The following is a 132,591-nucleotide window of genomic DNA, read 5'->3' as shown; positions in this document are numbered from 1 at the left end:
GCTAATATGCAACTAGAATGTTGATAAACAGTCGGTTATGATTGGCTGATTACATTTTTTTAACTATATCCCGGTTATAGGTGGGATGTCGTGTTGTTGCTATGTGCCTAAACACCTAGCAACCACCTAGTAACCACCTTGCACTCGATAGTCAGTACCTAGCAACCACTTTGTAAGCTCTTGGTAACCACCTAGAAATAACTATTAAGGGCGTCTGGGTGATGTGGCGGTCTATTCCATTGCTTACCAACTCGGGGATAGTTGGTCTGAATCCCCGTGTTACCTCTCGCTTGGTCGGGCGTTCCTACAGAGACAACTGGCCATGTCTGCGGGTGGGAAGCCAGATGTGGGTGTGTCCTGGTTGCTGCTCTAGCGCCTCCTCTGGTCGGTCGGGGCGCCTGGTGGGGGGGGGGGGGGCTGGGGGGAATAACTTGATCCTCCCATGTGCTACGTCCCCCTGGTGAAATTCCTCACTGTCAGGGGAATAGAAGCGGCTGGCGACTCCACATGTATCGCAGGAGGCGTGTGGTAGTCTGCAGCCCTCACCGGATCAGCAGAGGGGGTGAAGCAGCGACCAGGATGGCTCAGAAGAGTGGGGGTAATTGGTCAAGTACAACTGGAAAACAAGGGGGGGGTTGAGAAATGACTATTAAACATCTAGCATAAGCGTCCCCTTAGCAATGACCTAGTTAAGACATGCCAACTGCTTGCTAAAGCCTATAGCAACAACTTAGCAAAGTCTTAGGAACCACTAGCAACAACCTCGTAATCACCTGGCTGCTGCACGCAAAACACCTGACAACTCAGCAACCCCTTAGCAACCACAATTTAACACCCCGACAAACTCCTTCCTGCTATTAAATAGCCTACCTAGCAAACATTTGCAAAGCTAGAGACTACCCGGAATCCACTTTTAAACACCCAACAACTACTAAAAAATCTTAAACAACCACCAAGAAACCACATAGTAACTGCAACTTCGGAGCAACCACCTAGTCTAATCATTCCTACCACTGGTAGTGGGGAAATATGCAACAAGGTATCTAATAAACTACAGAAAAAAACATCTACCGTCATCAAAAGTGTGACCACATTTCATTCAAAAAGTAGGTCATCAAAATAGTCAACTTATAATACAAGGTGTCTAAATTAAATTAATCTTTCACCTATTGGTAGCTCTAAAGGTCTGCCTTCTACTGATCACTTCAACAAGATATTTAAATTTGGTTTCATAAATATCAGATCACTGTCAACCAAACCCTTACTAATAAATGATCTGACTCTTGAACATAATTTCGATATGATTGGGTTACATGAAACATGGCTGAACCAAACGTTTTCCTTCCCTGAAATGAAGCTTCCCCACCCAGCTATACTTATGCCCATGTAGCTCGGGCAAATAAACAAGGTGGGATTGTTGCCTTAATATATGTCTATTTTCAATTTAACTTCTAAACTTGAATCTAAATTCCAATCTTTTGAGGCTCTTATTTTAAGTCCTTCTCCCTCATCCATGAATAGAGTCAACTCAATCCAGATTCTGATACTCTATCGACCTCCTGGCTCTTACTCACTATTTCTTGAAGAATTTGGAGAATTTGTCTCAGGTCTTGTTACTCATTCTGATGAGAATCCAATTCTTGATGATTTCAATATTCATTTGAATAAGGCTGCTGATCCTCTAAGTAAAGCCTTTCTGGCACTAGTTGATACATTTGGGTTCACTCAGTTTGTTCAAGAGTCGACTCATTGCAGTGGTAAAACCCTTGATTTGGTTTTATTTAAAGGTATAGCTGTTTCTGATCTAAATGTCTTGCCAACCACGTCTGCTGTCAGATTCTCATGCTCATCAAATTTGAAGCACTATTGGCCTGTCCTATTAATGTCGGCACAGATGTAATTGCTACTTGCCATATTGGTCCCTCCACTGTAGTTGCATTTGGCCAGCAGCTACCTGAAGTCTTGGCCCCTTTCACTGTAGTGACTGACTGTTGAAAATTTCATGTGCCCCTCTCTATTCTCCTCGATTCAGTTGCACCTCTCACTACCAGAGCTCGGCGACTAAAGAGGCCTACACTTTGGTTTAATGTCAAAACACCTGCTCTTAAGTGGGCCTGTAGGAGACTGGAACGTAAATGGTGAAAATCAAAATTGCAAGTTTTTTACCTATCTTGGCATGAGTGTTTATTGCAGTACAAGTGTGTTTTATCTGCTGCAAAAGCTGTGTAGCTCTCCTTAATCAATAAACATAACCCCAGATTTCTCTTTGACACTGTATCTAAATTTACTAAAAAGCAGCCCTCTATTAGCTGCTCACCATTCACGGCCCATGAGTTTCTAGACTTTTTCTGCAAAAAGTTTGATGCCCCAGCTCCTCCTGCGAATCCTGTCTTACCAAATTCATACCTATACAGTGAGTTACTGATAGTCTCCGTTATTACAGCTTTTGAGACTATCTCTTGAAACTTTGACTAAACTCATGTCATCTTCTAAACCAGTTAATTGCCTACTTGACCCTTTACCAACAAAACTTTTTAAAGAACCCTAGCTTTTCCTGGGACCTACAATGCTAGACATTGTTAATTTATCACTTACTACTGGCACTGTTCCCAGCAGTTTTAAGACAGCTGTTGTTAAACATCTACTTAAAAAAACACACATCAATCCAGGGTCTCTTATTCTCTAATCTTCCATTCTTTTCTAAAGTACTGGGGAGAGTTGTGCATCAACAACTTTCGACTCTTATAGAAGTAAACTATATGAACCTTTTCAATCAGCTTTAAGGGCCTGTCTCTCCACCGAAACTGCTCTGACCTTAGCGGTGAATGATCTTCTACTAGCTAACTCTGATTCCACTTCTGTGCTTCTACTACTGGACCTCAGTGCAGCCCTTAACACCATTGATCACTGTATACTATTAAACAGAAATTATAATTTTGGTGTCTCTGTCTCTCTGGCTTAGCTCTCTCACATTGTGTCTGCTATAATAATGTTGCATCAAAATTCTCTGATGTTAAATATGGCATGCCTCAGGGCTCAGTTTTTGGTCCTCTACTTTTCTCTCTTTATATTTCACTTCTTGACCAAATTATACGCAGTCATGGAATGAATGTCCATTGCTATGCTGATGATACTCAGCTGTATGTGCCTATAAGGACTGATGATCATACTCACTAATTTAAAGGCCTGCTTGGCTGCTGTGAAAAATTAGATGTCACTAAATTTCCTGCTTTTAAATTCGGATAAAACAGAAATGCTGGTCATTGGCCCTGCTAGACATAGACACCAATTTGATCAAGTAACAATAACAATCGACAACTCTATGATTTCACAAAGTCCGGCAGCCAAATATCTTGGTATTACATTTGATCCCAGCCTTTTCTTTGATAAGTACATTAAAGAAATCACCAAGACTGCCTTTTTTCACTTAGGTAACATAGCTAAATTTTAGTCTTTCCTGTCCATCTTACCTGTCTGATCTCCTTAAACAATACAGTCTATTTCGAGCTCTCAAAATACACGGCTCCTGTGTGTACCCAGAGTTAAAAAGAAGTCAGCTGGTGGCAGGGCCTTTTCCTATCGGGCCCCGTTCTTGTGGAATAACCTGCTTGCTGCTGTCAGGCAGCAGGCATCGTTTTGCCTTAGCCTACAATTAGCTGCCTTTGAGTTGAGTGCTTCACCGCCTGTACGCATAGTGGGTCCATTTCTGTTTCAATGAATTTACCAAGCACTGTTATGCCGATGAGATTATAGAGTATTGCAAACTGTTCTCTTCTCTCATGTCTTTTTTCTCTCTTTAAATGATGTCCTCTCCTTTCTTTTCTTCTTCTGTGTATGTGAATGGTGTGGTATGAGTATCCCTTGTGTACACATGCAGTCTGTCCTCCTCCCTGGTCTCCATGGTGATGGTGGTCACCACCTGGACACTGCTTGGCATCCCCCTCATCACATTTTCTTTTTATATATCTTATAAATCCATATAATGTTGTTATCCTGTTTCAATGTTATATCCTTCTCTCACTCAGACGTGTACTAATGTTTTTTTTCTCGTCTCTTCTCCCACGTATGTGAATGATTGATGTGAGTCTCTCTTGTGTGCATGTGTAGTCTGTCCTCCTGTCAGGTCTACATGGTGATGGTGGTCGTGTGGCTCAGGTCCTGGACTGTTTCGGTGGCGTCTGGACACTGCTTGGCATCCTCATCATCATATTTTTCATATATTTTATAATTCCATTATGATTCTGTTATCCTCTTTCAGTGTTGTATTCTGTAAATTGTGTAAACACAACATCCATTGCATGTCTATCCATCTTGGGAGAGAGATCACTCCTCTGTTGCTCTCCCTGAGGTTTCTTCCTATTTTTTCTCCCTGTTAAAGGTTTTTTTTAGGGAGTTGTTGCTTATCCGATGTGAGGGTCTAAGGACAGGATGTTGTGTTGCTGTAAAGCCCACCAAGGCAAATTTGTAATTTGTGGTAATGGGCTATACAAATAAAGTTGACTTGACTTGACTAGTAATGCCTTAGTCATAGCCAGGCTCCCTATAGGCTAAACAGACAACCGCCAAGGGCCTCGCACATTCTTTAATTTCTTTTTGTTCGTGAAGAAACAAAGAATTGTGAAGTTCTTAATGGAAACATTATTAATACATGCTGCCCATGGCCTCCATCAGTTAAGATCTGGCCCTGCCCCAATAGTAACCATCTACCAGTCTTCTCGTAGTCATGTCTAACGACCACCATACCACTATGTCAACACTTTCAGCTAGCCCATACATTTTGCCCATACATTTTCAAGTTGCTGCTATTATTAAAATAGCATCCCAAATCACCAAAAGTATATTGTGTGTATATATGTGTGTGTGTGTGTGTGTGTGTGTGTGTATGTATGCATATTGTTACGGCCACGGGTGTGTCCGTATAGTTTTGTGTTGCCTCCTGTATCACTCTGACTCTACATTCAGGTGCTCCTCATCACCTAACCAACCGGTCAACGAATCATCCAATTTTCATCAGCTGTTCAGTCTCCCATTTAAACCTCCACATGTCTTCAGTTCACCGGCCAGCTAGTTTAGTTTGTGTGATGTAGCTACTTTGTGTTTGTAACGTCTGGCCCGTTTTTGGTTTAGTTTGCATTGTGACTATTTTGAGTTATGTTTAGTTGTTTAGCTCTTTTGGGCGAGGGGATCAAGGTAAGATGCCCATGGGCAAACACCCCATCACGTAGCTTACCTTTGTTAGACACACTAGGTTAGCAGCGGTTGCCACCTTTTTGTCTTTAGGTTTGGTGCTTTTCAGCACTGTCAAGGGTGGGTTACTTTTGTTAATAGTTTGTTTTGGCAACCGTTCGGTTCCCTTGTCCTGTCATTGTTAATAAATATATTTATTTTATTATATCTATACGTTTATGTCTCACTGTGTTGCACCCTCACCTCACTGTTACTCAGTACACTAATAGTTGCACCCTCTCCAGACCGAGGGTCGTAACAATATACACACACACAATATACATGAAATTAAATATATAGATAATTTCATGTTATTCAATATATGAAATGGATTATTTATATTGTAAATAGTCAGTCATCAGAATCAGCAGCATGTTTATTTGCCATGTAGGTTTGCACATACATGGAATTTGACTCTTATCCCATAGCCAAACAAGAGTGATAAGCTCTGTTTCATTTACCTATCTGATTCTGATTTTCCGTTTATCCTTTCATTTGTTCAGTTACTCATTTGTTCTATTGTTGGTAGACATTTAACTATTAATAAATGTCAAGTCAAGGGTCCGTGGTGGTGTAGCGGTCTAAGCATTGGCTTTGTGTCGATGCAGTTGCCCACTGGGGACTGGGGTTCGCGCCTCGGTCTCGTCAGATCCGACTATGGCCGGACTCGATGAAGCAGCAATAATTGGCAACGCTGTCTTCGGGAGGGGGCGGAGTCGGCTTGTGTCCGTCACATGAATGTGTCTCTGGGTGTGTCAGAAAAAGCAGTGGTTCGGCCTGGATTCGCCTTGTCACGAACGTGGCGAGGCGTCTCCTTCGAGACTGTGGGCCGGAGAGATGCAGTTGGCGAGCGCATGCAGTACGAGGGTGGGTGTTTGAATTAAAATAGGGAGCGATTGGCCACTAAATTGGGAGAAAAAGGGAAAATCAGAAATAAATTTAAAAAGAAAAATGTCAAGTCAAGTACATTTTATTTGTATAGCCCAATATCACAAATTACTCCATTATCAGAATCAGAATCATGTTTATTGGCCAGGTAGGTTTGCACTACATGGAATGTGACTGGTTTCCCGGCTCTCTCAGTGTACTTAACATAGAATAACAACACTACAACACAACAATCTTCAGATATATACACAAGGATTGACTTATATACAGGTGAAATAAGAGGTGATAAAGTGCAGTGGTGCAGAGAATATATCAGAGATGCTGAAATAGATGTTAGCAGGTTACTTACATACATGCCTGAGGTACATGGACATGACAGAGCGTACCAGTATACGTACAATGTACAGTAAAGTATATATAAAATGGTTGGATTTATTTGACAATGTTAAGTTTTCCTTTGAATGACATCACGTGGAAAGAAACCGTTTTTATATCTGGTTGTTTTGGGGTACAGTGCTCTGTAGCGCCTACCAAAGGGGAGGAGTTGGAACAGGTTGTGACCAGGGTGTGATGGGTCTGCAATGATGTTGCCTGCCCGTTTCCTGACTCTGGAGGTGTATAAGTCCTGAATGGAGGGCAGGTTGGCACCAACGATTTTCTCTGCAGACCTGTCTTTTGTAGTCTGTCCCTGTCCTGTTTGGTGGCCGAACCAAACCAGACAGTGATGGATGTGCAGAGGACAGACTGGACTGATGTCATGTGACATTATTTGAAAAGTCACTATTTCATTTTGTATCTTTTGGCTTTGACACAGTGTTTGGGGTTTCACTTTCAATCCATACAGCATCATCACTTTGCTCCCACTGAATAAGAATGAGACATGAGGATTATCTGGTCTAGTTTCTTATAATGGACTGAATGTGCTATATTGAGAGGTGCAGCCTTGAAACCTAATTACTGAAACGCACCAAAGTTGAACTAAACGCCTGCTCTCCAAAATAGGCGAAGAAAAACGATGATGCAGCTTACCTAAAATATTTCACCAAAATCAATGGCTTAGGATTACTGACAAGGAAATCTTTTCACTTCTGCTACACTTATCCGCATCTGTTTGAGAGATGCAGGGCTGCAGCTGAAGGAGAGGTTACTTTATTTGCAGACTGCATATCACAAAAAAAAATCCAAACATAAATGACGGCACATGTTTTTAAAACAACTCGCTCGACCATGAGAGAGAGAGAGAGAGAGAGAGAACGAGGGAGAGCGAGAGGAGCGCATGTTTGGTCCTCAACAGAGTTGGAGCGATGCAACCACTTGCATTCATTCCTGCATCCATCCGTCTGCATCACTCCATCGTTGTAGACTGAGAGAAAGCACAGCGAGGAAGAGTACGGGCTTGTAGGGTGAGACACAGTCAAACCCTTGCCGTTTCCATGACACCAAGGATGAATTAGCCGCAGCTGCTTCAATTTTGCACCTTTATATGAGGGAAGTGTTCCGGGGAGATATTACGCGCTGTGCGCAAAGAGGACAGAGAGAGAGCGAGAGAGAGCGAGAGATTGTCAAGCTGAGGAGAGCGTGAGAAGTTGGTCGTCATTTTTCTGAGGTAACTAACTGTATCATATTTTCTTTGAAAATCATTTGTTGGATAAATGTGTGCTACTGGGTGATGTGTTACTACACTCAGTCCATATGTGCTGCTAAGACATCCATTTATTTTTTTATTTTTTTCTAAGTTTAACGAGATAATGACCAGATCTCACATTCTGTCTCTCATACAGACAGACCTAAAATACTAAACGTTGAAGTACAGGTTGTGGTTTTTGGAGTCTGGAGATTATATAATTTGTTTGCATGTGTGTGTGTGTTTGGTTTTTTTTTTATCGGGGGTGGGGAGTTGCATGTGTATGCGTGCATGTGGTTTTAGAATTAGACTCACATTTTGCTGCTGCCTGCAATGTGCGAGAGAAATCATTTTTCGGTGTTTGCAGGAATCAAGTTGTGCTGTTTGAATTGGCTGAATGCTGGATACTGGACTTAATCTTTAAGCGACTGCTGTGTGTGACCGCACTCAGTATCAAAGCTCATCCGACCCCTACCTGCACACACAGCAGAAGGGGGCAGGAAATTAGATTTGACTAAATTACTACGTACAGAATGCAGGGGTTGATCACTCTGCTACTATCTGCACAACTTGCTTCCAATAGAGTATGTTTGTGTGTGCGTGTGTGGACATGCCCACACACCCTACATTATGATCACGTCCAGCCGTATCAGCCACATTTTAATGACCACTCTGTCAGGTTTTCTATGATATCATGGCATGGAGAGGTGATTAAGGGGAATAATGATCATGACGGCTAAGTCTTGCTTCCCTAAAGAAGGTGGATAGGCAGTAATATATGATTGGGTGTAGAAGTTGTCGTTAGGGCTGCTGTGAATAAAATTAAAGGTCTGGACAAAGGCAGCCTACATGCACCGTGTTGTACCCCTCCCGGCACAGTGCAGAATGTTTTTGTATTACGGACGGTTGTGCACAATTACGCATGGTGCTGGTGTGCTACAACCATGATGTTAGCGCACCCAAACATAAACCTGGTCCACTCCCACAAACAGGACCATAAATACTGAGCATTCCAGTGGGATCCAAAAAGTACTGATTTGGGGCATACCCACAGCAAGCCAAAGTACCAGAGCAATGGAAAAACCTAGCTGACTGACCCTTCATGACTGACCCTCCCCTGCATGGGCAGCATTGACTATGATAAAGGATGAGTGGGCATCCGGGTGGCGTAGCGGTCTATTCCATTGCCTTCCAACACGGGGATCGCCGATTCGAATCCTCGTGTTGCCTCCGGCTTGGTCAGGCGTCCCTATTGGCTGTGTCTGCGGGTGGGGAGCCGGATGTGGGTGCGTGTCCTGGTCGCTACACTAGTGCCTCCTCTGGTTAGTCGGGGTGCCTGTTCGTTCGGGAGGGAGGGAGGGAGGGGGGGGAATAGCGTGATCCTCCTACGCGCTATGTCCCCCTGGCGAAACTCCTCACTGTCAGGTGAAAAGAAGGGCTCCACATGTATCGGAGGAGACATGTGGTAGTCTGCAGCCCTCCCCGGATTGGCAGAAGGGGTGGAGCAGAGATCAGGACGACGTGGAAGAGTGGGGTAATTGGCCAGATATAATTGGAGAGAAAAGGGGGGGAACCCCCCCCCCCCAAAAAAAAAGAAAAAAGTATGAGCGCCATTTGATTTTTCAATAGGAAAACTGGGTGAATATGTATACTGTATATGTTGCATGCCATTGGTGTCATGGTGATGTCCATGCCCACAAAATTAGAACCAGATTTGTTTATACAGCTGTCAAAGCATATTTCTTATAAATCTGGGATAGACCAAACTATGTACTACACTAAACCACACAGAAAAACCTAATTTTATACACCATACCATGCATTTCACAAACCATAATGTTAATCATAACAGCCTTCTGATGACTACCTGTTTGCAATGCCTTTTGCTTGTAAGTTTAGTGTCATTGTTGTTTCTGTTTTGTTACTGATTTATTTCTTGTGCGCTAGAAAGGAAAATTTCTGTAAAGGAAAAAAAAATGCCACTAGTTTCATTCATTTGTTGAGTTCAATTCATCTTGTCATTTCATCGTAAACGACTACATAGTAAAACAACTAACAAAAGACAATGGCAAGTCAAGTAATGCAGTGTTGCAAAGTGCAGCATATAAGTGATTGTTGCAAAGTGCAGTATATAAGAGTGATACAAAGTGCAGCATATAAGAGTGATACAAACTGCAGCATATAAGGGAGTGTTGCAAAGTGCAGCATATAAGAGTGATACAAAGTGCAGCATATAAGAGTGATACAAACTGCAGCATATAAGAGTGATGCAAAGTGCAGCATATAAGGGAGTGTTGCAAAGTGCAGCATATAAGAGTGATGCAAAGGGCAGCATATAAGTGAGTGTTGCAAAGTGCAGCATGTAGGAGTGATACAAACTGCAGCATATAAGAGTGATGCAAAGTGCAGCATATAAGTGAATGATGCGAAGTGCCGCATATGTGTTGTAAAGTGCAGCATATAAGCGAGTGATGCAAAGTACTCTGCATGACAGGATCACAGTATTTAGCATATTAATGAAGGAGACAAGGGAATAAGAGACCTAAGTATGAAACATCTAGTTTAAATGATTATATCAACATATGCATACAGGGATTCCCAACAAAAATAGTCACTTTATGCATACAAGGATTGTCACCTTTGGGATAAGGTTTCATATTTGCTCTTCACTGTCCCAAAAAAATAGCTTTTCAGCAGGGAGAGCCTTTGTCATTAAAGCTCTGAAGCTCTTACTGCATGCACCTTAGACACTTAGGTAAAAATCAATGAATGAGTGAATGAATGAGTCCATTGAAAAGCATATCGTTGAGTGAAAGAGAAGGTCATTCATTGTACTGTCAGAGGTAGAATAAGCACTGCTAACTCTAAATGCCCAGTGGAGTAACTGCATGACAAATATGCTGTTGTCAGTACATGAAGATACTACCACCAAACAGAAATACGCCACATGTAGAGAAGGGGCGGGGCTATGTGTAGCACGTGCCACCCCGGCTGTGACACATTGGTGGTATCTTAGCAACAGACAGTATCCCTCCAGTGCTCTGCTCCTAGAAGCAACATTACCTTTACAGACACAAGATGCTGTGGTGTTTATCAGTTTTAATACAGTACAGCCTCCAGCAAATGTGTTCTGGATTATTTCCAGATGTCGAGATATTATTCCTCACCGTACTTAATACTACCGAACATCTGAAACCCGTTTGTGTGTGTGTGTGTGTGTGTGTGTGTTTATTTATTTCCTTTACATTCCATTCCATACCTTCTCCATCCAGGATGCTCCCTCAGCTTCCTAGATAGCAAAATTGCTGTGGCCCGGACCACATACCGCATGGAATGATGACACTTGGGCGGTCCGCTCCTGTTTGCCAGATCTGGGCCAGAACCAAGCCATAGCAATGCCGCATGTGCCACATATTTGCCAAAGGTGGTCCATATTTGTTTTGTGATATTTGGGCCATATTCACCATTTACCACACGGGCCACTTCAGGGTCACATCCAGATTACATGTTGCCGAGAGCGCCGCATCTTTGCCAAAAAAGGCCCAAATTTGATTTGGCATATTTGGGCCATATTTGCTATTATACATGTGGGCCACTTCAGGCTCACATCCATTTTGTCAGGGCCAGAAGAAGACCATCAGTGCCGCATCATTGCCTGAAGTGACCCACATCCGGATGCTCCTCAGCTGGACACCATGGGTTAAGCTCGGGGCTAACACCTGTTTAAGTTCATTTCATGTTCATTTGTGTGTGAAAGAGAGTGAGAGAGCAAGAGGGAAAGAAGGTGTTCAGTTATGCCGTCTATTTGTTTACTTAGACACAGATTACTTAGCCATGGTTTCTCTTCTCCAAGGGTAACACCCTGTGTGTGTGTTTGTGTGTGTGTGTGTGTGTGTGTGTGTGTGTGTGTGTTAAATACAGTTGGCAGTTCCAGCCAAGCAGTTTAACCAGTCAAGTAGACATTTTAAGATGTGACTTTTAGACCCCCTCCAACTGCACTGAGATTTCCGTGTTAATTTCATGCTAACGCTGGGCATTAACCGGAGGTAAAAGGAGACAGAGCATCTGTTTGTTTGTCTTTTTTTTTCAGTTTATTTACAAGATGATTATCTTGGCATTCTCTCTTTCACCCACTTTATTCTTGTTTTTGTTTTTTTGTGTGGTTGTTTTTAAAATGGTAGCGAAGTTGACAGCCATCAACAGTGTTTCTGTAATGTATCGTTTAACAGTACTTCTGGGGGTGTCCGGGTAGCATAGCGGTCTATTCCGTTGCCTACCAACATGGGGATCCCGGTTCGAATCCCCGCGTTAGCTCCGGCTTGATCGAGCGTCCCTGCAGACACAATTGGCTGTGTCTGCGGGTGGGAAGCCTGATGTGGGTATGTGTCCTGGTCGCTGCACTAGTGCCTCCTCTGGTCGGTCAGGGTGTCTGTTCGGGGGAGAGGGGGAACTGGGGGGAACTGGGGGGAACTGGGGGGAACAGCGTGATCCTCCCATGTGCTACATCCCCCTGGCGAAACTCCTCACTGTCAGGTGAAAAGAAGCGGCTGGTGACTCCACATGTATCAGAGGAGGCATATGGTAGTCTGCAGCCCTCCCTGGATTGGCAGAGGGGGGTGGAGCAGTGACCGGGACGGCTCAGAAGAGTGGGGTAATTGGCAAACTACAATTGGTGTGAAAAAGAGGGGGAAAAAAATTGTACTTCTGGGGGTGCCCCGGTGGCTCACCTGGTAGAGTGATAAGGCTGAGTCCTTACCGCAGCAGCCTGGGTTCCAATCTGGCCCGGGCCCTTTGCTGCATGTCTTCCCCTCTCTCTTTCATGTCTCTCTACTATCGCTATCAAATAAAGGCAGAAAATGCACAAAATAATCTTACAAACAAAACAACTATTACTTTTAATGTTGCATTATGGGACTGGCTGTGTGTGTGTGTGTGTGTGTTTTGACTGGACTTAAACCAACTTTGTTTCTTCTTTATTTCTATCAGTTTTCTCCTCGAGGGGCCCTTTACACAGAGTCAGACCATGGCCTACACGCTCAGCTCAGCCCCTGAGGGCCAGGCCCCCAGTGTTGGGCCTCAGCACTGTGTCACCAGGGTGGAAATGTCCGTCACTGCATCCAACCTACTGGACAGAGATGTGACCTCCAAGTCAGACCCCTTCTGTGTTCTCTTCCATGAGGTGGATGGGAACTGGGCGGAGGTAAGGTCGGAGTAATATGTGAGGAGCAACGCTGTGTATTTACAGATGGGCTGCAGGGTTGGAGAGTCTATTGAGCCGGGAACACACTAGAAGTCTTTTAAAGGCCTGATCAATGGGAAGCTACTCGGCCTTGTGCATGATGACTGACTTTTGCAGATTACATTCATAGTGAAGCCCGCTGGTTCTGACTGCATTCATAGAAGAGCACACACTTGCCAGCGAGCTCAGATTTGTCCGGATTACAGCCATAAAAATCAAACATGTCGGATATTATTGCGACGGCTCCGACTGGTATGAGGCTTGATCGGGTGACTTGAATCTTAAATCGCCATACGCCACAAGATAACGGGAGCCCACCGTCCGGGGTTACCTGCCATATTTTGAGCTGATTGGTTCAGACTTTCCAGGATCCTAAAAGTCAGTCGTCATGGTCCAACTGGGGTTATAACAGACCTTTAAGCCCTCTAGTTTGGTCCCGGCATCAGAAGAGGGTCTGGGTCTGTCTGGGTGGAGATGAGGAAGTAGAGTTAGATGATTAAAGAGGAAGAGAGTATAGACGGTAAAATGTGTTTGGTGATGAAGCTGAAGTAAAGGGATGTATAAATTGGGTTCATCCCATCCTCCATGGGATGCATATGGCTATCCTTTGTAGATGGAAACTGGGCGAAGGTAAAGATGGGGGGAGGAGTGCCGATGGGTGGAGGTCTGGATGAGCGGAGGTGCTGGGGGTGTACTAAAGACAGCCTGACCCAGTTTGTGCTCGTTCCAATAAAGCAGACACAGAAAGGTTGGAGTTAAGGATAGATAGGGATGGAGGAGGGAGGGGGAGAATAAATGGGGGATAAAAAGAAGGCGAGGGGATTGAGGGAGAGAAATGGGGTGAAGAGAGAGATAGCGGCGTGTGGATGACAGTGAATCATGTGCTCGTCCATGGGATGAATTCCAAACCCAGCAAAAGGTAATGGAAGAAAGGTACAAGGAAGAGAAAGATGGGGGAGAGGAGAGAGAGAAAGAGAGCGAGAGAGAGAGAGGGAGAAAGAGAGAGAGAGGTAAGTGTTGAAAGTGTGTTTCCTCATGCTGTTGAAACTGAGAAAATGTTCCTCAGGTTTTTACATCTTCTCAAGTCAGTAGTTTTGTAGAAGTAGTTTGCAGAAGGGCGAAAAAGGACAAAGCTAATGGAGCTGGACCAGAACCTACGCTGCCATGACAACAAGTTAGACATCCCAGTGCAAGATCTATGAGCAATATGACCTTATTCACGTTTTCTAAATGTTTACAAAGCTCCATACGGGGCAGAAAAAGAGAAGACAGCAACCAGTAATTCAAGAAAAGAGAAGACAGCAGTGGCTTACAGGTGTACACAAAAGCACATTTTGTAGAAGGACGCTATTTAAGTGAAGAACATCAAGGCGGCAAGCAGTTTTCATGTGGCGATACAAATTTAGCCAGACGAAGACAGATTGGTTTAATGATTAAATTGCCCTCCTGCCAAATAAAACCTGCAATCACCTACAATGGAGTCTATTAGCTTCCACAATTTTTTTTCCACCCCTTTTTCTCCCATTGCACTTGGCCAATTACCCCACTCTGCCGAGCCGGCCCCGGTCACTGCTCCACCCCCTCTGCTGATCCGGGGAGGGCTGCAGACTACCACGTCTCCTCCGATAAATGAGGAGTCGCCAGCCGCTTCTTTTCACCTGACAGTGAGGAGTTTCACCAGGGGGACATAGCGCGTGGGAGAATCACGCTATCCCCCCCCCACCCCGAACAGGCGCCCCGACTGACCAGAGGAGGTGCTAGTGCAGCTACCAAGACACATACCCACATCCGGCTTCCCACCCGTAGACACGGCCAATTGTGTCTGTAGGGACGCCCGACCAAGCCGAAGGTAACAAGGGGATTCAAACCGGCGATCCCTGTGTTCGTAGGCAACGGAATAGACTGCTATGCTACTCGGACACCCCTTCCACAAATCATCTCTAACTGCTTCCTTTATGATGGCTGTAGACTGTAACAGTCCTCTGAAACCTCAACATGTGTATTTTATCAAATGTTATGAAATATTTCTTTACTCGTCTCCCCACAACACATTCTGAAAGTTAAAGGTCTGACTGAGCCTCGTTTACACCAAATTCCTGCTATTTTCCTGGGTTTCAAATTTTGGGAATGCTGATAAGCCTGCCAAGCCAGTTCTATCTCTGTCATCCAAAGCCCCTTTTTAGTACACACGTAGCAAATCCAAGCATATGAATGACGTCAGTCTCTGTCCGGTCTTATGATCACGTCCGTATCAGCTCCTTGGTTATAATGATCTTGGAGACATGGCCGGGGGACTAGATTATTCCACTGTGTCGCTATTTTTAACAAGTTGCCCGTATTTGAATCATATGAAGTTGCTTTTTTTTGTGTGCCATTTTTATCATAATCTCCTCCACACTCCAGAAGGGAATAGGGTAGAATATTTGGCTGCCAGAATGATAAACCCTTGCTTTTGAGTGTGCATAACCCAGAATATTCGCACACATTTTAATTGGTTATGTGTTTAGCTAATGTGTCAAACACCACATGGCAAATGTGCAAATGTATGGATTCTGTGGGACCATTTCCCACCAACACATTCCTAGGATTTTGAGCCATGGACCCTTTCACACCCAAGATAATCCCAGTAAAAAGCCTGGATTTTGGGGTGCCCGGGTGGCAAAGTGGTCTATTCCGTTGCCTACCAACACAGGGATTGCCAGTTCGAATCCCCATGTTACCTCTGGGTTGGTCTGGCCGTATCTGCTGGTGGGAAGACTCGATGGTATTTTAAGCCCCCGACGTACTCTTCCAGGCAGCACTGCATGGAAGGCACTCCCCGCCCCCAACAGTTTTATCCAATCACAGCACTGGTTAAGGTTAGGGTTAGAGTTAGCGCCAGTGCTGTGATTGGCTGAAACTGTAGGGGGCGGAGAGTGCCTTCCATGCAGCGCTGCCTTGAAGAGTACGTTGGGGGCTTAAAACACCATCGAGCGGTGGGAAGCCGGATGTGGTTATGTGCCCTGGTCACTGCAATAGCGCCTCCTCTGGTCGGTCAGGGCACCTGTTCGGGGGAGGGGGGACTGGGGCGAATACCGTGATCCTCCCACGCGTTACGTCCCCCTGGCAAAACTCCTCACTGTCAGGTGAAAAGAAGCGGCTGGCGACTCCACATGTATTGGAGGAGGCATGTGGTAGTCTGCAGCCCTCCCCGGATCGGCAGAGGGGGTGGAGCTGCGTCGGAAGAGTGGGATAATTGGCCAAATACAATTGGGGTTGAAAAAGGGGGAAAATCCCCCAATCGCCCCCCCCCAAAAAAACCCTGGATTTTTACTTCATGGTGCAAGGGGTTAAGGGGACTATTTCAGCTCACATGTATTGGACTTTTCATCTGTTCCATAAATCTGAATAATAACAGATCCTGAAACGAATCCTGCTCCAGTTGTGCGTCCATGACTGATAAGTCCTGTACACTGTGACAGCCTCATGGCTGAACAGAGCAGTGAGAGAATAAAGAAGGAGTGTATGAAGAGCTTGATGATACAGTTTGGGTGTGCTGTGTGTGTGTAGGCTGGCACCTCAAGGCCTTTCTGTAGCTAACAGCGAGTCAACAAGTGTGTCTGTGTGTGTGTGCATTTGCACACACACACAGACATACATCCATGCATTGTGTTGCCCTAGTGTATGAGTGTGTGTGTGTTCGTGCATTTTTTTTGTGTGTTTTTGCTTTTTTCTGTGTAGGCTGGTGCCTCAGGTTGTTGCTAGCTGTCGGTCAGCAGGGTATGCGCCTCTGACGTGAGATTACCAGCTGTTACCATGACAACAAGGATGGAAACAAAAAGACCGGTGCTCCTGGAACGAGGAGAGACGCGATAGCGCTTTTTTCTTGAACGTTATCCATGTCTCACTCTGGCTCATTCTTTCATTTTTTTCTGTTCCTTCTATTGTTCTCTTTCTCTTTGTCTCTAATTTTCTCCGATAACATTTTTTTCCGTCCCCTTCTCCAACCTGTCGCATCTGTATCCTAGTTTCTCTCTCTCTCTCTCTCTCTCTCTCTCACCTCTCTCTATCTGCCCGTCGATTTCAGTGTCAGTCCGTCTCTTTACATCTGTGTCACTCAGTCTTGCTTTCTCTCTCTCTCTCTCTCTCTCGCTCACTATCTCTCTCGATTCATCTCTTCTTTCTTGTTTCCTCTTGTTCTCCCAAACTCACACCCCTGCTGTGTTTTAACACAGGGCTTAGCAGAGAGCAGGAGTGGTTAACAAGTCTCTCTCTCTCTCTCTCTCCCCCCCTGTATATCTCCCTCTTTCTGTGGCTCCCCAGGGGCGAGAAGCTGCAGGGGCCATCTGGAGAAAGAGAGAGAGAGATGAGAAAGAGAAAGGATGGAGGGATGTGAGAAAGCCAGAAGGTGTGAGAGACAAACTGTGGTACAAAGGGGGGGGGGGGGATGGAACCTGAGGGAGAGGGTGAGAAAATAGGACAAGGGAGAGGGTGAGAAAATGGGACAAAATGAGAAAGGCACAGGAAGGTTTTGTGATAAAGAAAGGAGAACGAGGGAAGGAAAACGGACTTAAAGAGGAAGAGAGGGATCGAAAGAGAAACTGACGAAGAGGCAGAAATGTGAGACAGACAGATAGAGGTGTGATGGAGAGTGACATAAAGACGAGAACAGTGTGAAACTCTGGGGGGGTAATACTGAGTGAATGAGATGAGGGATGAAGAGAAAGGCGAGGTGGGTGAGGAGCTACTGTGAGAGTCGGAGAGGTTTTCATTAACCTGGCCCAAAAATACCCGGCTTAACAATGCCGAGGTTGTGCTTCATTGTTAACTGGCTGCAGGCAGCATCCTTTATTTTTTTAAATTTTTTGCCCTTTTTCTTTTTTCAAAATACAAATCTTTGCTCGGGACTCATCTCTGGATTTACACGGATGCAAGAGATTTTACACAAGATGTGATTCCAGCTGAGACTGCACGGAGACACCGAGAGCATTTTCCCCATCTTAACAGGGAGGTGGATTTCCCGAGGATGTCATGCATCCAGGGGCAGAGTGCCTTTGTGTTTCTAGGTTTTGTTTAATTTGTATACCAGGATATTCCTCCTTTATTTAGAAGGGCTATAGTGTACGGTATGAGGAAACACGGCACTATACGACAAGGCTTTGAGTCAACCCTGTTTTAAAGACACGGTGTGTGCCGTGCCTTGTCAGGTTAGGGTTACATCAACAGCCCTCCCTTGATCACCTCTGGGTTACGAGGTAAAAACAACCGCGTCTCACAAATACAACATCCATAAACAACTGCAGTTCCCAAAATAAGTCAATTACCAGCGTTGTGTTACATGCAGATGATGCACGGCAACTAGTCTCGTGGAGCCAGACATGACTACGCCTCACGAGACAACATGTCAACATTTCACACCACGCTATCTCATCTCACATGCAAACGATGCATTTTAACGTCGTAGTGAATGAGGAAGTCATGCGGGACATCCGTTCTGATCACCCGCTTCAGTGTGAGATGGTTAAGCTAGTTGAGCTACAAGGTTACAAACACTTGTGTTTGGGTGTCAGGTTAGAGGTGGCTAGGTTTAGGTATGGGTTTGCTTATGGTCAGGATAAGAATCGGGGAGGCCGGTTCTCCATTATGTCCTCATTCATTGTTACACTGACAGACACTGTATGCATGTAACAGAATGGTGGCAATCCAGGTAGCATAGCGGTCTATTCCGTTGCATACCAACATGTGGATCGGCGGTTCGAATCCCCTAGTTACCTCTGGCTTGGTCAGGCGTCTCTACAATTGGCTGTGTCTGCGGGTGGGAAGGCGGATGTGGGTATGTGTCCTGGTCGCTGCCCTAGCGCCTCCTCTGGTCGGTCAGGGTGCCTGTTCAGGGGGGAGGGGGAACTGGGGGGGATAGCGTGATCCTCCCATGGGCTACATCCCCCTGGTGAAACTCCTCACTGTCAGGTGAAATGAAGTGGCTGGCGACTCCACATGTATCGGAGGAGGCATGTGGTAGTCTGCAGCCCTCCTCGGATCAGCAGAGGGGGTGGAGCAGTGACCGGGACGGCTCAGAAGAGTGGGGTAATTGGTCAGATACAATTGGGGAGAAAAAGGGGAGAAAATAATAATAATAATTATACTGTCCAATACTGCAATGGATTCATTTGCATTGTTTCTTAATTCCTTCTTCGGGTTAGGTGCAACTTGTAGAAGGAGAACTTCTATGATAGTTGCATCTTTTAGACCGAACAATTGGTCATTTTAATCTAAACAACTTGACTATTGTGTCTTTGTTTCCTTCCTACCCACTCTTACAGCGAGATAATCACCTTTTGGTAGGTTAGAGAAAATATACTTGTAATCATACTCGCATAATCAACTTTTTAATGCCATGCCTCTAAACAGTTTAATATCCCACTGTGCCCTTCGCTCCACAGCCCCTTTTATTTTTATTATTATGGAAAGCAGTAAAAAAAAAAAAACAGTTTTTTTGTCAGTACTGTACCAGAGAGAGAAGTTTTAAAGCGAATTTAAATGTTTTTAGAAGACATTACAAAATGTGCGGGGTTACAGTGGCACAGTGGTTAGCGCGGTCACCTCACAGCAAGTAGGTCCTGGGTTCGAACCCCAGGGTTATCCAACCTTGGGGGTCATCTCGGGTCCTCCTCTGTGTGGAGTTTGCATGTTCTCCCCATGTCTGTGGTGGGTCTTCTCCAGGTGCTCAGGTTTCCTCCCACAGTCCAAAGACATGTAGGTCAGGTGAAGCGGCTGTACTAAATTGTGACTAGGTGTGAATGTGTCGGCCAGTGATGGACTGGCGGCCTGTCCAGAGTGCCTCCCCACCTGCCGCCCAATAACTGCTGGGATAGGCTCCAGCATCCCGCGACCCCAGTTGGGATAAGCAGCTTGGATAATGGATAATGGATGGATGGAAAGCTCTAAAATGCCACAAAAGCTCTTAAAGGGAAACAATCAAAATGTTCAACGTCATATATATATTTATAAGTTGTAGGGATGGCACTTTGACAGCCGTATACTGACAAGTTTTCTGTGTGTCTCTGAAATGCCAGTGGTGTCATTAGCGGACAACTTCCTGGTCTGCCAATAGGCTGCATTGTGTAAGAACATTGAATAACAACACTGCATCATGCAGCTGTATGAAGCGTAGATATTCACATTTAAGTAAGTTTTCACATTCATGGATTTTCCCTCGCTGACCTCACTGGCAGACAGTTTCAGCAGCGTTTCAGAGACGCAGAAGGCTGCTCGGTATATGGCCGGCGTTATATCCTCATGACACATACTGTATATAGAGATAATGTTGGCCAAGGAGACACAAAGTAAACAATACTGAGAGGATATCCTAAGAATTCATTAAATCTTCAGTGATTTTTAAGTTTGTCTCGGTATTTTTTTTTACATGTATGTAAAATAGCAGTGCACACATGTAAATAACCACCGTGCCAATGTAAGCCTTTGTGAGGCTCTTGCCCAGGTGTTTTCAGCATCGTGGCTCTGTAGAGAGGACAATCCCAGTTCCAGTGTTGAAATACATTCATAGCACAAAATACTACACCACCAATTGTACATTGTTGATTTTTTTTTCTTTTGGATTTTTTTCCTCCTTTTTCTCCCAAATATATCTGGCCAATTACCCCACTCTTCCGAGCCATCCCGGTCACTGCTCCACCCCCTCTGCCGATCCGGGGAGGGCTGCAGACTACATGTGGAGTCGCCAGCCGCTTCTTTTCACCTGACAGTGAGGAGTTTCACCAGGGGGACGTAGCGTGTGTGAGGATCACACTATTCCCCCCAGGTCCCCCTGCCACTGAACAGGCACCCCGACCGACCACAGGAGGCGCTACTGCAGCAACCAGGATGCATACCCACATCTGGCTTCCCACCAGCAGACACAGCCAATTGTGCCTGACCAAGCCGGAGGTAACACGGGGATTTGAACCAGTGTTCCCTGTGTTGGTAGGCAATGGAATAGACCACTACACTACCCGGATGCCCCATTGTTGATTTCTTTTGATCATCCATTTATTAGATATCTGAGCAGGGACAGACAGAGAACAGATGAAAGAAAGCAAGGTTACGACATGTGAAAAGTTCCCAATTCAATCCCATAACCCCTGAGTCAGATTCAATTCCGCAAAAACAGTTATACCACGTGCCCTTTAGCCTACTGAGCTGCCGTGATGCCTCAGTAACATGGTTTTTAAGCCGCAGTTAAAGTACAATCACAAACATGAGTCAGTCAGTCAGATAAGTGGCTAGTGCTGTTGCTGGGCTAAAGTGAGCCCTTTGCCTCCCGAATTAGCTCCGTGCCCTCTCTTTTTTTCCTACCTCCTTCATCATTTTTTAGTCAGAACTTAACCAGAACGGAGTGCATTAATACTCAATGCCAAGCCTCTCTACATCCATCATGTGCTCCCTCTTTAAACAGCTGTACTGCATCTCTGTCTGGGAAACCGTGCTGGACAGGATCCTGGCAATAATGAACGATTGAATGAGGGATTAAGCGAGGTGGTAATCTTTGTTTGCAGAAGGTAAAAGCGTCCTGGGCGATAAAGTCGAGCAACAAACAATTCATCTGCAAATCGCCAGCCGCTCTATAGTCTATGGAGGAGCTGCGGGAGTCAGATAATGCTAACAAGCGTCCTATAGTATGCTGCAGCTCCATGTTATCTCTCTCTGACAAAGTAGACGTGCGGATTAGCTTGTTCCCACACAACTTCATTGACAACCATTACATAACATAACCAATGCACAAGTTAAACTTTTCAATGCATGCAACCATGCATGTACCGTCGGTTGTCTTTGCACCTGTTGACGCTGTGTGACTGTTGTGTCAGTCACAACGAGCAGACAAGGGGACAAGTTTGGTATACTGTAGTTCAGCAAGATGAGCATGGTGTTATTCATTTCCCACTGGGGCTAAGATCTCCCCCCTCCACCCCGCTCTTTTTCTCTGCAATTGTACTTGGCCAATTACCCCACTCTTTCGAGCCACCCTGGTCGCTGCTCCACCCCCTCTGGTGATCCGGGGAGAGCTGCAGACTACCACGTGCCTCCTCTGATACATGTGGAGTCACCAGCCACTTCTTTTCACCTGACAGTGAGGAGTTTTGCCAGGGGGACGCAGCGTGGCGGAGGATTGCGCTATTCCCACCAGTCCCCCCCCCCACCTCCGCCCCCGAACAGGTGCCCCAACTGACCAGAGGAGGCGCTAGTGCCGTGACCAAAACACATACCCACATCCGGCTTCCCACCTGCAGAGAAGGCCAATTGTGTCTGTAGGGACGCCCGACCAAGCTGGAGGTAACATGGGGATTCAATGTGGCGATCCCTGTGTTGGTAGGCAATGGAATAGACTGCCACGCCACCCGGATGCCCTGGGGCTCAGATCTTCAAGAAAATTAAAGTATGTAGTCAGAAATGCAGGATTGGATTTAAGCATCCACCAATGAGAGGAAAGTATCTCAAAACTACCAGGTAGCTTACTGTTCACCTATCTTCACACTGAATCATAGCAAACATTGCAGAAGTTGCTAAGACATCCCACTGGACCAATGCAGTTGCATTACCTTTATAGATAATGCAATTTTTCTTTTCTTCAGTGGCTCAGGAGGTAGAGCAGTCGCTTGGCAATCAGAAGGTTGCTGGTTTGATCCCAGCTCCTCCTGTCCAAGTGTTCTTGGGCAAGACACCGAATCCCTAACTGCTTCCGATGAGCAGGTTGGCACCTTGCATGGCAGCCTCCTCCATCAGTATGTGTGATTGAGTTGTGTGACTGCGAGGCATCTATTGTACAGCCCTCTGAACACTCTGTTTGGTAGAAAAGCGCTATATAAAATGCAGTCTATTTGCTATTATAGCCACCCAAATTGTTCTTACTTAAACATCAGAGCTACACAACAGGGAGAGGGAACGGTGTGAGTTGAGCAGAAAATGGGATGAGACAAGCGGCTAAATTGCAGACAGCTATACCAACTCCCAACATGGATAATCTGCCTCTGCACCCTGTTTGTGAGTCAAACACTACAGAAGAACATTACCTTCAAAGAGTGTCTCCTGATTCACAGGTGGATCAAGAGAAGATTAAACCGTTCCCCAAAATTATTCAGAGGAAATGGAAAACCACTGGTTGTTTTATGAACCTACAGCTTTTACAATTTCCCCCTCAGTACAAGTGATGATTAAAAAAATGTAAACTATAGTAGATTCCCAAACCAAAAACAGTACAGTTTTTTTCTTTCTTTGACTGTCACAATACCCTGCCAAGTCGGGTTTAAATTGTGAGGAAAACGGGTTCCTGTTCTGAGAGTGCTTGCAGATATGTGCTTATTCTCTCTTGAGCTCCATCCAATGTTTGTTCTGAACTCCATACAACAGGATGTGTTTGCAGAAGACTTGTGCCATTAACTAAATATGTCTTAACGGATTATTCCTAGCGATTACAGGTAGATGAAAAACAGAAAAGTGGTCATGGAAAATGGGACTTCTCTGATCACTACATCTGTATGTATGAGAATTTTGTGTGCCTTTTCTCTTTCTCCCAGTCCAGACTGAATATAATATACATGTAAAGCCAAAAAGGTATGATAAATAAATGATAAATAAAAAAGAAAGGGTTTAAAAAAAGTTGTGCAACTTTATTGCTCCCTTGCGGAATATTCTACTTTTTTGCTTGGCCCTCGCTGCAGAGGTCTGAGCACAGGTCAGCTAAAAACAACAGGATTCAGTGCTCACAAGACTTGCCAGCATATTTTTAAAGCAGGCTCTATAACAACTGGCCCTCCAGCCGCCCAAATTGACCCTGATCGAATGAGTGTGTGTGCATGTGTGTGCGCACACACGTGTGCGTGCACATGTGCATGTATAGTTGCATTTGTCTCCTGTCTAAACCTATTTTTAAAAGTTGTTCTCTCTCCTTGCCTCCCAGATCAGCCGCACAGAGACTGCAGTAAACAACTTGAACCCGGTGTTTGGAGTGAAGTTTCAGGTGAACTATCACTTCGAAGAGATCCAGAAGCTTCGCTTTGCGATGTTTGATGAAGACAAGTGTGCCACGCAGCTCTATGAACATGACTTCCTGGGAGAATTCATCTGCACATTGGGAGTGGTATGAAAATAATTGGTCCCTGCCTCAGTGAAAAGAGAAAATAGGGTTGATGGGTTACACTGCATATATAAACTGCTATTCAACTTTTCTTTTTGGCATGTGGGCTTAATAGCAAAAGCCCACATATTTTGCATGTATTGCATATAATTAAGGTGCAAATGAACAAATCCAATTTCACACAATTTTAACTTTGCAGTTATGAGTGAATGCAGTCAAATAATCAATGCAATCGGGTGTCCGGGTAGCGTAGCAGTCTATTCTGTTGCATACCAACACGGGGATCGCCGGTTCGAATCCCTGTGTTACCTCCGGCTTGGTTGAGGGTCCCTACAGACACAACTGGCTGTGTCTGCGGGTGGAAAGCCGGATGTGGGTATGTGGCCTTGTCACTGCACTAGTGCCTCCTCTGGTTGGTCAAGGCACCTGTTTGGGGGGGGGGGGACTGGGGGTGGGGTAGCATGATTCTCCCACGCACTATGTCCCCCTGGTGAAACTCCTCACTGTCAGGGGAAAAGAAGCGGCTGGTGACTCCACATGTTTCGGAGGAGGCATGTGGTAGTCTGCAGCCCTCTCTGGATCGGCAGAGGGGGTGGAGCAGAGACCAGGACAGCTTGAAAGAATGGGGTAACTGGCCAAGTACAGTTGGGGAGAAAAAGAGGTAAAAAGAAAAAAAATCAATGCAATCAATACTAAACTGGAAGACTAACATTTTGGATACTATAAAGATGCGATTTCTGTGATGAATACCTCGACATTCTTTCCTTAATGCCTCAATCATACCTAAAGTCTCATTTATGTTACAAGTTATATTTATCTATATTCACTACGAGCCTTCCATTAGCCTTAAGGAAAGCCATTATAACATCATTATAATGTACTATATTAGAGTACAAAAGAGACTGACTGCACTTTTGGGACTGCTCTTTCATCTGAGAATCTGGTAGAACAGCAGAAGATGACATTGTTGTATTTCATAAGCTTTGGACCTACATGAATGTTTCCCACTCATATTTTTCCATGTATGTTTCTGCTCATTCACCAGATCGTGTCCAATAAGAAACTTCATAGGCCGCTGATCTTGGCCAATGGGAAGCCAGCTGGAAAGGGAACCATTACGGTAAATATTACTACTGTAAAGTACACCCTCACTCATTGTCACTCATTAATTCAGTTGTTGATACTGATTCAAAGAAACACACACACACACACACCTCTACAGTTATTGTCTCTTAGTTTAGCTGATATCGATTATGATGTTGTGCATGTGGGTGGCTGATGTTATTGACTTCAGTTTTTATGGTTGATGATGATGTTATTGAGGTTGTTACTGCTGCTGGAAATCATGTCCCCATGGATGTTGTCGGGGGTTTTGTAGCTGTTTGTTTTTGCTGTTTTTTTCTATGATCCTAATGGTCAGAATGATAATGGTTGTTTTCAATGTTTTCGCTGCGGTTAACGTTGCTGCTGCAACTCTTACCTTAGATAACAGCTCAGGAGCTATCTGATAACAGAATCATCACTTTGACCCTGAACGGGCGGAAACTGGATAAAAAGGTAGGCTGTTACACCCCCCCCCCCCACACACACACATGCACACCATGTATTAGAAAAATATACGCTGCCTTTCGATAATTGAGTGAGCCCACACACACAAATTACCATTTGCAGTAAATGTGCTCACACACACACAACCTTCGGCCACCTTGTAATCAGTAGCATGGTAGGAATGAAAAACTTGTTGTTTTGTAGGGATGGTGGTGGGTACCAGCATCCTTTTAAAGTGTTTTAATAAAGCATATTTTGTTTGTTATCTTAACCTTTTTAACTCTGTCTGAATGTAGAAGCAGTGGCTATAAAAAAAATTTTTTTTCTATTGTCATCTTAATCTCTATTTTGATACTATATTTGTATCGTCTTATATGATCTTAAATTGCTTTTGATTTTTTTCCTGTCTTATTTATTGCAAATCACTTTTAAACTGATTTTTTCACTGTAATTTTTTCTGCTTGTGATTGTTTTAATTTGCTTTTTCTAATGAAAAGCAGTTTCAGTGGTATATCATCAATTAAAGGTGGGTTACACTTTATTTTAGGGGGTCAGAAATTACCTAGTAATTTCCAAGGTGGTAATTATCATGTAATTTCTTAGAAATAAGGTTGAAATTACCTTGTAAATTGGGTTAGGGTTAGCTGTAAAATTACCTGTAAAAACTACCACCTTATTATTAGAAAATTACAAGGTAAGTTCAACTTTATTTCTAAAAAATTATGTGATAATTACCACCTTATTACTAGGAATTAGGTAATTTCCGGCCCCCTAAAATAAAGTGTTACTGAAAGGTGCTTTATAAAGTTTATTATTAATAATATTATTGTCAGGGGAGAGAGAGAGATTTTTTTTATTTTAAAAAAGATACAATTATTCAGAATACATTACAGTCCAACAGCCGATACTCCAACACAATCATCTCTTTGTAGTCCAGGTCATACAAAAAAAAAACGTTAGGGGGGGGGGGGACCATTGAGTAGTCTAAAAAAGTATTTGTAAAAACAGAACTTCAAAATAAAATAGCCCAACATAGCAAACACAAATTCACCAGAGGGGTTTGCAGCAACACAACATCCTGCCCTTAGACCCTCGCATCGAATGAGAAACAACTCCTTATAAAAAACCTTTAACAGGGAGACAAAATAGGAAGAAACCTTGAGGGAGAGCAACAGAGGAGGGCTCTTGCTCCCAAGATGGACAATATGTAATGGATGTTGCGTTCACACAATGTACATAACAAAAACAAAAGAAAAAAAGGAAAGAAAACCAATCTTCACCAACTCCTACTAAGCACACTACAATCCCGAGTGTGAACGCTCTGCTCCCCTGTCGTAGGCCCTCATCATCTTTAGCTCTCCTTCAGACAGTTTTTTAATTCGTAGCTGTAAAAAAATCTCGTGCAGCATGTAGACCTCATGTTGAGCAGCTGAGCTACCGCCTCGGTGTTGTTGAGTCCCAATCCTGCTGCAGCCACTATGCGCTGTAGGGTGATGGTCGTGGTGGAAACCAGTTTCTGGGAAAAACCTGGAGAGCACCAGTCGTGGACAACCAGTCTGGCTCCATGAATCAGTGGCTCCTAACCAACTCCTACTAAGCACACTACAACCCCAAGTTCTGGGAAAAAGGCCATGCCTGTGTGAACGCTCTGCTCTCCTGTCATAGGCCCTCATCATCCTCAGCTCTCCTTCAGACAGTTTTTTACTTCGTAACTGTAAAAAAGTCTCTTGTGCGGCATGAAGACCTCATGTTGAGCAGCTGAACTACTGCCTCAGTGTTGTCGAGTCCCAATCCTGCTGCAGCCACTATGCGCTGTAGGGTGATTGTCATGGTAGAAACCAGTTTCTGGGAAAAACCTGGAGAGCACCAGTCGTGGACAACCAGTCTGGCTCCATGAATCGGTGGCTCCTAACCAACTCCTACTAAGCACACTACAACCCCAAGTTCTGGGAAAAAGGCCATGCCTGTGTGAACGCTCTGCTCTCCTGTCGTAGGCCCTCATCATCTTCAGCTCTCCTTCAGACAGTTTTTTACTTCGTAGCTGTAAAAAAGTCTCTTGTACGGCATGTAGACCTCATGTTGAGCAGCTGAGCTACCGCCTCAGTGTTGTCGAGTCCCAATCCTGCTGCAGCCACTATGCGCTGTAGGGTGATGGTCGTGGTGGAAACCAGTTTCTGGGAAAAACCTGGAGAGCACCAGTCGTGGACAACCAGTCTGGCTCCATGAATCGGTGGCTCCTAACCAACTCCTACTAAGCACACTACAACCCCAAGTTCTGGGAAAAAGGCCATGCCTGTGTGAACGCTCTGCTCTCCTGTCGTAGGCCCTCATCATCTTCAGCTCTCCTTCAGACAGTTTTTTACTTCGTAGCTGTGAAAAAGTCTCTTGTGCGGCATGTAGACCTCATGTTGAGCAGCTGAGCTACCGCCTCAGTGTTGTCGAGTCCCAATCCTGCTGCAGCCACTATGCGCTGTAGGGTGATGGTCGTGGTGGAAACCAGTTTCTGGGAAAAACCTGGAGAGCACCAGTCGTGGACAACCAGTCTGGCTCCATGAATCGGTGGCTCCTAACCAACTCCTACTAAGCACACTACAACCCCAAGTTCTGGGAAAAAGGCCATGCCTGTGTGAACGCTCTGCTCTCCTGTCGTAGGCCCTCATCATCTTCAGCTCTCCTTCAGACAGTTTTTTACTTCGTAGCTGTGAAAAAGTCTCTTGTGCGGCATGTAGACCTCATGTTGAGCAGCTGAGCTACCGCCTCAGTGTTGTCGAGTCCCAATCCTGCTGCAGCCACTATGCGCTGTAGGGTGATGGTCGTGGTGGAAACCAGTTTCTGGGAAAAACCTGGAGAGCACCAGTCGTGGACAACCAGTCTGGCTCCATGAATCAGTGGCTCCTCCAGCAGCAGTAAGAGGAAGATCATCCAGTGCAACACACTCATCAACCAAACTCATCTGAAATATCGTCAGTGAGTTGCCATTTTACTTTCCGTACAAGTTTTCTCAGTCTATAGATTTCCTGGTCAGTAAATGTGTTTACCTCCAAATCTCCTATGTTCTTTATAAAACGTTTGACTGAATCAACAAAAAGCTGCAAGTCTGGAAAGCAATTTTCCACCTTGAATCCTCTCAAACCCTTGGTGATCTGTAAAAACTTCCTGATTTCCAGGAAAGCATAGCTCCCTTGTGTCTACATGTGTATGAGTGGAAACCAACTCACAGTCACTGTCTTCTGTGTCCTTCTCAGATGAAGAGGAGGATGGCTTTTTACCTCTTGAAACCCTCCTTGCTTTTAATTTTTTCTGTCTACCCTCTGTGGGCTTCCTTATAATAGACTTTTTTAAATTTTATTTCATCATCCGACAGCATCTCTTCCTTTTCCTCAAGTACAGACTCTGCCACTCTAATAGCAGTCTGCTGTATTTGCTTCTTCCGACCACAATTCATATCTTGCCCAGCCAATTTGCTACACTTCCCGTTCTCACTGTTTTCATTCTCTTTTTTATTCTTCTCATCCTCCCGTACCTGCTCATCCTGGCCATCAGCTTCAACTGTTCAAGTTCTGTCACCTTCTCATCGTAATCACCTTTTTTAACCTGCTCAACCTGCACACCTCCTCATGCCTGCTCAGTTCATCCATTTTCCTTGTGTTCTCCAGCCTCGGTCTCTTTCTGTTTCACCACCTGGTCTATTTCTCCTGCCCCTCGCTCCCCGGCCTCCTGTCTGCCCTGTGCCGACTTGGCAGCGCCGTCCTCAGCTGGAGATGCGCTGCTCATTGCGGCATCAGGAGACGAAGGCGGCCCTTGAGGATCAGACCTAACCTCACTCCTGTCGGGACAAGACCTTATTAAATGCCCGTCAGACCCACAGCCAAAACATTTCATCATACCAGATGTAATAAAAACAATGTAGTCAAACTAGTCGATCCTGAACTTAAGCTTCAGATCCAAATCCTCTGCATAATCTCTCAGAATCATGAAGCCATGTCTCCTATGGGACACAACGTGTCTCAAGTGAGGAACTTGCACCCCGAAGAGACCATTTTTGTCGGGGACACTAGCTGTCCGTATCTTGCAAGCTCCTTCTCCAAAGCTACATGTCTCATGTACGGGGGAGCATTAGAAATGGTGATTCTCATGGCAGAATTAACCAGCGACAGAGCGGGAGTCAACGTGTCCTTAATCACCACACCGCTGCCCACCACCTGGTTGGCTTTATCAACACTATCGAGAAACACGACCACAGCACTGTTCATTCTGGATGCTGATTTGACGCTTCCATGTCCCACATGTTCGCCTACCGCGAGGCAGCACTCCTCCATTTGACCACCGGAGCCACTTAAATTGCATGCCGGCGTGTCAACTTTTCAAACGCCGCCCCGCCACCTCCCACAGCGGCCATATTGCCCCGCTGAGAGCGGTAGCATCGCTACCGGGGGAAAAAAAACAAAAAAAAACTCCACTTAGACCTGTCACCGAAAAAAACTAATTAAAAAAACAAAAAAACAACAAAAACTAAATGAAAAAGGACAAGACGGATAGGGGGGAAAAAAATCTCGTTTTAGAAATTCGTTTACACCAAAGCAACACGCTCCTACTCTGTGCTCACTCACACTTCAGCTCCGAGTGAGAGAGCGAGAGACCAGCACCTTGGTGTCTCAAAAAGCACAACTTCTTATGCTAAATACCTTGAAAACATCACATTAAAACATTCAGCAGCAAATTATTTCTTTTCTGATATTGTCTTTTTATAACTTCACCCATTACTACTCTCAATCGTCCCAAGCATTATGTGGGAGTGGCCTAATCTTCATTAATATTCATGAGCTGACCATTGAGTGACAAGTACAAGCATGTGTTCGAAGGGTGGGCAGGGTTTCATGTTTTGATGATTTCATCTGATTGGCTGCATGTAAATGAGTGTCTGATGACATCACAAGTATCAGAACAGCTGAGAGAGGCTGAACTAGGGGAGCTATTTTCAAAAGAGAAAAACCAATTTTACCTTTTGTACTTACACTTTCTCAGTAGAAAGAGAGTACAAAATGCATGCAAGTCTTTTGATGCTAGTGAATATTAGTGTTTCAAATTCGATCTTGTTTTCTATAAATTATAGCCTCTACACCTCTAGGCTGGTGATAGGGAACGTAGTCAATAGAAGTACCTTATTGATGGAATAGCGCTATCTATCTATCTCTCCATCCATCTTTTTACAAAGAAGTATTTATTCCTGTATTTTCTGCTCTCTCACACACACACACACACACACACACACACACACACACACACACACACACACACACACACACACACACACACTCTCTCTCTCTCTCTCTCTCTCTCTCTCTCTCTTGCACAATCAATAGATACAAGCATATTTGCACATCTCTGTGTATTTTATCCTCCATGTGGGAACAGTTGGTGATACGCACCCACATTAAGCTGTAAATTAGTTTTTAGATTGTATATTTCCTTTTCACAAATGCTGTTGTAGTTCAGTTGGTGTGAGTGCTTGTTAATAATATTAATCAACACCACTGTACTTATCTCATGGTTATATGTATCGTACTTCCCTGCCACCGCAACATCCTAAAATTCCTCATGAGGATAAAACAGAGTTTCATCAGATCCATTCTAATCAAAGTGTCTCCCTTGATACCTTTGGTTGTAGGACTTCTTTGGTAAGTCAGACCCTTATCTTGAGTTCCACAAACAAGGAGAGGATGGAAAATGGATGCTGGTGCACAGGACAGAGGTAATTATCACATTTTAAAGGTTGCCACATGAATTGCGATAGCAAACAGATGCAATAGCAATCAAGACAGTTAATTTGAAAAGCTGCCAGCAGGCAGCTGAAATGATATTAATTTGCCTGTTAATTTCAAATGTGGCACCACTGAAAACACGCAGCAGCTGCAGCGATACAAATACAGGATAGACTTGGGAAGGAAAACTTCTATCATGGTCACAACTGTCACATTAATTCATAATAAATGCCGAAAAATACACTTTTACTTTCCTTACTGCTGTAGCATTGAGGCAGGATAACTGCAGAATTTGGGACTTATATAATCACAATGATTGCATCGTTTACCTGTGCATTTGCCTGTTGCTTTAGGTAATTAAGAATACCTTAGACCCAGTGTGGAAACCATTCACTGTTCCACTCATCTCTCTCTGCAACGGAGACGTGGACAGAAACATCAAGGTAAGTGATGCGGCTGCACTTTTTATCCTGCACAAAGCTATTTTTCAAACACTGCCTTCGATGTATGAAACTAGCTTTGTCAGACAGTGGAAGTGTAGTGAAGAGTTGACCTTTCTCAAAGGTCAAAATCATGTAATGACCGTGACAGGTGAAGCTTTAACATCACACGATATTGTTTTGCCTTTCACATGCAAATTATCTGCAATTTCACTTTTTTTAGTGAGTTTATCAGAGCTGTTATTGACACAAGCTCAAGTTCAACTTTACTGTCATCTGCATTTAGAGTACAATTAAATTTTTGTGCTCTGGTTCTCTCTGCCTTAACACAAGGGACACACCATGCCCAAAAAAACTACAGACTATGTACATATCCATCCATCCATTATCCAAGCCGCTTATCCCAATTAGGGTCGCAGAATGCTGGAGTCTAGCCCAGAAGTCATTGGGCAGCAGGTGGGGGGACACCTTGGACAGGCCACCAGGCCATCGCAGGACCGACACATTCACACCTAGGGACAATTTAGTATGGCCGATTGTCTTTGGACTGTGGGAGGAGACCGGAGCACCAGGAGAAAACCTACGCAGACACGGGGAGAACACACAAACTCCACACAGAGGATGACCCGGGACGACCCCCAAAGTTGGCAAACCCTGGGGCTCGAACCACGGACCTTCTTGCAGTGAGGCAACTGTGCTAACTACTGTGCCACCATGCCACCACTATGTACACAATGAATTCATATATTATATTCACAATACAGAAAAGTACACGATAACGCAACAATGTAAGATGCATATGGGTGCATCACTTCTCCTGGATCGCCACCTTGCCGTGGTGGAGAAGCTTGCGTGTATCAGTGATCCCAAGAGCTATGCCGTCCGGAGCTTGGCTCCTGGTAGGGCCATACAAGGCAGATAGGTCAGGGGGGAGGTTCCAGACAAAGCGCAATCCAACAAAGACCTCAACGGCAGAACTGATGGAAGATGTCTCCAGGTCACAACGGCAGTGAAGGTGGATGAAGGCTGCAACAGAGGGTGGTCACCAATTGTCTTGGTTCTCCGTGCCATTGGACTCTGGCCACCCCTTGCCAAGGACCGTGTGGTGGCTGCAGGTACATCAGCCTCTCCACATAAAAAGCTGTCACGTGCAGGTGTCCTCCCGGAAGGATACACACAAGGACCTAGGAGGAGGACAGTCATACTCGACCCCGAGTGAGTGCTGATGATGATGATAGGTACATCAGCTGTTCAGCAACCTGACTGCCTGTGGAAAGAAACTATTACTGAGATGGGAGGTGTATGATTTGATGTTCAGGTAGTGTTTTTTAGATGGAAGGCGCGAGAACAGAATATGAGCGGGGTGGCTGGTGTCCTTAATGATCTCTTGGGCTTCCCTTTTGCAGCAAGTGGTGTAATTATGAAGTTGTGGTAGTTCCATACCAAAGATTTTTGCTGCTGTCTTTACAGTCCTTTGCAGCGGTCTGCAGTCCTGAGCAGTCAGGTTGCCAAACCACTGTGATACAAAACACTTCATATATAGAAGGTTTGTCATAGCCCCTTTGACAAACTGACACAAAGGAACATATCTTGGAAAATATCAAGTTTGTTCTGATATATGTATAATTCAACCAAACCGTCTTCCCCTGACGCCATTTTTTTTTCCTCTATCAGTATTTACATGACATCTCATAATAAAGTGATGTGATGTGGTGATTATATCAATGCACTGCCTTATGACAGATCCAGTGTTATGACTATGATAATGATGGAGGCCATGACTTCATTGGAGAGTTTCAGACCACCGTCACCAGGATGAGCGAAGCCCAGAACTCAAGGGAGGTGAGAGGCAGCAATTATAAATAACTTACTTCATCTAGTTGTCTATCTGTCCATCTGTTCACCATCTCTGTCTTGGCTCATTTTTCTGTTATCACAGTCAGTTGACGTTTGAAAAAGATTCAAACCCATCTGGATGTGGAGCTAGGCATTGGACTCGTAGTGTGGAAGTTATGTGTGCGATGCAATACATTTTGTATTTTTAAGCATCAAATACAATCTCACTCGGTTCACATTTTATTGCTCTGTAAGAGACATTTGGTCAAAAGGAAATAAAATTTGGAGCAGGGAATGAAAAATGCTCACATACGTTATACAAATCATTTAACAAGTACAGACGAGTCCAAAACCATGCGTGGAACAGTAGAAGATTGTAAATCAGCGCAAAATACAAAGTTTTTTTTGATTTTTTTTTTCTCCTCAATTGTACTTGGCCAATTACTCCACTCTTCTGAGCCGTCCTGGTCACTGCTCCCCCTCTGCTGATTCCGGGGAAGGCTGCAGACTACCATATCTCCTCCGATACAACTGGAGTTGCCAGCCGCTTCTTTTCACTTGACAGAGAGGCGTTTCACCAGGGGGATGTAGCATGTGGGAGGCTGACGCTATTCCCCCCCAAACAGGTTCTCCAACCGCCCAGAGGAGGCGCTAGTCCAGCAATCAGCACACATACTCGCATCCGGCTTCCCAACCGCATACACGGCCAATTGTGTCTGTAGGGACGCCTGTCCAAGCCTGAGGCAACACAGGGATTCGAACCAGCGATCCCCATGTTGGTAGGCAATGGAATAGACCGCCACACTACCCAGATGCCTAAACAAAATACAAATTCTTATGAATGGGTACATAAAACACAGTTATATTACATGACATGCTATATTATACCATTTTGCAGAAATAAGACAACCAATCATTGTTAACACAAAGTTTGTCTCGAAAGCAACTTTGAGAGGGCACCATCTCAAACTACAGGCACACACCTTTCATACCGTTTATTCTATTTTGGCTTTCTTCCCTCTCCAATAACCCTGCTGGAGGTTTCATTAAGACTCCCAAAATGAGATAACGTCACACATGTTAAGAATTTATTTTCTCAAGGAACAATTAAGACTTTCCTCTAAGATTGTTTTCTATGCTTTTTTGTCAACAAATTACATGCAATGGATGTGGAACAAGAAGGATGCAGGGAGATGCTGCAAGCATCAGAGGTCAATTAGTATGAAATTAAATGAAAACTAAAACATATTGAAACACTGCACCAAAGCATATTTTAAAATCAAAGAAATCACACATAAATGCAAGAATTCACATTCTCAAGTGCTTTATACGACAACAGACTGTTTTTCCCCCTAAAACTAATTCAAGAAACAATGAACCAGCCCAGCCCCAGTCTGTGCAGGCTAATCTTGCATTGTGAAATTACCTTTACTGACAAATTTGAAGCTTAAATGCTCTTAGCTGTATTTATCAACAGGGAAAGTGGATTAATTACGCAAAACCACTAGAATATTCTTGCACTGCTGCATTTTCGCTCATTTCATTTCACTCATTATATCCACTCAGTACATTGGTTGGTTCTAAACTAAACTCAACCAAGGGGGATGGGTCCGACATCTCTCATTAGCTCACCGTGTACAGATGCAGGGATCAGAACATTGTGCATTCATTAGTAACTACATATCCAAAAACTCAGGGGCAGTGTGTGTGTGCACATATATCATGTGTGCTCGTCTGTCTTATGTGTGCACGTGTATTTGTGCACCTATGAATCAGTGAATATGTGTGTGTGTGTGTGTGTGTGTGTGTGTGTGCGTGCGTGCGTGCTAAAGCAGCAGCATGCCTAGTTACCCCACTGAGTGCGTTCATGTGTAGTAATGATGTGAGGGAAACACGGAATAGGGGGAAAAAAAACGCAAACAGGATGTTGAGCTGGGGGATGGAAAGAGAATGAGCATGAGAAGAAGGATGAGCGAAAGAGGGGTCCTTCTTAAGATGTTAAGCAACCATTTCTCCCGAGTCCTATTATCAACAAGGTATTTAGGCGTTTGTCATGCACAAAAAATGCCAACTGAATTAGGTATAGGTTTATGTGCTATGTGTGTGTCTGTCTGTGGGTTGTCTGTACAGATCAGCCACATGGGCATTAAATGTTTAATCTTACTTTGTGTGCTTGTGCACATTATTCTCATTTACTCTGGGCATGCGGGTAGTGTAGCGGCCTATTCCATTGCCTACCAACATGGGGATCCTGGTTCGAATCCCCGTGTTACCTCTGGCTTGGTCGGGCATCCCTACAGACACAATTGGCTTTGTCTGCGGGTGGGAAGCTGGATGTGGGTATGTGTCTTGGTCGCTGCACTAGCGCCTCCTCTCATCGGTCAGGGTGCCTGTTTGGGGGGGGAGAAGGAACTGGGGGGAATAGCATGATCCTCCCACATGCTACATCTCCCTGGTGAAATTCCTCACTGTCAGGTGAGAAGAAGCGGCTGGCGACTCCACATGTATCGGAGGAGGCATGTGGTGGTCTGCAGCCCTCCCCGGATCGGCAGAGGGGGTGGAACAGATATTGGGACGGTTCGGAAGAGTAGGGTCATTGGCCGAGTACAACTGGGGAGAAAAAAAGGGGGGGAAATCCAGAAAAAAAATTCTCATTTGAGGTTAACCTTCTTCATGATACATTTATTTATAAAGTGTTCTTAAAAGTGCTTTACCCAGAGCGTCCACGGGGTAAGGCATTTATTAGGCCACCCTTACCCGAGGGATAGTGGGTGTAGATCGGTATAGTGTTCAGGGACTTGTCGTTCTCCAGCGACCCCTCCGGCCCACCCGGGCGACTGCAGCCAAGCAAGTGAAAGCATTCTCCCTACGCCTCCTTCGTGGACTGAAGGTGATGCAATCCATGCGAGGCTTCAGCTTGTAAAATAGCGAGAGCAGCCGACACGAGTTTGAAGGAAGCTGGTGTTACGACCATCTCCTTCCTGTGGAAACGTGAGCCAGGGGAGTTATACGACAAGAGTTCCAGCTATATGCCATTGGGTTAATCGGGTGGGATAAGGGGAAAAACTAGAAATATTTTTTTTTTAAAAAGTGCTTTACATGGTACAAATACAACAAGCAAAGAGAATTAAAACAAATAAAAATTACATACTATTTAAGATATGCTACAAGAAGTATTTTCTGCCTCATCCCCCCATTTTAATGTGCAGAAATGTGTTTTTTAATAACTTTTATCAAGACATTTTCTAGGGTTGAGAAGTTCTTCGTTGATGGATGCTAATTTCCATCTTAGTTTTTTGTTTTCTCCTTTAATATTGTTTTATGGTTTTATTTCACCACTGTCTTAACTTGTTCTTAGATGGTTTGATTGTCTTTTACTCAGTTTTATCGATACCGATGCCGCTTTGATACAAAAAGCAACATGTTGCTTTATTCTTGCTAGCACTGCCAAGTAGCTCGAATAGTGTAACACTTTCATACCAATGGGCTCGGTTGATGACACCATCATACAGCATTAGCATGAGCATCAGCAAAAAAGACTGTCTCCTAACCAAATGAAAACGAGAATCCACCAACCTCACTGAACTTTCACCACGCTAATTCCTTTTCTATATGACACCAAACTGGTGTCATATATGACACCAAACTGGTGTCATATAGAGTCAGTTCACCTGTGTTTTCGCTGAAGTTCACTGGATTTTATGAACTATAAACTCTACCGCTCCTCTCCTGATGACCTCCCCACCCAACTGTTTCAGCTGCCCAATACGGTTACCTATCACTGGAGATGGACAATCTGAGAAGGCAGTTGGCCAAATACGATACTGTTGGGTATACATAGACACTACCAGGATATGAGCCCAAAGTTATGAGAAGTACTGTATGTATTCCCAGAAAAAGACACAGCTAACAGTCCAGAAATTTTGTTCAGAACTCAGTTTTATTGTTTACTTGACTACTATTTAAAAAGTGCAAAAGATCATGGTTGGTCCAAAAGAGCCATCTTCAGGCATGAACAACACAGTAGTAGCCATTTCCCCCACAGCCAACTGGATGAAACAGGCTTCAATCAAAACCATTTTATAATCAGTAGAGGTGCAACAAACAAGAAAACATGTAAAACCTGTTGGTTTTACTTAGATTGTTTTATTTAGGTGCTTACTGATCACAAATTCTACAATATCCCAAAAACTGAGCGTTTCCCTTATTATTGGGCTGGCAGGAAAAAAGATACAACAAAACCCCACTGCCACAGGGAGGCGTTTAAGACATGTAGACCAGGCAATGTGTTCGGATTTTATAGTTCACAGTATTTATGTTATGCACACTTAATTTTGGGCATTTTGAATGTTTGTGAAAGCTGGCCTAAGACAGAGATTGGTTAATTTTAGTAACCATTTCAGAAACAAACAAGCAAATGTGTAGATGAGTCTATTGTCTAGTCCATTGTCTTTATGTCAACATATCAAAACTGAATCAAACATAGTGCTAAAGATTTTTCTTTAAAGAATCCTAACTCTAAAGTCATTTTGAGAGATGTCAGAAATTAGCGATTTTCTATGTAGTGCCTAAAACAAGCAATTAAAACTTTGTCAACAGTCCATTTTCTCTACACAGTCTTTGTCATATATCACTGGATGCCAGTCACATTTTAGTTTATAATAGCTGGGTTACTATCAACAGTTTTATTGCTATGTAAATCTGTGAAACTACACAATGCTTAGAGGAGATAACCAAGTGAGTGTGTAAAGGAGGACTGTTAGAGGGCCTTGAATTGAGCCTTGCGGGACACCAAAATTCACCTCAGGAAAGTTGAAGAATAACAGTTTTGGAGCTGTCGGTCAGGTGTGCGCAAACACTGAACAATCAGCTTAGTTCTTGTTCCAAAGATAGTCTAATTTGATATTTATTGGAAAATACTCTAATTATTGTGCCATTACTATAAACCTTTAACAAAAAACAAAACAAAACTACATACCAGCTGCAATGTGACAGTTTTTTCATTGTTTGTGCTTCCTTTAAATCTGTGAGCAGTACGATTTGCTGAGGATAGTCACGTTGTGGTTTATCAGCTATTGTATTCTGCACCAATCTATTTCACTGAAGTAGATAAAGCCCTAAAATAACTGGAACTCCAAAAAAAATCACTTAATCCACACATAAACACCAAATCCTGTAACAATTAGATTAGTAGATTTAGTAAAGAGAGCTGTCTGCTGGTTGGGACAGTAGATTTACGCTGGCATCGCCTTTTATTTTCTAGTTTCCATTTCTGAGTTTGTTTTGTCTGCATTTGGCTTTTGTGTAAATATAGTTGTGCTTGATTGTTACATAAGGAATGTTAGTCTCCAGGACATCCTGTGAATTGGTAAATGGACCTTATTTTATTGCAAAGTCATTGACATCTTATTAGATTACTTTTTTGTATTGGATTCCCAAGCTCTTAAAAATGGAAATTATTCTAGTTATGTTACTAAAGACAATAATTGTGAATACTGAACAACCCATAATATACAATGAAATATTTCATATATTACAAAATATTATTCATTGCAATTTAGCGACATATATAAAAAAATCACTAGATTATAAAATATACTCGGGTTTGCTGATACAGTCATTGTGGGTTGTGTGGAATACCAACAGGTCAAACTATGATCCCTCACTTCTTCATCTGCAAACATCTCTCCTCTTTTTTGTTATCATGTCTAGTTCTTTCTTTCGTTCCTTCTCCTCCATTATTCTATTTATTCAAACTGAAGTGTCCACTTTATTCATATTCTCCTCTTTCCTCGACTCTGCCTTCGTTCACCCTGCTTCCAACTTCTCTCTCTCTCTCTCTCTCTCTCTCTCTCTCTCTCTCTCTCTCTCTGACTTCCTCAGGTCGAGTTTGAGTGCATCAACCCAAAGAAACAGAAGAAGAAAAAAAACTACAAGAACTCCGGAATTATTGTTCTGAAGTCATGCAAGGTGATGATGGATGGATGGATTGATTTTTTTATTTTCAACAAACAAAGACTAGCACTGGGAATTTCCATTTTCAATAGTATCCAATATGGCTCAGCACTCATAATCAATAGACGTTAGAAGCTACTGGGGAGGAGCTTATTTAGGCAGTAAACAAAACTTTGTCATTGAGTCCTGTACATGTCACAAGGTCGCAGTCAGTAATGCCCTTACTTTCAAATTCCATGTGCAACGTTGAAATGCATGCTGTCACTTTGGAAAGTTATGCGCACAATTTGGCAATGTGATGTACAAGTGTCTTATCAAAACTAAGGGTGCAGATTTCCACACAAATTGTCTTACTGCCCAGGGGGCATGGTCAAGTCTGTGCTTTATATTAAAAACAGGAGAAAACCACAAACCAAATGGGAGATTAAAACATTAGAAGATCATGCAGGGGGCGTCCGGGTAGCGTGGTGGTTTATTCTATTGCCTACCAACATGGGGATCGCTGGATCGAACCCCGTATTACCTCTGGCTTGGTCGGACGTCCCTACAGACACAATTGGCCATGTCTGGGGGTGGGTGTTTGTCCTGGTCACTGCACTAGCGCCTCCTCTGGTTGGTTGGGGCGCCTGTTCAGGGGGGAGGGGGAACTAGGGGGAATAGCGTGAGCCTCCCGTGCGCTAAGTCCCCCTGGCGAAACTCCTCACTGTCAGGTGAAAAGAAACGTCTAGCAACTCCACATGTATTGGAGGAGGCTTGTGGTAGTCTGCAGCCCTCCCCGAATCAGCAGATGGTGTGGAACAGCGACCGGGACGGCTCAGAAGAGTGGGGTAATTGGCCGGATACAATTGGGAGAAAAAGTGAGAAAAATCCAAAAAAAATTTTAAAAAAAAGATCATTGTAGTATTTTCTTAAAGTATTGAAAAAAAAAACTTCGCAGATCACCATATTAGCTAGGAGCCCCATCTATGGAAACAGCCTTCACTTGGAAGTCACTAGAGTGCAAAAAATTTTTTTCAACTTAATGCACCCAATAATTCCATTGCACTTGAAGCATTTCATAAAATTAATGTCGTTTTGATCAGTGAAACACTTCTAACAGTGCTCTAAATAACTAATTAGCGAGGCTCACTTTGAGCCCCATGCAAAACACATGAAGTGGAAACAATGAATTTTCTGAGGTCTGTTGCAGTAATGATACCAGTCTGTGAATGTCATGCTTTCATAATGGATCGTTTCCCCTTTTTCTGCTTTCTTGATAGTCGTAATCAAGAACAAGCGACAACATCTCACAAAACCCACACACACACGCAGACATGTTTGCAGATGCAAACACAGCCATGTGTGAACACATACTGTACAGACTGCATTAAATTGCTAATAATTGCATTTTCTGGATGCGGGTAGGGATTAAGTCTAATGACAGTTAAATCTATTCTAATCAGTCGTTGAAATGGGAGAGGAAATTGTTTTTAAACCACACGGTGCTACTAGGCAGTATTTAAAATCACAAAACAAGAGCTGTTTCTGTGAATGGAGCACACAATTGGGGATATTGATACGGAGGTAATGTAAAGACTTGAAAAACGAATTGTGTTGATGGTAAGAACTTTAAAAAACGGTATATGAAGCTGGTAAAATGAATGACAAGAACGTGTTTTGACTTCTTTTGTCGGACTAGGTCAGCTGCTTGCTATTACCAGTATTTCTCATTGTGCTTATTTTCGGTGCTTGTTTGTAGTCTTGCACGGCCTCTTAATACTGATGTGACTCCTATTTCTCCAGATTACAAGGGACTACACTTTTCTGGACTACATACTGGGTGGCTGCCAGCTGATGTTCACTGTGAGTAGAATAACTCAGCGTGTCCCCCACCGCTCTCTCTCACTGTGGTTACGTTGCCTTCCTCTTTCCTTCAGCCTTCTGTGGACGCGCTTATGCTCTCTTGTTCTCTCTCTCACTTTCACACACACACACACACACACACACACACACACACACACACACACACACACACACACATAAACGCTTGCATAGTCACAAAGCCTCTCTCACTGACACACACACACACACACACACACACACACACACACACACACACACACACACACACACACACACACCATCTATCTCTCTTCCCCAGCGCTCCTCTCTGTTCTCTTACTTCACACACTTGAGGTTGGATGCTCGCCCCACGTGTAGAGGCTGTATACACGTATGTACGCCAAACGGCTGCCTTGGCTCGGTGTAATGAACCTCAGAATGTGTCCAAGAGACTTGACAAATGTTCATTTTAACTGATTTCCTACATTTCTCCTCCTTTCCATCGCGTCACTTTCAATGCCTCGCTATCCTTTCGCCTCTTTTTTTCCTCTCTCTGCTGTTGCTTTCCCTGTCCGCCTATTTCCCAGGTTCTCATCTACCCCTATGATCCTATTTCACACACACACATTATTTGCATGCCAAAGAGGAAGAGGAGGAAGACAGGTAGACAAATGAAAAGGGACAAAAGGGGGGAATACGTGAGAAACAGATATTTTGAAACACTGATTTCTGTTCATTTTCTCCTCGAGGAAATAGCGGGAGAGAAAACAGGAGGAAATATTTAAAAGAAAAAAGAGAGGGGTGGATGAGTGTTTTGATAAAATGGAAGTTGAGCGTAAGAGCACTGTGGGAGAGAGGGGGGGGATTTGAGATGGTGAAGGAGAGAGAGGTGGAAATGGAGAGATTAAGATGGGGTGATGGGTATTGCAGAGAGAAATGGAAGGTGATAGGAGGGGGGGGGTGTCATGGTCTATTTTTGTCTCTTGATGGCAAACATTCTCCCCGTGTGTCCCTGGTGATGTCACACTTGTGTTCAACTGAGACAGAGAACAAGAGAGAGAGAAAGAGAGAGAGAGAGAGAGAGAGAGAGAGAGAGAGAGAGAGAGAGAGAGAGAGAGCACACAGGCAGAGCTGTTTTATTACTGGCCAGCCCATTTATGTCCAGCAGAGCTGAAACATGGCCAACCTGCTGGCAACGCCAAGCAATTCACACCGGCCCACTGCTACTTTTAGTTCACATGTACACAAATATGCACAATCTGTCTCCACACGCTCTCCACACGCGCTACTGCAGTCAACCCTATACACAATGTAAACCCACATATATACTATGTATTCTGTTATGAATAACGCAATGCACGGGCTACATCTCTTTTCTCTCTCTCACATACTTATTTTTTCATTTTTACACACTGGAGTCATACCCAAAACACATGGTGCATGGATTAAAGAGACTGAATCAACTGACCTTTGACAAAGTTCCGCCCCCCTTGATTACTGTTGCTATGCCCATCAAGCTTTTCAGAACCATCCAGGAAGTAGCCGGAAAACACCAAAAGATGAGGAAGAAATCAGCGCAAATAAGTGATGTATTTTGGAGTGATTCATCCTTAATATCACCCCGTGAAAGGCAGAAGGGATTACAGTATGCAGGAGGGATACATTCAGAATATTAAAAGTAAAACTGACTTGCGTGGACTCCGGGCTGCCGGGTGCGACTGTAATTGAGCGTAAAGCTTACCGGTCGCAATCAAAGAATGAGAAACCCCATCAACTAATTCTGAAACACATTGTGGCCCAACTGTGCTCTTGCACTGTAGGGTAAATTACATATTTCACCTATTGGTACATTTTCAATAATCCATTGTCAACATCACCGTATTATAGTGTTGATTTTGGCCAAGGTTCCACATGGCGTTCTTTTATCCAGGCTTTTTAGGGGGTTCTGTATGGGCTCCTGGGGTCGCAGGGCAGCCAGGGACATGCCCTGGGGCCGGGGGAACCGCCCCATGATTATTTTTTTTTTACCTTCGAACCAGAACCGGTATTTTCAACAAAATAAGGCAAACGAGATGCCTCCGCAGGCGGGATGACTTTTCCGAATGGCCGGTCCCCACCTGGAGCTCACAGAGGGAGAGAAACGTTTAAAATAGGCCGGATATGGGGAGGTCAGACTGGCCAGAGACCATCCCAGCCGACCCTCCCCGCGGGTCTTTATGCTCTGAAATGAAAGGTGGAACCTGGCTAACCTGTGACTAGCATAACAAAGTTATATTACTGGGCTAGCCATCATTAGCTATCATTAAATTAGGTATATCTGGCCACAGACTAAGCTGGTTACATTCATCAGGTACATTAATAATGTTATTTTGTTAGTAATACATTGATATGTTGATAATGGTAATAATTACTGTGTGGGTAAACGTAACAGTAATAATACGTTAGCTATATTAGCTATCAATAATAGGTAGTAGCAAGCTTAGCTTGGAGCAGACAAAGGTATTTTTGCCTAGTTACCCCACTGAGTGTGTTCATGTGTAGTAATGATGTGCGGAAAACACGTGATAGGGGGAAAAAAAGGCAAACAGGATGTTGAGCTGAGGGATGGAAAGAGAATGAGCATGAGAAGAAGGATGAGAGAAAGAGGGGTCCTTCTTAAGATGTTAAGCGACCCTTTCTTTCGAGTCCTATTATCAACAAGGTATTTAGGTTTTTGTCATGCACAAAAAATGCCAACTGAATTAGGTATAGGTTTATGTGCTATGTGTGTGTCTGTCTGTGGGTTGTCTGTACAGATCAGCCACATGGCCCGTTGCCTACCAACACAGGGATCCCGGTTCGAATCCCCGTGTTACCTCTGGCTTGGTCAGGCATCCCTACAGGCACAATTGGCCGTGTCTACGGGTGGGAAGCAGGATGTGGGTATGTGTCTTGGTCGCTGCACTAGCGCCTCCTCTGGTCGGTCGGGTTGCCTGTTTGGGGGGGGGAACTGGGGGGAATAGCGTGATCCTCCCACGCACTACGTCTCCCTGGTGAAATTCCTCACTGTCAGGTGAAAAGAAGCAGCTGACGACTCCACCTGTATCGGAGGAGGCATGTGGTAGTCTGCAGCCCTCCCCGGATCGGCAGAGGGGGTGGAGCAGTGACCAGGATGGCTCAGAAGAGTGGGGTAATTGGCTGGATACAATTGGGGAGAAAAAGGGGGACCCCCCCCCCAAAAAAATGTGCTGACACGTGTAAAATGAAATGAGGGCTGCGGCTTCACCAAACAGTACAAGACAGACATAGACAAACATAGCAAACATAGTATAAGATACATACAGATGAAGACTAAAAGCTAAAGGTAAGTAAAAAAAGAGCACAAGTATAAACATAGTATTTACAGTCATTCAGTGGGTAGCCAGGTTCAGGTGGGCAACAGCTTGGGGAAAAATGCTGTTTTTGAGCCTGGTAGTGTGGGCTCTGAGGCTCCTGTAGCGCCTACCAGACTGCAGGGGAGACCAGTCCATGGTCGGGGTGGGTGGGATTTCTGCTGATGCTGAGACCCCTTCGAAGGCAGCGTTTGTGATAACCGTCTTTCACGCCTGGGAGCTGGGTACCGCTGATACACTGGGCTGCCTTGATGACCCACTACAGAGCTTTCTGGTCTACTGATTGTACAGTTGCCGTACCACAGAGATGCAGCTGGTCAGGATGCTCTCTATGGTGCAGTGGTAGAAGTTGGTGAGAGTCAGTCGCTGATTTAGTGAAATATCCCTTTAAGTGTCCTCATGCACGTCTGATAGATAATCCAGGTGAGAAACGTTTCAACGCTCAGTCACGTGGATGAGCGATACAACCTTTCTCCCCATATACGTTGTGTCCAGATGAACTGATTCAACTTTCTGTGAGTCCCTTCAAGTGTTTTTTGTTTCAGCTCAGTTGATCCATTAGTTGTTTTTGCCCCCCCCCCCCCCCCGAGTCTCTTTGTGAGCTGTTGTCTAATGAAAGCCCAATCTAGGATGCTGAATTAAGCGTTTAAATAAATCCAGCTCTGCATAGCGAGACCTCCCATTACACTTAATTCTATTTGGACTGAGGTTTGTGCTGGCACTGGACAACAGCCTGGCTAGAGATGTTGTTGACTGGCAATCAAGGTGGAGCCAATGTTTGTACTTTTTCCAACAGTCTCATTCCAAGGCTGTGTTAAACACTACATTAATGGGAGTTGTCTTTTATGCAGATTAGCTCACCCCTATCATGCCTATGTGAGTTTCAGCAGTTAATTGGGTGAGCATACGGTTGGTAGTTGTCAAGTAAATGGTGAAAAAAACAGTTGGTGTTGGCGAGACAAGAGCTTAATTTCCATATCTCTGTGTGACACATCATGTTAGTCACACTAAATGAGACTAAATCATTAGTCCATGCAGTCCTGAGTTTCTGGGTTTAAGGATATCTGGGCACTTTACAGCCACTCTACCCTCTCCTGGATGAGACAAGCAAAATGAGAGGCATTCACCCCTAAGTGATCTGCCGTTGAAGTTGTTCTTGAGCAAGGCACATAACGGACAACTGCTTCAGAGGAAGTGCTAAGTGGCCACCAGTACACAAAGTAGTTGCTGCTAGGAAAATGCATCAACCTAACTGCCAAAGTACCAAATTTGTCTGTCTGAAGCGAAATGCATTATGCAGACTTATTATTATTATTATATTATATCATTATAACTGTGATGGACTGGCGGCCTGTCCAGGGTGTCTCTCCACCTGCCGCCCAATGGCTGCTTGGATAGGCTCCAAAATCCCCAGGACCCTGCGTAGGATAAGCGGTTTGGATAATGGATGGATGGATATTATCATAATATTATATATCAGGCATCTGGGTAGCATAGCGGTCTATTCTGTTGCCTACCAACACGAGGATCACCAGTTCGAATCCCTGTGTTACCTCCGACTTGGTCGGGTGTCCCTACAGACAGTTGGCCGTGTCTGCGGGTGGGAAGTCGGATGTGGGTATGTGTGCTGGTCGCTGCACTAGTGCCTCCTCTGGTCAGTCGGGGAACCTGCTCAGGGGGGAGGGGGGACCTGGGGGGGAATAGTGTGATCCTCCCATGCACTATGTCCCCCTGGCGAAACGCCTCACTTTCGGGTGAAAAGAAGCGGCTGGTGACTCCACATGTATCGGAGGAGGCATGTGGTAGTCTGCAGCCCTCTCCGGATCAGCAGAGAGGGTGGAGCAGCGACTGGAATGGATTGGAAGAGTGGGGTAATTGGCCAGATACAATTGGGGAGAAAAAGGGGGGAAAATCCCCCCCCCAAAAAAAATTGTAAATTATATATACACTACCGTTCAAAAGTTTGGGATCACATTGAAATGTCCATATTTTTGAAGGAAAAGCACTGTACTTTTCAATGAAGATAACTTTAAACTAGTCTTAACTTTAAAGAAATACACTCTATACATTGCTAATGTGGTAAATGACTATTCTAGCTGCAAATGTCTGGTTTTTGGTGCAATATCTACATAGGTGTATAGAGGCCCATTTCAAGCAACTATCACTCCAGTGTTCTAATGGTACAATGTGTTTGCTCATTGGCTCACAAGGCTAATTGATGATTAGAAAACCCTTGTGCAATCATGTTCACACATCTGAAAACAGTTTAGTTCGTTACAGAAGCTACAAAACTGACCTTCCTTTGAGCAGATTGAGTTTCTGGAGCATCACATTTGTGGGGTCAATTAAACGCTCAAAATGGCCAGAAAAAGAGAACTTTCATCTGAAACTCGACAGTCTATTCTTGTTCTTAGAAATGAAGGCTATTCCATGCGAGAAATTGCTAAGAAATTGAAGATTTCCTACACCGGTGTGTACTACTCCCTTCAGAGGACAGCACAAACAGGCTCTAACCAGAGTAGAAAAAGAAGTGGGAGGCCGCGTTGCACAACTGAGCAAGAAGATAAGTACATTAGAGTCTCTAGTTTGAGAAACGGACGCCTCACAGGTCCCCAACTGGCATCTTCATTAAATAGTACCCGCAAAACACCAGTGTCAACATCTACAGTGAAGAGGCGGCTGCGGGATTCTGGGCTTCAGGGCAGAGTGGCAAAGAAAAAGCCATATCTGAGACTGACCAATAAAAGAAAAAGATTAAGATGGGCAAAGGAACACAGACATTGGACAGAGGAAGACTGGAAAAAAGTGTTGTGGACGGATGAATCCAAGTTTGAGGTGTTTGGATCACAAAGAAGAACGTTTGTGAGACGCAGAACAAATGAAAAGATGCTGGAAGAATGCCTGACGCCATCTGTTAAGCATGGTGGAGGTAATGTGATGGTCTGGGGTTGCTTTGGTGCTGGTAAGGTGGGAGATTTGTACAGGGTAAAAGGGATTCTGAATAAGGAAGGCTATCACTCCATTTTGCAACGCCATGCCATACCCAGCGGACAGCGCTTGATTGGAGCCAATTTCATCCTACAACAGGACAATGACCCTAAACACACCTCCAAATTGTGCAAGAACTATTTAGAGCAGAAGCAGGCAGCTGGTATTCTATCGGTAATGGAGTGGCCAGCGCAGTCACCAGATCTGAACCCCATTGAGCTGTTGTGGGAGCAGCTTGACCGTATGGTACGCAAGAAGTGCCCATCCAACCAATCCAACTTGTGGGAGCTGCTTCTGGAAGCGTGGGGTGCAATTTCTCCAGATTACCTCAACAAATTAACAGCTAGAATGCCAAAGGTCTGCAATGCTGTAATTGCTGCAAATGGAGGATTCTTTGACGAAAGCAAAGTTTGATGTAAAAAAAATCTTATTTCAAATACAAATCATTATTTCTAACCTTGTCAATGTCTTGACTCTATTTTCTATTCATTTCACAACATATGGTGGTGAATAAGTGTGACTTTTCATGGAAAACACAAAATTGTTTGGGTGATCCCAAACTTTTGAACGGTAGTGTATATGTATATTATTATGATTATAATACATTATATATTATATTATTATTATTATTACTATTATTATCATCATTATGCAGACTTTTAAATTGTTAATAGTGGTTGCTACCTGACAGAATGATAAAAATATGTGATTATATTCCTACTTTGTGATTTGTTTGGAAGATAATGAGCAGTGTCCCACATGGATTGGGAACTATTGCCTGTTCTGGCGGCGGAGAGATGAAGACTTTTAAGACCGAATGGGGAGTTAAAATCATTTCTGCTGTCTCTTCATGTTTTGTTAAGCCTTTGTCACAAATCTCAGCTTTTTCAAGGCTGAACACACACACATACAGCACATAACATGCACAAACGCAGGTGTGTGCGCACAAACCCACGTAATACCTTCCACATACAGACACTTCCTTGATCCTGTTTAAACACCTTCGTAGATTTATGTAAAAAAAAAAGAAAAGAAGATGTGGGTCTATAAATCTGTGTTTACAGAACCCTACATATACATATGTATCCATGTGGGCACACCCCGGTGGCTCACCTGGTAGAGCACGTACCGCATAAGGCCGAGTCCTTACTGCAGCGGCCTGGGTTCGAATCCAGCCCGAGCCCTTGCTGCGTGTCATCCCCCCTCTCCCCTCCCTTCCCTGTCTCTCTCTCTCTCTCTCTCTCTCTCTACTATCGCTATCAAATAAAGATGGAAATTGCTGAAGAAAATGTACACATATGTGTCCATGTGCGCGTCTTCTCACCCTCTCCTTCTTTCACACCCGCACGCCATGACTAATTTACAGAAACATGCACAGTTCACAATTTGCAGACACACACGTAATCTCTTTTGCACACACCTTACACTATGTACACACTCACTCAGGATGTTAAACACTCATACAGCATGAACAAACTGAACAAAACACTTGCATGTGCATATATACACACACACACACGCACACACACACACACACACACACACACACTCACGCACGCACACAAAGATACATAATACCTTTTTTACAGTGGATTTACATATGTACAAATGCACACACTTCTCACATGCATCTTACTTCTTCTACTCTCAGGCTTTAACACGTGCATAGCGGCGACAGGACATGAAACCACACGCAAACACACACACACACACACACACACACACACACACACACACACACACACACACACAGAAAGCTGTTCTGTGGTGTTCAGTCAGATTTAGTATGGTGCTAATCCTAATCTCCAGGAAAGGAAAGTCTTGCCTCTGGGCTGTGGGAGTAGGAGAAGAGAGCAACATTTCTCTGCTCTGACATGAAGAGAAAGGCTGCTGTTGCTGATGGGGTATTTATGGAAGAATTGTTTCAGCTGAATTGTGATGTTATTATATCTCTTGTCACACATAGGTTCGAGAAATGTAGAAATAGCCAGCTCCGGGTGGTACTTGCCGATGGGAGGAGACCGTTCTAGGTTTCAGGCACCACTCAGAGTAACTGAGTGTGTGAGTGTGGGGAGATGGCGGTGCAAATTCATGTTTGTAGCGGCCTCACCCAGTAACGGTGTGGGAAGATGGCGATGCAGATTCGCGTTTGCAGCGGCTTCACCCAGTACCGTCCATGCAGTGTCTTTGTCCATGTCTGCATCTAAGTTTGTCTCCGTTTGATGGCTGGGAGAGCTGGCACTGGATAGGCAGGGAGAGCTTGGTCTGCTGCATCCTGTGGGCCCAAGGACCATGGCCCTGACCGGAGCTGTGCCCGACGAGGAAACATCGAGGGCAGTCTGACAGGACGCAGAAGCAGGGCAGGCTAAGCTAACTGCTAGCCCATGTAGTCCGGTAGTTCTGATAACGCTGAGGGCGGTCTGGCGGCAGCCTCACCTGGCCGTGACTGTGTTTTTAGTGTCATCTTGTGGAGTGCAGGGAGGTGTGTTGAAGGTGCCTGGGTGGGAGAGCTGACGTTGGATCGGCTGAGGGAGCTTGGTCTGCTGCGTCCTGTGGGCCGAAGGACCACAGCCCTGACCAGAGCTGCACCTGAAGAGGAATCACCGAGGGTCGTCTGACAGGACGCAAAAGCGGGGCAGGCTAAGCTAACTGCTAGCCCATGCAGACTGGCAGTTCCGACAGTCACCCTGGCTGGCGTTCATTTGCCTGGTGTTCGTTCTCCTGGACAGTGATTTTTTTTCCCCCATTCAGATATATGTGTTAGTTTGGATATGTGTGTTCTTGTAGTTGTAGTTTTTGGATATGTGTTTTTGTCCTTGTGTTGCACTGCTGTGGGCTGGGGTAAATGATGTTTCGTTTTATTTCATGTGCGCAAGTGCATGAAATGAAACGACAAAGTGTTTGTGATTTCTGATTCTGAACTGTCAGTTTTACCGATCTGAGACAGACAAAGTTCAGAAACAAGAGCTATTGGATTGCGCATTTCATGAGAGGAGGCCTTTTTGTCATACAGACGAATTAATAGTGTATACACCTCGTTTACAAACCATGAAATCCATCGATAACATCAAAAAATGGACCAAGGCAAATCTTCAGACTCATTAGGAACAAGGCCCAACAGTTCACCAGAGACATACAGAGATCCTCTCTCAGGAAGAGCACAAATGACAGACGCCTCACCCCGGCTCACACTGCAAGCTTCTCAAATCAAGTGTTCAAAGAGTACAAGAATATGAATATAAATCACAAGTTTTTCACACAAAGAAATACTCTGGCTCACCATGTAAAAACACTCTCTGGCAAATAACATGTATAGTTAACACATATTTAAAGTCCAAATTGAATGCCAATATCTCAGGTATTAAATATTTCATGAAAAATAACACACTTACACTCACCGGCCACTTTATTAGGCACACCTGTCCAACTGCTCGTTAACGCAAATTTCTAATCAGCCAATCACATGGCAGCAACTCAATGCATTTAGGCATGTAGACATGGTAAAGACGATCTGCTGCAGTTCAAACCGAGCATCAAAATGGGGAAGAAAGGTGATTTAAGTGACTTTGAACGTGGCATGGTTGTTGGTGCCAGACGGGCTGGTCTGAGTATTTCAGAAACTGCTGATCTACTGGGATTCTCACACACAACCATCTCTAGGGTTTACAGAGAATGGTCCGAAAAAGAGAAAATATCCAGTGAGCGGCAGTTCTGTGGGCGAAAATGCCTTGTTGATGCCAGAGGTCAGAGGAGAATGGCCAGACTGGTTGGAGCTGATAGAAAGGCAACAGTAACTCAAATAACCACTCATTACAACCGAGGTATGCAGAAGAGCATCTCTGAACGCACAACACGTCGAACCTTGAGGCAGATGGGCTACAGCAGCAGAAGACCACACCGGGTGCCACTCCTGTCAGCTAAGAACAGGAAACTGAGGCTACTATTCGCACAGGCTCACCAAAATTGGACAATAGAAGATTGGAAAAACGTTGCCTGGTCTGATGAGTCTCGATTTCTGCTGCGACATTCGGATGGTAGGGTCAGAATTTGGCGTCAACAACATGAAAGCATGGATCCATCCTGCCTTGTATCAACGGTTCAGGCTGGTGGTGGTGGTGTAATGGTGTGGGGAATATTTTCTTGGCACACTTTGGGCCCCTTAGTACCAATTGAGTATCGTGTCAACGCCACAGCCTACCTGAATATTGTTGCTGACCATGTCCATCCCTTTATGACCACAGTGTTCCCATCTTCTGATGGCTACTTCCAGCAGGATAACGCGCCATGTCATAAAGCTCGAATCATCGCAGACTGGTTTCTTGAACATGACAATGAGTTCACTGTACTCAGATGGCCTCCACAGTCACCAGATCTCAATCCAATAGAGCCCCTTTGGGATGTGGTGGACCGGGAGATTCGCATCATGGATGTGCAGCCGACAAATCTGCAGCAACTGCATGATGCTATCATGTCAATATGGACCAAACTCTCAGAGGAATGTTTCCAGTACCTTGTTGAATCTATGCCACGAAGGATTAAGGCAGTTCTGAAGGCAAAAGGGGGTCCAACCCTGTACTAGCAAGGTGTACCTAATAAAGTGGCCAGTGAGTGTATAGTCCCATGTTACACTCAACAGGGTCTCCACGCATATGAAAGCAGGAAAATCTGCATGATTTAACCTAAATACCATAATTTCATATTTTAAAAATCATTTAGATTACTTATTATTTTAAGTGGGACTGAATCCACAGTAGCTGCAGGCTGACTCCCTCATAGTATTCACCTTGTATTTCTCTACCTGTTTTTTTCAAAATTATTTTTGGATCTCCCCCCCCCCCCTTTTTTTCTGCTAATTGTACTTGGCCAATTACCCCATTCTTCCGAGCCATCCTGATCGCTGCTCCATCCCCTCTGCCGATCTGGGGAGGGCTGCAGACTACCACGTCTCCTCCAATACATGTGGAGTCGCCAGCCGCTTCTTTTCACTTGACAGTGGGCAGTTTCGCCTGGGGGACATAGCGCGTGGGAGGATCACGCTATTCCCCCCAGGTCCCCCTCCTCCCTGAACAGGTGCCCCGACCGACCAGAGGAGACACTAGTGCAGCGACCAGGACACATACCCATATCCGGCTTCCCACCCACAGACACAGCCAATTATGTCTGTAGGGATGCCTGACCAAGGCGGAGGTAACATGGGGATTCAAACCGGAGATCCCTGTGTTGGTAGGCAACGGAATAGACCACCATGCCATCCGGACGCCTTTCTACCTTCTTTTTTTTTTAAGTATATTTGGTATTGTATGATTACCACTTACGTAATAGCATATCATAGATGGGGTCTCACGTATGTATATGCAAACGTTCACATGGACATAGACATTCACGTTAAGATCTGCATGGTTAGGTTTGTGGACCACACACTTGTGGATCATAACCTCTAGTTTGAAAACCACTGATTGAACCCAAGTCATTCAGATCATATTCATTCATTTTTTTGCAGTTTTCATCTTACCACATAGTATCTTTATGCATGCTAAATAATTCAGGTAAGAAAATCAAAGGTTGAATCAGTTCATCTGGATACGACGTTTATAGACAGAAATGTTTTCATCACTCAACTAAGAGACATCCTCATACTGAAGAAGTCACTTAGTTGAGTGATGAAACGTATCTGCCAATAAACGTTGTATCCAGATGAACTGAGTCAACCTTCTTTGACTTACCACAGTGATAATAGTAAAATCAATAGGAAGTCTTTCTTGAATGAGAGGACGTAAATTACAAATGCCAGAGCCAAAGGCACACTCCTCCAATCTGTTTTCAATTGCTTCAGCTCTATGCAAGTATGCGCTCCACAATTAGCCTCAGTAAGCTAGCAGTTTCCTGAAGCTGATGTCTTTCCATTCTCAGTGGGTGGTGGTATTTTCATTTAACAGGCATCACTGGAACCCGTTTTTTGTATGACGGTTTTGTCATGTTTATCTCGCCGTGCTGTTGTTGTAAAATATCATGAGATGTCTCTCTTCCTCATTATTTCAATTGGCATTTGCTGGTTTTTAACGATGTTTGTGTCATGTGTTTTGTTTGGTCTCGTGTTTGAAATGTGTTTGGTATTTATCAGATATTACTAACAGCCTGGAGAAGGGAATAACATGGAAATAGAATTGTGTTACCGTCGCACTATCATAAAATTCACTACCCCCCCCCCTTTCTCGCCAATTGTATACGGCCAATCACCCCACTCTTCCTAGCCATCCCGGTCGTTACTCCACCCACTCTGCCATCCGGGGAGGGCTGCAGACTACCACATGCCTCCTCCGATACATGTGGAGTCGCCAGCTGCTTCTTTTCACCTGACAGTGAGGAGTTTCACCAGGGGGACGTAGCGCATGGGAGGATCACGCTATTCCCCCCAATTGCCCCCCCCCCCCGAACAGGTGCCCTGACCAACCAGAGGAGATGCTAGTGCAGCGACCAGGACACATACCCACATCCAGTTTCCCACCTGCACACATGGCCAATTGTGTCTGTAGGGACGCCCGACCAAGCCAGAGGTAACAAAGGAATTCGAAACGCCGATCCCCGTGTTGGTAGGCAACAGAATAGACCACTACACCACCTGAATGACCCCAAATTCACTGTCTTTACAGCTACAATCACCAAGGAGGGAAATGAGGAAAGAAACCTCACCAGAATGGTGTTAGAGGAGTAGGTGTCAGACTTGAAAATACATGCATCTATCTAAATATTAAGACAGAATGAAATGCTTACTAGATATGACTATAAACTAGTTTACCTAACTACTTAAAGTACAGTTTATTCCATCCTAATAATGCAGTCTTAATCATTGCAGTCTGCATAATAATTGTCTTTATGAACCACCAGACAACAACAACATGGCGGCTTTCCTTGCCCTTTGCAGTGAAAAAGTAAGCTCTTGACAGGATCTAATGCAACCTGCATGAAATGTACCACCATAGATCATACTTACATTACCTCTCTGGTAAAAGTAAACAATCATTTAATATTACGAGCTAGTACTTATGCTTTTTATAATAAGTCTGAAGTGGCATTTCTGAATTAGCAAACATGGAAATATAACTGTACAACCTGTAGATGACTCATAATAATCTGCTATAAATAAGATGTGAGCGTTGAGTAAAAGCCTCCATCATAATACTCAGTGGGAGATGTCAGAAAAGTCAAACATCTAGTGCCCAGTATGCAAGATAATCTAACAAACCATAAAAGTAATAGTTATCATATATCAGCCATGCAACTAGCCTGTAATTTTTCAAATCACTACCCATTGTTCAAAGATATTAATGACCCGTACACCCTGAACCAAGGTTGGTATTTTCGCATGGGTCATTTTTAGACAGAACCTAAAACATACATATCCAAGATCAGAGAAAACCCTGTGTCAATTTAAAATCCATCTCTTTCCCTTCTGCTGTCTTTTCTTAATCACTTTTCTCCCTCTCTCTCATTCTGCCTGCTGCCTCCTTTACTTGGTTTTATATCTGTTATCGTACCATCTCACCCTTTTCCTACTCTACCTACCTAAATCTCCTCAGCTCGACCATTGTCTCTTCTGACATCCAACCAGATTGCTCTTACTTCACAGCACACCTAATGGGGCTTCAAAGAGAAATATAGATACAGACTGGGGACAAATGAAAGGAAAAACCAACATTAAGTGTCTTAATAAGGCCTTGGGCCACCATGAGCCTCCAGAACAGCTTCAATGCTCCTTGTCATGGATTCTATAAGTCTCTGAACTCTACCGGAGGGATGGAACATCATACTTCCAAAAGATATTCCCTCATTTTGTGTTTTGATGATGGTGGTGGAGAGCACTCTCTTAGACGTCAGTCCAAAATCTCCCCTAGGTGTTCAATTCGGTTGGGATCTGGTGACTGCAAAGGCCATAGCATATGATTTACATCATTTTTATACTCATCAAACCATTCAGTGACTCCTCGTGCCCTGTGGATGGGACCATTTTCATCCTGGAAGGGACCGCTCCCATCAGGATAGAAATGTTTCATCATAGGATAAAGGTGATAAATCAGATTAACTTTGAATTGATTTTAAGTCCCCCCCCTTGGAAACTCCACCAGAGATAATCAATAGCCTTCTCATATACTAATTGGGTTTGCAAAGCAGCTCGCTGCCCCCACAATGGAGTGCCAAATCGACATCAACCAAATGAGAGGCTCCAATGTCTTTTGACATGATTAGCAGCCCACCACAGGACCACTCAATGACCTTCCCAAGCTATCGCAGACAGGAAACTCACCAGGAACCACCCTGCTTTTGATATGTTTACCAGATTCACAGCAAGACATGGGACCACCTGACGACCTCTCTAAGTTATCATCACTGTTGATCATAGGGAGAAGCTTTATTCCCATCTCCACAAGAAGACAGAAACTCTCACCTCCAGATTATGGTGGAGACAGACAGGACAATGACTTGACTTGGTCATTTTATTCCAGAGAGGATACATTTAAAGGATCAACTGAAATCTCAAACCTTCTCCCACTCTCTTCCTTTTGCCCCCCTCCCACACACACATATACAAGCAAACATACACACACCAACACACAAACACACACAAATCTCTTTACACTGTGCCAAATGCTGATAACTTATCTTCAGTCATAAATTGTAACTCTCCTTCTCTCTGTACATGTCTGAATTAATGTAAATCAACTTTTTAACCATTTAGCCATGCAGCCAATATTACCCAGCAGCCAGTTTAATGAACAATGACCTAACTCACATAACTGTATCACCCAAATCGACTGATATGTTAATTTAAGGCTTTAAGAGCAGTCCTGCCATGTAACTATAATACCATTTAGTGACCATAAGTGGTCAGGTCTCCGTGGCAAAACTATATTCTGTTATCTTGTATTTTCTTGTTTTATTTTATAATTTTCTTTCTCATTTTATCTTATTGATGACTCAACCAGCTGTTGCTTAACTTCTGTTCATCTACTAATGGTATAGGAACTCACTTCACTAGTTAGTTAATATATATAGGAATATAATTTTGGATGCGTATTTAATGTGATAGGATGATTAACGTTTGATAATATCTTCTCTTGGTGTTTTATGCAATACACTGTAACATCCGCTCCAGGTTTAGAACCACTACTGATTGACCATGGTTTCAGATTGTCATGCCAGGAAAATGCCCCACACTGCATAACAGAGCCCCCAGACCCCCTCACGGTAGGGGTCAAGCATCCAGGTTTTTCCTTTAATTTTCACCCATCTGTATATATAAAGTAGGTTAAAACCAATTTTCTGCAAGGAAGGCATTGTGGTTTGTTTGTTTGGTTGGTTGGGTTGTTGAACACACGACCCCCTGTTCCCTGCCCAAGGGAAGGCATGTCAGCATTCATTAAGTGACAACGTGTTTGTGTGTGTCTCTGCATATGAGTGAGTATGTATATATGCTCTTCCATGTTTATGTCTGTGTCTATATTTATACTGTCATCCCTGCAAAAAGAAGTAAGCCATTTCCTGTAGTCGTCTTTTAAAAAATACCTAGCTTTAAATGACAAGTATGGAAAGTATGTGTATGTCAAGCTCATACAAAGGGGTTTGTAAGTCACATGTTTGATACATGCAGCCTACTGACACCTACTTTATGATGAGAAGCTAAAACTTTAAACGTCGTCTGATTGAGTTTGTGAGTGAATGCTTCTTATTTTCTCATATTCCTTACCGAATCTGTACTGTGCATCTGAGTAACTGGGCAATATTGTATAGCCTATATATTTTACAGCAAGCGGGAAGATCGCGGGTGTCCGTGTAGCATAGCGGTCTATTCCGTTGCCTACCAACACGGGGATCGCCGGTTCAAATCCTAATATTACCTCTGGCTTAGTCAGGTGTCCCTACAGACACAATTGGCCATGTCTGCGGGTGGGAAGCCAGATGTGACTATGTGTCCTGGTCGCTGCACTGGCACCTCCTCTGGTTGGTGTCGGGGCTCCTGTTCGGGGGGCGAGGGGGAGCAGGAACTAGGGGGAATTACGTGATCCTCCCATGCACTAAGTCCCCCTGGCGAAACTCCTCACTGTCTAGTTTAGTTTATTTGACAGGGACAACACACAATTTTACAATTGCACCAGAGTTAGCTGGCAGCTAATTTGAATCTGCAGGTGAAGAGAAGCGGCTGGCAACTCCACATGTATTGGAGGAAGCATGTGGTAGTCTGTCAGGTGAAAAGAGGAGGAAGCATGTGGTATTTCTGTCAGGTGAAAAGAAGCGGCTGGCAACTCCACATGTATTGGAGGAAGCATGTGGTAGTCTGCAGCCCTCCCCGGATCAGCAGAGGGGGTGGAGCAGCAACCAGAACGGCCCAGAAGATTGGGGTAATTACCCAAGTACACTTGGGGAGAAATTTAAAAAAAAAAAAAAAAAGAGGGAAGATTACTAGCATGTGCAAGTCCTGCATCTTTATGATACAATTTTGTGTAAAATGGAACCGGGCACTCTAATAGCTCATCGGGTAACCCCCCCCCCCCCGCCACAACACTGCTTGTTGTCACAACGTAATGTCAGTTTTAATTATGCCTGGCTCATGCACTGTGCTTCATGCGTTAACGTCTGTTTTCTGACATGAGTGTTTTTGTATACAAATTATTTTACACACTCTAAACATCTGACCATTATTGGGAATTACTGCTGCAGATCTGTAAAACTTACATTGTTCAAACGGTGTGGTGGTCCGGTCTGAGCTTTCACTTGGACATATATGTCCAACATATATACAGTGCATCCGTAAAGTATTCACACCCCTTCACTTTCCCCACATTTTGTTATGTTACAGCCTTATTCCAAAATGGATTAAATTCCTTTTTTTTCTCATCAATCTCCACACAATACCCCACAATGCCAAAGTGAAAAAGGTTTTGTAGAAATTTTTGCAAATTTATTAAAAATAAAAAACTGAAATATTGCATGTACATAAGTATTCACACCCTTTACTCAGTACTTGGTTGAGGCACCCTTGGCAGCGATTACAGCCTCAAGTCTTCTTGGGTATGAAGCTACAAGCTTGGCACACCTATATTTGGGGTATTTCTCCCATTCTTCTCTGCAGATCCTCTCGAGCTCTGTAAGGTTAGATGGGGAGCGTTGCTGCACAGCTATTTTCAGGTCTTTCCAGAGATGTTCAATAGGGTTCAAGTCTGGGCTCTGGCTGGGCCACTCAAGGACATTCACAGACTTGTCCCGAAGCCACTCCTTCGTTGTCTTGACTTTGTGCTTAGGGTCGTTGTCATGTTGAAAGGTAAACCTTCGCGCCAGTCTGAGGTCCTGAGCGCCCCGGAGCAGGTTTTCATCAAGGATCTCTCTGTACTTTGCTCCATTCATCTTTCCCTCGATCCTGACTAGTCTCCCAGTTCCTGCCGCTGAAAAACATCCCCACAGCATGATGCTGCCACCACCATGCTTCACTGTAGGGATGGTATTAGCAAGGTGATGAGAGGTGCCTGGTTTCCTCCAGATGTGACATTTGGCATTCAGGCCAAAGAGTTCAATCTTGGTTTCATCAGACCAGAGAATCTTGTTTCTCATGGTCCGAGAGTCCTTTAGGTGCTTTCTGGCAAACTCCAAGCGGGCTGTCATGTGCCTTTTACTGAGCAGAGGCTTCCGTCTGGCCACTCTACCATAAAGGCCTGATTGGTGGAGTGCTGCAGAGATGGTTGTCCTTCTGGAAGGTTCTCCCATCTCCACAGAGGAACGCTGGAGCTCTGTCAGAGTGACCATTGGGTTCTTGGTCACCTCCCTGACCAAGGCCCTTCTCTCCAGATTGCTCAGTTTGGCTGGGCGGCCAGCTCTAGGAAGAGTCCTGGTAGATCCAAACTTCTTCCATTTACAAATGATGGAGACAACTGTGCTCTTCGGGACCTTCAAAGCTGTAGAAATTTTTTTGTACCCTTCCCCAGATCTGTGCCTCGATACAATCCTGTCTCGGAGGTCCACAGACAATTCCTTTGACTTCATGGCTTGGTTTCTGCTCTGACATGCACTGTCAACAGTGGAACCTTGTATAGACAGGTGTGTGCCTTTCCAAATCATGTCCAATCAATTGAATTTACTATGGGTGGACTCCAATCAAGATGTAGAAACATCTCAAGGATGATCAGTGGAAAGAGGATGAACCTGAGCTCAATTTTGAGTGTAATAGCAAAGGGTGTGAATACTTATGTACATGCAATATTACAGTTTTTTATTTTTAATAAATTTGCAAAAATTTCTACAAAACCTTTTTCACTTTGGCATTGTGGGGTATTGTGTGTAGATTAATGAGAAAAAAAAGGAATTTAATCCATTTTGGAATACGGCTGTAACATAACAAAATGTGCGGAAAGTGAAAGGGTGTGAATACTTTCCGGATGCACTGTATGTATAATGATAGCAGTGATGTTGATGATGGCCTATTTTAGAAAGGTAGAAGAAGACAGAGAGGAAAATTCTGGTTTTAGTACATCGAGTTCGTTTGGCTCCACTTTTAACCGAAGAACAGAAAATGCATGACGTCGCTGCTGTGTTCATTATTCTACCAGTTTATATATAAGAAGACCCACCTACCTGGAGCTATAAGCAACAGTCCAAACAAACTGACATCCACGTTTCCAGGCACTTGTTCCCATCTGTCAGTAGTTTGTTCACAGGCTCCTTTCTCTTGTTTTCTTTGCAGAAAACCCTCACCTTGTGATACACAAAAAATAACCACATGAGGCCAACAGGCTTGAACACAGAAACAAATAGTCTGTCATCCTTCACTCCCAGAAGACCTTACACAGTTCTGCTTTAAAAATATTTGGTTTGTATTTAGGCTAGAAATAAGGGGTGGATCCACGAACTACCCCAAGGGTTATTCAAAGGTGAGAGTATTTATGCACAAATTATATGCATAACCATGCACACAGGGGGGAAACACATGTTAACAAAGGGCTTTTGCTACTGCGTGCAGCTACCTTTGGCTTGTGGCTTGATGGTCATTGTAATAAACAGAATCTTGATTGACTGGTTTCAGTCATAATGGCTCTCATTATCAACATTCATCACTCACCATGCAAACACAAATGGCACGTAGCACTTGGCATGTAATTTAGTGCTGAAAATGAGGAGACACACAGATACTTTATCTTTTGGGGAAAATTGTCTGATCTTGGTGTCCCTGTTAAACTTGCACTCATGACGCTATTGTGCCTGGATATTTTTTATTTATTTATTTAGGTCCAAACTGAATATATTGTTGAGGAAAGCATGATTTATAAGTCTTACTTACTCTAACAAGTAATTATTGGTATGATACTCACCAGCTGAGTTTAGATTTGTTAGGCTTTAACAGCGATTTCATCATGGCAATACAGTCACTATGCTAACACAGTTGATAAAATGTATCAGAGTAATGTCTTATTTCAACCACGGGAGTTACTCTGAGGTGAAGGAGCACTGGTTACAGGAAACTGGTGTTTTCTGGGTAATTGGCTTGGCCAAGGTCAGGTCACCATGGTGAAAAAATGTGGCAGCATTTTTTTTTCCTCCCCTACCTACCTATCACTGATTGATATGAATGATATGATAGTAACCTGTGATTTGGAATGGGAGTTTGCAAGTACATTCAAAGTAGAGGATGTAAACCTCAGAGTGTGGCCGCCTGCTATTTGCAGCTTTTTAACATGCTATGAAATTATACACATAACTTAAAAAAATTCTGCAATGGATAAATTTACTAATATTTTGTATATCTGTGTTCCTAATAGGTCGGGATAGATTTCACTGCATCTAATGGGAATCCTCGAGAGCCCTCCTCCCTCCACTACATCAACCCGCTGGGTAGCAATGAGTACCTTGCGGCCATCTTGGCTGTAGGACAAATCATACAGGACTACGATACGTGAGTACCTGGTGGCAACCGTGCTGTTGCAGTCCCAAATAGAAAAGAACGAACATATGTGGAAACCTGTTGGCCATTCCCACTTTAGCCCAGATAATATACAGGCCCCTGATGCATGAGCTAAAAACACATCACATTTTACTTAGTTGTAATCTTCTACAACATATTCATAAATTGCAAGGCAGATTGCACAGAGGTTGATTTACTGAATTACAGCAGGGACTTAGCAGACTCCTTCAAAAAGTCCAAGACTCAAACTAATTTATACATTCAGGACCTTGGAATTGGAAGTCAAAACCCAGCCATCTTACATTTTGACTTGATTGTTCATAAAAAAATAAAGAATGGCAAAGTAGCGTAGTGGCTGGTGCTGTTGCCTCACAAGCATACAGGTAATGGGTTCGATTGATCGATAGATACTTTACTGTGCATGAGGGAAATTAAAGCATCATTACAGCTACCATAATCCAAAGGCACATAATATCAAAAATACACACAACAGCAAGAATATAAAGAAAAAACAACAGGGAATACACAAAAATACACACAACAGCAAGAATATAAAGAAAAAACTATAGGGACTATACAAAAAATAAAGAACTAGACTAAACTGAAGTACTTGGTGCCTACAAAAATAGAATAGGATGAAGAGATGTATATTTATATACAAATGCAGGGTGGCTTAAGAGCGTTGGTATAAAATTAAAGATAAAAATATAGCAAATGTTACATTGAGAAAAAGATGCAGCAGCATGTTCACATGTTCAGTTATTGCACAGGGTACAGTTATTCATAGTCATTGCACAGTTGTTGTATATTGCACTTAATAGCAAGCTAACTATGTGCAATATACACCAACTGTGCAATCACAGTAACTCTGCATGGCGCTAGCATGTTCTTCCTGTGTTCCTCTGCTCAAAGGGCTAAATTGAGAATTGTCCATAGATATGAATGAGTGACTGTGTGTAAGGGCCCTGTAACAGACTGTCAGGGTGTATGTTTGCTTTCTATGTCTGCTGGGATTGACTCTAGTCCCCCACGACCCTGAACTGGATGAAGTGGGTAAAGAGGATGAATGAACATAAACGTAGTCAATGTCAAAGAGACAGTGTATGTATGTATTGATTAAATGGACAGCCCCTCTATGTAATTCTGATTGACTGAGTCAGCTTTGACGTTACTGTAATTTTAGTCATGAACACACTGCAGAACCACTGACTTACATGTTAATATGCTTACTAATGTTGGAGTAGAACAGGCCCACATTTTCAGTTATGATCAATTGAGAAAGAAAATGTTTATTTTTCATCTATAACTCAAGCACTTTAATTATGTATATGAATATACCTCAATTCTCTGTGGTCAAATAAATGACAGATTGGGCCTTTAACTCTAATTTTTAATATGACTCAACAAGAGTCTTTCAACTAAAAACGTATTTGTGGCGAGCTAGCATGGAAGAATGAGAGATAACGATCACTTATTCGCAACTCTCGTGTCCCATACACTGCATGCCCCTGACAGAGCTGTTTAATTTCAACGCTCCATCAGAACCGAACAGAACTGACGTGAAAGGAGAGGCAAGAGGTAAGGAATCGGTTAATGGCAGCTCCTCTGTCCCATACACCGCACGACCCCAGGAGCGCTCCCTTATCCTGCCCCTCCTGAATGGTTGCCAAACAATGGCTTCCCGAAACAACGTCATCATTGAACATACAAGTCTTAGTCACGGTCTACCCGGTCATCTACCCGGTCCGAGTTGAACATCTGAAACAAACAATAATCAGAACATGACACAAAATTAACAAAACAATGATCTGAACATGATCATAAGTCCCATAATCCCTTGTGCTTCCCCAGTGCATGGCCGTCATCAGTCCAGCGACCGACCTCCCTGATCGCTACAATATTTTCTCAGTTTTTGAGCTTCTGATTGTTAAATGTTAGAAATGTAATTTTCAGGATCGATTGAAATCACTCCTATATTACTGAGTGAATACTGTGTGTGAGATCATACAGTAGTATATTATTTTAACTATGGGTGGTGGCGCCCACAGATGCAGCGGCTTATGCTCCTCTTACCGGTGCATCTTGTTGTTATCAATATTGACCATTATCATCTCCATAGTCAACAAAATGAGGGCAAACATTTACTACAGTCACCAAGAACTTTTAAAGATTGGCACAAACTATACAGAACACTATGTCAACTCAAAAACAATACCGCAGGAGATTCTCAGACCACCGGGTCTAATGCGGATCCCTATCCCTGGGGGGAGGCGATGCAAACGGTGCAGGGAGAGGAAACAGAAGCGGGGTAAGTGAGCTGGTTTACTAGCCCAGCTAAGGGTTGCTCCATACAAAACTCCTCTCCCTAGTGTTTTTCTCATGAATGTAAGATCACTCGCCAACAAAATGGATGAGCTCAGACTGAGTAACGCTACGCAGAGAACTACAAAGGACTGCTGTGTTCTGATTTTCACGGAGACATGGCTGAATCACAATATACCAGAAGCCGCAGTTGAGCTAGCTGGCTGGTCGCTCCATCAAGCCAACAGAACATCTGACTCTGGTAAGAATTCAGGCGGTAGATTTTGTGCTTACATAAATGAAACATGGTGCACAAACACAACCATAATCGATAAATTCTGCTCTCCGGACCTGGAATATCTAATGCTTAAGTGCCGACCTTTTCACTTGCCCAGGAAATATGCAGTTGTTGTCATGGCAGTATATACACCATCACAGACTAATGCTAAACTAGTACTTGGACATGTGTGACGCCATCAGTAAACAACAGAACACACACTCTGATGGAGTTTTCATCATTGCTAGGGACTTAAACCAAATGTGCCTCAGAAATGTTCTTCCCAGATTCTATCAACGTGTTAAATGCACACCAGGGAGAAAAATGCCTTAGATCATGTCTATACTAACATAAAGGACACTTACAGGGCCATACCCCATCCCCACCTTGGACAGTCAGACCACCTCTCTTTGTTTCTTGTCCCAGCACACAAGGCCCTTGCCAACCAGCAGGACAGTTAAAGTTTTGCCTGAGGGAGCCATCACTCAACTCCAGGACTGTTTTGAACACACAGAATGGAGTATATTTGCCCATCAAACAAACCTGGAGGGGTACACGTCATCTGTATTGTCATACATTAACTACTGTATGGATAACATAACTGTTAGCAAAAGGATCCGAGTGTACCCAAATGAGAAACCATGGATGAATAGCGAAGTCAAACGGCTGCTCAGGGCAAGAGACACGGCTTTTAAATCAGGAGACACTTCAGCCTACGGTGTCGCCAGAGCGAACCTTAAGAGCGGTATCAGATCTGCAAAACACAACTACAAACTATGAATAGAGAAGGGCTTCGACAGTAATTCCAACCCATGGAGGATGTGGCAAGGCATCCAGGTCATCATAGATTACAAAAGGGAAAATAACACACAGCATACACCAGCCAACAAAACTGCCAACCTAGCGGTGGAACTTAACTTCTTTGCTCGGTTTGACAAAGACAATAACCAACCTCCAGCCACTTTCAAACTGTTGGGAGACCCACAGACCCTTGTTCTACACACTCCAGAGGTGTGGCGGACCCTCAGTAGCACCAACCCAGAAAACAGCCAGGCCTGATGGTGTACAAGGGCATGTACTCCAGGCCTGTGGTGACCAGTTAGCAGAGGTATTTACATATATTTTCAACCTCTCTCTATCCTTATGCACAATCCCCACATGCCTCAAATCCAGCACCATCGTGCCCATTCCCAAAAAACCTGTGGTCACCTGTCCCAGTGACTATTGACCAGTCGCTCTCACCCGTCATTTCAAAATGCTTTGAATGACTGGTACTCACCCACCTCAAAGACACTGTCCCAGCTGATCAAAACCAACACCAATTTGCCTACTGAGTAAACAGATCGACTAAGGACACCATCTGTGTGGCTCTATATACAGCCCTCTCTCACCTGGAAAGATCCAATACCTACATCAGGATGCTCTTTGTTGATTACAGTTCAGCGTTGAACACCATCATACCAAACAAGCTGGTTGACAAATTCCACAAACTAGGACTAACTCCCTCCATATACAATTGGATACTGGAATTCCTCATCAACTACCCCCACACTGTAAGACTGGGCAAGCAAGCAACCTCCAATCTCATCATGAGCACCAGTGTTCCCCAAGGTTGTATGCTGAGCCCCCTCCTTTATGCATTGTTCACACATGACTGCCAGCCCATCCACAACTTAAGTTTGCAGATGATATCAGACAATGACAAAGCCACATACAGGGAGGAGGTTTAGAACCTGACAATGCTGTGTTCTAACAACAACCTGGTCTTAAACACAAAAAGATCAAGGAGATTATCATGGACTTTAGGACCTCCAAGAAGATAACACACAGTTCTGTCCACATCAACACAGAGGCTGTGGCGAGAGTCCCCAGCTCCAGGTTCGTGGGAGTCACCATCACATAGGACCGTTCCTGGGCTGACAACACCTTAGCAGCAGTGGGTAAGGCACAACAATGCCTTTATGTTCTGAGGAGGCTTAAGGAGAGCCAACCTCCCCAAAAGTTCCTTGTCAGCTTTTATTGATGCACCACAGAGAGCATCCTAACAAACTGCATGACAGTCTGGTACAGCAGCTGCACCAGAGCTGAGAAAAAAGCCCTCCAGCATGTTGTGGAAACAGCACAGGACATTGTTGGCATCGAGCTGCCTTCACCAGAACATCTTCACAGCACTCGCTGTGTGAGGAGGGTTAACAACATCATAAAAGACATTACACACCCTGGACACCATCTGTTTCAGCTCCTCCTATCAGGTAGGCTCTTCAGATCAATCCATACATGCACATAGAGACCGAAAAAAGCTTCTTTCCAAAAGCTGTGGCACTAATAAACTCAGACATTTCCTCAGTCTGAGAAGACTGACATGCTGCCACCATTGGACATGTGCAATATTTACTCATGTCATTTTAAGGCACTTCAAGTCCACTGCACTTTTACTGCATTTTTGCTGATGTTTTTGCATCTCGTAAGTTGTATTTTATCAGTAACTGTATTGTATTTTATACTTTATACTGCTTATATTTTGTACTTTTATTGTTTAGATGGACTTTTTTTGCTGATATTTTTTAATTCTTATCTCTTTTATGTCTTTTTTATTCATTGTATACACCATTTGAGGTTGACACAACTGCAATTTTCTTGTGCTTGCACAGTGACAATAAAGTTCTTGAATCTTGATAATGATGTTTTGCATATATTCATTTTTTTCACTCAGCAATGCTACACACCAAGTCAAGTTTATTTGTATAGCCCAAATTCACAATGTAGTCCCAAAGGACTTTACAATCACTACAGTATACAACAGTATATGACATACAACACCCGCTATCCTTGGACCCTAAACCCGAATGAGGAAAAACTCCATAAGAAAAACCTTATCAGGAAAAAAAATATGGGAGAAACCTCAGGAAGAGAAACAGGGACTTCTGGTATGGCGACCAAGTGAAGCAGACGCACAGGGAGCAGCTCATGAGTGACCTCTTAAATTTCTATTACACACACTGTCAGTAAACTTTGAGTGCACTCAGCTTTGTAGGAACGGGCCACAATCTAGCTCTGGATAATTTCTAACAAAAATAAGACAGACACCCAGAATGGAAAAACTTTGACCACAGACCGATATGCTTCCAGCGGCTAAACTAACAACGGCCACCGTAGTTGCACCTGAAGTAGCCAACTCTACTCTGACCATCTCTGACCTGAAAGCTGAACTGGAGTAGAATAGAGCAGTGTCATTTCCACTGAAATACAAGCTTCACTCTCTCCTATTCAAACAACCTTAAATGTGGTTCGAATCAGGGTGGAGGACTTTGGCCCTCCTGCAATGGAAACCTCTCTTTATGACCATAGCAACAGGCTAACCAGCCTTGAAGTAAAGGTGAAACAACTCCAAACTGAAAACAATCATCTTAAACACAAAACAAAAGACCTTGAATATTGCTCTCGCCGTAAGTACGTAAGATTAGTTTGGTCTACCCGAGGGTTACAAGGGACATTCAGCCACATATTTCATGTCTAAATTTCTTGTTGACACATATCTTGTTGACATGTCATTGTAACATTGTAACCATTATAACATTGCCAGACGAGCTGTTCACCTCACCACCAGAGCTTGACAGGGCGCACCGTACATCAAGACCAAAACCAGGGAAGCAGTACCATTCTGACCCATGGTCATTTGCTTTCTACGCTACAAACAGAGAGAGCAGGTACTTGCCCTAGCAAGGAAACGAGGATAACCTGTCTACCTGGGTCAAAAGATCTTTATTTTTCCAGACATGAGCTTGCCAAGAAGAGTGCTGCATTCACCATAGTCAAAGCCAAACTTTACAAGAGCGGCATTAAGTTCATGCTCCGCATGCGATTTCACTTACGAACCAGGGTGTTGAGCACAAGTTTATCACTGCAGAAGAGGCTGAATTGTTCTATAATCCAACACCTGGTGAACTCATCTGAATAAGCAAGCCTGCAATGAACGTGGCTCCTAGAATACTGTTGAGTTTTTTCTGTTTCACCCGGGACATGCATCTGAATATTCACAGATATCACACTTGTCAGCCCTTTTTGAAACTTGATTATTTCAACCTGACTAAAGCTCCTCATTATAACACCAATTCTTGACTTTGGATTATGGACTTCGACCACTGGAATATGGACGTGTGAACCGAACATCAATTTCAGACACTACAAGTTGGTCTTTTGACACCACAGCGTTGGCTATAACTTCAGCTCCCTCAATCTATCAGTACATGGAAAGACAGACAGCCTCTTCAGTTAACTACTTCACACTCATTTAATATTGTGGACTGCTTTGGACTTAAATTGATCCTTCTCAAACTCATTAAAAGATCAGGACCTGCCTCTTAAATTGCAGTGACACTTCAGTGAGGTAGCAATGTGGGATTTGTTTATGTATGCATATGTGATTATGCGTGTGTGTGTGTGTGTATATATATATATATATATATATATATATATATAGCTGATGATTGCTTATGGCATGAAACAGACTTAAATTGTCTCAAAAAGAATTTACTTGACTCACTGGATTATTTTGCTCCTTATTGGTTGAGCACTTTCCCTATCGTTGAGTGTTTCTTTTAACAAAGTTTTATATATATAAAAAAAATCCAGTGAGTCAAGTGAATTCTTTAGATAGGTTTTTTATATGTATATATACACTCACTAGCCACTTTATTAGGTACACCTTGCTAGTACCGGGTTGGACCCCCTTTTGTCTTCAGAACTGCCTTAATCCTTCGTGGCATAGATTCAACAAGGTACTGGAAACATTCCTCAGAGAGTTTGGTCCATATTGACATGATAGCATCACGCAGTTGCTGCAGATTTGTCGGCTGCACATCCATGATGCGAATCTCCCGGTCCACCACATCCCAAAGGTGCTCTATTGGATTGAGATCTGGTGACTGTGGAGGCCATTTGAGTACAGTGAACTCATTGTCATGTTCAAGAAACCAGTCTGAGATGATTCGAGCTTTATGACATGGCGCGTTATCCTGCTGGAAGTAGCCATCAGAAGATGGGAACACTGTGGTCATAAAGGGATGGACATGGTCAGCAACAATACTCAGGTAGGCTGTGGCGTTGACACGATGCTCAATTGGTACTAAGGGGCCCAAAGTGTGCCAAGAAAATATCCCCCACACCATTACACCACCACCACCAGCCTGAACCGTTGATACAAGGCAGGATGGATCCATGCTTTCATGTTGTTGACGCCAAATTCTGACCCTACCATCCGAATGTCGCAGTAGAAATCGAGACTCATCAGACCAGGCAACGTTTTTCCAATCTTCTATTGTCCAATTTTGGTGAGCCTGTGCGAATTGTAGCCTCAGTTTCCTGTTCTTAGCTGACAGGAGTGGCACCCGGTGTGGTCTTCTGCTGCTGTAGCCCATCTGCCTCAAGGTTCGACGTGTTGTGCGTTCAGAGATGCTCTTCTGCATATCTCGGTTGTAATGAGTGGTTATTTGAGTTACTGTTGCCTTTCTATCAGCTCCAACCAGTCTGGCCATTCTCCTCTGACCTCTGGCATCAACAAGGCATTTTCGCCCACAGAACTGCCGCTCACTGGATATTTTCTCTTTTTCGGACCATTCTCTGTAAACCTTAGAGATGGTTGTGCGTGAAAATCCCAGTAGATCAGCAGTTTCTGAAATACTCAGACCAGCCTGTCTGGCACCAACAACCATGCCACGTTCAAAGTCACTTAAATCACCTTTCTTCCCCATTCTGATGCTTGGTTTGAACTGCAGCAGATCGTCTTGACCATGTCTACATGCCTAAATGCATTGAGTTGCTGCCATGTGATTGGCTGATTAGAAATTTGCGTTAACGAGCAGTTGGACAGGTGTGCCTAATAAAGTGGCCGGTGAGTGTGTATATATATATATATATATATATATATATATATATATATATATATATATATATATATATATAAAGATAGATGTAGGAAAAAAATTTTTAATACATAGCAGAACAAGCTTGTTTCGTGTGTCACGCACTCACTCATCAACCACATTAGCAGAACTGCATCTCAGAATTGCATCTCTGTTCTTCACAGATGATATGGTTTTGTTGACGTCATCAGAACGTGACCTCCGGCGTGCACTGGGGTGGTTTGCAGCTGAGTGTGAAAGTGAAATGGCCAGGACGAGAGTCAGCACCTCCAAGTCTGAGGCCATGGTTCTCTACTGGAAAATGGTGGATTGCTCCCTCCAGGTTGGGGATGGGTGTTGCCTCAAGTGGAGGAGCTCAAGTATCTCAGAGTCTTGTTCACGAGTGAGGGTAGGATGGAGCGGGAGATTGACAGGCGGATTGGTGCAGCATCAGCAGTAATGCGGCTGTTGTACAGAACCCTTGTGGTGAAAAGGGAGCTGAGCCGGAAGGCAAAGCTTTCAATTTACCTTTACCTATGGAGAAGGTATATTGGAGAAGGTAATTTACCTTCACCTATGGTCATGAGCTTTGGGTCACTACCCAAAGCTCATGACCATAGCTTGTATCCGCGATCTCACCCTTTCGGTCACTACTGAAAGGGTGAGATAGTGGATACAAGCGGCTGAAATGAGTTTGCTCCATTGGGTGCCTGGGCTCAGCCTTAGCGATAGGGTGAGGAGCTCGGACATCTGGAGGGAGCTCGGAGTAGAGCTGCTGCTCCTTCGCATTGAAAGGAGCTAGTTGAGGTGGTTCAGGCACCTGATTAGGATGCTTCCTAGGCACCTTCCTTTGGAGGTTTTCCGGGCATGGCCAACTGGGAGGAGATCCCGGGGTAGACCCAGAACTCGCTGGAGGGACTACATGTCCAATCTGGCCTGGGAATGCCTTGGGATCCCTCAGAAGGAGCTGGAGGGCGTTGATGAGGAGAGGAATGTCTGGAATGCCCTACTTAGCTTGCTGCAACCACGACCCGACCCCGGAAAAGAGGCTTTTTTTTCTCCCCTTTTTTTTTTTATCAGCAGTGACTCCCCCTGGCCTGCATAAGATCAAGACAGATTGGCGGACTGAACTGGGTATCACTTTTTCAGATGAGTTTTGGGATTGTTGCATTAGATCCAATAAATTCATCCTCCTCCTGTACGAGGCTTAGCCGCATTTAGCTCAAAGTATGGCACAGGATCCATCTTAGTAAAGCTAGATTATGGAAGAGCTATCCAAACCTCTCTGATCTTTGTGACAGATGCTCTCAGGCACCAGCAGACTTGACTCGCATGTTCTGGTCATGCCCAAGGTTGGTGGAATATTGGGGGTCTTTTTTTGAGCTTACATCGAAGATATTGGAACTGACTTTGAAACCATCGCCTCGGACTGTTCTCTTTGGTGTCCCTGAGGAGAGTGTTAGAATGAAAGCTAAACACACTAACGTAATCTCCTTTGCCTCTTTAATTGACCGTTGTCAAAATTTACTCTTGTGGGAAAAAAAAATCACTCACCTGCCTCAAACACTTACCAGCTGCGAGACTTGGTGTTATTTCTGAAATTGAAAAATATCAAATTTGCTGTCCGTGGCTCAGCTGAAATTTTCTACAAACACTGACAGCCTCTCATCCCTCACTTTGAAACAATCCAATCCATCCCATTGGACTAGAGTGTTGGAAGTATATTATACATGGTCTTACCTTTAAGTACATTCAGCCTTTCATTAAGAACATTTCCCAAATCCAAAAGTGGCCTCATACAATTTTTCAGATCAGGAACAACCTTTAAAACAGGAAATGGATCCTCACAATTGGGATGAGTAGAACCACTGCAGTATGATGTCAAAAGCCCCTGTTCTATTGCTGTGAGATGACCGTTAAGTAGTACCCGACTAAGGAGGCACGTAGATTTCACTCCCAGGTGAGATGCTAGAGCAGCAGCGTTGTCAAGATTGGGCCCAGCCAGCTCCACCACCTGACCCAACGTGGCGACCTTTGCCTGGCAGAACAGCTTTGATACCGTGGGTCCAATGTCGCAGAACGTGTCCATACGCCCACCATACACCACCGGCTCTTTTAGAAGCCAGCTCAGAGTCAGAACAGCCCATTCTCTCCTTCTTGAACATATTCCACACTCTTATGAGCCCACGATAAAATCCAGACAATCCGTTGAGGTCTGAGTTCTTAATAGCCATTAGAAACAAGGGCAGGTCTATTCCGAGTCCACAACACCGTTGAAGTATTGCACAGGCTGCTGGTCGCCACACTAGATCTCTAGGCCCAGTGAGCAATCTTTGAATGAACTGGAGGCGGAAGGCTGCACCCCTGCTGGCCAGATGGATCAGCCCTTGACCCCCCTCATCTTTAGGAAGGTACAGCACACTCTGAGGGATCCAGTGCAAGTTGTCCCAGAAAAAGTTCACTAGCACAGCCTGAATCTTGGCCAGGAGGTTGGTTGGAGGATCAACGCATGTTAATCGATGCCATAGCGTTGATGACACCAGGTTGTTGATTACTAACATGCGCCCCCTATATGACAGTTTTGGTAGAATCCATTTCCACTTCCTAAGACGCCCTTCTACTTTTTCCAAAACATTTTCCCAATTCTTATTTGAAAAGGTGTCATTCCCCACAAACACTCCCAGATATTTCAACCCTCCCCTTTTCCATGTCAATCCCCCAGGTAACATGAGCTTACCGTTCAGTCCCTCTCCTACCATCAGTGCCTCACTTTTTCCCCAGTTTACCCTAGCTGATGATATCTGACCAAACTTGATAACATTTTTTACTAAGACATCAACATCTCTTTGGTCCTTTACAAAAACAGCTACATCATCGGCATAGGCAGAGAGCTTAAAAGTTGCGCCACAACCAGCAAAAGCAACTCCAGACAACTCACACCTCAATTTATGCAACAGGGGCTCAATGGCCAGGGAGTACAACATTCCAGACAAAGAACATCCCTGCCTGATTCCCCTTTGAACCTTAAAAGGAGCACTCAAACCACTGTTAATTTTAAGTACACTCTCAATGTCACTGTACAAAACCTTGATCATAGCTATGAAACCTGGGCTTGAGACCGAAAGCTTTCATGGTTTGCCACAAGTGCTGGTGTTCAACCCGGTCAAAAGCCTTTTCCTGATCTATGGAAATAAGACCAGTTTCAACTCCCAATGAACTAGAGATATCCAAAACGTCCCTAATTAATGTAATGTTGTCAGTGATCAGCCTACCGGGCACACAGTAAGTCTGGTCAACATGGATGACCTCCTTCATCACCTTTCTCAGTCTGTTTGCTAACACCTTAGAAAAGATCTTGTAATCGGTGCAGCGCAGGGACACTGGCCGCCAGTTCTTAATGTCCTGCAGATCCCCTTTCTTCGGCAAGAGAGTAATGACGGCCTTTCTGCAACTCTGAGGCAACTGCCCCTCAGTTGCACTGTTCCTCAGGACAGTCAACAAATCCCCTCCGAGCACCGGCCAAAAAGACTTATAGAAGTCAACAGGTAACCCGTCTATACCAGGTGCCTTGCCACTTTACAGACTTTGCAGGGCGTCATGAAGTTCTTCAGGGGACAGTTGTGCCTTGAGGTCTGAATTGAGTGCTACCTTAACCTTTTTTAGCCCATGATAGGATGATTCAGCCCCCAGCACATCCTGCCTGAATTCGCTCTTATAGAGATCACTGTACAACCCTGCTGCATATTTCAGAACTACAGAAAAATCTGACAGCTGCACACCAGTGTTAGTGCGCAGAGAGTGAATGGTTTTTCTCTGCCGATTCTTGTGCTCTAGACTAAAGAAAAAGTGAGAAGGAGCATCCATATGTGTGGCGTTCAGAAAGTGTGAGCGGACCAGTGCCCCCTGTGCTGTAATACCCAGCAGGCTAGCCAAAGCAGACTTTCTGGATTTGAGAGCCTCTACATGGCCTCTGTCTCCTGTGGAATCTGCCAAATTCTGTAGTTCCACCATTTCATCCTCTAGATCGCTCATAGATCTGGCTATGTCTCTGGTGACATTGCGAGTGTACTGCTGGCAAAACTGCTTTATTTGACACTTGCCAATGTCCCACCACTGCTGTAGAGAACTAAATTCAGACCTTCGGCTTCTATACTGGCCCCAGAAAAACTTAAAAGCATCTCTAAAGTTATCATTTAGGAGGCCTGTGTTAAAATGCCAGAAAGCACTATTTGTTTTAACACTTCGTATGAAAACCGAGCACTGTACAAGAGAGTGGTCAGAGAAACAAACTGGAAGCATGTTACATTGTTTGAACACATTAAAATGTTTAAAACAATAAAACCGATCAAGCCGTGCCATGGATAGTGCGTTATCTTTTAGATGTGTCCATGTATACTGCCTTTCGGTCCCATAAAAAGCTCTCCAAACATCTTTCAGTTCACACGAATTAACCAAGCGTGTGAGCCGACTAAGAGATGCAGGATGTGGTTCCTGATGGTTCCTGTCCAACTTGCAATTCTCTGTACAGTTAAAGTCCCCTCCCAGAAATAAATACTCCTCACTGTCACATTTACTAATAACATCAGATAACACATCCAAAAAAACTAATCTTTCAGGGCCAAGGGTTGGACCATAAACATTTATAAAAACTAGTGTTGTGTTTTCATAATGCGCTCTTACTTTCAGTAGCCAGCCTTCGACTACTTCCTCTACCTCAAGGGAGCATGGCAAAAAATCTCTTGAGAAAAGAATCCTGACCCTACCACTAATATTTGATTTATGACTGAGAATCAATTTTCCAGTCCAATCCCTCTTCCATTCATTTTCATTATCTGCTGTGCTATGTGTTTCTTGCAAAAGCAAGACATCTATTTTCTTCAGCTCAACCAGTTTAAACACAGCAGCTCTTTTCATGTCATCTCTTGCACCATTCAGATTTAAAGTGCCTAATTTTATATTACACATGAGGAGAGTGGGGCTAAACTGTGCCAGAAACAAGCTTACACTGACCAAAAAGATAAAAAATACCCAAACTTGTCTTAAACATCATCATGAAGTTGCAATTTACTTTCTGAACAAGTTTTTTCAGTCTGAAGACTTCCTGCTCAGTAAATGTGTTCACCTCCAAGTCCCCTGTGTTTTTCATAAAGCATTTAACTGAGTCAATAAAAAGCTGCAAGTCTGGAAAATAGTTTTCCACCTTGACTGCCCTCAAGCCCTTGGTAACCTGCAAAAACTTCCTGATCTTCAAAAAGGCATAGCTCCCTTCCGTGTCCACCTGTGTATGAGGAGAGGAACCTAACTCACACTCACTTTCATCTGTGTTCTCATCAGACAAAGAGGAGGGTGGCTTTTTATCTTTTGAAGCCGTCTTCGCTTTTAAATTTTCCTGTCTACCTTCAGTCGGCTTCCTTTTAATTGACTTTTTTGATTTTATTTCATCGTCCAACATAGTCTCTGCCTCTTCGAGTACAGACTCTGCCACTCTAACAACAGTCTGCTGTATTTGCGTCCTCCAATCACAATTTGTATCTGGCCCAGCGAATTTGCTATGATCCCTGGTCTCACTGTTTTCATCTTCCGTTTCATTCTGTTCAACGTCCGCTACCTGCTCATCCTGGCCATCAGCTGTGACCTGCCTAAGTTCTGTTACCTTCTCAGTATGCTCAACGTTTTTAAAATGCTCAGCCTGCACACCTCCTTCTCCTGCCTGCTCAGTCCGTCCATTTTCCTTATGTTCCCCAGCCTCGGTCTTTTTCTGTGTCACCACCTGGTCTGTTTCTCCCGCCCCTCGCTTCCCAGCCTCTTGTCTGCCCTGTGCCGACTCGGCCGCGCCGTCTCAAGCCGGAGATGCGCAGCTCGCGGTGGCATCAGGGGACGAAGGTGGCCCTTGAGGCTCAGACCTACCCTCACTCCTTTCGGGAAAAGACCTTACTAAATGCCCCTCTGACCTACAGCCAAAACATTTCATCATACCAGATGTAACAAATACAATATAGTCAAAGTCATCAATCCTGAATTTCAGCTTCAGATCCAAATCCTCTGCATTATTTTTCAAAATCATGAAACCTTGCCTCCTATGGGACACAACGTATTTCAAGTGAGGAGGCTGGCAACTGGAAGAGACCATTTTTATTGGGGACACTAGTTGTCCGTATCTTGCAAGCTCCTTCTAAAAAGCTGCGTTACTCATGAACGGGGGAGCATTGGAAATGGTGATTCTCTTGGCTGGATTAACCAGCAGCAGAACGGGAGTAAACATGTCCCTAATCACCACACCACTTTCCACCACCTGGTTGACCTTATCAATACTGTCAAGAAACATTACTACTGCACCGTTCATTCTGGACGCCGATTTGATGCTTCCATAGCCCACATGCTCACCTACCGCAAGGCAGCACTCCTCCACCGAGCATTTGACCACCGGAGCCACTTTAATCGCGTGCCGGCGTGTCAACTTCTCAAACGCCGTTTCTCCACCTCCCACAGCAGCCATATTGCCCCGCCGGGCCGTTAGCACCGCTACCGAAAATAAAACTCCGCTTAAACCTACCACCGAGAAAAACTAACTAAAAAATAAACAACAACAAACCCACAGAAAGCACGTGAAAAGCACCAGACAAAAAAAGTCCAAAATTCAGAAACTCACTCACACCGAAACAACACGCTGCTGCTCCGTACACTCACTCACACTTCCGCTCAGAGAGAGAGAGAGAGAGAGAGAGAGAGAGAGAGAGAGAGAGAGAGAGAGAGAGAGAGAGAGAGAGAGAGAGAGAGAGAGAGAGAGAGAGAGAGTTTTGTGTACGTAGGTACAATTAAGTGTATATATGAGTGGGTAAATATCTATGAGGATGTAACAATTTACAGGTACATACATCTTGGACGACCTTGTAGGGTGCTGGCAGTGCTTAAGGTTAGGTTGACATTATACTACTACTACTACTACTACTACTTTCAGCTGGTCCCGTTAGGAGTCACCACAGCAGACCATTCATTTCCATCTCTTCCTGTCCTCTGCATCTTCCTCTGTCACGCCAGCCACCTGCATGTCCTCTCTCACCAAATCCATAAACCTCTACATACATCTTGGCCTCCCTTTTTTCCTCTACCCTGGCAGCTCCATATTCAGAATTCTTCTCCCAATATACCCAGCATCTCTCCTCCACACATGTCCGAACCATCTCAATCTTGTCTCTTGCTTTGCCTCAAACCATCCAACCTGAGCTGTCCCTCTAATATACTCGCTCCTAATCCTGTCCTACTTCATCACTCCCAATGAAAATCTTCCTCACCATTCCACTGTCCCCCCTCTCATTCAAGCATAGGTATTCCATCTTGCTCCAACTGACTTTCACTCCTCTTCTCTCCAGTGCATACCTCCACCTCTCCAGGCTCTCCTCAACCGTAGGTTGACAAGATGATTTTGTGTATTACAAGTGACCTTTTTTTTTAGATGTACAGTTATTTGGTTATCTGTATTTAATTTCTTCAATAATAATAATAATAATAATAATAATTATTATTATTATTATTATCATTTTGGCACCAGGCATGGGCACAAGTCCATGAATACTGGGATGGCATCCAGTGCTTTACCTGTGCCCCTGTCCATAGGGTTAGTGGTTGTGTCAGAAAGGGTGTTCAATGTAAAATTTTGCCAAATCAGTATGCAGATTGACAAGACCATACCGGATCGGTCAAGGCTCCATACGGGATCGGTCCAGGCCCAGGTTAACAATGGCTCCCATTGATGCTGTGCTCTCAGGGTGCCGATGGAAACTATAATATCCGCTGTGGCGATCCCTGAGAAACAGGGAACAAGCCTAAAAAGAAGAAGATTCAATTATTATTATTATTATTGCTTTGCTATTTTATTTATTCATCACTATCTTGTTTTTATGAGCAGGGAGGGGATTGCTGGGGGCTAAGGGGGGATAATCTAGGGATATTATTGTCTTAAAAGAAAAATGTGAATCTGTAATACTGTATCATCATATATGCAGAGTGTTGAATAAAATTTGGTGATAAAAAAAATGAAGGGCAACAGAGGAGGGATCCCTCTTCCAGGACAGACAGGCAGACACGCAATGGGTGTCAAATGCACAAAATACACAAATATAACAGAATTATAATGTACATCATAGATTACACAGAACAAGGTAGCGTATAATACATACAGTTAATCATAAAATTAAGAAAATTTAAGCATGCTGGTTCATAAACTTGTAATGAGTGTGCAAGGCAAATGTAGTGAATCTGTGTCTATCTAAGACCACAACAGAAACCCTACAGATGCAGTCAAGAGCTGGTGGGACCCTGTGCCACAAACCCAGCTCTGCTCAGTGGAGCCCTGCAGAGAGAAAAGACTTCACATACACACAATAGGCAACGCAGACTTCAATAAAGCATTCACACAGACAAAGAAAGAAGAGAGGGGGCGTCTGGGTAGCGTAGTGGTCTATTCCATTGCCTACCAACACGGGGCTCACTGGTACAAATCCCCGCGTTACCTCCGGCTTGGTCAGGCGTCCCTACAGACAAAATTGGCCATGTCTGCGGGTGGGAAGCTGGATGTGGGTATGTGTCCTGGTCACTGCACTAGCACCTCCTCTGGTTGGTCGGGGTGCCTGCTCCGGGGGGAGGGGGAACTGGGGGGAATAGCATGATCCTCCCACGTGCTCCGTGCCCCCGGCGAAATTCCTCACTGTCAGGTGAAAAGAAGCGGCTGGTGACTCCACATGTATCAGCGGAGGCATGTGGTAGTTTGCAGCCCTCCCCGGATAGGCAGAGGGGGTGGAGCAGCAACCGGGACAGCTTGGAAAATAGGGTAATTGGTCGGATACAATTGGGGATAAAAAGGGGGGGGTGAATCCCCCCATCCAAAAAAAAAGCAAGATGAGAAGTGATGAGAGTGATGCCGAAGTTGTCTTACCTAAACAAATAGTGTAAAAGCAATTTTAAATGAAAACCACGCAAACAATAGCATAAATCTCCAGGAGGGTGGGACTGTAACTAAGGGAAAACAGGACACATCACAAACAGGCTTTAAAGTCATCAGGTGGTTGAATGAGGGAGAGAGAAATAATCCATGGTCATCAGACACATCAGACAGTCCATAAAGGAAGAAAAAATGTCCTGGAAAGTGGGAAAGAGAGACAGGGATAGAGACAGAGAGAGGGGGGTGTCCAGGTAGCATGGTGGTCTATTCCGTTGCCTACCAACACGGGAATCGCCAGCTTGAATCCCCGTGTTACTTCCGGCTTGGTCGGGTGTCCCTACAGACACAATTAGCCGTCTGCGGGTGGGAAGCCGGATGTGGGTATGCGTCTTGGTCACTACACTAGCACCTCCTCTGGTCACTCGGGGCACCTGTTCGGGGCGGGGGGAGGACTGGGGGGAATAGCGTGATCTTCCCACGCGCTACATCCCCCTGGCGAAACTCCTCACCGTCAGGTGAAAAGAAGCAGCTGGCGACTCCACGTTTCCAGGGAGGAGGCATGTGGTAGTCTGCAGCCCTCCCTGGATCGGCAGAGTGGTTGGAGCAGTGACCAGGACAACTCGGAAGAATGGGGTAATTGGCCGGATACAACTGGAGAGGACCCCCCCCCCCACAAAAAAAGAGAGAGGGGGGGCACAGCATGGTCATACGTGCTTAGAGACACAAACAGAAGGTTAGGACGGTGCGATGCATCAGAAAGTTGAACATTCTCGTTGGCAGGACAAAACCAAGAGATTCCTGCCAAGACTTACAGTTATAAATACACTGGGACCGAGAACCTCCCAAAAGAGGATAGTGCGAAGCTTCAGTAGGAATCAACAAGCAACGTAAGAGCACGTTTATCATGTGTAACGTTACTGTTTAAACGGCGGATAAAAGCAGTTTGATAATAGCGACTGCAAAACAGACATGAGCTACGCTAAGCCAAGTTTGCTAGCTAGTAGTCTCGTTTTTTCCCATTTTGTTTGTTTGTTTTGGGGTTTTTTTTTACACCGTATAAGAATAGCCTACTACTTACAGCATTCGGGTGATTTATCATCCTTGTTGTGCCACCATGGTAGGCCAGTTTCATATTGCATATTTGGCACACTGCCTTGTCATCGATCAACTGAAAGTGTCGCCACACAGCTGAGATCTTCGCCATTTTGTTTTCTAAATGTTCAGTTTCCGCCATTTTCCGTTTGTAAATTTAAACATTCGTGCTGAGCGAAATTAAGTGCCTACTTAGAGACTTTTAAAATTTGTATTCAGAAACGATAAATTAAACCTTTTCCATAGACATGTTACAGCTAGTCCACTTAAGTTTTTTCTCGCCTCGATTTTACGTTGAAGCTCAAAACCGCCTTTGTTTTCCCTTTAACAGCCAAGGTGAACTGAAACGTGACGTCACTGCTGTGCGCTAGAGGGATGTCAGGCGCCGCAGCTGAGACAGTACCTGTATATTTCCACATTTTAACAGTGTAATTAAAAAGCATAAATATAGTACAAGAATGGGCTGACAAATGTTATTGTTAAGTTCAGAGGTGGAAAAACCCGGTCCAGAAAGTAAAAACCCTAACCATGTCTTTACTCCGTCCATGTATTAAACCAGCTAATTTGGGAAACTAGTCAGTGCAATCTGATGGTTTAGTACATGGGTGGAGTAAAGACACAGTTAGGGTTTTTACTTTCTGGACCGGGTTTTTCCACCTCTGGTTAAGTTTGCCTTCATTGCTATCCTGAGTCCGAGTCTCTTATGTTGGCTGGGAGACTTTTCCGAAGAAAGGGGGCGCTCACGGTAAGAGGATTCTCTGCAGCCTACAGACCCCTTTAACTAGGGACAAAGAGAGGTGAGGCTCTATTAGAGCTAACAAATATGACGGGACAAGCCCATTAATTCAATTAGTTTAATTTAAAAAAATTTTTAAATTATGTGAGGAACTTTGTGCAGTGGACAAATAAGACAAATACAACAATCATAGACAATCGGCACAATCATGGCCATGATTACTTAATCATTATGTGCCGCCATGATAGATAAAATACATACCCAGTTCACATACCAATTAAGATAAAAGTGCAATAGTGCTACAGTGCAGTAGTATGTGTGTGAGTGAGTGAGAGTGTGTGAAAGGGAGAGAGTGCATGTGTCAGCGTTGGCGGGGGTTAATTGGTCCGTTATCCAGAAAGGAACAGGTGGGGAGATGAGGGAAGGGTAAGAGTTCAGTAGACAGATGGAGGAAGGTACAAAACTGGATGTGGCTCTTCTGGTTCTGAGGGTCAGGGACCTATATTGTCGTCCGGAGGGCATGAGGTTGTAGTAGGGGTTGAGGGTGTTTGTGGTGTCTTGAGCTATTTGCGAGGCCTTCTTTACTGTCTGTTTTTATGGATGCTGCTGAGTGGGTCCTGTTCTCGCCTGTTGATCTTGCTGCTATCTTTTCAATTCTGTTGAGGGGGTTTTCAGGTTGATAGCGCAAATCCGTCCGAACCATGCCGTGATATTGAAGGTCATTGTTGTGGTAGTGAAGTTTGAGGTTTAGCTATAGTGTCAAAGAGAAATCTGGGCTTGTGTTAACTGACATTAATTAGGCGAGAAAATGTGCTGCTTTAGCTGCTGACAGTGCTCGCTTGTAACTTAACAAACATTTGTCCCACGTAAGTTGAAAAACTTCAAGTTTGGATTTACACCATTTCTGCTCAAGTTTCCTACAGGCCAGTTTAAGATCATATGTCTTGTCAGCAAACCAGGGTGTTGGTTTTCTTTGGTGTTTAACTTTGGTAGTCAGAGGTGCCACTGACTCGAGAAGTGCCACCGAGGGACTGACATATTGAAAACTTGTTAAAGCTGGGCAAACTGAGAGTGATGATGGGCAACACTGACCTCAGCACAGCTGACACAATTACAATAATTGGGCTATATTGAATGAAAATAATGTGGGGGAAAATGCTGTTAGCCAAAAGACTGTAGGGAGAATTCCCAATCTACATTGCCGATCATGGCCTTCATGTAAGAGTGAGTGTCTGTTCTCTCTCTCTCTTTCACAATAATGCTTCAGTTTTTACCAGCTTTCTGTTTGGTCCTCCTTGAAATGTAACTAACCTTTCTATTTGTCTTCACGGTTTCCTCCACAGCGACAAAATGTTTCCTGCTCTGGGATTCGGAGCACAACTCCCACCGGATTGGAAGGTATTTATGTGTATGTATGATGTTGTGATGATGGTGATGGTGATGGTGACCCAGATAGCAAAATTTCTGTGGCCCAGACCCGTCCCACACCGATACTTTCATCCAGCCCACATATTACGTGGAATGAAGGCATTTGGGCGGTCCGCTCCTGTTTGCCAGATCGGGGCCAGAACCAAGCCATAGCAATGCCGCATGTGCCACATATTTGCCAAAGGTGGCCCATATTTGTTTTGTGATATTTGGGCCACATTCACCATTTACCATACGGGCCACTTCAGGGTCACATCCAGATTACATATTGCCGGGAGCGCCGCATCTTTGCCAAAAAAGGCCCACATTTGATTTGGCATATTTGGACCATATTTGCTATTATACATGTGGGCCACTTCAGGCTCACATCCATTTTGTCAGGGCCAGAAGAAGACCATCAGTGCCACGTCATTGCCTGAAGTGGCCCACATCTGGATGCTATCTGGGTATGATGATGATGATAATGACGATGATGATGATGATCATTTGTGTGTGTGTGTGTGTGTGTGTTAAGTGCAGAAAAAAGCAGAGAAAAGAGGCTATTAAACACAAATTCATATATGAGTTATCTGTAACATGAGTTTATAGGAGTTCAGACACAAAGAACAAGACTATGTATTATAAAATTCATATTCACATGATTACGCAACTGTCAACCCATCTGTGTTGCCATGGCACTGAGTGGATGAAAAGGACAAAGGAGAGAGGGAAGGAGAGAAAACGCAAGGAGAACGAGTAAAATGGCGAGAGATGGGAAGGGAGAAATACAGAAATGGACAAATGTCTTCTGATGGTGTGGAATTATGAGAAAACCCCATTAATGGTGAAAGAGTGGAGGGGTGAGAAAAAGGGAGTGAGAATGAACGGGGGTAACAGCATGGGTAAGAACATGAAATGAGAGAAGTGACAAGGAGGGGGAAGGGAAGAGAAAGGGATGCAAAATGTCTTACAGCATGCTTGTATACACATCATGCACACACAAATCCAATGTTCACAAGATATTTATTATTTTTTACCACACACATAATGCCAAAATCATATGGAACCTGAACCAAAACAAAATATACATTTAAATAAAATTTAAGTGTCGTGGCCATAGTACAAGACTCATGACTTTTTAAGCTGAAATGCATATTTTAAAACAAAACCCATCTTTCTTAATCAAGCTAATGGCTGAAACTTTTGAAATGCTGATTTTTTATACATTTTTTGGGTTTGCTGCAGAAATCCATTTTTTGTTGCATTATTTCTATTGCATGCAATACAAGGAGGGACCAGATCAATAAATTCAGGAATAGGGAAGGATGGGCGATGGGCTGAACATTGCTGCATATCAGAGGGAAAGTTTAGTATTTATCTTATTGTCTCTGTCCTCAGGTGTCACATGAATTTGCCATCAATTTCAACCCCAGCAACCCCTTCTGCTCAGGTGAGCCTCTGATCCGGGTGTTACAGGTGACATCCATTACCATGCAGAGACTACTAACATCATTCATAATACTGAGAATAAACCAGCTTTATCTGAAATTTTTCAGCCTACAGCAATTATATGATATGACCATTATGGTATATAATATAAAAATGGCTGCAGAAAAGGAAAGAGTGCGTAACCGACATCCCTTATTGCCATTTCGAGGATATTTCCACCACCGCTTAAAACTGCAAAATTAAGGCCACTTCCTTACTTACTTGGTGACATTTTGCATCTTGTTCCAATAGAAAACAAGTGCCTTCTTTTTCCTTTTCTTTTTTAGCAGTTTAATAGTTTACTAAACAGTTCAATACGAGTCATATTCCCAGCGTGTAAGCTGCAAATGTGTTTTATTGATATGGACAAATTACTTCTCAGCAGTATCAAAAGCTGAGAACACAACTGGAAGACCAAGAACAGATTTTTATTTTGCAAAAGGCATATTTTAGCCTGACGGAGGCACCGGCAGAGGTGGGTGTTATGCTTAATGAATGCATTTCCACTCAGTCCACCCCTGACGTAGACCAGTGTCAAAACATTTACTTCTGTTCTACATGCTGCCTCCCAGCAAATATGCAGTTTGAATTTGTTAAGAATAACCTCTGCCTCCACACGTACATTTCCTGGACACGAACAGATAATCTCCCTACCCCTCGGACTAAGTAAACTTGCAGAGTCTTCAGAGAAAGATGCCTGACAGGAAGAAACTGTGATCTGAGTGATCACAGTCTTGCGTTAACTGCCCTTGGCGTGAAGGAGCACCTCTATTTTCAGGTGCAAAATGGAGCCAGCCGCCCTGACAGGGTGTTGAATAGCATCATACGATTAGGAAATCTCAGGCTTTGATCCGGGGTTGAATACATTTCAGAGCCCCATTGTTCGTGTGCCAGTCTGTCAACTTCTCCATCTTCCTCCCCTTTCTTTCTCTGCTCTTCACCTTTATTCTCCCATTTCTAATCGTGCAATTATACAAATATGTCAAAAGCGATTTGTGTTGTAATAGAAAAATTTTGCAAAAATATTTCTCTCTTTCTCTCCCTCTCTCTCCCTCTCCTTCTAGGTGTGGAGGGTATAGCCCAGGCGTACTCTGCCTGTCTCCCTCACATACGTTTCTATGGTCCCACTAACTTTGCTCCTATCATCAACCACGTAGCGCGCTTCGCTACCCAGGCTCTGCAGCAGGAACGAGCAGCGGTCAGTGACACGTACCAGCTTTCATCGTCTATCCTTTCTTTGCATTGTTTTTTTTTGTTTTGTTCATAATACCCAATAAATCAGTCATGCAGATGCAGAATAATGGAAAAAGATGGGAAACTGGAAGGCTATGAAATGCAACACTTTTGCTATTGCACAGGCTGTGGTCTTAACTATCCACTGCGTTATGTGGTTTAGGCCAAGCTCATGTCTTACGTACTTGAAAGGGAATCCATATAGCGTCAACCTTTTTTTTTGGGGGGGGGGGGTGTTTCCCCTTTTTTTCTTCCCAGTTGTACTTGGCCAATTACCCTATTTTTCCAAGCCGTCCCAGTCGCTGCTCCACCCACTCTGTTGATCCGGGGGCTGGGCTGCAGACTACCACATGCCTCCTCTGATTCATGTGGAGTCGCCAGCTGCTTCTTTTCACCTGACAGTGAGGAATTTCGCCAGAGGGACGTAGCACATGGGAGGATCATGCTATTCTCCCCAGCCCCCCCGAACAGATATCCCGACCGACCAGTGAGGCGCTAGTGCAGCGACCAGGACACATACCCACATCCGGCTTCCTATCCACAGACACGGCCAATTGTGTCTGTGGGGACACCCGACCAAGCCAGAGGTAGCATGGGGATTTGAACCGGCAATCCCGGTGTTGGTTGGCAACGGAATAGACTGCTACGCTACCCGGACGCCCCATATAGCATCAATCTTAGTGGTCCAGTTAGCTTCTCCAGTCAAAGATATTTCACTGAAAAAGGTCCAAGACGTGTTTAGAAGGCCCAATGGTAAATCCCAGCATCCCAGACTTACCTCGTTCTCTCCTGCAGCAGTTCATACTCAGAACCAGACTCATCTGCACTTATCTGCCTTATCCTTATGTATACCACCTCTGGTTCACAGCTACAGCACAATATAATTGCCAATAATTTCCAACTAACACCTACTACTACTACTTTTGGCTGCTCCCGTTAGGGGTCGCTACAGCGGATCATCCGTTTCCAACTAACACCATTTAAACAAAAATATGCTTCATGATTGATGACAGTTCTGGTTTGAAAAGATTAATTTAGCATTTCATACACTGAATCGCACTGACAAACAAAGGCTAAAGAAACAGCTGGTTTAAAAGATCCACTCTGTAGTTTAGGAACCGTCCTTGACTGCATACTTTTATTACAACCGTGTACGACAGCAATAAATGAGCCTAAACAACCCTGGTAACAACTCAGATACCAAACTGTAGAAGTGGCACCAGGTAACTTTTCTGGATTTTGGCAACATCTTTTACATCAACTGTACTAAAGACGACCGAGGGGCTTTTTGTCTTTCTCCATAGTGTATAGCACCAAGACACATGCATTTATTTACAAGACGTAACTCAAAAGACTATCATGGAAGAAGAGGAACTATATGTTCACAGACGAGGTAAAGTAAAATTGCTGCCCTTGCCCGATTGCAGACAAAATGCATAGTGAAAACAAGGCTTATGGGGAACTGATCTGAATGGCGGCGGCGTCATTCTGTGCCACCAAAATTAATTTCAAATGATATGTGAAAGCAAAAGTTACCTGGCGTCCCCTTAACTGTGGCTGTAATTACTTATACCAAGTTCTCAAGACGTTACCAATGAATCCATTATCTGTGTTTAGCTGAAGATGTATCTGTGCCGTGGCCGCGTCCTTTGTGGTCCTGTTACAATTCCGTGACATCACAGAAAGTTGAATCAGTTCAACTGCACACATTTCGTCACTCATCTAAGTGACTTCTTCAGTCTTTCTACTTTTTTTTTTTTTACATTTTTAGTGATTGTAAGGAGTATTTCCTTACCTGGATTGTTGAGCTTGCATCAGAACAGTACCATACCATATTCAATTCAGTTCAATTCAAAACTTTATTGCAGACTCAGGGTCCATAACAGACAAAGAGAAATAGGTAAAAGACAACCCCGAGATAATACACAGAATAAACACAATAAAATAACATAAATGGAACAAATCAATGTCTTATAAGAAGGCAGCTATACCAATGGTCCCACTGCCGGGATTGGTAGCATGTGGCACTGAATCTTATATTAGTTAAACTCTTGATGATTACATTATCAGAGTCATTGAGCCGGCAAATAAATTTACATATGAGATTTCTTTGAAGCGCCTGAAAAGTACCGACTCCTGCAGCTACAAACATTTCTCTTGCACTACACCATCTAGGTATTTTTAGCAGTATTCTCATAGCATCATCATAAGCTACTCGAAGCCTCTGTAAGCTTGCTTTTTAGCAGTTGGACCACAGGTGTGCAGTATAAAGTGGTGTACAACATGCTCTGAACAGAGACATCTTCACACTAACTGTACCAAACTTGCATGAGAGAGTGTTTGCTTGTGCATACATCATATGGCATTGCCTATAAATATCACAATCGTCTGTCATTTGTTCAGTAATATAATGTCCAAGATATTTCACCTTATTACATACCCCAAGATTATTATCAGACCATTTAAATCAGGAAATTTTAGATAATTGACCTCTTTGGTTCTGCAAATCATGACAACACACTTACTAGCATTGTATATGATAGCATGCTCCACACTATACACAGAACATACTGTAACGTGCATGGATAACTCGACACGTTGGTCCTTGGCTAACGGGTCGGACCCTTTAGTCGACTGGTTACCGTTGTCGCTTGCGGAGTGGGAGACATGGGTTCGCATCCCGGCTGTGGCGACGGTCTCCCAGACTGCCCCCCGAATTCGCTACATTGGTGTCAGAAGTGGGATGGTAAGACCGTGAGGTCATCGGAAGCGCGTGCGCCCAGAGGCGTGAGGGAGCTGATATGCTGAAGCGCGGGGACACGCTTCCCGAAGGAGGGGGGTAGTGTAACGTGCATGGATAACTCGACACGTTGGTCCTTGGCTAACGGGTCGGACCCTTTAGTCGGCTGGTTAACATTGTCGCCTGCAGAGTGGGAGACACAGGTTCATGTCCCGGCTGTGGCGACGGTCTCCCAGGCTGCCCCCCGAATTCGCTACAATACATTAAGGAGCTGCTGGAGACCAGCGCTACAGGGACTAAGGAGGACAAGGTCATCTGTATACATAATATGGTTCACCAAGGTATTACCAATCATGCACCCAGTGTTACAGGCTTTCCATATGTCTGATGGCAGCCTGTTTTGGCTGACTTGCTTCATTCCTGTCAGTTTTCTGGAATTGGAGCTATATCTCCAGCTGTTGTGTTTTTTACGATTACAATTACAACTTACATTTAATTTTTTTTCTCGCTGAACTTTTTATTAAGTTCTCAAAACGATATAAACAGAACAGTACAACAACATCAACACAAAAAGAATACAGTAAGATATACAAACAGGTAAAATGATTTTAAAAAATAACAAAAAATAACAATTTACATTTAATTTAACTACATTTGATTACAATAATTATAATTCAATAATAATTGTAAAATTCATGTTATAATTAATTACAATAATTATAATTTAATAATAATTTATATTATATTATTATAATTTAACATTTAATTATAATTGAATTGAATTACATTTAATTTTTAAAAAAAATTAGACCTGTTTGCATCATCTTCAGGCTGACTCACACAAATTTGACTTCCTCTTTTATTTGTCATTATCTCTAACTCATCTACCTCCATTAACATTTTCCATACATCATCACTGGGCCACATTTGCTGGTGCTTCGTCCTTTTCCATATCCAAATCTGTCTTTTCTAAGTATTCGCTGCTTTCAGATCACTGCTGTCCTTTGTCCGTCTTTATTTTTCTCCTGCCTGCTGTGCTAAGGGGAAGCATTTTTGAACGATTCTTATATTTTTATCTTCCCCGATACCTTCTCTCCCTTCATTTTTGATCTTTCACCTTTGCTGTTTGAGTCCTTCTACCTCCTGCGCTAGTCATTCAAGCTTTCATATAGCCTTGATGTTTCTGGTTATTCTCTCTTCTCCAACTGAAAGAATTTCAATTCACTATTCTGCTTCATGAACCCGAGGCAATTTCATGTAAGGTTTCTAACTGGACATTTCATAGCTCAGATGACAGACCTCTTTGTAGGACTTCACCTAACAAGTCTGATTGACCTCCGAAGAAGTACTGATCTGTACAGACCCCTCACTAAATCTAAAAGCCTTTGAGAGACATGCTACATACTAGGAAGTCCATGTCTCTCTCCTTAACAGTTTAGCTATTTAGCCTTATTTTATACCAAATATTCAGCTGCCAGCACAAAAAAGTCTTTGACATTTTGAACCATGAGCCATTCATAGCGTTGGTGATAATGGGAGATTTGAGTGACAAAACCTTTCAATTACTTTTTCCCTTTTCTTCTCTCCTGTCTTTCCTTTCTTATATCACACTTTTCTTTTCACTTGAGGCACCGAGAATAAAATAGTAAGAAGCAATTATGTATAAAAGCTGTAATTAGAGACAAATCTAGACATCATAGCCAAATTTTATCATTTTATCTAAGATGTCTTTATGCATGCTCGATAATCCAGGTAAGAAAATCACAAAAAGTTGGATCAGTTCTTCAGGATAAAATGTTTATTGACAGAGAAAAATGTTTCATCACTCATCTAATGCCCCTTTTCCACTACATGGTACCGGCTCAACTCGACTCGACTTTTTCATTTTCCATTACTGGAATGTACCGGCATTTTGGTAACTGTTACTACTTTTTTGGTTCCACCGTTGTCAAGGTTACAAAAAAAAACCTGGAGCAGGTACCAAAATCAATGCAGACCAGCTACACTTCGGGGGTACTGTTACAGTAATAATGACACTCAAGTTGAGTCGAGTTGAGCCGGTAACCACGTAGTGGAAAAGGGGTATAAGTGACCTCTTCAGTCTCAACTGACTGCAAGAGGATGGCACAACACAGGAGAGCTAACACGTCAGGCCAGGACTCTGCAGTCTACACCATCTACAGGCCAGTGGCCACTCTTTCAAGGATGAAGATGTGCACATCCTTGATAGGGAGGAATGCTGGTTTGAACAGGGAGTCAAAGAGGCCATCTATGTGGAGAGGGAACGACCGTACCTGAACTGGGGGGGGGGGGGGGGGCTAAGCTGTTATTGCAGCCGTTCCCAAATTCTCTGTGAATAGTACACATGGCCATTGTAACTCTAGTTAATTAGTTAATGGTCACAGCAATTTGCATATGAAACTGGTCATTAGTTTCGGTCGTTATGCCACTGTATTGTTTATAAGGGTAGGGATACCTGCAGTCAGTTGAGACTGAAGAGGTCACTTATGCCCCTTTTCCACTACATGGCACCGTCTCGATTCGACTCGACTCACAGAGTGTCGTTTTCCGTTACCGTAACAGTACCCCCTCAGTGTAGCTGGTCTGCATTGATTGTGGTACCCGTTCCAGTTTTTTTGGAACCTCGACAAAGGTGGTACCAGAAAAGTGGTAACAGTTATCAAAATGCGGGTACTTGGAAAACGAAAAAGTTGAGTCGAGTTGAGCTGGTACCATGTAGTGGAAAAGGGGCATTCGATGACTGATGAAACATTTCTCTCAATAAACGTTGAGTCCAGATGAACTGATTCAACTTTCTGTGATTTATCTCAGATGACTAACCTACTACAGAAACATGAACTTCTAAAGGCTTTAATTAGCCTTGTATCATTGTATTGATTCTTGCCAACACACTGGTTTTAATTGGGATTTGACCATAATTGGACCAAAATCCAAGAGGTCACACGGCCACAAGAGAAAAAAAGTCTGTCAAATAATGAGAAAAAACATACAGCGTGCTTTATTTTTGTGAGCTTGCGAGTAAAGTTGCTGGTTAAATGGATGTTTGAGGATATTTTTGATGTCAAATCTCGTAGAATCAATATTAGTTCAATCTTTTGATACTCTAATCGGAAAAAAATAACTTTCTGTCTCATAGAACTCAGATTTAGTTAACTGAAGACAACCTCAATAATAAAATGATGAATAACACATCATATGCTGTGTGTTGTTTTTCACTAGAAAGCCAGGCTCAGTAAAACTTGGGTTCATCTCAGAAATATCCCCAAACCCATCCAGTACCCGCGTGTCAGGCCTTTAGCTCCTCGGGTGCTGTTGTAATGGAATGAGTCAATGGGCTTTGGGTGGGTATGGCTAAATCCGATAATGGTTGCAGCTTGCATTTGCTCAGATTGTAAAAAGTGGGATTACTAGCAATGTATTCATGCGAGGAGTCATCTTCTTTTTTTTGCCTATCTTTGCCTGCCAAAGATTTATCCCCCTTTTGTTTTGTCTCAGATGCAGTTTTTAAGATTTGGTTCTTGCTTCTGCATTGTTCGAAAGGTGGGACTAGCTGTGCTAAACACACGGACAGACATTTGTCACATGGACATGAAGAACAACTGTAAAGGGGAGGGAGCTGAGCCGGAAGGCAAAGCTCTCAATTTACCAGTCAGTCTTCGTTCCAACCCTCACCTATGGTCATAAGTTTTGGGTAGTGAACGAAAGGGTGAGATCGTGGCGACAGTTTCCTCCGTAGGGTGTCTGGGCTCAGTCTTAGAGATAGGGTGAGGAGCTCGGCCATCCGGAGGGAGCTCGAGTAGAGCCACTGCTCCTTCGTGTCGAAAGGAGGTGTACTGGGAGGTGTACTGGGTGCAGCCAACAGGGAGGAGACCCCGAGGTAGACCCAGAACTCACTGGAGGCACTACATGTCCAATCTGGCCTGGGAATGCCTTGGGATCCCCCAGGAGGAGCTGGAGGGTGTTGCTGGGGAGAGGGACGTTTGGAGTGCCCTACTTAGCGTGCTGCCACCGCGACCCGACCCCGGTGAAGCGGCTGATGATGAATGAAGGAATGAAGGAACGAAGGAAGGAAGGAAGGAATGAACAACTGTAAATGTATCCAAACTCAGTAAGGGAAGGGTTTATATGTGAATGAGTATCTGGTCTGGACCAAGAAGGCTTGGGCTAGGTGGAGTTTCAGTCTTAGAAACACATACCGGACATGAGTACATGCTTGAAATGACCAACCTATGACGACCACATGAAATGTCTGTCAAAAAGCAGGAATCCCAAAACAGATTTATAAAGGGATAAAACTGGCTTAATTTGACAGACATGGGTGCTTCAAAACAAAGCAGGCTGGCCAGAGGAAAGAAGCCCTCTATTTTGGTGTGTGTATGATTGCGGTCGAAGCTGTCCACTTTCTCTGACTGCCTGTAGTGTAGTCCATAATTACTTGTCAGATACACTGTGTGTGTAAGTGTGTGTGTGTGTGTGTGTGTGCACGCACGCATGGTTGGGTGTATTGTGAGCTGTCTCTTGTGGTGTACTTTGAGCATCTCGTTGCTCTCCTTCCTCTCTTGTTAGTAGGACAACCAAGATGCTCTTTTATTCCCCCCTCTTTCTCTCTAGCGCTGTCTCTTCTTTTCCCCCTCTCTCCCTTCTCTTTGTCTCGCACGTTCTCTCTCCCTCCCTCTCTCTGTCTCTAACACAATTCCCAGTGCAAAGCAGGCTTTAAAACCCCCTTTCAATTAGAGATAAATATAGCAACTGATTCACTGTACGAATGTTGTGACTCGTCCCCGTTGTTGTTAGATGACTGCGAAGTGCATCTAACCTGTTAAAACCAAGTGCTGGTGAAGTAGCACTAAATATTACAATCAAAAAATACAGCTTAGGCATCCGAGTAGCATTGCAGGCTATTCTGTTGCCTACCAACATGGGGATCGCTGGTTCGAATCCCCGTGTTACCTCCGGCTTGTTCGGGCTTCCCTACAGACACAATCATCCGTGTTGGCAGGTGGGAAGCCGGATGTGGGTATGTGTCCTGGTCGCTGCACTAGCGCCTCCTCTGGTCGGTCGGGCCGCCTGTTCTGGGGGAGGGGGAACTGGGGGAATAGCATGAGCCTCCCACACGCTACGTCCCCTGGTGAAACTCCTCACTGTCAAGTGGAAAGAAGTGGCTGGCGACTCCACATGTATCGGAGGAGGCATACAGAGTTGCCAGCCCTCCCCTGATCGGCAGACGGGGTGGAGCAGCGATCGGGACGGCTCGGAAAATGGGGTAATTGTGATTGGCCAAGTACAATTGGGGAGAAAAAGAGGGGGAAGAAGCCAAAAACAAAAAACAAAGATACAGCTTCAGCGTTTTCTTATAATATTTGGATGATGGTCCCCTGACATCAGCTGGATGGTAAGGACCGTTATTTCCGCAGGAACAAAAAGACAGAGATTTCTAACTCTTCACTGCTGTCAAATCAGTAGTCAAAAATTCTTGGAAAAATCAAAAGAAAAGTTTGGCTATTGCAAGAACACACCCGCTGTAAGTGCTATCGTCATTTTGCTTGTGCAAACAGTGCGACACCACATTTGGCATCGCGTTTGGTGTGAACGCGGCGTCAAACAATATTGGTCAGTGACGCCATCATCTTCTTCCTCAACTTAACGCTGATGTGACTTTTCCTCTTTTGATATCCAGCAGAATTGCTTCAGCACAATTTGTCTTATGACCCCTTTCCACTGCATGGTCGTGGCTTGACTCAACTCACTTTTTTGGTTTTCCATTGGGCAAAAGTTGGGGCTAGTACTTGTTTTTTTGTTTTTTTTTGGCACCTCTGTCGAGTTTCCAAGTGAGCTGATTGGATACCAACAGGTGACATGAAACACTACAGATCACTGATGGGTCAGAGAGAAATCAAACAGCTCTGTTTACAGCCAGGAAATGTCAAAGCTAAACTAGTGAAACTCGTATTATAGTTGATAATCTAATAATAGCCATCTCATGTCATGTCATGTCATGTCATGTCATCTCATCTCATCTCATCTCATCTTCAGCTGCTTCTCCGGGGTTGGGTCATGGTGGCAGCAAGCTAAGTAGGGCACTCCAGACGTCCCGCTCCTCAGCAACGCCCTTCAGCTCCTCCTGAGGGATCCCAACGCATTCCCAGACCAGACTGGACATGTAGTCCCTCCAGCGAGTTCTGGGTCTACCCTGGGATCTCCTCCCAGTTGGACATGCCTAGAAAACCTCCAAAGGAAGGCACCCAGGAGGCATCCTAACCAGAGACCCGAACCACCTCAACTGGCTCCTTTTGATGCGAAGGAGTAGTGGCTGTACTCCGAGCTCCCTCCGGATGGCCGAGCTCCTCACCCTATCTCTAAGGCTGAGCCCAGACGCCCTACGGAGGATACTCATTTCAGCCTAATTTCTAATTATAGCCTATCCATGTAAAAAAAAAAATCTTTTCAGCAAATCTCTTAATTACGCTAATATTGTTCATGTGAAGCAGCCATTTTGAGTTGGCCTTGTTGATTTTTTGAAAATAAAACATTTGTGTGGGGCGCTGGTAGAGAGAGGAGGAAAAACTAGTCAACACACCCAGAAGCGACCGGCAGGGCTTCGCTGTGAGGGGGGTACTATCTGCAGCGGAAAACGGAATCCAGAAAATTAAAGCGAGTAGAGTCAAGTAGAGAAGAAGTCGAGTAGAGCCGGTACCATGCAGCAGAAAAGGGGCATTGGTTTTGCTGTCGTCGGTGCTCCATTCATATAGTCTTTCCCCAGATAGCAAAATTGCTCTGGCCCGGACCCGTCCCACACCGACACTTTTATCCGGCCCACATACCGCGTGGAATGGTGGCACTTGGGCGGTCCGCTCCTGTTTGCCAGATCTGGGCCAGAACCAAGCCATAGCAATGCCACATGTGCCACATATTTGCCAAAGGTGGCCCATATTTGTTTTGTGATATTTGGGCCATGTTCACCATTTACCACACGGACCACTTCAGGGTCACATCCAGATTACATGTTGCCGAGAGCACCGCATCTTTGCCAAAAAAGGTCCGTATTTGATTTGGCATATTTGGGCCATATTTGCTATTGCACATGTGGGCCACTTCAGGCTCACATCCATTTTGTCAGGGCCAGAAGAAGGCCATCAGTGTCGCATCATTGCCTGAAGTGGCCCGCTGAACTGGCTGTCTGGGTCATCTTGTCAGGATCCTTCATGACAAACTGAAGGCCTCACTGTCATCTTTTTGAGGAAAAGTCTCCTGGCCTCGAGAAACTCAGCCAAACCACATAACAAAATGACTAAGATAGCAACAGTAACCAAGGGAGGGCAAAGCTTGGTATCAGTCGATTGTACCCCACCACCCTGTAGCGAACACACAAATAGCTCCCCCGTTCACTGTTGTGTGTTCCAGCAGCTTTGGGAGAAGAGGGGACTGCAGTCTTTTTTCCCGTCTTATAAAACGCCGAGTTCAAACAGCGGTTGAATGTTGCAGGAATTAACAAATAAATGTAATGTGACAGCCAAAAGCAAAGGGCAGACCACATGCTGGAGTCATAGTTTAGACATGCGTGTGTGTTTGAGTGTGTGTTCTTGTACTTCCGTCTTTGTGAGGACAATTTGAGTTTTTAGTCATCAGAGTAAGGACATTTTTTGCAAAGGGGGAATATTTTGGCCTTCGCTTCTTTTAACGGTCTATTTCAGGGTTAGCACTTGTGTTTAGGGTTAAGGTTAGAATTAGGATTAGGTTAAGGTTAGGCTTGTAGTTCTGATGGTCGAGGTTAGGGTTAAGGGCCAGGGGAATGAATATAGTCAATAAAGAGTCCTCACAAAGATAGAAGTACAAGAATGTGTTTGTGGCGGTGGGTCTGTTTCTCACTTAAGGATGGTCCACACAAGTCTGCTGCGACATTGTGTTGGCGTTTTTGTTGAAGAGATAATGAGAGAACCTGCGAACGCTTGCATTTGTATTTGTGCAGCAAAGCCGCACACTGTCCTGTAATATAAGCTGTGTTGTCCAGTGTTTGTTTGTCTCTCGTCTGTCTGCATGATAAGGATTCACTAACGAGCACTGGTGGTAGAGACAGGCATCAGGGCCCTGTGTGTGTGTGTGTGTGTGTATTTGTATGTGCTAATATGAATATGCCACCCGGGCGGCACAGTGGCGCAGTGGTTAGCACGGTTGCCTCACAGAAAGAAGGTCCTGGGTTCGAGCCCCGGGGTAGTCCAACCTTGGCACTTGTCCTGAGTCGTCCTCTGTGTGGAGTTTGCATGTTCTCCCCGTGTCTGCGTGGGTTTCCTCCAGGTGCTCCGGTTTCCTCTCACAGTCCAAAGACATGTAGGTCAGGTGATTCGGCCGTACTAAATTGTGACTAGGTGTGAATGTGTATGTGAGAGTTGGCCCTGTGATGGCCTGGCAGCCTGTTCAGGGTGTCTCCCCACCTGCCGCCCAGTGACTGCTGGGATAGGCTCCAGCATCCCTGCGACCCTGAGTAGGATAAGCGGTTTGGATAATGGATGGATGGATAATATGAACTACCTGATGCTAGAGCTTCAACTCGTCTGTTAATAGTAGCATATCATTTTTCTATGTATAAATGCATACGAGAAGTATATTCCTTGCGTATGTTGGGTTGTGTGTGAGTGTGTTGTTTGCTTGTTTGTTTGTTTGTATCTGGGGAGTCGCTGTTATTTGTACCCTAAGCAAGTCTTTGCCTTGATTGTGATGAGATAATGTCCCCAGAGGAGCCTGTGTCACTGCTTTGTATTCCTGAATGTTTATCTATTTAATGCTGTTTTTTTTAAATTGTGTATGCCATGTAGATGCAAAGTAAGTATAAAAAGTGTGTGTGTATGTGTGTGTCAGTGTGTGTGTGTCTGTAGCCCGCATTCCCGCTAGCTTGAGTTACAGAGAGAGATATGACATGTTATTGCTTGCAGGTTCCTTGACGTCTCTGCACAGCACCACAGTAGACATCAAGTGTGTGTGTGTGTGTGTGTTCATATGTCCCTGTACTGCTCCAGTTAACATCGCACACAACATACACAAGTGTGAGTGTGTGTGTGTGTGTGTGTGTGTGTGTGTGTGTGTGTGTGTGTGTGTGTGTGTGTGTGCACATCAAAATACCAAATTCCAAAAACGTAGCTAGCATGCACACTATGTCTCCTGAACCTAGTTTGATTTTAGAGCCAAGGATGGATGCTGCTGTTTTGGTTTCGGGCCACTTGTCTGTGTTCATTGCGTCATAACTATATTTGGCGTCCAGAGATACCCCTGTGGCCAAGAGCTGCACCTCTCAAACGACCTTTGAAGCATTTTGTTCACATTTTGAGATGTTTATTGTGCCATACTAAGCTCTTTGTTCTATTGCAAGCCCACAAAGTCGCGTCCCCTCACTGTCATGATTCTGAATCAATGTAATTTAACTCATTTTGTGTAAAATGAGAAAAACCGTAGCATTTTATTTTAATTTCATTTGATAGACACTCATTAAAGTGCTTGGGTAAAGGAGGGAGCGCCAATTAATGTTTCTGTTCTAGTATAAAATGTATATTCAATACACACCTATTGGTAACCATGGAACAGTTAACTTCTCACCTCTCTATTGAACCTACTCACATTTTTATCAGCTTATCGGATTAATAAATAATGACCTGTGGACCGCTTCAAAATATCACTACTTTTGCATCCATTTTTTGCGTAAATTATTTAGTCTTACATTTGGCCCACAGACTTCCTTAAGCCATAGAAAAACCTGACGGCCAGCCGTCCAACTGTCAATTTGCATTAAAAAAAAAGAAGAAAAAGAAATCTCCATGTCATTGTCTTCCCCTAAATCTTTTTTCCATCTCATCTCAAGTTTGTTCATTCAGTTTTGTGACATAGTTTCCTCAATGTTTCATTTTCTGATAAGTGTAATTGCTCATTTTAGTGGTTACTGTCAGGTGGGACCATCTTAACTTGATCTCTGGGTTTTGGACTGATCCTTTACCAAGTATCATCACATGTGTACGTTAACCCAAACATCTACACAAATTTAACTTTACATCTTCCAGATCATGGAGTACCCTGGGATACTCTGTGGGGGGTACTGTGGCTGTATGGGGTACCGGGGCAGTTCCTACAAGCCATCTGGTCCTTGTATAACCGAAGTGAGAGCTGTCTCCGAATGCTCGGCACAAAATCAAACACGTTTTCGGTGGGTGTCGACTCCGCCAAGGTTGTCCCTTGTCTCCGATTCGGTTTGTGATATTCTGTTTGTGATATTCATGGACAGACTCTGAAGACACAGCCAAGGTGAGGAGTGTGTCCGTTTTAGGAACCTCAGAATGGCATCTCTGCTCTTCGCAGATGATGTGGTTTTGTTGGCTTCATCAGAACGTGACCTCCAGCGTGCACTGGGGCGGTTTGCAGCTGAGTGTGAAATGGCCGGGATGAGAGTCAGCACCTCCAAGTCTGAGGCCATGGTTCTCTATCGGAAAATGGTGGATTGCTCCCTGCGGGTTGGGGATGAGTTGTTACCTCAAGTGAAGGAGTTCAAGTATCTCAGGGTCTTGTTCACAAGTGAGGGTAGGATGGAGTGGGAGATTGACAGGTGGATTGGTGCAGCATCAGCAGTAATGCAGACGTTGTACCATACCGTTGTAGTGAAGAGGGAGCTGAGCCGGAAGGCAAAGCTCTCAATTTACCAGTCAATCTTCATTCCAACCCTCACCTATGGTCATGAGCTTTGGGTAGTGACCGAAAGGCAGATCGCAGATACAAGCGGCTGAAATGAGTTTCCTCCATAGGGTGTCTGGGCTCAGCCTTAGAGATAGGGTGAGGAGCTCGGACATCCAGTTGAGGTGGTTCAGGCATCTGATTAGGATGCCTCCTGGGCGCCTTCCTTTGGAGGTTTTCTGGGCATGTCCAACTGGGAGGAGACCCCGGGGTAGACCCAGAACTTGCTGGAGAGACTACATGTCCAATCTGGCCTGGGAATGCCTTGGGAATCCCCAGGAGGAGCTGGAGAGCGTTGCTGGGGAGAGGGATGTCTGGAGTGCCCTACTTAGCTTGCTGCCACCACGACCAGACCCCGGAGAAGCAGCTGATGATGAGATGAGATGAGATGTTCCGGATCAGTCTGTCTCCCCTTCCCCCAAAATTCATATTTTTCCTGCGACATGCCCTGTCACATCCTTTTACTGTCTCTGTCCTTTCTGTACTTTATTTTTTGCTCTCAGTCCCGTTTCTATCTCAATCACTTCTCATTTCCAACTGCTATCCACTTCTCTCTCTGTCTGCCAATTTCTCTATCCGTGTCATGGTGTTACTGTGGGCCACTACCAGCACCACTGCGGTATACTTTACAATGTACACCGATTACCATACTGCTATACTGCTAATGTGTTCTCTCTTTACTTGAGCATTTAAGATTCATTCATGACAGACCATTCCTATAGGGATAATGGTTTCCAGTCGTGTGTGGTGTATTGTCATCTACCTCACATCATCCTAGTGAAGAACTCCTCATTCAGGCCTCCAGGTGGCGTGGCGGTCTATTCTGTTCCGGGGATCGGCAGTTCGAATCCCCGTGTCACCTCCGGCTTGGTTGGAGTCCCTACAGACACAACTGAACTTGTCTGCGGGTGGGAAGCCGGATGTGGGTATGTGTCCTGGTCGCTGCACTAGCGACTCCTCTGGTCAGTCGGGGCGCCTGTTCAGAGGGGAGGGGGAACTGGGGGGAATAATGTGATCCTCCCATGTGCTACGTCCCCCTGGCGAAATTCCTCATTGTCAGGTGAAAAGAAGTGGCTGGCGACTCCACATGTATCGGAGGAGGTATGTGGTAGTCTGCAGCGCAGCGACCAGGACGGCTTGGAAGAGTGGGGTTATTGGCCAAGTACAATTTGGGAGAAAAGGGGGGGAAATTCCAAAAAAAAAAAAGAACTCCTCATTCTTCCTACTTCCCTCCTCTCAGCACCTTTCTGCCCCTATGGCGTCTCTCTCTCTCTCTCTCTCTCTCTCTCTCTCTCTCTCTCTCTCTCCCTCCTGTTCCAATGCAGTTAACTCATCTCCCTTCTCTTATCTGTTTACATGAATGAGGCTCAACTTGATATAATGAGGAAACGCTGAATTCCCTCTGTTTTCCCATTTTCTCTTGCATTTTTATGCCCCTCCACTGATTTTTTTTTTTGCCTGTTGTCTCTTCACCGTCTTCATTCATTTTTGTATTTCTTTCATGCATTTCCTTATTATTCCCCTCTCTCTTTCTCTATCCACATATTCCTTTTCTTCACATGGGTGCTTTAAGGCAGTGGTTCTCAACCTTTTTGGGGTCCTGGACCCCCTGCGTATTTTTGATCTACCCTGAGGACCCCTCCACCTGATCTTGGGGGAGGGGGTTTGCAATTTGATAGAAACAGTAGAAACTGCATTTTAAATTGCATTATAGCATTTATTCACTCTTTGGGGCAAAAATAAGAGCTTTCAGTTGTAACTTAGATATAGTTAACAAAACAGAATTCTTATGCAGTAACTTTCAGATATATATGTAACAAAACAGAATATGTATTCAGTAACTTTCAGATAGATGTAACAAAACAGAATATGTATTCAGTAACTTTCAGATAGATGTAACAATAGAATTTTTATGCAGTAACTTTTAACAATGCAAACGGGAGCGAGATCTCTTATTAAAATACAATAAATTACACTTGTGAAACAGATGTAATTAGAGAAAAAAGTCCTGTTACCCTTTATAGTTTAGGTAGATAAAGGTCTCAGTCACATTTGAGTAAAATAATCCTATTTCTATAAATGTCATAGGATCTTTTTTTAAAGATATTTTATTTTCACGGACCCCTTGCAATTACACCACGGACCACTAGGGGTCCGCGGACCCCCGGTTGAGAAACACTGCTTTAAGGAATTCTGGGCACCCAGCTGTCGTGGATCTAATTTAGTTTACTAAACTAAACTGTTGCCTATTTAAAGATTCTTTAATTGCTTGGTCAACAGCATTATGTTACCCTGCTTGTGCTTACCATTACTGACTGGCTGTATCAACATTATCTTCGTTGTGCTCGTCACCAACTAACTGGTGGTGCCCTCATGTTTGAAAAAACACCGCAAAAGTGCCCTCTTGAATACCTCTATGGCAGATGAAGCATGATAAAGTGACCTCGAAGGTGCCTTTTCAGTGGACAAAATGTGATGAAGTGCCCTCTAGGGTGTCCTTCCAGTGTACGAAATGTGATAAAATGCCCTCTAGGGTGCCTTTCCAGTAGACAAAATATGTAAAAGTGCCCTCTAGGGTGCCGTTCCAGTAGACAAAATGTGATAAAGTGCCCTCTGTGGTGCCTTTCCAGTCAAAATAAATGGTTAAATAGTTAATAGTTCCCCGGCTGTAGTTATACTCGCATAATAAATCCATTTTAATCTTAACCAGGATTTGTAACTGTTTCACCATAAATGAATCCCAAATTTCTGCAAGCTGGTTCCCCACTACATACAGCTGGTGACCTTTTTATTTTTTTCACCCCTGCCCCTCAAACAGTCTGAGTCTGCTACTATGACATCACCATTATCGCCTAAATAATCTTTATCTTCTTTCCTGTTTTTCTTCATCTGTTGCCACGCCATGCTCCATTCCACTTCTGATTTAGAGCTCTTCATTTAGAGACTTAAAGATCTGCAATGACACATTACGAGGTGCAACTGAATGTCTTCATTTCCTCTCCTCCTCCCTCTTCTCCCTCTCCTCATCTCTTTTCACTGTTTTTTCTCTACCCCTTCTTTCTGCTCTCACGTGACTTTCGCCTTCTTCTTCTCTTTCACAGCAATACTTCACTCTTCTCATCATAACGGATGGCGTCATCAGCGACATGGATGAAACCCGCCACGCCATCGTACAAGCGTCTCGGCTGCCCATGTCCATCATCATCATAGGTGTGGGCAATGCAGACTTTGCCGCGATGGAGTTCTTGGACGGAGATGCCAGTGTGCTGAGGTCCAACACGGGAGAGGAGGCCGTTAGGGACATTGTGCAGTTTGTCCCTTTCAGGGACTTCCGTAATGTGAGTATCTGGGCGAGGCAGGTATGGACTGAGTCAGTAAATGCAAATAGTGTTTTATTTCAACCTGCTAAGAGGACCACATGCGTGGCATTTATAATGTCAGGATAGTTGCAGTGGTATCAAATAACAGTCAGGAACAGCCAAGTGCAATAGTCACACACTTGCAATGGTCTTATTTGGGGATTTTGCCCCATTTTACACCTATCTACGTTTTTTCAAATCTGTCCACTTTGCCCACTCAGCATCTATATTGCATGTGTCCTCTATCTTGTGGTTTCTCCCAGTTTCTTTGTCCTGAAAAGGTTTTTTCCTTGGAGTTTTTTCTTACACAAACGAAGGCTCTTAGGGGACACTGAGTATTGTCATTTACTGCCTTGTCGTCAAGACGAGACCAAATCCGGACCGAGTATTCAGGGAGGCGAGTCAGAATCAAGTCTGAGGCTAAAATGGCGAGACAGATTTTGTCCAATGGAGACAAAACTTGTGTAAGGACGGACATCAGAACAGTGCAAGTCCAACTGAACACCATGACTATGAGTGTAGTAGTCTCTCAGTGTAGTAACGGTCAGAATTTCACTACACTGTAATATTCAGGCTTTTTTCATCTGCCAAAGAACGAATATTTCAGATTCCAGTCAGCCAGTGTTTCAGAGAAATAGACTGATGATAGAAACAAATTAGATTAGATTGCACCTTATTGATCTGCTCATGGGAAGTTCAATATTCATTGAAGAAAAAAAAGTAAATTAAACTCTTGCACTTTACCGATCATGAAAAATTATGTCTGCATTATGCAAGACTGAGTTCAGTATGCTGTGAAGTCCAAGATGTGGACTTGACACATGACTCAAGACCGAATACGAAACTGAGTACTGCAACCCAAGTATTTGCCTGTTCTGGACAATGTAATGTGAATGTAAAGCCCTGCGATAAGCTAGCTTTGATTTTAAGGCTACAAAATTAACTTCCCTGTTATGAAGAAGTACTCTTGTTAACCACTGTACCTCTCTGTGATTAAGAGTGGCGGGTACAGGAAGTGTTTAAATGATTGGTCTATAATCTGAATCCATGGTATTTTGAATAAACCTAAAGCATGAGGCAGCACGGTGGCCCAGTGGTTAGCACTGTCGCCTCACAGCAAGAAGGTCCTGGGCTCGAACCCCAGGCCATCCCAGGTCCTTTCTGTGTGGAGTTTGCATGTTCTCCCTGTGTCTGTGTAGGTTTCCTCAGTGCTCCAGTTTTCTCCCACCATGTTAAAATGGCATCCAAGGGGTCCGCGGTGGCATAGCGGTCTAAGCATCAGCTTTGTGTTGATGCAGTTACCCACTGGGGACCGGGGTTCGCGCCTCGGTCTCGTCAGATCCGACTATGGCCGGATTCAATGAAGCAGCAATAATTGGCAGCGCTGTCTTCGGAAGGGGGGCGGAGTCGGCTTGTGTTCATCACATGAATGCGTCTCTGTGTGTGTGTTGGAAAAAGCAGTGGTTCGGCTTGGATTCGCCTTGTAACGGAGGTGGTGAGGCGTCTCCTTCGAGACTGCCGGCCGGAGAGATGCAGTTGGCGAACGCATGCAGTACGAGGCTGGGTGTTTGAACTACAATAGGGAGCGATTGGTCACTAAATTGGGAGAAAAGGGGAAAAATCAGAAATACATTTTTAAAAAAAAGGCATCTGGGTGGTGTGGTGGTCTATCCTGTTGCCTACCAACATGGGGATCTCCGCGTGTCCCTACAGACACAATTGGACATGTCTGCGGGTGGGAAGCCGGATGTGGGTATGTGTCCTGGTCGCTGCACTAGCGCCTCCTCTGGTCGGTTGGGGCACCTGTTCAGGGGGAAGGGGAACTGGAGGGAATAGCGTGATCCTCCCATACGCTACGTCCCCCTGGTGAAACTCCTTACTGTCAGGTGAAAAGAAGCGGCTGGCGACTCCACATGTATCGGAGAAGGCATGTGGTAGTCTGCAGCCCTCCCCGGATCGGCAGAGGGGGTGGAGCAGCGACCGGGACGGCTCAGAAGAGTGGGGTGATTGGCCAAGTAAAACTTGCTAGTCCCCCAAAAAAAGACATGCATGTTAGGCTTAATACTCCTGTATGTGCCCCTGAGCAAGGCAATAGGAAAAAGAACCGGAGTTGGTCCCCAGACGCTGCAGCGGCCCACTGCTCCTGTGCAATAGGACGGGTTAAATTTCATTATAACCTGTACAATGACAAAATAAAGTGGCTTTTCTTTCATGAACATAATCATTGCATCTGTGTTACTTTAAATATTCCTTATTTACTGGGTGGTCTACATTACTGTCAGTGCTGTAAGGAAATTTAACCTTAGTTACTTGCTGCCATGGCAACCATTCGGGCCGAGAGGAGGAGGGACGAGGGTGTTATGCTTCTCATCATCCTCCAGATTTTAGACTCAGAAAATCTAAAGACCTCTCCCATGTACGCTGATGGGCAATTTAGAGTTACCTTTATGGTGAGCTCATGATTTATGTTTATGCATTCCTTGCAAAGGACCTGGTATAAAAAAAACCTGAGGCTCTTTTGTGATTTAGATATGAATTCAAAACAGGGTGTAACTCGTTTTTTTTGTTTTTTTGTTTTGCGCACCCAGAATATCTGACAAATGTTTGCATTAGTATATGTGTTACCGCAGCTCTTTTTTTTCTGGGGCTTTCCCCCCCAATTTTATCTGGCCAATTACCCCACTCTTGCGAGCTGTCCCGGTCGCTACCCCACCCCCTCTGCCGATCTGGGGAGGGCTGCAGACTACCACATGCCTCCTCCGATACATGTGGAGTCGCCAGCCGCTTCTTTTCACCTGACAGTGAGGAGTTTCACCAGGGGGACGCAGTGCGTGGGAGGATCACGCTACTCCCCCCAGTTCCCCCTCCCTGAACTGAACTGGCGCCCCGACCGACCAGAGGAGGCGACCAGGACACATACCCACATCCAGCTTTCCACCCGCAGACACAGCCAGTTGTGTCTGTAGGGACACCCGACCAAGCCGGAGGTAACACGGGCATTCGAACCGCCGATCCCTGTGTTGGTAGGCAATGGAATAAACCGCTATGCTACCCGTTTTTTTTTGTTTTTTGTTTTTCAAACCACTATACCACCAACGCCTTGTAACACAACTCTTTTTTGGAATATTTGTTGTTGTATATACCTGTATTTGCACACGGCTTGAATCAGGTCTTCCTCTTTTAGATACACAAATCTTTATAGACACAAATGTGTGTTTGTGTGTGTATGTGTTTTTGTTTATCTATACTTGTGAGGACCAAATATCTTCCTAAGGAAGTAAAATAACCAACTTACCTAGTGGGGACACATGATTCTTTGGTCCCCATGAGGACAAGGGTTTAGGGTTATGGTTAAGCTTTGGTCTAGTATAAAAGTTAGGCATAAGAATTAGGCTCAGGGTTAAGGTCAGGTTTACATTTGCCAAGATAGCAAAATTGCTGTGGCCCAGACCCGTCCTACACCCGACACTTTTATCCAGTCCACATACCGCGTGGAATGATGATACTTGGGCGGTCCGCTCCTGTTTGCCAGATCGGGGCCAGAACCAAGCCATAGCAATGCCGCATGTGCCACATATTTGCCAAAGGTGGCCCATATTTGTTTTGTGATATTTGGGCCATATTCACCATTTACCACATGGGCCACACGGGTCACATCCAGATTACATGTTGCCGAGAGCACCCCATCTTTGCCAAAAAAGGCCCAAATTTGATTTGGCATATTTGGGCCATATTTGCTATTATACATGTGGGCCACTTCAGGCTCACATCCATTTTGTCAGGGCCAGAAGAAGGCCATCAGTGCCGCATCACTGCCCATCCGGATGCTGTCTGGGTGGGTTTTTTTTATTTATTTACGGTTAAGGTTAAGGTTAATTTAAAGGTTCGGGATTAGGGCCATAGAGTTTTGATTTAACCCCCCCCCCCCCCCAAGAGGCCATATATAAACAAGAGTGTGTGCGTATGTGTGTGTTTCCCTAGGCACCAAAGGAGACATTAGCCAAGTCGGTGCTGGCTGAGCTTCCTCAACAAGTGACCCAGTACTTCAAACAGCGGAATCTATCCCCTCGCAACCCGACACCTGAGTGAAGAGCCCCGAGGACTAAAGTCATATGCTGTAACATATTTTGGCAAAACGTCTTCTGTTTGTGGCAAACAATACACATTAGGAAGTATGTCCGTCAGCTGTAGACAAATGTAAACAAAAATTACTTGTACACACACACACACACACACACACCAGATAAAGATATCCTTAACATGCAACCAAGTCATCATCTCTGACAGGTTCATGACCTGAATTTGGCTTCATCCCCTTTAAAATTCCACCGAAAATGATGTTCTCTGTTTCTGCGGTGTTTCTGAGTCACAGGTGTAGGATGATATCTTACGATCATGTGAAGAGCACCTTCTTCGTCAACAGTGGCTACAGGTGTAAAACAGTTTTACCAGTGTGCAGGTCAAATGTTGGCAATTTCAGAGTCTGAAAAAGAATTTGCTTAATGCATGTGGATGTCATGTGATTGATGCCGTGTGATGCATACAGCCCCTTGGTGTAGTTATCCCCAAGTTGAACTATATATACATATATATATATATATATATATATATATATATATATATATATATATATATATATATATATATATATATATATCAGTGCTTGAAATAGCCCCACTTTGTCATGAATAATTTTCAAGTAGGTCAGATGAGGGTGTATTTAACTTTTTTGGTCAGTGGAAGGCTCATGGGGAGCCTGGTTGGAGGTCAGTAATTGCTATCCTTTCCTAGTGACTATGGTTGCATATGTATACAAATTTTCTATCCTTTTTTTTTTTTGCAGCCTTCAGAAGGTACTAAGAATAATTCGAGCGCCATTTATCCGACAGACAGCGACAGTACACCTGCTCCTATAGGCTATAGCGGCAGCTTCAGTGCTTAAGCGGGGATAGATGGAGGGTGCGAACACAGTGGAGGATAAGAGAGGGGCCAATACAGGGTCAGTTGCTAGTTTTGCAAAATCCTGTTTATCTGGTTATGCAAAAGATCTGCAGACCCTGCATGATGCCACTGGTCGCACTGTTAACAAAACAATGCTTGCAATCACAAATGCATGTTTTTTTATCACTACATATATATATATATATATATACTTTTTTAACTAATGATGAGACTATGTAACGGAGAGAGAGGGAGTCTTACATGGGACAGAAAGACATGTAATTGTGGCTGAGAAACTTTCCCAGAGTTGGATCCGAAGTCTTTGAAATGCATTTCTTGAATGTATATTTATATCGTCGTCCCGATAAGCGACTGTTTTAACATGTTTTTAATGTACCTTTTATGCGGTGTTAAATCATGTACCTGGCTGTTCTTTTATGTATATTGTTGTGTACCTTTGTACTGAACGTGTTGCTATGAATTTTATAAAGTTGTCCATGTCCACACTCAGGTCAATAAACTGGAAGAAATGTCGCGCATGTGTGTATGTATGTGTGTGTGTGTGTGTGGAAAAGGACTCTTACAGAGGGCACATTTACACAAAATATTTGATTTGTATTGCCTGTGGTTTCAAATTTTATCCTTTTAAAACTTATATCCATATCTCTCTTTATGCATGCTCAATAAGGATACATCCATCCATCCATTATCCGAACCGCTTATCCTGCTCTAAGGGTCACGGGGATGCTGGAGCCTATCCCAGCAGTCATCGGGTGGCAGGCGGGGAGACACCCTGGACAGGCTGCCAGGCCATCACACAGGGCCCACACGCACACACACACACACACACACACATTCATTCATTCACACCTAGCGGCAATTTAGTACGGCCGATTCGCCTGACCTACATGTCTTAGGACTGTTGGAGGAAACCGGAGCCCCCGGAGGAAACCCACACAGACACGGGGAGGACATGCAAACTCCACACAGAGGACGACATGGGATGACCCCCCCCCCCCAAGGTTGCACGACCCCGGGGCTCAAACCCAGAACCTTCTTGCTGTGAGGCAACCGTGCTAACCACTGCACCACCGAGCCGCCTCATATGCTTACACTTGAAGCCTAAAAAGGAATCGCAGAAGAACATGAAGGTGGAAAACTCAGGTAAGTTGGAGATTTAAGCAATTACCAACCTTTCACAAAGAAAACAATGTAAGAAGCCACTGCCTAATATCTTGTTTTATCTATTTTTTGTGGTTTATCCCCCCCCCTTTCTCCCCAATTGTACTTGGCCAATTACCCCATTCTTGTGAGCTGTCCCGGTCGCTGCTCCACCCCCTTTGCCGATCCGGGGAGGGCTGCAGACTACCATATGCCTCCTCCGAAACATGTGGAGTCGCCACCCGCTTCTTTTCACCTGACAGTGAGGAGTTTCACCAGGGGGACGTAGCTTGTGGGAGGATCACGCTATTCTCCCCCAGTTCCCCCTCCCCCCCGAACAGGTGCTCCGCCCGACCAGAGGAGGCGCTAGTGCAGCGACCAGGACACACACCCACATCCGGCTTCCCACCCGCAGACACGGCCAGTCGTGTCTGTAGGGACGCCCGACCAAGCCGGAGGTAACACGGGGATTCGAACGGCCGAGCCCCGTGTTGGTAGGCAACGGAATACACCGCCACGCCACCCAGACGCCCCATGTCCCCATTTTAGCCATTACGTCTATGCTACAAACGGTCAACAAAACTGACAATCCACTGAGAATACAACCGAGACAAATCAGAAAACCTGTAATGTTCATTTAATCGCCGTCATCAGACAACTCTTCAATCAGAACACACACGAAATAACCAAACTCTGTAAAAGGGAAAACGTTTTATTCACCTCTTCAGACTCAAAACCACAGCTCAAATCATCATTTAATACAAAAATAATAGGTTTAGCATTCTTTCCACAGATCACCATCTACTGGCGCCATGTTTACGAAAGAAACCAAATAAAACATAAAAATAAAGACGTTTTTACCAACCACTTTTCACACACACACAAAAAAACATTCACATATTTCATCTGACCACAGGAGAGTGCCTCTCCTCCCCCAGCTCTCTCTCTCTCACCAGCTGTTGATAACTTAAAGATGTCAATCATGTGACAGTCTAAGCAGTTTCCTCCTTGCTCCACAGCTGTCACTCACTGATCTCTCTGCCAATAGCACAGCTGGATTTAGGGAGGGGGTGGGGGGAGCGTGACGTCATCAGTTAGGCTGTGCGGGATTGGTTGGTCGGCTTAAACTGTGTGAGATGTGATTGGGGGGAAGGAAGGATGGAGGTGTCATCTTCAAGTGCCACAATACCAAAAACCATACATACGTATATGAAGCTCTAGTTCACTGAGTGGGATCAGCTGGATATCAAAGAATAGAAGTCATACTGGTTCAGATGTTAAGGTTTTTATTTTCTTAAATCACATATATATTTCTTGGCTGACCTTCGACTAGAGACAAGGGAAAACAGTAAAACCCACAACAGCTGTGAAAACATCAGGAATGCGTTACGCAGATGTGGGCATGTCGCTGTTTGGTGCATGTGTGTCTGCCAGAGCATCAGCGTAGTTGTTTTTCTTTTTCAAAATAGATTATGGTTAACATGCTTCGTTCAGGATCTATCTGAATAAGTGTGTGTGTGTGTGTATTTATATGGTTTACATGTATGTCTCTGTAGGCTCTTGTCTCCTTGTATAGAGACAAGTGGATGCAGGGCTTTCAATGTTAAGAGTCCAAAGCAGACCTCACACTCCGCCTTCAAATTCTGTGCCTGTACTAGTTGTGATCATTTTGACTCTTCCATGATGACAGCATGCCTTCAAGTGTGTGCGTGCGTGTGTGTGTGTGTGTGTGTGTGTGTGTGTGTGTGTGTGTGTGTGTGTCTTGATACTGTATCTGAATGTGTCTATCTGTAGGCCCTGCCGTGCCGGGGGTACGGCGAGATGATTGCGTCCACGCTACCTTCGCTGTCCGAGCTGCTTTCAGAGTCGCTGCTGCCGGAGTAAGCCCCGAGCCCTGGCAAGACACCGACGCACACAGCCGCGGACGGGAGGTGTAACACACCCTGGCCAGAGTTCACCGAGGCCGGGGTGCCCTTTGCAGTCAGGCTGTGACACGCCTGCTGTTCCTCAACTCCTCCTGCGGCTCCTTCTCCATCCCCTCCTCCCTCCTGCACTGAACAGGAAAATAAAAAGATTACAAAGCGCGGGCGTAGGTCATAACAACGCCGACATAGTCAATGTTAGCATTGTTGTGACCTGCATCTGCTACTGATAGCACAAACATAAAAAAGAAAAAAAAATATGCCAAATCAAAAGCTATAAAACTACAAAATTATGGTCTTTAATCGGGCTATTTTCTTTTTCTTACAGAACCGTTGTCAAAATCATTTGAGGCTTTCAAAAAAAAATGTATTTGCAAAATGTGCATGATTGTTTAAATCTGCATAACATATATCCCTGGTATAATAAAGACAACCGCTTTAAGAAGGGGGTGATGGCGTTGTATTTCCTCTTTACTTGCTCGCAGCTTAATTGACTGATCGCTCACATAACTGAACTCTGAACTTCAGAGCTTCCATCTGAACTTCATAACTTCACTCTGAACTTCAGAACTTCCCTCTGAACTTCATAACTTCACTCTGAACTTCATAACTTCCCTCTGAACTTCATAACTTCACTCTGAACTTCAGAACTTCCCTCTGAACTTCATAAGTGAACTCTGAACTTCATAACTTAACTGAATTTCGTAACTGAACTCTGAATTTCATAATAACTTAACTCTGAACTTCATAACTTAACTCCGAACTTCAGAACTGAACTCTGAACTTCATAATAACTTAACTCTGAACTTCATAACTTCACTCTGAACTTCTTCCGTGTGCCCACAGTTGAAGTGTTAGTATAACAGTAATATGAGCGATCAGTTAATTAAGCTGTGAGCACTGAGTCAGTCTGGGCCTGTTCCTTTGCGGTAAGCCTAAGCCTATCTTTTGACCATTTCTGGAAATATTAGAAAGGGTGAATATCTGAATTTCTTTTTTTTTTGATTTCCCCTTTTTCTCACCAATTGTACCCATCCAATTACGCCACCCTTCTGAGCCATCCTGGTTGCTGCTCCACCCCCTCTGCCGATCCGGGGAGGGCTGCAGACTACCACATGCCTCCTCCGATACATGTGGAGTTGCCAGCCACTTCTTTTCACCTGACAGTGAGGAGTTTCGCCAGGGGGATGTAGCGCATAGGAGGATCACGCTATTCCCCCGTTCCCCCTCCCCCCCGAACAGGTGCCGCCGACTGACTAGAGGAGGTGCTAGTGCAGCGACCAGGACACATACCCACATCCGTCTTCCCACCCGCAGACAGGGCCAATTGTGTCTGTAGGGATGACCGACCAAGCTGGAGGTAACACGGGGATTCGAACCACCGATCCCTGTGAATTTCTTTTCAGCTCAAAGAACAAATCTTTCCCTCTCAGCCGCAGGCAGTAGCCCACCTTTGTGTCCATCTCTGTTTTCTGTTGTTGAGGTCGCTGATATGTCTACCTTCTGTTTTTTACTGCTGTCTGATGACTGTGATGAGCTGAAGGAGAGAATCACAAAAGACAACATCAACCTTTGGCCATTAGGCTCACCAAATTAATAAGGTTAGATTAATTTAGATATTATATTAACCATTTGCTGTAAACCTGACTGGAACTGGCCCTTCCAAGTTTTCTTCTGCCAACTTTTGTTCGGCAGCCTAAATGTAATTTCATTTGACTATTCTAATGTCAACCTTCAACTGTTTGACCAAAAATTTTAAGTGCTTCCCATTCAAACAAGCTTCAGGTTTTTGATTACATTTGAACAGTCTAAATGTAATTTCTTTTCACTATTTAAATGAAAACTCTGTGCTTGACCAAGCACTCTGCAATGCTCCCTTGCCAAACACTTCCAAGTTTGTATGCAAGACTGTTTGTGTGCGAGTACCTGCATCATAGGGCCTACAGAAGGCAAGTCTGGGACCGGTTTATGTGGGAGGGGACAGCATAGTAAAATAATGATGTATTTCACTGCCCACTTGAACACCGGCTTTCTATGAAGTGATTTAAAAGATTATATTGATTCTAGTTGCCCTAAATTCCTCAGACAAGTTGATCAAGAGCCTACACAGTAAAAACCTCCATTTGTACACTCTCAGAGTTAAATTAACACTCAGGAAGTTAAATTAACACTCAGGATTTTACTGTGTAGGTGTCCTGGTGGCAAAAAAAACCCAATTCACCTTTAGTCTTACACACTCGTTTTGATTATCCATCCATCCATTATCCAAACCGCTTATCCTGCTCTCAGGGTCGCGGGGATGCTGGAGCCTATCCCAGCAGTCATTGGGTGGCAGGCGGGGAGACACTCTGGACAGGCCATCAGGCCATCACACAGGGCTCACACACACACACACACACACACACACACACACACACTCATACCTAGGGCCAATTTAGTATGGCCGAGTCCCCTGACCTACATGTCTTTGGACTGTGGGAGGAAACCGGAGCACCCCGAGGAAACCCACACAGACACTTGGAGAATGTTCAAACTCCACAGAGGACAACCTGGGACGACCTCCAAGGTTGGACATCCCCAGGGCTCGAACCCAGGACGTTCTTGCTCTGAGGCGACCACGCTAACCATTGCGCCACCGTGCCGCCAGCGTTTTGATTAGTTTAGTATAAATTACACAACTACCACTAACTTTAACTGGATGGGTCACCCAAATTTAATCAATATACAAGAAACAGGTGTGTGCATGTGGCATTGCACTCTTTGCGTACCTGCGTCTCTTAACAGCTCCTGCTAGTAGATGAGCCTGAGACAGGTGGCTGGTCCTTTGTTCCGCCCCTAAGGGTTTGGGCCCGGCCTTCTTTTCAGGTTCTCGCCTGCTCTCGCTGGTTGCTCGCTTCACTAGAGCGCTGTACCAGCAGCGGGTTAAGGAGACCAAACAGTGGAACACATACAGGGTCATGGGGCAGGTTTGTGTGGATGCATAAGTAACATGCATACACACATAGTTCAACAGCATACTGTGAACAGAACTCAGGAAAATTTTAAGAACAGCCTTAAAAACGACAGTAGCTCAATTCTAACCAGCCACGGGGCTGCTCGTCATCAGACCTGAGAAACTCTACAGGCAGGGGTGGCTTGTAACGGAACACAAGTAACGGCAGAATACAGAAATGAAGTATCTCTATTCATCTCGAAACACCTGTATTCAAATGACAGTTACTTTATGAATTATTGAGAATACTCCCCCCCCCCTTTTTTTTTCTCTCCCCAACTGTACCTGGCTAATTACCCTACTCTTCCCGAGTCGTCCCGGTCGCTGCTCCACCCCCTCTGCCAATCCGGGGAGGGCTGCAGACTACCACATGCCTCCAAGCCTCCTCCGATACATGTGGAGTCGCCAGCCACTTCTTTTCACCTGACAGTGAGGGGTTTCATCAGGGGGACATAGCGCGTGGGAGGATCACGCTATTCCCCCCAGTCCCCCCTCCCCCCGAGCAGGCACCCCGACCGACCAGAGGAGGCGCTAGTACAGCGACCAGGACACATACCCACATCCGGCTTCCCACTCGCAGACACGGCCAGTTGTGTCTGTAGGGATGCCTGACCAAGCCGGAGGTAACACAGGGATTCGAACCGGCGATCCCCGTGTTGGTAGGCAACGGAATAGATCGCTATGCTACCTGGATGCCTCAGGAGAAAGAATACTGTTAAAATAATTCCCTCCTAAGCTGCATCAGCATTAAAGGAGGGAAATGTGATAACTGAAAATGGAAGGAAACTGTCTATTAAAAGGCAACACATTTACTCACTGCCTCTGAGTTTCTGTAGTGTGCTTGTGTGTGTGTGTGCGCGCGCATGCGCGCACGCAGTTCCAGGGTGTAAATTTGCACTTCTCTGTCATAGCCTACTTCTCATTCACGCAACATAATAATAACAGCAAAAGTGAGGTGAGGTCATCTGAAGAGCCCCTCGCAGTGATTGATGCCGCCAACCATGCCCCCAATTAAAAGTAATCGTACCATCTTTTAAAAACTACAAACTATTTTCGAAACAGCACATGCATATTGCCCCCTGCATGCGTGCACCTCACATCAGTAGAGTGCAGCAGTAACTGGCAGATGGTCAGTGCATATTGAGATGATAGCATGCAGATAGATACCAGTAACACCAAAGCATAAACAATGTGACATTAAAAAAAAAATTCCTACTACAGTACTAATGTTTTATGTGCCTTTTGTAGGTACATTCTAAATGTAATCCGAGTAAGTGACTCTTTTTTTGCATTGTAACTGAAAACAATACTGATTACATTTAGGCCAGTGTATTTTGTATTCAGGCACTAAATACTTTTTCAAAGCATTCTACCCAACACTGTCTCAAGTGGGCGTCCGGGTGGCGTGGCGGTCTATTCCATTACCTACCAACACGGTGATCACCGGCTCGAATCCCCGTGTTACCTCCGGCTTGGTTGGGCATCCCTAGACACAATTGGCCGTGTCTGCAGGTAGGAAGCCAGATGTGGGTATGTGTCCTGGTTGCTGCACTAGCGCCTCCTCTGGTCGGTTAGGGCGCCTGTTCGGGGGGGGGGGGATTCGGGGGAATAGCGTGATCCTCCCATGCGCTACATCCCCCTGGCGCAACTCCTCACTGTCAGGTGGAAAGAAGCGGCTGGCGACTCCACATGTATCTGAGGAGGCATGTGGTAGTCTGCAGCCCTCCCCGGATCGGCAGAGGGGGTGGAGCAACGACTGGGACGGCTCGGAAGAGTGGGGTAATTGGCTGGATGCAACTGGGGGGGGGGGGAAGAGGGGGAAAATTCCACAAAAAAAAAACAAAAACAAAAAAAACCACCATCTCAAGTAATGTTTTCTAACCCTTTTATGGGAAACTACTATGGAGACTGCCTACAGCAATCTCCTGAAAAAGTGACATAGTTTAGAAAAATGAGGGACAGTAGCAGAGAGCAAGAGACTGTAAGAGCAAAAGAGTGAGAAAGAAAAATACTGTAGTCCAATTTGTATGAAAGAGGGAAAAGGGACTTGAAAGGCAGTCCAGGAGACGTGACATAGTACAGACATAAAAATAATAGAAAATAGACAGAAAAACCAAGACTACGTGAGTAGAAACAGCTCATGAACAGTATAAAATGTGTAAGAATGTCTCCAAATGAGTTTCCACTGTGCTGTATTTTTTGTTTGCACGTTCCATGTGGTAAATGAATGCTTCAATCCATCACCGCAGCTACCAGCCTACGATACAGTTTCCACGACAACCCATTCTGTTCTCCATCTGCAGTCAAACCTGTCTGCCAGCAAAAACAATGACGTAAAGAGAGACTGTGAGAGGGGTAAAAAAAAAAACAGTGAATACAGGTACGAGCAAATAATAGTCAAGAGGGATAAACAAGAGGAATGTTAAATACACTGGGGACGGGTAAGTTCTGTTGTGTTTAGACCGGTGACTTGTTGGGCCTTCTGCACAACTGTTAGAAATGTAGTCCATCTTGCACCACAGACATGATGCACAAGCCACAGAGATACTGCAGGGCTGAAGAAACCACAGGCTTCCTAGAAGGCACTGCAGGTGCACTTTAGTATCTGCACACCTTGAAGGTTCATGGGAAATTACTCCGTTTAAGGGCTCAATAGCTCAAAGTTGTATCTTGCTACCAGTAACTAAATTTAGTTTTTAAATCTGAATCTATTTCAAAATTTAAATCCATGCAGTATCACGCTACAACCTAAGGGGTTTAATAGTGCATTTGAAACACACAAGCCCTTCCTGCATCTTCACAAATTCCACCTTTTAATGACTCTGCATGAAAGGTGGACTGAATTGTCTCAAACGTACCATTAAAAATCCAAGCTGAATTCCAACCTATCACTCCACCTAATTTCCGCTATGTCCATGTTTTGTATTAGAAAATATATTTACGGCCGTCCAGGTAGCGTGGCAGTCTATTCTGTTGCCTACCAACATGGGGATCGCCTGTTTGAATCCCTGTGTTACCTCCGGCTTGGTCGGGCGTCCCTACAGACACAATTAGCCGTGTCCTGGTTGCTGCACTAGCTCCTCCTCTGGTAGGTCGGGGCACCTGTTCTTGGGGGGAGGGGGAACTGGGGGAACAGCATGATCCTCCCACACGCTACGTCCCCCTGGTGAAACTCCTCACTGTCAGGTGAAAAGAAGCGGCTGGCGACTCCACATGTATCAGAGGAGGCATATGGTAGTCTGCAGCCCTACCCGGATCGGCAGAGGGGGTGGAGCAGTGATCAGTCTATTAAGCTGCAAGCAAGTTAAGAGGAACAATGCCATGACCAGGGCAACTCGGAATAGTGGGGTAATTGGCCGGATACAATTGGGGGAGAAAGGGAGAGAGAGAAAAAATATATATATATTTACAACGTTTCAATTTATAAATTGCTTTAGGAGATACTTCTTCATTTTTCTTTTGGGAAAGTTTTAGAAACACGATTATGGCAAAGATCAGGTATAGGATGATAAGTAAGTTCAGAGGGAAAAATTGAGAGTTAATGTTAAAATATTTAGAAGTTACACAATATATTCTTTAAAAATTAATTTATTTTTGTGTAACGTGGAAACTAATTACTAGAGATGCACTGATCCACTTTTCTTCACTTCCAATCCTATTCTGATATCTGAATTTGGATATCTGCCGATACCGATATCAGAGCTCTTTTTTCTTGACTATTATTATTATTATTATTATCATCATCATCATCCATTCCATTATCCATGCTGCTTATCCCAATTAGGGTCGCAGGATGCTGGAGCCTATCCCAGCAGTCATTGGGCGGCAGGCGGGGAGACACCCTGGACAGGCCACCAGGCCATCACAGCCCCCCCCCCCCACACACACACACACACGCACAGTCTCACCTAGGGACAATTTAGTATGGCCGATTCACGTTACCTACATGTCTTTGGACTATGGGAGGAAACCGGAGCACCCGGAGGAAACCCAAACAGACACGGGGGGAACATGAAAACTCCACCCAGAGGACCATCATCATCATCATCATCATCAATATTATTATTGCTATTATTGTTGTTGTTGACTAAGTGGTGATCTGTCTGGTGATATACACCCTGTCTAGCCTGGCAGCACTGACCCTGTTCCCTGAAACCTTTACCCATGTGTACTGTCTGATGTTTGACTTTTTTTTAATTCTCCAAGCATCAATTAAATTAAATTGTGACAGTAACCTGGACAAAGTGAATCAAGATTGTGAATATGGTTCTTCACTTGTTCTGCCCAGTGTGAATTCTGTAGTGCAGTTCCAGTCCCCACCCATGTCTGTTTCCTGAAGAAAAATTATATATCTAAATGTTTCTGAGCACAAAAATCAAAAAGTACTGCCCTCTTCTGCCTATCTCCCCCTCCATTAATGTTTAAAGACCCCAAACTTTAAGTCTACACAGGGAAAAGAAAGAGGAAAATCAGAACCCCCCCCCCAAAAAAAAAAATGGGATGGGTAGGAAGAAAACAACACCCTGTGATTCATTACAACTATTTGTTATCACAGAAGGTTGAATCAGTGTGTGCTATCCAGAGGACTGCAACGCTGTGTTTGAGAAATTTAGTTTTGTCAGGAAAATAATCTATTACTTTGACAGACTTGCCCCAAATCCAGCTAAAAAAAACACTTAAGTTCCTCCCAAATTTACAGTTCACCGGTTGGTCGCAGGGAATCGATTACTGTGCCGTCTGAGTCAGAATCATACTCCATTTCATTGTCATCCTCCTTCTCCTGGCTCTTGGTGACAGGCGGGTCCGCTGCTGCCTCCCCCCCATCACTCTGCACCCCCTGCCCAAGCCTGGGCAGGAGGTGCAGCAGGGCCACTAACTCCACTCATACCAAAACCCTCTGATACTGTTACTATGTCATTTATAGCCGTTTTATCTTTCCCCGGATTACTATGGAGTTTAGGAGACTCCAGGTTTACATTTTGTGGGGTTTCACTTGTTTCCCCGTGGCTCTTGGCCTCGTTACTCCCCCCGCCTCCTCGCTACTTCCCTCCGCTTCAGCTGCCTCGTTGGCGGCTTCTGCATCCTCCGCTTCCTACTCTCTATGCGGAAAAGCGAAGCGTTTGTGTTCCATCTCCCTGCAGTCAAAACGCTCCATACTACCTGAACTTACACATATCATTGTGGCTATGGGCTTAAAATTGCATTATTACATATTTATAATTGATAAAAACATCAGCCTATAGAATCTGGATCAGTTGCGGAATGGTGACGTCAGTCCGATATCTGATGAGTGAATTATGTCTCTATCGGCACTCGATACTGATACTGGGTCGGATCGGTCCCAACTATACTAATTACAAGTTTCAGGATTTGTTTCGCTGTATATCTCAGTATAAGATTGCCACCCAGTTCTAGAGGTGATGAAGTGGCTTCCACCTAACACATATTGTGTGCTAAAGTATCATCATGCATACTTGTGCACTGAAGTAGTACAGACCACAGGGGCAAAATATTACTGACATTCTTACTGATCACAGTGACAGCAACAGTATGTTTGTTTAAGAAATGAATAGCCATAGTCAGGGTGTTCTTTGGTGAACTATCTTTTGGCTGTCATGGTCAGTTAACAATCTACAGAAGAGGGACCAAGTGTGAGTTTATCCAGGTAAATTATTCAGGTGCAAAAAAAAACAAAACCTGCCATTACAGGGTATGAAGGAGTGAGGTCTGCACACTCTTAAGCTTCCAATGAACAATTTTATTCCCTTTTTAAGGCAACGTTTCAATCTGTATGATCTTCCTCAAGCAACTCACTCCTTTGTACCCAGTTAAGAATCTACTCCATTTGGATTTGTGTTGAAATTGTTCATGGGATGTTCCTCATATTAACACTGTGGCTATCAGCATTAACTCCATCCTTTTAAGGTCTACTGCATACATTGGAAAAAAATACTCTAAGGGGAAGGGTCATTTTTAAAAAATCCCATTCTGTACCCTCAGAAGCTGTAAAGAAGGGGATGAACAGGGCATCTGGGTAGCATAGCGGTCTACTCCGTTGCCTACCAACACAGGGATTGCTAGTTCGAATCCCTGTGTAACCTCCGGCTTGGTCAGGCGTCTCTACAGACACAATTGGCTGTGTCTGCGGGTGGGAAGCTAGATGTGGGTATGTGTCCTGGTAGCTGCACTAGCGCCTCCTCTGGTCGGTCGGGGCATCTATTCAGGGGGGAGGGAGAACTGGGGGGAATAGCTTTATCCTCCACGCACCATGTCCCCCTGGTGAAACTCCTCACTGTCAGGTGAAAAGAAGCGGCTGGCGACTCCACATGTATCAGAGGAGGCATGTGGTAGTCTGCAGCCCTCCCTGGATCAGCAGAGGGGGTGAAGCAGTGACCGGGACGGCTCGGAAGAGTGGGGTTAGTTGGCGAAGTACAACTGGGAGAAAAAAAAAGGGGTAAAAATCCATTAAAAAAAAAAAGAAAGAAAGAAGGGGAAGAACCGTTTTGCTTCACTAGTAGGGGTTGTATAGGTATCATAACCCTGAGCATTGTAATTCTGCTGGAATACCAAAAACAGAAGTACTGCCAGTAATGGGCATCCGGGTAACGTACAATGTCCTACATTCTACATTCATACATAGAGGGGGTGGAGCAGCAACCAGGACAGCTCGGAAGAGTGGGGTAATTGGCCGAATATAATTGGGGGAGAAACCCCCCCCCCCCCAAAAAAAGAAGTATTGCCTATACTAACAGGGCTAACAATGATTTCACATTCCTTTTCTGCAAACCTGTTGACCTCTTTCAACAGCAGCCTTGCATGACTACAGCTGTGGCTTGGGAAAACTGCCACACACAATTCAAGCAAACCACAGCACACGATGCTGAGACATCTTTAAAGGATATTCTGTATTCCAACAGTTCCTGCTGCTCCTCATCCCTGCGCTGCTTCTCCACAAGGCTCTGTTGCCGGGAGACCTCGTCCAGGAAGTGAGTCTCATCTTCATCCAATCCTTTTACCATGTTCTCTGTTACCAAGGAAACAAACATACTCTGTCAACAAGCCAATAGTGGGGCAGAATAACAGTATTATTTTGGCAACAAAAATAATCGACAAAAAGATCTTGTTTAAACTTCAATAATTTTAAAAAAAATTTAAACAGGGAATGAGCCGACAGAAGAAGAAATTGTGTTTTTTAATTACTATCACTACTAATTATTACACTAATTACTATAATGTTAATATAATATTTTCATGACATTGTGATCTGTAGCGAGAGTAGGGCGCAGGTTGAGAAGAGCCTGGAGAGGTGGAGGTATGCACTGGAGAGAAGAGGAATGAAAGTCAGTAGGAGCAAGACGGAATACCTATGCGTGAATGAGAGGGAGGACAGTGGAATGGTGAGGATGCAAGGAGTGGAGGTGACAAAGGCATTTGAGTTTAAATATTTGGGGTCAACTGTCCAAAGTAACAGAGAGTGCAGTAGAGAGGTGAAAAAGAGAGTGCAGGCAGGGTGGAGTGGGTGGAGAAGTGTGTCAGGAGTGATTTGCGACAGAAGGGTACCAGCAAGAGTTAAAGGGAAAGTTTACAAGATGGTTGTGAGACCAGCTGTTATATGGTTTGGAGACAGTGGCACTGACGAAAAGACGGGAGGCGGAGCTGGAGGTGACAGAGTTGAAGATGCTAAGATTTTCACTGGGAGTAACGAAGAAGGACAGGATTAGGAACGATTATATTAGAGGGACTGCTCAGGTTGGACGGTTTGGAGACAAAGCAAGAGAGGCAAGATTGAGATGGCTTGGACATGTGTGGAGGAGAGATGCTGAGTATATTGGGAGAAGGATGCTGAATATGGAGCTGCCAGGGAAGAGGAGAAGAGGAAGGCCAAAGAGGAGGTTTATGGATGTGGTGAGGGAAGACATGCAGGTGGCTGGTGTGACAGAGGAAGACGCAGAAGACAGGAAGAAATGGAAACGGATGATCCACTGTGGCGACCCCTAAAGGGAGCAGCCAAAAGTAGTAGTAGTAGTAGTAGTTAATATAATATTTTCATATCAAAGTCTCACATTACATACATGTATAGTGTTCATATTTCAAATCATGTGCACTGTTTGTACGACTGCACATACATTGGCTTTACCTAGATTGATTATTATTCATCACACAAATGCTATAATTTTTATAAGAACCTTGATGTATTTGGATATCTTTCCAACTGATCTCTTTTCCAAGCAAGGAAACAGCCAAAAGAAATCTAATATTAGGGTCAGATGTTAATGCTTACAAATCAAACTGTTAATAAATAAATAAAAGGGATTATTCAACAAACAAATGGTCAACAAAATTAATGTGTGATTAAATTTGTGAACATCTTTCCTTAAGATGCCTTGTTTCAGACATGGAACGCCATTTTCTCTAGCGTTAATAGAAGCACAGCCAATTCTTGCAGTTTGTAAAGTTGACAATGAATAGTGTCTACATAGTGGAGCGATAGTACTAATGGAAATGGGAAAAGTAAATGGTTAAAGAGTAACTAAGCATCAGGCTATTTTAGTTGAATTTGTTGACATGTACAGGTTAAAAACCATGCAAAGGTTAAAAACATGGAAGGCTGGTCTTGTAACTCTGTGATGTTAGCATAGCAGGATAAACACAGATGCAGCTAATACCATTAATAATGGCTCTGTTGGATGAACCTGCATTAAAAGTACTACTGACAACTGACAATGTTGATATGGGTGTGCTGGTACACTTAAATCAAACAGATCCATTATTAATGTTATTAGTTGCAGCTATGTTTATCGTGCTATGCTAACATCACAGAGTACCAAGACCAGCCTGCCTGCCATGTTTTCAACCTTAACATGGATTTTTAACCTACAGATGTCAGCAAACTAACTAAAATGGTCTAGGGTTGAGTTACTCTTTAAATGGTTGAACAGACAAATAAGAACATCACAGTACATTAAAACAATTAGCCGTTGCAGTCTGATGTCTATTTTACATGTTTTCTGTTGCATATTGACAATTCCATTATATCCAACATTCACTGTGGAAAATTGGTTCATTTTTTTCCTCATCTCCCCTTAACACCAGCCAGGCTTAGGGAGTAATGGAATACAGTAACAGGCGTTAATGTAATCAGGATACAAACATTTTAAAAAAAATGTAACTATTCCAATACAGTTACAGAAAAAAAAGACAACCAGATTACGATACAATTTTTAAAAATGGGGATTACTTTTCAGGATTAAATTTTAAAAATAATAGAAATGTTCTGCCCACTGCCTCGCAACTGCCACCGTGGGCTATGCGTCGCAAGTTGTGGTCACTCACTCAAGGATGACCTGAGAGGGGACGGCTTGCTCGTCAGTCTTTTGATATATTAACTTTATTCACGTCAAAATTTTTCAGAATGATAATAATCTAACTGAAATGAAAGGAGCCTGTCTGTCCTTCGATCTTCTCCATTCTCTGATTGACTTCATACTTGGCAGGCGCGCCGTGGGTCTGGACGATTTCATGGTTGTTTGTATTGCCACCCTTTCCTTAAATTGTCCTGTATTTTAGAAGGAATTTTTTTTTTTTTTGATGTACTCTATTGATCCCTGTAGGGAAATTATGCTCTGCATTTAGCCCATCCTAGCTGTGTAGCTAGGAGCAGTGGGCAGCTGCCGTGCAGCACTCGAGAACCAACTCCAGTTCTTTTTTCCATTGCCTCGGTCAAGGACACAGACAGGAGTATTAAACCTAACATGCATGTCTTTTTTGATGGTGGGGGAAACCGCAGCGCCCAGAGAAAACCGACCGCAGACACGGGAAGAACATGCAAACTCCACACAGAGGACAACCTGGGATGACCCCCAAGGTTGGACAACCCCGGGGTTCGAACCCAGGACCTGCTTGCTGTGAGGTGACAGCACTAACCACTGTGCCACCCAATGATGCATTCCTTGTTGAACTGATAAGGGGTGTGAGTTGTTTTGTATTCTCCCAACCAGTGAAGGGAGAAAAACACGCAGGCAGTGCCTCCACATTTCTCCCTTCTCCGGTTATCTGAAAACTGTGGTGGTTCACCAGAGCAGTTTCCCCAGGGTACCAGGGGCATATGGCCTAAGTCCTAAAATTGTACATTTATTATTAAATCAAGTAATATAATTTTGCTAAGAAATAAATAAGTATATCGTACATTTGTACAATAGTACATTGTTATGTTCACTGAGTTTATTTTGTGTGCTGCTTTTGTTTGCCAATAAAGCACTTAACATACATTATGTAGCTATATATGTTTTCTAGAGACGTATTACTCTTACTAGGTCAATTAAATATACTGTAGGCTAGGCAACAGCCTACAGTATATTTCCCTTTACATGAACCTTTCAAGCCTGGCATATTCTGAACTAATGCCACACCGTATGTGCAACCATAGTCAGGGAAATTGTTATTTATTGAAAAAAAGCAACTTTTCCATTGAAGTGGGAGTCATGGGGCCAGGGTAGGTGGTTGTGGGAATTGAGATAGGATAGAGTTAAGTATCCCTCATTCTTCTGAGCTAAAGGTGGCAACCCTACTAAAGGGCTGGCTAAATTTGTCTCTGTGGCACCTTCTTTTTACTCTGGCTTGCATGTAGGGTGCTAACAAACCAAATGTGGGACAATGTGGGACACGTATAACCTATATTTTAATTTGGAATCCATGGCCCTATTGCTTGAATGTCTTTTATGATGTTCTTTTTGACAGTTCATAGGGTGGATACCTGATTTATTGATTAAAATAACAATGTGGATACTCTTAATTCATGTAACAGGCCTAAGAAAGGGGGTGGTGTGGGTGCCTTTAATCTATGTATTGAACTAAAACAGCATTGCCTTTTTGCTACAAGTTTTGATATGTAAAAGCTTGGTGTCCTCATTGTCATTTCTAAGGTTACATTGTTTTGTTGTCTTACAAAATATTTCCTTTTGTCTTTTTTTCATATTTGGCAATGAGGTAATCCGGAAGTTACTAAAAGTAACCAGATTACATTACTTTAATAGTGTGATACTGAGAGTAAGTTACTGATTACATTTTTCAACAGGTAATCTGTAATTGTAACGGAATACGTTTGTATAGTAACCCTCCAAACCCTGACAACAGCTTACAAAAACACTGGAGAAGGTACAATACTCAAGGAAAAACTTGTAGGATACTTTCAGTTTCATAGGTTTCAAAATAGCCTGTGGATCATTTCCCTCATCAACAAAATAACTGGACAGTTGTTTTGGGGTGCAGTGATTTTGCTGAGCAGATGATTTCAATGAGTGTGACAATCCCAAAAACTTCTATTCAGACGCATGCATACTAAAAAATATTTTTGTAAATTAACATACAGTATTTCCCGGACCATAAATAGCCATTTTTGGTTTTTTTTACTTGTCTGGTTGGTCCTATGACTTATATTCCAAAGTGATTTACACAATGTAATTTTTCCATCCATCCATCCATTATCCAAACCACATATCCTGCTCTCAGGGTCGCGGGGATGCTGGAGCCTATCCCAGCAGTCGTTTGGCAGCAGGTGGGGAGACACCCTGGACAGGCCGCCAGGCCATCACAAAAAATACTGTACCACCAATGCGACTTATACACAAAAGTGAATCATATTTGTATTTTTCCTCACATTGCATATTTTTTTTGCTGAGTGCAACTTATACTCCGATGCAACTTGTAGTCCAGGAAAAACAGTAGATTGTAGAAATGGTTTCCTTAGGATCAATGCAATGCTTGTTCACCAGAGACAGAAAACTTGAACTCTCAATTGTAGGCACTTGTATGCGTTTGGTTTTTCTAGGTATAGTGTGAATGAAAGTGAGTGCTACAATCTAAAATTCTTGTCATCTTTTCAATTAGGGAAATGAAAATATTTTCAACTAATGCTGCTTTTAACACAGTACAGGGCAAATTGATCGAAATAAAATCCATTGGTAAAAATGTGAGTGCTGAATTAACTGTGCAGTCTTTCAAAGTCAAGAATATGTAGTTGACTCTACTAAAACACAACAAAACAGAAATATAGAGGGATGGCAACAAAAACAAACCCACTGAATTTGAACTGCTCCTCATACTCCTCCTGCTTTTTATCCTTCTGTTCCTGCAGTCGCTCATAGAGAGATCGAGGGTCATACTCCTCTTCTGGAGCCTCTAAGGAGTGTACACACACAAAAAAACAACAACAAAAAAATGTGTAAAACACACATCTATACTGATAAGACACCAAGTGCATAACAAGCCCTATGCCTAATCCTTTCAACATATTTGTTGTTGCAATTCTACATTTCAGGTGTGCGAGTTTGTGTGCGTGTTCTTACCCTCTGGATCATCTGGTTTCCGGACTTTCTCCCATTCTTCTTGTCGCTTCTTCCTCTTTTCATCAAGCTCTGTCTCAGTCACAAACTTCCTATTTAGGTCAACGGCCCCTACCCCTCCTCCTGCCATCCCTAATGAACCCTGACACAAGCATTGTGCATGTAAACAAACAGACACACAAAAACACAAAGACAAGAAGTCATTTATCCTATCCTGCATCAATAAATGGTGTTTTTGTTTTTTTTACCATGCACAATATTGTCTATAGACAAATTTTCCTGATCTTTGAGCTAGGGCTGCGTATTGGCGAGAATCTTGTGATACGATATGTATCACGATACAGGGGTTACGATTCAATATATCGTTATATTGCAATACCATAAGAAAGGCGATATACTGCGATTTCATAGGCCTGTGTTCTTTGTGCTTATGCTACTTCCTGTCTCAGTTTGCGTTGTTGGGTTGCAGTGGAAGAGTCAAATGGCTGAAGATAGATTACAAACAACACTGTTATCTAGCTGTCATGGGGTTACACACAACACAAAATGTTTCTCACGAACCTTTAAATGTAAACAATTAAAAATTGATATAGTGGTTTTGAGGATCAATGCAGTATCACAAAAGATAATATGGCGATGCGCGAGTGTGATATTTTCTTACACCCCTACTTTGAGCTGGGCCTTGAGATAGGTCATGGCTCACTTCTGCTGTACCCCACAATTTAAGGGGTAGAAACACAGTGAGTGTACACAACACTAAAGACAGCTGCCATTTCACTGAAATAGACTGACCAACAGAATCCTGGTGAAAGCCAGGTTTCCATAATTAATTACACCTTTTAAATCCAAGTGCGGGTGAAGGTACAGAGACAGTTTAAAGGAAGAATTTTAAGTTTGAGATAATCTCTTTTAACAGATTATATATCTTGAAACACAAACACACAAAAGAGAGAGAGAGTGAGAGAAGAGAAGAGAAGAGAAGAGAAGAGAAGAGAAGAGAAGAGAAGAGAAGAGAAGAGAAGAGAAGAGAAGAGAAGAGAAGAGAAGAGAGAGAGAGAGAGAGAGAGAGAGAGAGAGAGAGAGAGAGAGAGAGAGAGAGAGAATCTGTAGGCACGGGACAATATTTTGGTATTGTTACACTCTGGTTTACATTTTAGTCTGAATAGTATTGACCAAAAATTGACCAAGCGACGTTTGCTTTGAGAATGTTGATGGAGAAGTATAGAGAAGGTCAGACGGAGTTACACTGTGTCTTTGTGGATTTAGAGAAAGCATAGGGTGCCAAGAGAGGAGGTGTAGTATTGTATGACGAAGTTGGGAGCGGCAGAGAAGTATGTAAGAGTGGTGCAGGATATGTATGAGGGCAGTGTGATAGTGGTGAGGTGTGCAGTCGGAATGATGGACGGGTTCAAGGTGGAGGTGGGATTATGTGAAGGGTTGGCTCTGAGCTCTTTCTTGTTTGCAATGGTGATAGACTGGTTGACGGACGAGATCAGGAAGGAGTCTCCGTGGACTATGATGTTCATGGATGACATTGTGATCTGTAGTGAGAGTAGTGAGCAAGTTGAGGAGAGCCTTGAGAGGTGGAGGTATGCACTGCAGAAATGAGGAATGAAAGTCGGTAGGAGCAAGATGGAATACATATGAACGAGAGGGAGGACAGCAGAATGGTGAGGATGCAAGAAAAGTAATGAGGAGTGCAGAAGAGAGGTGAAGAAGAGTGTCAGGAGTGATTTGCGACAGAAGGGTACCAGCAAGCGTGAAAGGGAAGGTTTACAAGATGGTAGTGAGACCAGCTATGTTGTATGGTTTGGAGATAGTGGCACTGACGACAAGACAGGAGGCGGAGGTGGAGGTGACAGAGTTGAAGAAGGACAGAATTAGGAATGAGTATATTAGAGGGACAACTCAGGTTGGATGGTTTGGAGACAAAGCAAGAGAGGCAAGATTGAGATGGTTTGGACATCTGCAGAAGAGAGACGCTGAGTACACTGGGAGAAGGATGCTAAAGATGGAGCTGCCAGGCAAGAGGAAAAGATGAAGGACAAAGTAGATGTTTATGGATGTGGTCAGGGAGGACATGCAGGTGGCTGGCATGACAGAGGAAGATGCAGAGGACAGGAAGAGATGGAAACAGATGATCCACTGTGGCAACCCCGAACCAGAGAAGCCGAAAGTAGCAGTAGCAGTATTGACCAATCACGTTTGAGTAGGCAATGATTTCTACAGGAAAATCCTTTGGTTGCATGTTGGTTCAGTCTGTGTGGGGAGCAAAAGAGGCGGAATGCACTGGCCAAAATGTTGTTTGGACCATAAACACTGACGAAGAGTATCGATGTTTGTGTATTTTGTGGAGAAATGTTCAACTCACGTCAACTATTTGTGAAACAATCCGGTTGTAGATCTCGTCGCTCAATTCCAACTCCATTCTTGCATCTCAAGCTGCTAATCTGACTGTAAACAATGATGGGCGCTTCGAAAGAGGAAGTCTTTATAGGAAACGGGAGCGAGCAAGCAGCAAGCTACACCAGAAGCCCCGAAATATTGGCCATTGTACCCAGAGCTAAATCGTCGTTAGATGATTTAGCCTTTGGGTTCTGAGATGGGGCATGAGACAACTGATACATGGATTTATGTGGGGGAGATTGAGCATTAAGTAAGGAGGATGGCTTTTGAATAAAACAATATAGTAGGTGCTATACGTGCTAGATTTCATGCCTTACAATATTTTGCGAGAACCTGTAATTGTCGATCACCAAATTGAACTCCAGTTGATGGCGGAATAGTCACTGAAATCAGCTGATTGATGAAAGAGGTAAAAGGAGGGTGGCATGAATTGTGCAGATCAACAGATGAACTACAGGTAGTCAATTTACAGTGCAGTGCAATGTTACTCCTAAGACTCCTAAAATAATTCACAACGTCTTGCACCTTAAAACAAATATATTTATCCTATTCTTGTGCTGAGGCTGTAATGAAGCCACTGAACTAGGGCTGACCTGAACGCTTCGATCGTTTCCATGATAATTGACGGCAAAATCAGTATTCGATTTTTTTTTTTTTACCTAGCCTCCAACTCAGGCTGGAGGCTAGGTAAATCCTATCCAATCCAATCCAATCCTATGCTACGAGGAAAATTTTTTCCAACATAAGTTCCATAAATGACAATGAAATCAGCGTAATGCTGTGCCCAGTCATTAGATCTTAACTCAACACCTATGGCAAGAGATGGAATGACTTGGTCAGAGTAAAATTCCAAAACCAGGTAACACAATACGATTATGTGCAGCAATTCAGTCACCATGGACCAGCAACCTTTCAAAATGTTTCAAAGTCTTGTTAAGTCCATCTCCATACAGTATGAGACTTTTCTAAGGGAAAAAGCAGGTTCAACATAGGTGTTACTACAGTTTTGTACACTCAACATGTATTTTATCCAGCACAGGATTCATGGCAAGAGTGTACTATTGATTAAAAAAACAAATAGGTATGGGTCTGAATTAAAAAACTTTGGATCCACTGCTATAAACTATTTCATTAAGTCACATACTACCTACCTTTACGTATGTGCCAACCAATCAAGATCACAAAAGACTCCGTCATTGACACATCTGTTAAATAAATGCAAAAATAGACAGACTGTAAGCTTTCAGCATTAAAACATTATTGCATCATTTGCAGGGTTCTGAAGTGTAAAAATTGGGGAAACGACAAATTGGTGCTTCTATATGGAAACCAATATGCAGATTACTAGGAGCAATCAGTTACAGGCACTGTTAGGATGGAAAGTTTCACGAGTATAAATAACATGGTTTCTCTATAACCTGGAAGTGCAATGATTCTTACTATCTCAAGGATAACATAATAAAGTCTTGTGCTTATATTGAAATATAATAAAGAAAGTCTTATACTTTATTTTCAAACACTGTGCTTCACTAAGGTAACAGAAAAAGGGTTCCAGGATTTCAGAAAAGTTATCAGATAAGCCAAAAGTGCTGCAAACAGCGCAATACAAGTTTTCCAGGGAATTGTGAATGCATTCCCAGGTGATCAGCACCCATGCTGTGGTTTGTGTTAGTCCCAAACGGGGCTAGGTATCGGACTGTCTGTAGTGAATGGAAATTGACTGTCTGTAGCATATGGAATTTGACTGTCTAGAATGAATGGTATTGGACAGTCTGTCATGAAAATAATAGACCGTCTGTAATGAAAGATAGTGGACGCCTGTAATGAAAGATACTGGACTGTCTGTAGTAAATTGTAATTGAGAGAAGTGAATGGTAATGGACTGTAGTTACAGTTAATGGTTTTGCAGCCTTATCGTCAGCAAAAAAAAGCATACTTCCAACAGCATGGAACCCTCGTTAATTAACGAAAGAAACAAAATGCTCCATTTCGAAAAGAATAGTTCGGGAATCACTGATAAATAAATTGTGTTTTTAACTAAAACGAAGATATTAGCCCAAAATAAGCCTTTATGGAACTCCTGATGCCCGCTGCTGACCGGCTAACGTTAGCTTAGCATATATAGCGAGTAAATTATACTATGTATTATCTTCACTGGTAATAAGTGACCGTGGTTTCACATCGTAAAGGACACACATTCGGGAGCAAATCTATCGCTACCTACGTAAACATACAGTAAGCTAAAACAGAATGAGTATATTTCTCTCTCTATATATATAAATCGAACCTTTGGTTAACTTACGATGTTAGGTTAGCGCGACAGATCCACAATCTCGTGTCACAGTAAATATGGCTCACCTGTTTTTTTCTGTCGCAGCAATGTTAGTTCCGGGATTATTTTCAAATGAGCAAAAAATTAGCCAAAGAAATTACCCAAATCGATGCCCTGTAAATGAATCCAAAATATTTTCTCGCCAATAATTATCCCCTTTCAAATTTCCCGAATGACATTTTTATAGACGAGTTGATATATCATAATATACGTATATTGAAGTCATATATGAATTACCAAATGGGCCCTGGGACCCTGCGCAGGCTCAAGGTGTGGGGTCAGGGTTCAGAGGGCCTCAAAGTTAGAGCCTGTGTGAAATCGCAGTTAATAGCATTTAATTCCTCTCTGCAGAGTTGAAAGACTCAGTCATATGTATGTGTCTTTGTAAATATTAAAGGTAGTTTTAACTGATCTCATGTTTGTGGTTGAGAGAGGTGCATTTTGTTAATGTGCTGTTGGCCCTAAGTGAATGTACCTGTACAGGGGTGGGGAGATCTTTTACACATATATTCCCAGGGGCCCATTGTCCCATCTACTAGTGAAGTGTAATTCAGATGAATAAAAATTTGCCAACCATCAAACATTTTACAACAGTAAACTTAAAAAATAAATAAATACGACACTGTTGAATTACACCCTTACCCAGATATTTATACAAATTTTCCCATACATAGATGCAGATTCATGTGGGGACAGTGGGGGTAATCGCTTCGTTTTATTATTATTACTATTTTCAATCATTTGCAAAATTTCTTTGTTATAAGATAATCATTTCGTTTTGCAGTCTCACTAATGCCAGAGCAAATATACAAAAACAGGGACAAGTCAAGGATTTCATGTGATATTACTTCATATTAAATAATGTAAATTCATAACACTACGGAGCAGGTCCATGAAGTAGATTGTGAGGTATGTTTTTACAGAAAGGGCATAAAACAAACAAAAAACAAAAACAAAGCAAAAAAAACCCCCAAAAAAACAAAAAAGGTAGCCCACCAATGACCTGCAGTCAGGGTAGGCAGGGTAAGGCCCTGTGACAATTTAATAAAAATGACCACACAACAAATTCATAACAACATATCAAAATCTCGCTGTAGTTACAAGTAAGCTGTGTTATAACATATTTTTAATGATATTTTTATGTCCTTAAATTTCTAAGAGCGAAATGCTGTATAGGCACAAGCTCGCCTACTTTTTCAATGGGAAGGGTAAACTCTGTTTTTATTTAGGATTGCCTTTAACTTTGTGAATTTCGGAGTGTACGCATGCGTATTGCGTAGCTTAAGGTGAAACCAACGGACGAGGAAAGGCACTGCTTATGGCGGGAGTGCAAGCCAATCAGAGCCATCAAAGTGCTAAACTGCTACAATGTCATAGATATTAGTGCTATCAATAAAGCAAGCTAGCTCATTTGAATTTGATCAGCTTAGCTACACTTGAGAGTGAAATCAGTAATGTCGACCATTGTATGTCTTCAGAGTTTTAATAAACTGGATCACCAACAAAAATTACTTGTCATCAAGCAAGGCAGGCTTGATGACCAGCTCTCCCTGACCTCCACCAGCGTAAAGGGCAGAAAAGCATCCAATCATTCCAGCCGGAGTGGTACAAATGGAAAGATGTAGCTCCGATGCTACCACCAGCAAGCCGTACTTGCCTCCCTTGTTTGCTGTTTTTCAGAGAGCAGGACAATGTACGGGTAGGTGCTGGCTACTGTGACCTGAACAACCTGCCTGCAGCATTTGTCAAGCACGAGCGGTCCAGTTCACACGTTCTGTAACAATAGGAACCAACACACTTTAACATGTTCAACATCAAGTAGCATTGAAACCCTTTGGAAAGTGCCCTCTGATCAACCTAGTGTAACCGAGCAGATTTCCACCTGCTGCAGGATTCGATCTGACTTGTACTGCACCACGAGGCGACATCGCTAACCGCTAGGACAGTGAGTTTTGTTTTGTTTTTTGTTTTGTAGGTTACAGTAGCCACCCTCTCCTGGAAGCGCACCTTCCTTAAACCCGCGCTCCGAAGAGACTTTTGAGATTCTGCACGCTTCCGGATCCCACCACTGCCACCAATATAACCGAGCAAATTTCCGCCCCTTGCGGGATTCGATCCGGCGTTGTGCTGCACAAGGTGATATCGCTAACCGCTCGACTAAAGGGGACGGAACCCCCTTGCGATAGGCCAGTGAGTCTCTTCGCAGGGTACAGTAGTCACCCTCTCCCGGAAGCGCCAGTGAGTTTGTTATTCCCGCGCTCCGAAGAGACTTCTGAGGATCTGCACGCTTCCGGATCCCACCGAGCATTTTCTCGCCCGTGCGGGATTCGATCCGACGTGCACTGTACCACAAGGCGACATTGCTAATCGCTCGACTAAAGGGGGTCGACCCCCTGGCGATCGGCCAGTGAGTCTATTAGTAGGTTACACTAGCTTTAAAAAACAAAAAGTCTCCGCGCACAACGAGCTACTTGCTACTTAGGGAAACAGGAATTGGCCTTTAGGGGAAACATGGAAAGCGCCAGTGGCGTCCGGGTAGTGTAGCGGTCT

General features: G+C 44.0%; 2 protein-coding genes across 2 annotated transcripts; one reads left to right on the top strand and one right to left on the bottom strand.

Annotated features, from left to right (window-relative positions):
• The first annotated feature begins 12,761 nt into the window (after window positions 1-12,761).
• On the top strand, window positions 12,762-106,035 carry cpne2 (copine II). Its single transcript, XM_056281200.1, has 15 exons — window positions 12,762-12,938; window positions 23,908-24,087; window positions 25,130-25,204; window positions 25,570-25,641; window positions 31,301-31,384; window positions 31,748-31,837; window positions 33,578-33,676; window positions 39,554-39,640; window positions 41,408-41,467; window positions 61,605-61,738; window positions 82,335-82,389; window positions 83,797-83,848; window positions 84,951-85,084; window positions 101,689-101,925; window positions 105,928-106,035. Exons 1-15 carry the CDS (start codon window positions 12,762-12,764, stop codon window positions 106,033-106,035), a joined length of 1,644 nt encoding a protein of 547 aa, XP_056137175.1.
• A 3,244-nt stretch (window positions 106,036-109,279) lies between these two features.
• Window positions 109,280-130,045, bottom strand: psme3ip1 (proteasome activator subunit 3 interacting protein 1). Its single transcript, XM_056282050.1, has 8 exons — window positions 130,012-130,045; window positions 128,861-128,914; window positions 125,307-125,445; window positions 125,041-125,139; window positions 119,865-119,986; window positions 112,739-112,878; window positions 111,422-111,507; window positions 109,280-110,101 (listed from the first exon to the last, which is right to left on the bottom strand). Exons 3-8 carry the CDS (start codon window positions 125,431-125,433, stop codon window positions 109,833-109,835), a joined length of 843 nt encoding a protein of 280 aa, XP_056138025.1. The 5' UTR covers window positions 125,434-125,445; window positions 128,861-128,914; window positions 130,012-130,045; the 3' UTR covers window positions 109,280-109,832.
• Window positions 130,046-132,591: the final 2,546 nt, after the last annotated feature.

The sequence above is a fragment of the Lampris incognitus genome, chromosome 6, assembly GCF_029633865.1.
Source record: "Lampris incognitus isolate fLamInc1 chromosome 6, fLamInc1.hap2, whole genome shotgun sequence".
In the NCBI taxonomy this organism is placed as follows: domain Eukaryota; kingdom Metazoa; phylum Chordata; class Actinopteri; order Lampriformes; family Lampridae; genus Lampris; species Lampris incognitus.
The sequence above is the reverse complement of the archived record's forward strand: the minus strand, read 5'-3'. Positions and strand labels throughout refer to the sequence as shown.

Coding starts and splice junctions, on each gene's coding strand:
- cpne2 (XM_056281200.1), top strand. CDS start 12,762: ATGGCCTACACGCTCAGCTCAGCCCCTGAGGGCCAGGCCCCCAGTGTT. Junction 25,205..25,569: donor CTGGAAAGGGAACCATTACG/GTAAATATTACT, acceptor CTCTTACCTTAG/ATAACAGCTCAGGAGCTATC. Junction 82,390..83,796: donor AACTCCCACCGGATTGGAAG/GTATTTATGTGT, acceptor CTCTGTCCTCAG/GTGTCACATGAATTTGCCAT.
- psme3ip1 (XM_056282050.1), bottom strand. CDS start 125,433: ATGGCAGGAGGAGGGGTAGGGGCCGTTGACCTAAATAGGAAGTTTGTG. Junction 119,987..125,040: donor TGAGGAGCAGTTCAAATTCA/GTGGGTTTGTTT, acceptor CCTTGGTAACAG/AGAACATGGTAAAAGGATTG. Junction 110,102..111,421: donor AAACAGAGATGGACACAAAG/GTGGGCTACTGC, acceptor TTTCCTGTTCAG/TGCAGGAGGGAGGAGGGGAT.